The sequence below is a fragment of the Helianthus annuus genome, chromosome 4 (genome assembly GCF_002127325.2).
Source record: "Helianthus annuus cultivar XRQ/B chromosome 4, HanXRQr2.0-SUNRISE, whole genome shotgun sequence".
NCBI lineage: Eukaryota > Viridiplantae > Streptophyta > Magnoliopsida > Asterales > Asteraceae > Helianthus > Helianthus annuus.
The window spans coordinates 36,397,579-36,521,924 of NC_035436.2; the positions used below are offsets into that span (position 1 = coordinate 36,397,579).

Genomic DNA, 124,346 nt, shown 5'->3' on the forward strand with positions numbered 1-124,346 from the left:
AATCACACTTGTCATCCTTATATTAGAAATCTTTCTAACCTTAATTAGCATATATGATCGATAGGAATCATGGCTAATAAACGTCAAACATGATGTACACATCTAAACATCCACCTGGGATGTATACCTACGGGCAAAGGTGCATGCATGAAAACGATAGTTATATTCCATAACTTCTTGTCAAGACAATGAATTATGAAATTTTCCGATCCAAAGGAATCATTGATTATGTTTTAAAATTTCCCTAGTGACAAGGCATCTGTGCCATCGAAAAGTCCTATGGAACAAGCCGTTGTGCTATATAAGATGTCGCTATGACATTCACAGTCGTGACTTATGTCCCCTGTCTAGTAAGTATAAAGGATTTATTCCATTTAAACGCCAAAGATGGTTTATTTAAAAATCTAGGCAAAACATGATCAAATAAACTTAATACTATCTATTGGCCTATATGGTTTGTTTGCACCATGGCTATTTAAATTATCAAGTTCGACAATTCCCTATAATTAAGTAAGCTATTACTTCATGGTTAGTTAGCCTTCAAAGCTTTACCATGGCTGACCCCTCTGGGGCTCACAATCATCTAGTTAGTCAGAATGATGTACATTGACTAGCCTTTGTGGCAAAATAAATTATCTTCCACAAGATGACGGTTGTAGTCTTTGACTCTCTGTCCAAAGGTGAAGAACTATGTTCGAACCTTAAGACCTCTGATCCAATAAGATTGCAGCTTATATATTAATTCCTTAAGTGCCATATTTTGTATGTCCTTTGTGACAAGGCCTTCGGGCCTATGATTATTAATGTCCTTCATGGCAAGCCTTCCAACTATCTAAAGATTGTCGTTATGACAAGGACAGTTGTGACATTGTGACCCCCAGTCAAAAGGTGATGGACTCGGTCCAAACCATAAACTCAATTGATGGTCCTTTTGACCTAGGCTAAATATAATTGACATACTTTCTAGTAGCATACTATAAGGAAGTTATAAACCAAACAGCCATTATGGTTTAGTAATACCATGACTTTATAAATCATCCATTACGATGATCTCATAATAACTTGCATCTAAGCATACGTTATTTTTGGTGTTAGTACCAAAGCTCCAGAATGGAGGTTTCCGACGAAGCGCACAGCAGTGCAGCGGCTAAAAACAAGGATGCAAGTATAAATATAAATGTTAATGGCACTACTCTTCAGGCCTTGATTAGCGCAGCAATTAGTGAAGTTGTGGATAAGGTACTTGAGAACAAAAAGGAACCGAGTGTCACTCACTCGAAGATCCATACGGAAACGCATACATCAGCTCGAAAGGAGAGCTCCGTTCAATCTTCAGATGAAAAGAGCAAACCTCAGGAGTTAGTACTCTATGATGAGCCCCGTTCAACTGAGGGCGGGTGCACCTACAAATATTTCGTCTCATGCAAATCCAGAGATTTCAATGGCGAAAAAGGAGCAATTGATGCTATGGAATGGCTGGAGGAAATGGAAACGGTTGTGGACATCAGCGATTGTGCTGATAAGGACGTAGTAAAATTTGTTTCACAATCTTTTAAAGGAGAGGCTCTTGTATGGTGGAAGGCCATGATGCAGTCCACGGGGAAAATTCCCCTATACCTTATGGGATGGTCCAAGTTTGCGGACCTTATCAAAGAGAACTACTGTCCACAGCACGAAGTGGAAAAGGTGGAGACAGATTTTCTGAACCTCACAATGAAAAACCTAAATTGTCAGCAATATGTTACCGACTTCAACTCCCTATCTAGACTAGTACCCTATTTAATCACCCCGGAACCAAAACGCATTGCGCGTTTCATCGGTGGTTTGGCACCAGAAATAAAAGGGGATGTTAAGGCTTCAAGGCCAACCAACTACAGATCAGCTGTAGATCTATCCTTGTCTCTCACTCTAGATGTAGTGAGACAAAAGTCGTGCATAAATGAAACTAATGACAAAAGACAAAGGGAGGAGGATAACTCTCAGAATCCTAAGAAGAGCAAATCCAAGCTCAACAATAACCAACAGGATTCCAACAAAAATCCTACATGCAAAACCTGTAAAAGAAGACATTGGGGGCAGTGTCGATTAAGCCAAAAGATAAAGCAATGTGGCATCTGTAAAAGAACTGGCCACCAGTCTCACGAATGTAGGGACATGAAGGATGCAAACTGTTTCAGCTGTGGTGAAAAGGGGCACATCAGTACTAATTGCCCTAAGGCTGCCAAGAAAGGAGCAGCTAGGTCTGGAAAGGATAAGAAAGGAACCGCCTAGACTACCGGTTGAATACCTGAGACAGTGCACATCGATAATAGCAATAGGTACGTCCTATACCATTTAGCATTGATAATGACTGCCAAGTATTTTTGCATTGATGCAAGGGATAATAAATCTTTAGCAAACCATAAGCTTAGCAAACTCTGGATTACATTCATAAGGACTCCATATATTAAATATGAGGTATAAGTTACCAATGGAATCTTTAATGACCTCTCTCCCATCCTCGAAGAAAATCCTTTCATAAGAATCTGGAGTACTCTTCCCCAGAAAGAGTACGACAATATATATTAATTATTTTATTTTATTATTTTTTCTCATTGTTTTCTATCGTCTGCGAATGCCAAACTATATTTGATAAGAGTACCATATGAGGATTTGCGTATCCTAGTGTGTCCCATAGATTGCTTCCATGCCTGATCAGTATGGAGGTTTAATGCATGGGATCCCCGAAGATATCCTAATGGTCATATTGTACTAAAGTCGACTAGTAGTATTCAAAGGAGATATCCAATATAAAAATGTCCTTATAAGTGTCTCTACTTAGGGCATCCTTGTAATGGTAAAGGGAATATGTCATTTATCTGACACCGAAAGCGATAGATAAGCTAAAGCCTGAGAATGCAGAAATCTCTGGCATCTCTATGTGTCATAATTAGCTTCCTTATAAGAATTACCATGGTTACCTTCTGAAATGCAAGAGGATGTTAGGATAAACATCCCGCTTAGGGCTGCAGTTATTGTAAGAATCTTATATCTGTTATTACCATCGAAATAGGAGGAACTAAGAGCCAAATAAATAAGTTTTGGATAAGGTTTTGTAAAGCCAAAATTCAAGGTTCTAAGAACTCCGATTTTTTTTTTTTTTGTAAATAAGAAAGACGTGTTCATCTTGCTTATGCATTGATTACCGCAACCCTATTTAGGCAATAATTAGGAATCCCCAATCTGCTGCCAGGATCGTCGATTTATTCGACTAGCTATAAGGAACAACTATTCTTTGAGATTAGTCAAGCAGTGATTGGAATAACCATATCGCCTTAAGATAAGCTTTTCGGTAATAGTTGTTATATAAGTATCAACGCTGCTCCTTTGGGAGACCTTGTATAGATAGATGTTAAACATCTGTTGCTAGACAGAAAATTGGTAAGTCCAATTATCAGGATCTAAAAGTTGCCTTGGAAACAGCGAATAAGATCGAGCAAATCCATAACCATATATAAGTTGCCAGTATTCGGCAGAGAATCAAGGATTCATGGAAATAGCAAACCTCCTAAGTTCTTGTTAAGAAATAAGGTTCAACAAAAGATATCACCCTGGAAAGGTGTGCCAATCTGTTAATTGTCAGGCTAGTAAGCTCTGAATATATGAAATCATTCGAAGTAATCGAATATATCAAGATCAAATAACTTACGAGCTAAAACCTATTTAAGGAGCTTGGTGGAGCTCGCGATGTATTGCACCCTAAGGATTTAAGGATATGTTCCGCCAATAAGTCAAGGAGCATTATCACATAACGGTTGGCAGACGGACGGACAGAGTGAGCGTACCATCCAAACATTGGAAGACATGCTTCGAGCATGTGTGATTAATTTAGGTGGCAGTTGGGATAACCGCCTACCCTTGATAGAATTCTCCTATAAAAATAGCTACCATACTAGTATTAGGGCCGCGCCTTTGGAGGCCTTATACGGTAGAAAGTGTAGATCGCCCATTTGTTGGGCAGAAGTTGGAGATGTCCAATTGTCAGGACCAGATATCGTCTTTGAGACGACGGACAAGATCGTGCAGATTCGCGATCGTTTGAAAGCTGCCAGGGATAGGCAGAAAAGTTATGCGGATCCGAAGCGCAAGGATTTTCACTTCGATGTAGGTGATAAGGTATTGCTTAAGGTATCACCTTGGAAAGGGGTGATGCGATTTGGTAAGAAAGGCAAGCTAAGCCCGAGATGCATAGGACCTTTCAAGATCATCGAACGTATCGGGTCAGTTGCTTATAAGTTAAACTTGTCTGAAGAACTTAGCGCTATACCTAATGTGTTCCTCATCTGTAATTTGAAGAAGTGTTTCGCTGACGAGTCACTGATTATACCGCATACAGATATACACATAGATGAGAGTATGAAGTTCGTGGAAAAACCTTTGTCGATTGAGGATCGACAGGTAAAGAAGCTTCGAAGGAAGCATGCACCTATTGTCAAGGTCAAGTGGGATACCCGTAGAGGTCCCGAATACACGTGGGAAGTGGAATCCACGATGCAAGAAAAATATCCCCATTTGTTTCAGTAAATCTCAAGGTCGAGATTTCTTTTAGGGGGGTGAGGATGTAACACCTCGAAAATTTACGTCCAATAATGTATTGACACGTGTCATAAGGTTCCGGTATGCGAAAACAAACTTTAGAGGGACTAAAGTTGACAAACGGTGAAAACTATGGAACGTAAGGGTCCAAAGTGTGAACAATGGATAAATAGACTCTATGATAACCCTACATAATGTTTATAACCTTAAACGGATGGATCATGGATCATACGAAGCGGAAATTTGCACGAAAGTGAGGAATTACAAACTATAGTGGCCAAAAGTGTCAACATGTTGAATTTATACCTCTGAGTGAACTTTTGGCAGACCCGAAGCATTGTAATTCTAAAATATACTCACTAGAATATGTGGTAAAAATTTCGTGAAGTTTCGATAACGTATGAAAAAGTTATGGCCAAAACCGTACTTGAGGGACTAAAAGCGTCAACGTCGAATTTCATGGCTTTTCGGTTGGGCGCAAAGTTATCCGAGGACATTTCCATGTTGGTAAATGTCCTAAGGTTCTTAAAAACCAAGTTTGGGGGTTTACGAGTCAAAATAAGCAGCCGAAACATCGCATGCAAGTTCAGGGACCAAATCTGCCATGTTTGAAACTTGTTTGGCTGATCAGAGGGTCAGGCGACCCGCCTGGACATGCCCAGGCGGGCCGCGTGGGACTGCCAGTAACAGAATCGCGAAAATGACCATTTTGGGTCCGAATTTGAAGTTGTAAACAGCTGTTATCACCTCTCTTTTGATCCAATGAAAGTCCTTGCATGCCTAGGCTACTGAGAACTTGCTACTACCTCTGATTTCATCCATAAAACAGATCAAAAGCTCATTTCTTTGAGCTCATACATTGTGATCAAGAACATCCAACTTGTAAAACTCTCAAGACAACTTCCTGGAGCATTTCTGAACGTCAAGGCAACATCCTAGTGATAACTAAGCATCAATAGGACCTTTGTAAGCTCCTAATTCAGTCTCTAATTCGTTCTTGCATCGATTAATTGCTAAAAGTCAAACTATTGTTCTTATACTTTGACTTTCTGATTAAGCGAGTTTTACTCAGTCATTTCTCAAATTGAAACCACACTTATGTTGGTAATTATGTGGGAAACAAACCCTCAAAAGGGTGTTCTCTGATTCCCACTATATGCATGTTAATTGTCGAGTCAAACTTGTTCTAAAAAGTCAACAGAAGTTGTTTTTGGCAAAATAAGCTTAAATGGTAATGTAGATGACATGCAATCTGTTTGATCATTGAAAATAACCTATAATGGATACAAGAATGTGTTTTATATTCATCAACTCGACAATCTTTGATATAAATACGAATCGGAACCGAAAGTCTTGTAAAACGACTATTTCGTAGACTATCGATTCGGATTCGTACATGCATGTTTGAGATCTGTACTGGAGAGTATTTTTGACCATTTTTATTTTAGTATAACTTTCTGGAATTTTTGTTGTTTGAGTCTATGCTTAGCCGATTCATTTGCATGTTTCTGATTTATGCTTAAAGTTGACTAATTTGCCCTTTTTGATATAAAACGTGATTTTTGGAAAAGTGAAAGAGTAGAAATCTTTATTTCTAATATATAAACTTGCACCGAAAATTTCGGATCAGTTGGTGGTCCAGATTTTGAGTTATGACCATTAGCGTAAAACTATGTCCTTAAGTTACATAAACGGCCCTTTTCGCGTATAACCTATTTCTGGCCACGTTTTGATACAAAACTTTTTACCCACTGATGTTATATAATATTTTGGGATTTTTGATGATTTTTATTTAATTTTTGGCTGATCGTATCTTAGATCGCTAAGTTATTTTGGCATATGTCGGTTTTGACCGTTTAAGCCATAGAATGAGTTTTACACATCCTTTTGACCCGAAACCTTTTTCTACTGATTTTATTTGTTAAATAAATTATTTTAAGCATTCTGGAAATATAAAAATCTCAGCTTTCTTTTGAAAACCCGGAAACGGCGTTAAATCGCATTTTTAGCATTTTAACGCATAGTAAGCGTTATACCTATTTTTAACATATAAGACTTATACCTACTGATGTAATTAGTATATTTTCATATAATAACAATAAGTATAAGTATATGAACTCAAATTTCCAGTTTTAGCATTTTTAGCCCTTGTGAAATTACTAAAATACCCCTACGGTGCATAGTTTGATTTTAAATGTTAAGTTTGGTATATGGGTCATACCCTACTGTTATAATATGTTAAATGAAGTATATTTACGGTATAAACCAGACCCGAAACTCAGATTTCTAATTTGACTCTTTTATAATCTTTTAAATGACCAAAATGCCCTTATAAGGCATAAATTGAGTTTAAAATTATTCCGGGCAATATAGAACATAAATTACTGATATTATATCATATTTAAAGCATATTATCTCAGGGAACTTGCATTTGACTCATTTGACTACCCGTAACGCCCTTTTTGCGTTCGGTTCGGTTTACGTAACTAGTTTGCGTAAATTGACCGAAACGGGTCAAACGTTATCATTTTTGTCTCAAAATCCAGAATGTATTTAGTATACCCATATTATACAAGTATTCAAACTTGTCGGGTCTAAATCACGTTCTATCCGGTCTTCGCTTAATCGTGCGCTTGAACCGTATATTTCCTTAAAACTAACCGGTCTAAGCTTAGGCTTAATTAAAGACCCGTTAGTATTCTAATTGGTTATTTATACCATCGTTCCAGACTAGAGCCTTCCGGTAAAATTGTACCTACGCTTACTTAAGTGAATACGGCTGAGTTATTATAATTCTTGCTATTTAAGACAGGAGCTAGCTCAGGTAAATACTCTTAACTTATTTTCCCTATTACGGGCTTGGGATACGGTAATATAAATACCGCATGGTCAGGTATGGGATTCGAAGACCAATGTGTCGGGAAATTCAAATAACCTGTTTTAATTCGTATTGCTTGACTGAAACATTGGGGGTTAATGCGACCGTGTCCTGGATATCCTTGACTCATTAATTGAAATGGCCACGACCTAAGCACGGGGTGTAGGCATACACCTGACAGATGCTTTATGCTTATTATTTGATTATACCCAATATGGGATTCCCAATAGGGGAATAGTGGTGTGTCGGTTAATCTTGAACCGGCATAGGACCGGGCCCCGTATGTAGATCAAGTTATGTAAAACTGATAACATGAGATATAGTTTGTCCCAAGTATAAAAGATTAATCTTGCCTTGTGCATCTTAATCAAGTGTCAAAATAGATTTGTGCCTTGTGCGCCTAAACCAATTTTCATAAACTCTTTTCAAATGAGTCAGTTGAGTGTATTTACCAGTGAAAACTGACGTATTTTCCAAAGTCTAAGTGACAGGTACAAGTACGTAATAGGCTGGAAGCTGCTCAGGGCGTTAATAAGGAATCTTGCAAGTTCTAGGCATCTAAAGTCTGTTGAACAATAATTAAGTTTTAAGATCCGCCTGTGGATTCCTCTACTTTCCGTTGTAATACTTGATATTACTTGATATTCGGATTGTAATATATTTATCTTTTGCTTCCGCTGTGCATTTATATATTGTGTTGTTTGTCTATGATGACGCCAACTACGTCACGATACCCCACACCGGGCCCACCGGGGACACATGGAGATCGGGGTGTGACATTTACAGGTTAACTTAGTTAAAGGAATGGCTATCTTAGAAAAATGTCGGATAAATCTTCTATAATAATTGGCCAATCCTAAGAAACTTCTAATTTCAGTTGGTGACTCTGGGGTTTTCCATTTGGTAATTGCCTCGATCTTTGTTGGATCTACATGAATTCCTTCATGGTTAACTAAATGTCCGAGAAATTGTACTTGTTCTAACCAAAACTCACACTTTGAAAATTTAGCATAAAGTTGTTCCTTTCTCAATAAACTTAAAAGTAAGTGCAAGTGCTTTGCATGCTCCTCTTTACTTTTAGAGTAAATTAGAATATCATCTATGAAAACAATTATGAATTTATCCAAATATGGCTTACATATTCGGTTCATCATGTCCATAAATGCGGCTGGGTATTGGTTAAACCAAATGGCATGACAGTAAATTCATAATGACCATACCTTGTTCTGAATGCGGTTTTAGGAATGTCCTCTTCCTGTAACTTTAGTTGATGATATCCTGATCTTAAATCGATTTTAGAGAAAAATCGAGCTCCTTGAAGTTGATCAAACAAATCATCGATTCTCGGTTATGGATACCGATTCTTAATCGTGACTTTGTTCAATTCACGGTAGTCAATGCACATACGCATTGATCCGTCCTTCTTCTTGACAAATAAAATCGGTGCTCCCCATGGCGATGAGCTTGGCTGTATGAATCCTTTCTCCAACAATTCGTCTAATTGTTTCTTCAGTTCTTGCATTTCAGCGGGTGCTAAACGATAAGGTGCTTTGGCAATCGGTGCTGTCCCTGGTAACAGGTGAATTCTGAATTCAACTTCCCTGTCTGGCGGTAGTCCTGGCAATTCTTCTGGAAATACATCTGAAAACTGGGACACTACTGGAATGTCTTTTAATTCTTTTCCTTTCGTTTTAGTGATTATAGAAATCAAATATACTATAGATCCTTTCCTTATACAACTTGCAGTTTTCATCACAGAGATGAATTTAGTGGATCTAGATGGCTTATCTCCTTTAATTGTGATCTTTTCACCTCTTGGTGATTTTACTTGAATTACCTTTTTATCACATAAAATACTGGCTTTATTGGCTATTAACCAATCCATACCTAACACAACATCAAATCCAGCCAGATTTATTGGGTAAAGGTTTGCAATAAACTTTTGATTAAAAATTTCTATTCTTGCTCCCTGCAAGATTTCAGAAATTCTAACGGTTTCTCCATTTGCGGTTTCTACTAAACATTCTTGTGGTAGTTTAGTTAATGATTGATTTAGGAGTTTGCAAAATGAAGTATTAATAAAACTTTGGTTTGCACCAGAGTCAAATAATACTTTCGCAAAAATATCATTAACTAAAAACGTACCAGCAATTACGTCTGGAATCATCCTAGCTTCATCTGCAGTTAAAACGAATGCTCTAGCATTTTTAGTATTCTTGTTGTTTGCAGCTGGAGTCAATTTTGGGCAGTTTGTCTTAATATGACCTTTTTCTCCACAGTTGTAGCACATTCCATTACTGGCTTTTCTTCTGCAATTTTCTTCCTTGTGTCCTGGCGCCTTACAGTAATTGCAGTAAGTAGAGCATCTTCCAGAATGCTTCTTCTTGCAGTTCCTGCAGTATGGTGCAGAGGTAGAACCTATATTTCTACGGTTGGAATTCCCAGAACGGAATTCTTGGGTAAGCCTTTGGGTTAGGTTTCTTCTCTGGTCTTCTTCTCTAGTACGAATTAACTCATCTGTCAAGGTATTGGCTAGTTCTACAGCTTCTTCTATAGTTTGGGGTCTAGCTGCCTTGACTACATGTCTAATCTCTCCAATTAATCCCCAAATATAACGGGAGATTAATACCGGTTCAGGTGATGCAAGGGTAGGTACTATCCTAGCATATTCAAAGAATGTGGTAGTGTAACCCTTACTGTCTACCCCGGTCATTCTAAGATTCAGAAATTTATTTGCTATCTGTTCCTTTTCATTGGGAGTACAAAATTTCCTTTCTACCATATTTTTAAATTCCTCTCATTCCATGTTATAAATCCTATCACTTCCTCTTGACTGGAGGATAGTGTTCCACCATTCTAAGGCTGCGTTTTTAAACATATTTGAAGCAAACATTATCTTATCTTCTTCAACACATTTGCTTATTTTTAGAACAGCCTCAGTTTTCTCTATCCAGCGTAAGGCTGCAATGGGTCCTTCATTGCCCGAGAATTCTATTGGTTTACACGACCAGAATTCCTTGTAAGAACAACCATATGGCATGGTTCTTCTTCTTTTGGGAATGGGCGCTTGAAGTATGGGTCCATTGTTCACACTGTGTTCCGGTTCACGTGGTCGTTTATTGCTATGCTTACTTTTATTATTCGCTTCTTGAACCGTTTGAATAATAAATGGCATTGCATCTATAATTCCTTGTGCCACTATGTGTTGAACGGCACTATTATCCATTTGGTTTCCATTGTTATTGTTGTCCGGATTCTCATTAACCACGTTATTGTTACTCTGGTTATCGTTATTCAGATTATCTTGATTTCCCTCGTCGGCCATCTGAATTTTAAACAATTACCAAATATTAATATCACAATTAATATTTGAATATAGCCAATCACATGACACGCACTTTTAACCAAAAGCGTCGAGCATTGCGACTTTTACTCTATTTATATAGTATGCATCATTACACACTAGTACTGAAATTTAAATTACAATACTGACTGAAATGTAAAGCTACAATACTAATAGTAGGCATCCGTAGTGTTTTTTTTTTCCAACACATACACACATATACTATTTTATTATTATTATTATTATTAATACCGTTCCTGCCATCGCATTCACTGATATGGATTCATCCAAAAATCCATATTACGCTCATCGTATTTCCATACGAGGCGTTCTCCCACCTGTCGCATTCTCTCACTGCTTTCTAAAATTTCCTCCCCAAAAGTCCTAAGTTCTTGGACATTTTCTGCACTCATTGGGGGTGCAGGTTCTAGGACTGGGTTTGGAAACTGGGGTACGGGTTCCTGATACGGAGGTATAGGGGCCTGGTACGGGTATGGATTCTCTAAAATTTCCCTAACATATGCATCACTAATGTTGTAGGGATCTTGAGGATCTAACCCTGGGTAAGCTCCTAAGTTGGGCATTGGCACATTTTCCTGTATTGGGTTTTGTTGCACGTAGTCCCTAACATCGTCCCACCAGGGTTCGTAGTTGTTTGGGTCTAGAGGATTTGGTGCAGGTACCCTAGGTATCTCCTCCGGGTTGTAATCAGGTATTTCTATCTGGTTTTCTACTTCCATGGGTTGGTCAGGATTTTGTGGTTGGGGTGCTAGCATTTGTTCCAGGTTTGGGTCAGCAGCAGTGGTTGCTAAAATATGGATATTAGTGATACCCCTATTGAGCATGTCCTGATTATAAGCATCAGTTTCTCTTTTTGCTGCGGCTAACACTCGCTGTTCCTGCAACTTTTTCATTCTTTTCCTACGCTCGTGCGCTCCCCTACTGAACCATCCCCTCTTTTTCTGAGGAAATGGCTCTTCAGACTGAGCCTTAAACACAAAGATTCCTTCTTCTGTGTCAGCAGAATACCCCGAGAGGGCAGGCTGAGAAGAGGAGGTGCCTTCGCTCCTAGGCGAACCAGACAGTTGATGATAGGCGTCAGAAGGTCCTTGGTCGCTCATACTGTAAACTAACAAATAGTCAGATAACACATAGCAAGAAATACAATTATACACGTATTTCCATAATTTATTTCCTAACACTTTGAATTTTGATGTCAGCAGAACACTTCTGTGGCTGAATCAGTGGCATAGCTCTGATACCACCTTCTTCTGTCACAACCCCCGGTCCCTAGTTCCCGGGAACGGGCGGCCGTGAGCCAGTTTCGGTGGTATCACATTTATTTATCCAATTTGGCAGCGGAAATTTTCATCAGGACCGTAGTTAGGAAATATTTAATCAGAGTAAACCACCATGTTTTATAACATCAAACATATGGGTAAAAACCCAAGTTTTTAATACACACATTTCATAGGAATAAATCCTATTTATTTAATAAAAACATCCATTTTATTTTTAGGTAACTTTATTGCCACTTTTCCAAGCCTCCAGTGCTATCCAGCTGGCTTCTATTTAGCTTTCACATTTTGTTACCTGAAACGCGTTTTAAAAACATTTTGTCAGTGGGAAATACTGGTGAGTGAATCCCGGTTTAAATAAAATTCACAGTGAACAGTATTGAGGGCGATCCCGCAATTACATTTGTTTCCAAGTTATATCAATTATCACCCGTTGGTACTGTCGACACCCGACTTGTGGAAATGTTACTCCTTAACCAGGTTGTAACCAATTTTGTATACAAAACCCCAACATACTCACGATAATTGTATTCTTACAAATACTCAATAACTGTTATTCGCATGGAAAAGTATGTAAGGTTTTGTAAAAACAGTTAACAAAAATAGGATTACTCACATTGCTGTTTTAGGTTATTCTTTAGGGTTTCCTGGTGAATATCTATAATTTACACAAATGCACGTGTGTTAGTATAATAACCCATTTTAACATTAGTAATACCCTCCCCGAGACGGCATTCCAACGACTACGTCGGGCAGAACCACGACAGCCGTTACGGAACCCTAGATCAATCGGGCAGCGTATCTAATACCTCTCCAGGGGTTATAATACTTACATCGTAGCAGAACCTCACTATTTTAGGGGGTATAATGCCCGGGTATAATAACGCCACTACAGAAATTGTGATTTAAGAAGTGAATTGTGAACGAATTGTCGACTGAAGCCGATGGCCTCTATTTATAGGGTCTGATCTTGACTTTCTCGCGGCCCGCGTAAGATAAGGCAAGGCTTAACGCGGCCCGCGTCAACCTCCCGTCAACGCATAGCTTGGCTGGGTCAGCGTGTAGGTCCGCCACGATGATGCCACGTGTCATCACCGGGCTGCGCCACCATTTGAGACACTCGCGGCCCGCATGAACTTAGGCTATCTTATACGCGGCCCGCATGAACTTATGATTTCAGCGGAGTCCGGTTCACACCCTGATGCGGCCCGCGTTAAGTTGAGGTGAGGTCCCATGCGGCCCGCCTCAACTTATTGTTTTTAATTTACTATATATATTATAATCTACTTTGGGGCTCGGTTTTCACATATGGGGTGCATATAAAGACATATTGGGATATTTTTAGGATATATTAGGGTGTCAGAAATATTATGAGGGTGTCGGTTTTACCGAGGGTTGTTATATTTTGGGATACCCCTGACTTTTTTTTTCTAGTTCCGTCACTGGTCAGGGTAGAACAAATAATATCGGGTCGAATAAAAAATTACCATTTCATTAAATCGTAGTAAAGTATTCAAACTTTCAGCATATAAACTACAATGAAACATTCAAAGTTTTAAATATTCAGGCTGCTTTTAACTGTGTACTCTTCTAATACAAACATGGTTATTTTCTAGGTACTTGCTAGTTGCTACCAATCTACTATCATCCAAGCCATTTGAATCGGAAAGATTGGCGTTGGATTTGGGCCATTAGTTTGTGGATGTTGGTCTATTGTAGTCAAAAATTGAATAAATAAGATGACTTGAAAAGTCAAAGGGATGGAGTTTGGATATTGACCATTACGAAAAATACAGCAACTGCTGTGGGAACATGTAGTTTTTTACAATACTGTGGGAATATGTTGCTAACAAGTTGATTTGATATATTAGATGGGCTATATATGATATTTTGTTATTTTAATATGTTTTAACAACTTATAACTTTTATATGTATTGCATGACACAGAAAGATTTTTTTTAACGTCTAAATTTATATATGACAGCTAGCAAAAAAAATAGAACATTACACAAAGAGGAGGGGGGTTTCATAACTAAGTAAAAGATCAAATACAAATAAAGTTAACGTACAAAACGTACGAACTGAACGAAAAGACAAAACAAACGTTGTGTCATTTTCGTAAGGGTCATTTACATATATCCCCCTCCAAAGATCATTTATTACATATATACCCAACCTTTAAAATCAATTACATATTTCCTCTTTTTAAACCATACATATTACATATTTACCCATTTTATTAAAATCACTCCTATTGAATTACTATTTTACCCTTAATGAAATTATTAAATGATTATTACATTTTTCCCCTTTCTAATACCATTACTTACATATTTTATGATTTAATGTGTAACTAGGAATTAGTACCCGCCGCAATGCGGCAGGGTTCTTATATGCGAGCATCCGTCCTTGTCTTCTTCTCCAACCTTCCGACTCGTAGTTATCTCATCGCACCGGAAAAAAAGCCGGATCTAAATGACACCAAAAGTGAGTTGTAAAGTTAAATCAAACATTAATTGTTACTCGACTCGTGTTATTTACTGTTTCACAAAGCCTCCCATAATTACAAAAACCCAGCCTTCAGACCACCACCGGACGCCCCAGTGACGGTAGCCACAACATAACCATGTTAGCACGCTTCCCATTTCTGCCCTTGGAATTGCTTTAGTTGCTTCATAACCATCCACCCTTGGCATCTGGTATCTCAAAAATATTAACCAAATACTATTTTTCAAGTTCATCATAACAAAACATTCAAAGATATTGCATATGATGCTACATACCTGACACTATTTTTCAAGTTCATCATAACAAAACATTCTAAGATATTGCATATGATGCTACATACCTGACATGTCACAAAATAAGACCACCTAGAGCACCGTTTCACGCAAACACCATTTGAAATACCTTGTGAAAAAATCTAGCCTATGAATATATTCTCTGCTAAAACTATAAATGTTTTCACTTTGATATATTTGAAGGTCTAATGCATTGGTAGATTCTGAAGCTTGACTGACCAATCAGAGAGCACATTTGTCAAATTTCAAGGGCTTAAAACATGCAATCCTAAATCTTTGATATGACACTTTATCCTCGATGAAACTGTTTCCCTCTAAAATATTACATAATTTCCATAACCACTTTATCATCTGTACTTATAAAAAGAACCCTAAAAAAACCAATCTTTTAATAGCAGAGGTCACTCATCACTGTGAAATCGTGCTACGTCTGCGACCACTACATACACCTTGACTCGGTCATCACGTGAACTGCCACAAACAAATTATAGAGGTCTAGAGGTCTACATTCTGGAAGTTTGGAATCATCAAAGTTAGCTCATCCCTTCACACACATACACACACCCTGAAACACAAACCAGTTCACATACACACTTATTCAAAACCAAATTAAAATCAAGCACATACCACCTTAAGCGACAGTTCAGTATAAGCTTCCTGAATACGTTACCGCCGCCTGAGATGTGGTTGTGACTGTTCAAAATGACCAACATAAACAACATACCAAATGGTGTATGCATCATATATAGAACATCAAGCAGATAACAATAAACCGACCACAATTCTAAATGCAACCAGCTAATCAACCATGTAATTCCACAAAAAGAAAATTATTAAATCAGTAACAAAATATAACCAGAAAAAATAAAACCCTAACCACATAATAAAAAAATAGCCTGCTCAACTCTTAATAATAACAAATCTATATATATTAATAAAGGAGATGATTTGGGCTATTTGTCCTTGAATGGTGAAGCCAAATTGATGATGTGGCAACTTATTGTTGAATAGATGGTGATTTTGGGAGGGAAGATACAATATTAGATGTTTTGAGAATTGGACATGGGATCCAGAAACAACTGGGTCGGACTTTGGGTCACCTAATGATCCAAACGGATCCTTTATATCCGTTTTACTCATTCTTCTTTCTCACGATCTTTGACATTCTCCACAAACCCTAAAAACCAAAGTTGTTCATGTGCCATCTTCTTCTTCCCCTGAATCGATCCCTCACCACCTCTTACCTTAATCTTTTCGTTGTCATCTGTTACATCCAATCTATTACAATATCAAACCCTAATCTCAGTCGCTTTTGACATTGACGATTTCAAGTTGGGCGATTTATTATCTTGATTTCATCTGCATCAGTTTCATATGGATCGTGGTATTTTTTTAGTCCACAATTTGTAAACAATTTTACTTGAATTTCATATGATTTCATATGTTCATAATTATTTAGATTTGAATTGATGTTAACTTTTTTTGTATTCTTCTTAATTTTATGGAAATTGGTTGATTAGATCCGTGATGACTGAACGTTAATTTTAGTGTAAAATGTTTGAAAATGTTTTAGTTTTTGGATTGCACGCAAGGTGTTTGATGAAATGCTTGAATGGGATAACGGTTTTTTTTTTCATAATTTTTGAGTTTATATTGATGGTTCTCTATGTTTGTGGTGATTTAGTAGAGTTTTTGATGCACTTTTTATAGATGAATTCATGTCTGTTTATGTTTCAATTTGTGTTGCATGGAAAAATCTATAAATGGGTCAAAGGATAATTTAAAAAAAAGTCACATTACTTAGTCAACTATTTTGGGTGCATATGTGTAATGATGAGAATGTATAGCATGACCTAAATGTAATCTTCTTAAGGCTCCATTGTTTGTTTTTTTTTAGCATTTTTGTTATTATTTGTTATGAATGCAGGTATAAGTATCTCAAAGACCTAAAAAATGTTATATTGAAGCTTCACATTGATTTTCAGAGACATGGCTTCTGGGTTAGTTTTGCTTAGATCTGATCTAATGTTGTTCCAGTATATTGAAGTTATTCAGTTTTAGATGATATTTAAGTTTTCAGACCAAGAACTACGAGATCACCCCTTTCATTCTGGGGTGACGGAGGGATCATACCATTCGAGCCTTTTTTTTCATGCTTTTCCCCGAGGTCTGGAGAAAGCTGTTCTGAAAATTATATTATTTTGGCGGAAAACTAATAATTTGAATCCTGATATGTAGTAGTTTTTCGTGATTTATTGATTTTTTTTGTTGTAATTGTTGTAAATGATTATCGATTTTTAGGTGTTAACGGAACTTTTATAGTGGAGTGGGATGAAGGAAGAGCGATTGCCGAGCAGTTTTTGACAACAATGACAGATGCGAAGATGTATGCTGTTATTTGTCATTTTCATATTTGTTACAGGTAATTTGGTATTTTGTTTGATTTTTTTTGCTAATTTTTTTTTGTGCATTGCCGGACTATCAATCTCTGTTATTTGTCATTTTCATATTTGTTTTGTAATAAATTTGTTGTGTATTAAGCCTCAATCCATTCAAGATTATGCATTTTTTTAGTGTCTGATCTGTTTTGATTGTCTTGATGATGAAGATTTATTTACACTGGTCTGATAATTTTTCACCCGGTTTAATGTTTTTTGTCTTTGAAATATTGAATTTGTATCTAAAAAATAAATATTTTTTAATTTTTTTAAACCGTTTCTTTTTATTTTTATATTTGGAAGTTTGTGCATTGACTAAATTATCTTTTAAAGCTTATTGATTGTTGATTTAGGAATATTGATTGTTTTTCTATAAATACTTTACCGTTTTTATTTTTTAAAAACCTTCATTATTAAAGGTTTAAATTATTTATAAACCTTTATTTCAGATGTGGATCCCTTGCACAACAGTCCTTCATTTTTAAAGCTTATTGAGGAAGATGACCCGATATTTTTGGTACGTTTATTTGTATTCTAATTACTAATACTAATCATATTTTAAGTAATCTGACATTTCTTTTTTTTTTGTTTTAAACTCATAGAAAATACCTAATGACTTTGCTTCAATGATTTGGGGAGACCAACCACCTTACAAAGATTCAGTTAAGATTGTTGATGGTAACAAGTTATGGTTTGTAAGAGTGAAAAAAACTGATGTGGGCCATGTTCTTGGTGATGGCTTCACCAAAGTTGTTCGGGATAGTTGTGTAAGAAAAGATGACTACCTTATGTTTCAGTCATATGGACCATCAGCATTCTTTCTAATGGTGTTTAAATCATTTGTTCAGAAAAACTGCTTTATATCCAAGATCAATCCTCACGAAGATGTTATTGTAAGTAGTATCTTATACAATAATTATGATGTATAATGTTTTATTTCTGTATATTGGTATTTAAATTAATTTTTATTACTAATTATCACATGCTATGCAGGTAATGGCTGATGAATTTTGGAGGCAATTTTATGGTCAAAATTTCAAAGGTGGTCAGTCAACTCTTTATTTAGGAGATAGATTTTGGAACGTTAAGATGGACGGATTAACTGACAGCTGTGTTTTTATTCATGGATGCTCTGAGATGATAAACGATCTTGCCTTAGAAAGGCGATCTACCTTTGTCTTTTCACTGCATGGAAATAAAATTTTTGAGATTTCAGTCTTTAATCATCAAACCGGTACTCAAATTCAGAACAACAGGGTGGAGTTAGTTGTTTTGGATGACTCAATCTATGGTGATGATGGTGATGATTTTTTTATTGCGGTTAGAATTATACATCTACACTATTATTTAGTTATCAACGCGAGCTTACAAGTTGATATTGAATTTAACACATTGTTATTTTTGATATTTTTTGTAGTCTGAACATAAGGAGAAGTGTAGTAGTGATGGAACTGACTTTCAAGAAGGTGTTGTTGTGGAATGTGAAGATGACAAATTTCAGTTGGCAAGTTTTGAAGCTGTGTTCAATGTAATTCCCTATATTTTAATCAATTTTATTAAAACGTATTATAAATATCTTTTTTTGTATTTATACATTTTATTTGTTTATTTATAATTGTGTAGGATATTGATGATTCGAAGTTTGATAACTTTTTCTCATCTCTACTTGAAATGGAAGACCTTAAGAAGAAGGTAATTTTTTGTCATTTTTTTGTTTTTTTTTATTTTACTAAATTTAATTATTATTCTTTTTATATTGTTAAACAGTTTTCGTCAAAAATTTTTTCGTTACTTTATTAAATTTAATAATTATGGGTACTATATTGTTAAACAATTATTTTTGTTATACGTAGTTCAAAGATGATTGGGATAAAAAAACTGAACCGCAAGGCAAAGCAAGGGTTGTTTGTGATGAAGATTTAACTTTAAAGGTTTATGTTCATTCAATAAATTACTCCCTCCGTCCCATATTAATTGTCCAATTTTGACTTTTCAAGTCTTTTCCTTTCAATTTTGACCGTAAATATCTTAGAGATAAATGTAATAATCACTTTCCTTTAAAGGAATACAATCTTACCACCGTAAATCCAATTCATTCATATATTTTATATCAAGTGTTACGTAACACACAAAAAAATATCTACGGTCAAAATTGAAAGAAAAAGACTTGGTAAGTCAAAATTGGACAATTAATATGGGACGGAGGGAGTATATGATTTTGTAATTAAGTGAATTATTTTACGTTTATTTTTTCATTTTCAAAGGTTAATGTTCTACCTTTCGTAGGATGATCCCACGGCGAAAACAATTGCTGGTGTTGAAAAAAATCTAAGTTTAAAGGGTTTTTTTCCAGTTAGTTCATTATATTTTTCAGAATTTAAGTTTATTTCTTTACATTTTTTTAATATATATGTTTCCCTTTTTCAGGACAAAAGCAAGTTTGAGACGGATCTGGACAAATGTTTGATACCCAAGAACAAGTCCCATGTATATCTACTTACTTAAGTATTATATAATACAATTTATTAATTCATTGTATATGAATTTTTTTATTCTTTTTTGTTATTTAGGTTGATCCTACAGGGAAAACAAATAAGTATCTCAAAGACCTAAAAAATGTTATATTGAAGTGTCACATTGATTTTCAGAGACATGGCTTCTGGGTTAGTTTTGCTTAGATCTGATCTAATGTTGTTCCGGTATATTGAAGTTATTCAGTTTTAGATGATATTTAAGTTTTCTGAAAATTATATTATTTTGGCGGAAAACTAATAATTTGAATCCTGATATGTAGTAGTTTTTCGTGATTTATTGATTTTTTTGTTGTAATTGTTGTAAATGATTATCGATTTTTAGGTGTTAACGGAACTTTTATATTGAAGTGGGATGAAGGAAGAGCGATTGCCGAGCAGTTTTTGACAACAATGACAGATGCGAAGATGTATGCTGTTATTTGTCATTTTCATATTTGTTAAAGGTAATTTGGTATTTTGTTTGATTTTTTTGCTAATTTTTTTGTGCATTGCCGTACTATCAATCTCTGTTATTTGTCATTTTCATATTTGTTTTGTAATAAATTTGTTGTGTATTAAGCCTCAATCCATTCAAGATTATGCATTTTTTTAGTGTCTGATCTATTTTGATTGTCTTGATGATGAAGATTTATTTACACTGGTCTGATAATTTTTCACCCGGTTTAATGTTTTTTGTCTTTGGAATATTGAATTTGTATCTAAAAAATAAATATTTTTTAATTTTTTTATAACCATTTCTTTTTATTTTTATATTTGGAAGTTTGTTCATTGACTAAATTATCTTTTAAAGCTTATTGATTGTTGATTTAGGAATATTGATTGTTTTTCTATAAATATTTTGCCGTTTTTATTTTTTAAAAACCTTCATTATTAAAGGTTTAAATTATTTATAAACCTTTATTTCAGATGTGGATCCCTTGCACAACAGTCCTTCATTTTTAAAGTTTATTGAGGAAGATGACCCGATATTTTTGGTACGTTTATTTGTATTCTAATTACTAATACTAATCATATTTTAAGTAATCTGACATTTTTTTTTAAACTCATAGAAAATACCTAATGACTTTGCTTCAATGATTTGGGGAGACCAACCACCTTATAAAGATTCAGTTAAGATTGTTGATGGTACATCTACACTATTATTTAGTTATCAACGCGAGCTTACAAGTTGATATTGAATTTAACACATTGTTATTTTTGATATTTTTTGTAGTCTGAACATAAGGAGAAGTGTAGTAGTGATGGAACTGACTTTCAAGAAGGTGTTGTTGTGGAATGTAAAGATGACAAATTTCAGTTGGCAAGTTTTGAAGCTGTGTTCAATGTAATTCCCTATATTTTAATCAATTTTATTAAAACGTATTATAAATATCTTTTTTGTATTTATACATTTTATTTGTTTATTTATAATTGTGTAGGATATTGATGATTCGAAGTTTGATAACTTTTTCTCATCTCTACTTGAAATGGAAGATCTTAAGAAGAAGGTAATTTTTTGTCATTTTTTTGTTTTTTTTTTATTTTACTAAATTTAATTATTATTCTTTTTATATTGTTAAACAGTTTTCGTCAATTTTTCTTTCGTTACTTTATTAAATTTAATAATTATGGGTACTATATTGTTAAACAATTATTTTTGTTATACGTAGTTCAAAGATGATTGGGATAAAAAAACTGAACCGCAAGGCAAAGCAAGGGTTGTTTGTGATGAAGATTTAACTTTAAAGGTTTATGTTCATTCAATAAATTATATGATTTTGTAATTAAGTGAATTATTTTACGTTTATTTTTTCATTTCCAAAGGTTAATGTTCTACCTTTCGTAGGATGATCCCAAGGCGAAAACAATTGTTGGTGTTGAAAAAAATCTAATTTTAAAGGGTTTTTTTTCCAGTTACTTCATTATATTTTTTAGAATTTAAGTTTATTTCTTTACATTTTTTTAATATATATGTTTCCCTTTTTTTAGGACAAAAGCAAGTTTGAGACGGATCTGGACAAATTTTTGATACCCAAGAACAAGTCCCATGTATATCTACTTATTTAAGTATTATATAATACAATTTATTAATTCATTGTATATTAATTTTTTTATTCTTTTTTGTTATTTAGGTTGATCCTACAGGGAAAACAAATGTTGTTTTTTCTGAACCGAGTCTGTGCTCCACATTTGTTTCTGATGTGAGTTATGCTGATTCTATATGTTTTCCAATAATGGTAGTTACTTATGTATTTTTTTTTTACTGTTTAGGCCATTCCGAAATATACAGTTGATGTTGCTCAAAGTGTTTTGCCGAGAAAGAGGAAGGTTTAGTATCATATATAACTTTTTTACTTTTAAATTTATATCTTTTAAAAAACAAGTAATTATTATTTATTTCAACTTATTAGGCCACTCGGAAATGTAAAACATTTATGATTGTGTCCGATGAGTCTCTTATCGCACATCGTACACGTTCAAAGTTTAGAAACAAAAATACTTATGCATGTTAAAACATTTACGGGATTGGATGTTAGTGATTTAATTTTCAGAATTCAAATTTTAAATTTTAATTTAAAATTTTGAGCAATTTTAAATTTCGTTAGTTATTTTTAGTATCATAATTCCGGAATTAAGGTTTCTATTTCTATAAATAAATGGTGTTACGTTTTTGTAAACCTTAAATTTAAAATTTTAAGGTTTCTTTCTCTATTTCCAGAATTCAAATTTTAAATTTAAAATTTTGATCCATTTTAAATTTCGTTAGTGATTTATTTTTAGTATGATAATTTTCCGTAATTAAGGTTTCTATTTATATTTCTGGAATTCAAATTTTAAATTTAAAATTTTGAGCAATTTTAAATTTCGTTAGTGATTTATTTTTGAAACCTCAAATTTTAATTTTAGTGATTTATTTTTAGTATGATAATTTTCCGGAATTAAGGTTTCTATTTCTATAAATAAATGGTGATTTATTTTTAGCATGATAAATTTTAGTATGATAATTTGCAGGATTGGATGTTAGTAATTTAATTTTCAGAATTCAAATTTTAAATTTTAAATTTTGAACAATTTTAAATTTCATTAGTGATTTATTTTTAGTATGATAATTTTCCGGAATTAATGTTTCTATTTCTATAAATAAATGGTGTTACGTTTTTTGAAACCTCCAATTTATAATATTAAGGTTTCTATTTCTATTTCCAGAATTCAAATTTTAAATTTTAAATTTTGAGCAATTTTAAATTTCGTTAGTGATTTATTTTTGAAACCTCAAATGTAAATTTATTTTTAGTATGATAATTTTCCGGAATTAAGGTTTCTATTTCTATTTCTATTTCCGGAATTCAAATTATAAATTTAAAATTTTGAGCAATTTTAAATTTCGTTGGTGATTTATTTTTAGTATGATAATTTTCCGGAATTAGGGTTTCTATTTCTATAAATAAATGGTGTTAAGTTTTTTGAAACCTTTTTTATTTTGTTTGTTTCGGTTTTATATGTTTTCCGCTATTATTAGTTTACTTCTATAAATAATTTATCGTTTTTACGTGTTTAAACCGTTCACATTTAATTTGCAGGTATGGATTTGAGTAACAACAGTCTTTCATTCTTAAAGCTGATTGAGGACGATGATCCTCTTTTTTTTTGTATGTTTATTGGTTTTATGATTACTAAACATATTGTATTTAGACTTATGTATTTAATTATTTATTTTTTTGTTTTCACTGATAGGAAATACCTAATGAATTTGTTTCATTAATGTGGGGAGAACAACCACCTTACAAGGAATCTAACTATGATTTCGTTACATCTTGAAAGATCGACAAATAGGTAATCATATTTTCCTTATTTACATTGATTATAAAATTTTTGTCTAACTCTGTCTTAATCCTCTTTTTCATGATTGATTCTCTCGATCTTCCGATTTGTGTTTGTGTACAACAAAAAAACATCAACATGTGAAAAAAAATTCTTTGTTTTTCTTCAAGATATCGTTAGATTGTGTGTTTATGGTTAGATTTTGTGTTTCTCAAAAAGATTTGTGAGTAAAAACAATGACGACTATTCATATGAGAGGTATGTTATGGATCGATTTATTTTCGCATATCCGGGTTGTCACTGTGAATGTTAAAAAATCATGAGATATATGGATTGGAAAGTAGCTTTTGACTTATGCATCAAAACGATCAGCATTCTTTTTATTGAATTTGTTTTTGTTTAAAATTTGTATGATAATTTGCAGGATTGGATGTTAGTAATTTAATTTTCAGAATTCAAATTTTAAATTTTAAATTTTAAATTTTAAATTTTGAACAATTTTAAATTTCATTAGTGATTTATTTTTAGTATGATAATTTTCCGGAATTAAGGTTTCTATTTCTATAAATAAATAGTGTTACGTTTTTTGAAACCTCAAATTTATAATATTAAGGTTTCTATTTCTATTTCCAGAATTCAAATTTAAATTTAAAATTTTGAGCAATTTTAAATTTCGTTAGTGATTTACTTTTAGTATGATAATTTTTCGGAATTAAAGTTTCTATTTCTATTTCTCGAATTCAAATTTAAAATTTAAAATTTTGAGCAATTTTAAATTTCGTTAGTGATTTATTTTTGAAACCTCAAATGTAAATTTATTTTTAGTATGATAATTTTCCGGAATTAAGGTTTCTATTTCTATTTCTATTTCCGAAATTCAAATTATAAATTTAAAATTTTGAGCAATTTTAAATTTAGTTGGTGATTTATTTTTAGTATGATAATTTTCCGGAATTAGGGTTTCTATTTCTATAAATAAATGGTGTTACGTTTTTTGAAATCTTTTTTATTTTGTTTGTTTCGGTTTTATATGTTTTCCGCTATTATTAGTTTACTTCTATAAATAATTTATCGTTTTTACGTGTTTAAACCGTTCACATTTAATTTGCAGGTATGGATTTGAGTAACAACAGTCTTTCATTCTTAAAGCTGATTGAGGACGATGATCCTATTTTTTTTGGTATGTTTATTGGTTTTATGATTACTAAACATATTGTATTTAGACTTATGTATTTAATTATTTATTTTTTTGTTTTCACTGATAGGAAACACCTAATGAATTTGCTTCATTAATGTGGGGAGAACAACCACCTTACAAGGAATCTAACTATGATTTCGTTACATCTTGAAAGATCGACAAACAGGTAATCATATTTTCCTTATTTACATTGATTATAAAATTTTTGTCTAACTCTGTCTTAATCCTCTTTTTCATGATTGATTCTCTCGATCTTCCGATTTGTGTTTGTGTACAACAAAAAAACATCAACATGTGAAAAAAAATTCTTTGTTTTTCTTCAAGATATCGTTAGATTGTGTGTTTATGGTTAGATTTTTTGTTTCTCAAAAAGATTTGTGAGTAAAAACAATGACGACTATTCATATGAGAGGTATGTTATGGATCGATTTATTTTCGCATATCCGGGTTGTCACTGTGAATGTTAAAAAATCATGAGATATATGGATTGGAAAGTAGCTTTTGACTTATGCACTCAAAACGAGGTCAATTTGTAACAGGTTAGATGAATCTATAAACCTCTCATTGTTTATTTTGTTTGTTTCAATCAATCTCACTTATTTGATTTGGATGATTTTTTTAAATATCATGCTGATGTGTGGAGAGGAATCAATTGAGGAGTTCATTTTTATCATATCAAGGAATCTTACAATGTACGTGATCTCTCACTCTTACACTTTCTTTTGAATTTATATTATTTTGCTTTGGGTATCATGGGGAATTCATTAACAATATACGAATGAATTAGATTTTAAAACTGAAATTAATAATCTTAAATTCAAATTTTAAATCTCAAAATTGAAATATTGTTGATCTAAAAATGAACAATTTCAAAATTATCCCATGGTCAATCCTCAATCTTTTTTGAAATTCAGACTCGGAATGTTCGTCTACCAAAACAGGTTAGTTAAATGTTGTTGGTATTGTTTGTTTTTTGATATGTATACTCTTTCTTATTTTTTATTAAATTTTCTGTTTAGGCATAATTTTGAAACTTTATGTCATTATCTTTTGAAGTTGATATTGTTAGTTTTGTCACTTATGAGTTTTCCTATTTAGGTTTAAAGATACCTTTAATTTCTTTTTAAAGTGGTTTTTGTTTCCATAAACACATTACTGTTTTTAAGGTTAATTTTTCTATTCTCAATTTTAACTTATTTATTTAAACACTTAATAACGTTTGAAAACATGTCTTTTAATTTATTTGATGACATAATTAGATTATAAATTGATTTTTTCTGCCCGGGAAGTTCCCGGGTTATAAAGATTCACAACTACATGGTATATTTTTATTAATTAATATATATAGATGCATATTTATTTTTTAGATATAAAGATTCACAACTCGGGAGTATTCCCGGGTTATAACCTAGTTATACATATATACAATTAGTAACTGCGGTTACGTCGCATACATGACCTAGTTATACATATATACAATTAGTAACTGCGGTTACGTCGCATACATGACGCACCGTTTGAATAAAAAATCAAACTAAATTGCGGTTACGTCGCATACATGAGCACCATTTGAATAAAAAATTACAATAACACGTCATTTACAACACGACGCACAAAAGTATTACGTTAACAATGTAACGGTTACCGGCCAACCATCGCATCGCTCCTATCAATGTAACGGTTTCCAGCCAACCTTCGGATCAATTCGTTAACAAAGAACAGAAGGCAACGATTCATTCAATATGTATGTATAGATCTTCAATCAAACTAAGGGAGACGAAGAGTAGATTTGAATTCCCCAGAATCAAATAGTTCTCCGGTCGCAACGACATAGTTTTACCTCTGGCGATATTCAATGCCACCATCGGCACCGACACGCACATCAGTCATCACTGACGAGAAACCATAACACGCATCGAATAATGAAAACCCGTCTGCATGTTTCAGGTTTCCTCAAATCATAACTCTTATCGAGTAATCAATTAGTTTTCTGGCGAAGTGAAGGCTTTACAGGAGATCACATTCACAGTACAGGGTGGTTTATCGATTTCCAGCAACAAGAGAAAAAAATGGAGGCGCTGGCATGCTCTGGCAGTGGCGTCAGTGCCAGTGTTTTCTAGATAAATTTGGTGAGTAGACATGAAATCATGGTCGGATCAAGCAACGGCAGTGACATAAAAACCTGATTTTTCCAGAAGTTCGACTTTGCGAACGGTGTCGGCGGTAGTCGCGTGTCTGCGCGAAGACGACAGCAGGTCACCGGTGACGTTGAGTCGCATTACGACGGTAATTGAATGGAGTCCCGGAAAAACTGTGATGGCGGTGTTTCCGGTGTGTGGACGACGTGTGGTGGCATACGGTGTCACGGTGATACGGAGACCGTGACGGTTAGTAGTTCGGTTGTGTTGTGGTAGTGACGGGCGGTGCTTTTGTTGTGGCGGGCCGGTAACGGTGCAGTTTGGTGCTCATTGCCGGTGGTGGTTATTTTGTTTTGGGGTTGGCGTGTCTGGAATGTAAATTGTAAAAGGTATATGAATTATATGGTTAAGGAAATGGTTTCAAGTTCGTTTCTTAAGATTTAGTGGCTGTTTCACAAGATCTAAGGATAAGGATAAGTGCTGAACCAGTATGAGGTCTGAATCATTAAGTGCTGAACCAGTAAGATGTCTGAACCATTAAGAGCCTGTATAATGTTTAACCGCTCAGAGGCAAATGTCTGACCAATTCACATTAGAGGTCTTAACCATTCAGACTCTGTATAAATCTTAACCATTCAGAGGCAAATGTCTGAACCATTCAGACATCTGTTCGTTAAACAAACAGTCTGAACAATTAAGTGCTCAACCAGTAAGAGGTCTGAACCATTAAGAGTCTCATTAAGAGATAAACAAACAGCCCCTTAATATAATAAATTACATTAAATAATAAGTAAATATATTTAAGTAACGGGTAAATAATTTTTTTTGAAGATTGACGTGTCCCAGCTCCATCCCATCCCAACACAAAAGCAAATTTTATTTAAAGGTTTCATGTTTTTACAAAATTAAAATCCACTTATTATAGAATCAATTTTTTTAACCTTAAAAAGGGTTAAAAAGAGTGATACATTTAATAGATTAATATTTAAAGTTGCGTAATATATGTATTAAATATTTTATATAATATAAAAATAAAAGTTAAATACAAAAAATGTACTTTCAATAAATACTCACAAAGGTAAGGTTGCTAAAACTAATTTGCAATAAAATTCTAAGAAACTGATATAGAAAAACAGTTAGCGCCGATATTGGTATTATCGAAACAATACCGTTATTCGTTTTTATAGTTTCCGGTTAATGTAAAACAGGAATCTGTTTGACAACCGCTTTACAACTTATTACACATCAAAACCTATAACTATCCTACTTAAGATTCCACACCGAGAACCGAAAATTGATGGATGTCGGAACCGAGATCATGGTTTATGCCAAACTTTGTTTGGTTCTAAAAATTAATAGATATCAGAACCGAAATCGCAATTAAACATAATTTAGATATAACAATCAACATGGTATTGTTGAGAGTAAGAAATATGAATTACAGAAAATTGATGTCAATTGATTGTGTTTTCATCCCATATTAATTAGTTCCTGATTATACCTTCTGATTCAATCCAATCTTTTTTGTTAATAATTCAAATTAATCCATACGACATGAATACATATTTTATCTTAGCTTTGAAAAATATTTTAAATTGTACATTACGTAAAACCATATAAATTATATAACATATTTTATCTTAGCTTTAATATTTTATCTTAGCCTTTTTCAATATCCCGCCGTAACGCGCGGGTGACGTGTACTCGTTAACCTACAAAAAACAACAACAATCAAATTGATGGCAAAATCTAAAACATCAAAACGATAAAAACAAAATCCCTTCAAACTTACAATGGTAATTAGAATCCGGAACAGCCACAACTTCAACACAAAAAACCAGCAGCCAAGAGAGCAAGAATATAGCACATGCAACTACTGGACCTAAATCGAGAAATGCAAGCATCATATAAGGAAATTAGAGTACTAACTGAGTAAAATTGAAACATACCTTCGTACAGGAAACCAAATTATCCATGGAAATGTGAACCCGGTCACCAGTGTCAGGGTTCAGATCCACCGGAGTCTTGACCGGAGAACAGAGAGGGTCGTCGGAACCCTAAGCGCCGCCGTGAAACAGATACACTGGACTGACTTTGACAGAACACCACCATCTCCCTGTCGACAGAGACCGGCTCCACCCTTGGACTCCCAACACTCCGATTTGAGTATTGGAGTTGTTCGGGGTTCATTGTAGAAGATGGTACAGAGGACAATGAGGAAGAAGACGATTGCTATGAGTGGAAGTTGGGTTTCCTTCTTTTTCCCAGAATCATTCTAGAGAGAGGGGGAAGAGAGAAGAGAGATGGAGATGATCGGTGAAGATGAAGATGGAGATGGAGATGTCTGGTTGTTGAGAAGAGAAGTAAGAGACAAGTAAGCAAAAGTCAAAAATCTAAGTTTTTTTTGAAACACTCCCCATGCCCATGTTACAACCCACATATGCACCAAGTTGTTGCTTCTTAATATATGGAATAATATAATTGTTTTCAAGGGTTAGGATATAATATGAAAGTTTATTTGGCTAGGAAGCCTAGGAAGTAATCTTGACCATCAATAGATTTAATCAAGGGCTAATATTAAATGAGTGAAATTGAAAATCAATAAAAGAGGCGCGTGGGTTGTGTAACGGTATTCTAGTCACTCCACCACAATAGTTTCTCTCTCCTCCAATTCCCCCCAGTTTTTAAACGTTAATAACTTTTTCATACGAAATTATTTTTTTATAAAAATTGTACCAAAAAAACGAGCGTTTTTTATATTTAAAATGAGTATACTATTGCTATATTTTCGAAAAAAAATTTCGAAAACCCAATTGCGTAAAACGCAATAAAAAACACAGTTGCTTAAAACGCAATGAAAAAAAAACCTAAAAATGACATTTTTGTAAAACGCAATGCACCAAAAACACAAAGAAATGTCTTATTTGTAAAACGCAAAGGCCAGAAAACATAAAGAAATGTCTTATTTCTAAAACGCAATAGCCTAAAAACACAAACGAAAGTGTACTTTCTAAAACGCAATGGACTGAAAACACATAAAAATGTGTTTTACCTAAAACGCAATGCACCAAAAACACAAACAAATGTCATATTTCTAAAACGCTAGGGGCTGCCGCCCCTTGGACCCTGCTACCAGGGGCGCTGACCCCGGACCCCCGCCAAGATCGTAAAACACAATGCCTAAATCAAAAACCCAGATCGTAAAAATGAAATTAAAGAATTTCTTACATGAATCGAAGGCGATTTCTTCAATGATTAACGAAATTTGAATGATAGAAACACTTATCAGCGATCGAATCGAACAGTTCGAGTGATTATCTTCAAAATCATGGGAAAAAACGAGATTTTAAATGAAATTAAACTGGGTTTTCTTCAAAAAAAAAAAAAAGCTGAAGAACACGTTAATCGGGTGTTTGAATCATTGATTGGTGACGAAAATCGCACTATAATGTAGTGATTATTGAGATATAAAGTGAAGAAATGGTTGAAAATGGTGGGTTTTTGTGACAACCGTCACTTTTCCGTACATTCCGTACACTAATTGAACAGTAATATGTGCTTTAATAACTGTGCATGATCTAGTTTACAAGACAAATGAATATTTTATTACTGTTATATACATACAATTGCATTTCATAATACAAGACTTTATTCGTTGCTACATGGAACACGAGATAGTTCAAATGATACACAGAACAAAATTGGCACCATTATCAGACAAACTAAAAATGCTGACGGAGTTCAGTACATAGACAGACAGTATTTTGAGGCCTAGTATGAGCCAGAGATGACGTGTTACACTAGTATAGTGTGTAGGGAAGTAAGGACCACAAAACTGCTTTTCTAGGTGATAGATAAAGTGCCGGAAAGTGCCTAAAAACCACATAAAGTGCAGAATTCTGCATAAATCAGCAAAAATTCAGCATTTTAACAAGTTTATTATGAGCAAAAATATGACAAAGGGTCCTGTATGCTTTCCTAATGTTGGGAATTATCCAACCGAACAACCGGACATTACCCGGAACATAAAAATATTGCTTGAAGCATTGTTTTACTTTTCTGAGCTAGTCATGATCCCCGAACACCCTAACACCCACTAAAGTATCTAGTAACTAATTACACTAACTAGATACTTGGAAATTGATTATAAGGTAACTACATTGGTTCAAATATTACATTTAACCCCTCCCCCCATACTAATTCACGGTCACATTTAGGGCCCCACCTTAATCTTTTAAAAGATCTACTAAATCCCATTAAATCTTCCCAAAATCTTGCATAAGATGTGTAGTGTACTATAGGAGACATAAGGACCATTGGATAAAGGAATTATGAAATATAAGTAGCCATCTTCTCCACATTTCTCAACAAACACAAAGAACCTCCATCACCACCCCACCTCACGGCTACACCCCATCACCCCACCACCTCCATTTTCGGCCATCATTCAAGCAATCCAAGTGTATCTCAAGGTGATACAAGGTGATTTAGGAGGCTCGGTGCTCGCGAAACTTGAAGGACCTCTCTTGTGTGCTATTATCCACTCCATTTTCACTTGTGTTCTTCCCTATCTTGAAGCTAGTAGTTAGACTCTTAAAAACTCTTGTTACTTCATATTTTTAGTGGTTAAAAGATATAACATATCGAGACAGCCACGGAATACAGAAGGATTACGCCGATGAGCGGCGGAAATCGTAAGAATTTGAGATAAGAAGTATGACTTTAATGGGAGCCTCGCCTAGAGAAGACGTAGTGTGAGTTGGAAAACTAAAAGGGTCGAATCCCCGATGTAGGGATCGGAACCATTGCTCACAAGATGAAACTTCTAGAAAAGATCCGTAGTGATTGCGACACATTCTATGTGTCTAGTCTTTAAAGGAGTCTGACTCAAGGAACAGTCTTAGTTCCCACAAATAAGATTCACGTCAATGACAAACGACAAGAATTACAATAGAAACATGTTAAGGTTTTGGACCAAGAGTCCACAATACTATAGAAACCTGTTAAGGTTACGGACCAAGAGTCCACAAGATACAGAAAAGACATGATTGATTTACTTGAGTATGAAGACAAATTTTAAAACATAAGTGACCACATTTGATTCACAACTCCCCTGCAACCGATGGCATCGCTTGAATTTCGGGACGAAATTCTTTTAACGGGGGGAGACTGTGACAACCGTCACTTTTCCGTACATTCCGTACACTAATTGAACAGTAATCTGTGCTTTAATAACTGTGCATGATCTAGTTTATAAGACAAATGAATTTTTGATTACTGTTATATACATACAATGGCATTTCATGATACAAGACTTTATTCGTTGCTACATGCAACACAAGATAGTTCAAATGATACACAGAACAGAATTGGCACCATTATCAGACAAACTAAAAATGCTGACTAAGTTCAGTACATAGACAGACAGTATTTTGAGGCCCAGTATGAGCCAGAGATGACGTGTTACACTAGTATAGTGTGTAGGGAAGTAAGGACCACAAAACTGCTTTTCTAGGTGATAGATAAAGTGCCGGAAAGTGCCTAAAAACCACATAAAGTGTAGAATTCTGCATAAATCAGCAAAAATTCAGCATTTTAACAAGTTTATTATGAGCAAAAATATGACAAAAGGGTCCTGTATGCTTTCCTAAGTGTCGGGAATTAAAAGTGTCACTAAAAGTTACATAAAAGACACTTTACGTTATAACTTAGCACTTTAACGGAACAGTATCCAACCGAATAACCGGACATTACCCGGAACATAAAAATATTGCTTGAAGCATTGTTTTACTTTTCTGAGCTAGTCATGAACTCCGAACACCCTAACACCCACTAAAGTATCTAGTAACTAATTACACTAACTAGATACTTGGAAATTGATTACAAGGTAACTACATTGGTTCAAATATTACATTTAACCCCCCCCCCCCCATACTAATTCACGGTCACATTTAGGGCCCCACCTTAATCTTTTAAAAGATCTACTAAATCCCATTAAATCTTCCCAAAATCTTGCATAAGATGTGTAGTGTACTATTGGAGACATAAGGACCATTGGACAAAGGAATTATGAAATATAAGTAGCCATCTTCTCCAACATTTCTCAACAAACACAAAGAACCTCCATCACCACCCCACCTCACGGCTACACCCCATTACCCCACCACCTCCATTTTCGGCCATCATTCAAGCAATCCAAGTGTATCTCAAGGTGATACAAGGTGATTTAGGAGGCCCGGTGCTCGCGGAACTTGAAGGACCTCTCTTGTGTGCTATTATCCACTCCATTTTCACTTGTGTTCTTCTCTTGCTTGAAGCTAGTAGTAAGACTCTTAAAAACTCTTGTTACTTCATATTTTTAGTTGTTAAAAGATATAACATGTTGACAATCATATGAACACTAAAGATCATACACTTGAAGTTTAAACATAAAGCTAACATAAGATGAAATATTGTTAGAAGAAAGTTGTTTTGAATATGTTGATGATTATTTGTTAATTTCTTGGTAATATGAGGTTGATCATCATATTGAACTTGTTAAAGCATGATTAAAAACATGATTTAAGAAGTTAGGAGATGATTATGTGTTTACATGTGATGATCATCTCCATGATTAGACATGAACTTGAAGATTAAAATGATTTCTTGAAAAATCATCATTAAAGTGAGTTGATAACCATGTTAACCCTAGATTTGTGAATGATTTTCTAAAAGGAACCAAGTTCAAAATGTGATTTTTAGAAGATCATGGTTTTACATAAACCTATATTATTTTTGGTGGAAGAACAAGTATAAGAACACTAGAGAAACAAGAAAATGATATGCTAAATAGCATGGACACCTCCATTTACAAAGGAAACTATGGCAAAATTTTCTAAAAATACCAACACTTAGAAAATATTTTCTAAACAAGTGATTACCAGTGTATTTTTAACTATGATTTTCTATATAAACCTTGCCGTGGATTTTTGTAACAAAATACAAGTATTGGAGGTTGGTTTTTTACAAATAAAGATGGGTAAATATGTATTTAGAATATATATTTACATTAAAGACATTGTGTGTGATTATGTGAAGTAGTTATATTATTTTAGGATTTAAAATAATATAACTCACAAATACCAAGAATTTACAACACCAAAATAATACCAAAAATTACATGGAATGAAATATATAAGTTACACACTTGATATTGTGAAACCGAACGCAATAACGTTACTTACGAAATATTCCGAGAAGTACCGTTACAATACATTTTTGGTAAATATTATTTTGGACACAAAAGAAACGAAAGTATGATTTTTAGTATATCAAATTTTTGACAAAGAGGAAATATATTACTTTTGGAAGTAAAAAATATTTTCTTAGAATATTTAGAAAATATATGATTTTTGAAGAAAAATATATATTTTCTGGATGATACATTATTTTTGGACAAAACAAGTCTACGTATATTTTCTAAGTGAAAATGTATTATTTTGGAAACTACAAATACAAGAATACAAGAATACATGTATGAAATACTCCCATCCTTGGGAAGGAAACACGAAAACAAATACTTGAAAAGTATTATAACTCTGGATGATGTAAAGACATAAAGAAAACGTAACTCGAAACATGAATACTAAGGCAAGGCACGGCCCGCTCGTCTAATAGACCCTAGCACATTTTAGGTAGTCGTATTGGCTGACGAGATTTGAGTTACGAGTACTGAAGTCGCAAAACAGTGAGTTCATGCTCCCTCTTTTCTTTAACTGTTTTTGGTTTTATAACTCTCGGGGGTGAAATACATGTTACGAATACTTGAACGGTATGAAATGCCAATGAGATACTAGATCATGTGAGCTTAGACTTAATATTGAAATGCCATAAATTCTTGGTGAAAACTAGTACCAAGTTGTAAATACATAATTAGGGACGAGGGTTAGATCTAACGGGTACGGCCGAACCCCACTCATGGTCACAACTAGTACCTAGTAGTGCTTCGGAATCCCAGTCGAGGTTAATCGACACAGTCGAGGGTAATCGACACAGTCAAGGTAAATCGACACAGTTGAGGTTAATCGACACAGTCGAGGAAAATCGACAAGGGTATGAGCCATTACGAGTGCTCCCTATGAGCCATTACGAGTGCTCCCTATGAGCCATTACGAGTGCTCCCTATGAGCCATAGCGAGTGCTCCCTATGTCCTCACATGCCTTGTAAAACATTCATGTTCATACACGCTTTTCATACCTGTTTACAAAGGAGTCTCTCAAAGATTTACAAGAATTACATTATACAAACAAGACGCATGAACTCGCTCAACTTTTTGTTGATGTTTTCCAAAATTACATGTATTACAGGTAACAGGATGGATCTTGGACGCAGGTGTCGTAACTAGAAGTTTAGATGTCAACCACTTTTGTTAGTTTGTAACCTAGTCGAAGGTTGTGTTTTAAAAACTTGAATAAACAATGTTTGTAATACATAAATTTTGTGAATGGATGAACATCGTTTTGATCATGTAGTTGTTTATTACGATTGAATGCAATGATATTAAACCAGTCACACATCATACGCTTCCTCAAAAGACAGGGTGTGACAGTTTGGTATCAGGGCTTCGATTGTAGTGAACTAGGATTCCTTCTCGAGTCTAGACTACAATCACTAGAGTTCTCTCACGAAAACATTTTACAAAAAGGTTTTCATTGCATTCACGTAAGCGTCAAGATCCACGAGTCAAACACTTTTCAAAAAAAGACAAGGCAAGGACATTAGTAGGGAATACTCTCCAGATAAGGTGCCAATTAAGGCATAGTCTACAAGAGTTAGACTTGCCAAAGATAAAATACACTCTTGGTGATAACTAGTACCAAGTAGTGTTTTTGTGACGATGCATCGAAATGCCTGTTTATGCTAAGTAACATATTTGTTTATCGATACATACATACGAATAAGTGTACGGAATAAATATTGACGTGAATACATACGAAAAGTGTACGGAATATTCATTGACGTGAATAAGATAATTCCGACTCCGACTCCTACTACTATACGTAACTCGCACGATGAAGCTATCGACCTCGCGTTCATTGCAAAGCTCATAGCTAGAGTGATTACCAAACAAGATTCTGAGCTTACTTCCGTAGGAGATGGCTGCTCTTCCCTCTCGATCGTGAAGGTGCCTAACTACGGTGATGATGACGAGGCAAAGGCGGCAACCTTGGACGACTTCTAATCAGCGGGACAAGATCCCTGCAGCTTTTGTGAAGCAAGATTGACGACATACTTGACCAGAAAAGGAAGATGAAGTATTCATCTTAAAGGTGCCCCTCCAACTATTAGGAATTCTCTTTATTCCTACTTTATCAGCGTGCCTATTCGCGCGTAACGACAACAAGTGTTAGCGCATGGACCACTGCAATGGTCCTTTCCATGACAGAGGTATAAGGACAGTAGTGTCCCCTCCTTGATTGATCATCTTCTTGAATGAGAGAAAACTAGGATAACTGTGCAAGACAATTTATTATTATGGGGGCCCACGTAATAACAACTTGTAGTGCATGTAAATCCTGGTGGACTCTGCGGGCCAAGCTAACGATCACTGCACAAAAATAAACTCTAGGTGTTCACACCTTCAAATGGTAGAACAATACATAGACCAGTGCTTTATCACTTTATAAAGTAGGAAACCTGCCATGCCTACTCCATGTCTACCCGTATACGAGACGTTTGAGAACGATATTTAAACAAGTGAAGACGGATAGCATTCAGAAAGATTCAGTGACGTTACACTCTACCACTTCGTGAAACTTGTATGACCAAGGCGATGTAGCCTCGAATACACTATTGCAAACAATAATAAGCCAAGTTGCCCAGCCTATGTGAAGGCTCAGTAATTGTTTCCTCACTCATACAATAATGATTATATATACACATGTGAAATTGGGTGACTACATGATGCTTGTGGAAATATCTACCCCGTAGACAATTATGGAATATTGTCTAATCTACCGCATATCTTTTGACATAAAAGAATGCCGCCCAGACGAGACACAAACACCAGTACGTTACCAAGAACAGAAGCTAAACTTCAAGAACGCATCTCTCAGGCTATTGCACGACATGAAGCCCTCTGCTCTCAACACAGCGGTGGCACTACCGAAAATAACCCTTCAACTGGTTGCACCTATAAACAATTCCTGGACTGCAAGCCACTGAATTTTGATGGCATAGGAGGTGCTGTTGCATTTGTTCGTTGGACAGAAAAGACTGACTCCGTTCTAAGAATGAGTAACTGTTCACCCCAGCAGAAAGTTACCTTTATCTCAGGGTTATTTTTAGATGGCGCACTCTCCTAGTGGAACCTTCAGGTTCAAACCCTTGGTGCAGATGCTGCTTATGCACTGAGCTGGGACGAGCTCAAGGAAATGATGGAAAGGAAATACTGTTCTAGGGCTGAAATCCAGAAGCTTGAGGTGGAGTTCTGGGATTTGAAAATGGACGGACTGAAGATTCCTGAATATGTCCAGCGATTTCACGACTTGTCTAGGGTCGTCCCCTACCTAGTCAAGCCAGAATTCAAGAGGGTTGAACGATTCATTTGGGGACTTGCACCTCAGATCAGGAGCATGGTTACTTCCTCAAAGCCCTCGACCATCGAAGAAGCTATCGATTTGAGTGTCACTCTTACTGAAGAAGCTATGCGCATGGGAAAATTTTCGAAATCTGAGGATAACAAGAAAGAGACTCATGTGGAGTCATCAGGCAACAAGAAAAGGAAGTCTTCAAACCTAAAGATGGGCACCCAAGTCAGCTATGGAAGCTCTAAAGCAAACAAAAGAAAGAAAGTGAATCCGCCACATGGCAGGAAAACTGTTGGAGCCACTAGTAAGGCCGGTGGTAAAGTTTACTCGGGGACTAAGCCGAGGTGCGGGGAATGAAATTTTTACCATGAAGGACGATGTCTGAGGCCTAAGTGCGGAAAGTGTGGGAAAGAAGGACACAGCAAGGATGCCAGTTGGGCGAAGGATCCAGACAAAAGAAATAAAGGTAGAGTACCAGGTTGCTACAAATGTGGTGAATCAGGGCACTTTAGGAAAGATTGCCCTAGGAAGAAACATGCGAGGAAGGGTTTTCACGACCGAAACTCGTGAGACACGCCAGGATCCAGATGCGGTTACGGGTACGTTCCCTATTAACCAACCTTACGCATCTATTTCTGATTAATACTGGCATCAACTTTAACTTTGTATGCTTAGAACTTAAGAAACTGCGTGGGTCTAGTTTCGAGTAAAATAGACGCCCCGTATTCTTTAGAAATGGGCATATAGAAGGCTAGTTTAAGCAGACGAAGCAACTAAGGATTGTATTTAAGGGACTCAGAAGGCCGGAACCTCCTGTTACCATTAACTTGCGAAGTCATAATATGATGGTCAGCATGGATTGAATATCCAAGTACAGAGCCTGAGAACATCCCCATTATGGAAGAAGTTCCAGAAGCCTTTTCTGAAGACTTGCCATGAACGCCACTCCACAGCGTCAAGGGGAGTCTGGGATAGATCTCGTGCCAGGAGCGGTACCAGTGCCGAATGACGCCTTACCGACCAGCTTCGTCCGTGAAGCATGAGTCTCTGATATAACTGCAAGAGCTGCTAGACAGAGGAAATTAAGGACGTGACGCCCTTAGTTAAGGACACAAAGAGAAAGCTGACAGTCCCATTTTGCATAAATTCCGGAGAATTGAGAATCAGAATCCTTTGCCAAGGACCGATAACATGAACAGACAAATCGTAAGATCCTAGTTACCACTCAAGGATCGACTTGAGGACAGGATGTCCTCCACTGTGAATACAAGAGAAAAATACCCCTAAAACGACCTTTAGGACTCGCTTCGAACATTACGAGTTCCTTGTCGTACCATTGGGCTTAACACATGCATCGACAATAATCATGGACCTCATGAATCGAACGTGTAAGCCACACCTGGACAAATCATGATTATACTACATTCTTATATGGCCAACGACCAAGGAAGGTCATGAGCAACAGCTGCAATTTACCTTGCAACTTTTAGAAAAAGAATAGTATGTGCTATGATGACGAAAAGCGGATTTCGAATTTGCGAGGTAAGAACTTTAAGATACATGATGGATAAAGAACGAGATTCATGCCAACCCTGCAACCAAGAGCTAAGGAGCTAGAGTTGCAATTATGTGACGCTTCTCGACAAAGTCTCGGTTGTACGTCGATCCAACGAGACCACAACATTGCCTACGCGACACATTGATTAAGGAATCATAAGAAGAAACCTTGAGCTAGATACAGTAATTGCACGCCGCAAATTTGACGTCATTACCTGAAAGAAAATGATGCACGATCTTTATTGTTCACAAAGATTGCAGAAAAGTTGGAACACTCACTTGCCCTTAGTGGAGTTGTCACACCCCAATATTCCACGTGTTACCGGTGGGCCCGGCGGGGAGTATCGTGACGTAGTTGATATCATCATTGTCAACACACACAATAATATAGCACAGCGGAAGGCTGGGTAAAAAAAAACTATTACAAACCATATTGTCTGTCGATGTTCAAGTACATGAATAATACAGACTGGAATGTAATAAGATCCACAGGCGGATCATAAAGTACAAAGAAACATAAACTACAGACTTCGGGTATCTATGGGATTTGCAAGATCCTCTATAACACCCTATAGCTCCAGCCTATTTCGAGAAGTACCTGTCAATTCAATCTTTAGGAAAATACGTCAGTATGCACTGGTAAATACAATTTAACTGACTCGTTTTGAAAACATTTAAGAAAATTGATTTAGATGCACATGGCACAAATCCTTTATAACTTGGGACAATCTTTATTAAGATCTTGTATACAGCTTTATATATTTGTCATACAAGTGGGGCCGGTTTGGAAGCCGGACATGATTAACTGACTCACCACTTATAGAACCCACAAAGGAGTTATCCACAACTTGTGGGATAACTAACTATTACTAACTATGCACCGTAAGGGCGTTTTGGTAATTTTACAAAGGCTTAAAAGGGTTAAAATAGACTTCTGAGTTTTAAAACTTTAGTTTACTGTAATATTATGTAAATTAGCTTAAAACATCAGTAGGTTATGAATTTTATATGATAAATATAGTTTTGATCCATACTAGGTGCTAGAAACGCTAAAAATGTGATTAAAAGGGCTATTATGGTAAAAATAGGAAATCTGAGATTTTGGTCAGTTTATAAAGTTCAAAATATTATATTTATCATATGGAATCAGTATCAAAAAGTTTGGCATTAAAATGTTAGGTAAAACTCAATTTATGGATGAAAAGGGTAAAACCGGTAGTTACCGAAATTAGGCTATAATACTATATTATGCTCAGCCTAAAAATAATTAAAAATATTAAAAAATCCCAAAATATCATTTAACATCAGTAGGTAAAGTGTTTGGTGTCAAAAATCGGGTTTAGATAAGCTTCATGCTAATTATGCCTTTTAAATACTAAAAGTTCCTTAATTACGCTATTGAGCATAACTCCCATTCTAGACTTCAAACTGATGTCAAATTTTCTATACATGTCTAAATATCAGTAGCAAAGGTTTTAGTTCATTCACATTGCTAGAAATCTTGTTTTATGCAAAAAGGGCGTTTTAGGCATTAATGAGCATAATTACGATCAAGAGCATATATTACAAACGATTAGGCACCATGCAATATAACTTCAGAGGGTTATACTACAATGTACTATGGTCCTAATGGAAGCTTAAAATATGGAAGAATTAAGCTTGAACGGGTCAGAACTAAAAGTCAAAGCAAAAGTCAAGCTTTTGCGACGTTCGGTTATAATCTGCCCTTAGACTATTAATTGTCGGATTAGGACTGATAAAACATGTTTAGATAGTCATTAACAAGTCATTAGAATGTTAAAATGTAATTTAGAACCTCTGGTTTATTAATTAAAATCATTTTTGTCATTTCTGTCCAGTTTGACTTTTTGTCAAACTACTTTGACCCGACATTTAATCAGTCAAACGAGATAATTAGGAGACACCCTTTCAGGGGTTAATCATCTATACTAATGTGGTTGCATAACCACTTTCAATTTGATCAGTGGTTAAGCCACATGTAATTAAAACGAAAGTCAAACTAATTATACACTAAGTTTGACTTTTAAGTAATTAGACTAAATTAAACAACTAAATAAGTAATTAGAAGCTTACTTAAGGTCCTAGCAAACTTTTCTACACTTGTAATCCTCTTGTTACTGTTGAGAGCTCCAGAGCAAGTCCCACAATTGAATTGTTGCAAATGATGTTCAAGAACACAAGAGGAGCTCTCCTTATATAGTGATTTCCATGGATTTAGATTACTTCCAGGTGTTTTAGGAGGCCCTGGGATCACCCCAGGTGTCCTAGCTATTGTAATAAACCGACTTACAGCTCCCTAGGTCGTTAAAAACTAGGCTAAGGCGGTGTAACAGGTTAACCCGCACCTGGCAGCAAGTTTTCGTATCTGGCAGTCCCTCACGGGCCGCGTAAGACCTAAGGGGTGTCTTACGCGGGCCGTCTGAACCTGGTTAACTTGTAAATCAAGTTTCCTTGTTGGCAGATTCAGTCCCTGTTCGTTTAAACCCCTTTTAACTTCATTTTTGACATGTAAGGCCCTTGTAGTTAGCTTGGTGAAGCTCTAGGGTGAATAACCAAACTTCGTTAGGCTCGGGTTCGTTAAATTTCTTCATGAAAGCAAGTTTTATCAAGTTGACGCTTTTAACCCAAAATTTAGAAAACACGCTTAGCGATCTCGGAATCACGTGAAATTTTTATCACACATTCTCGGGAGTATATTTGAATATTACGAAGCTTCGGTTTCGTTAAAAGGCCATTCAGAGGTCAGAATTGACATATTGACACTTTTAACCCTTGTAATTTAAAATCTTCCGATTATTTTCTCAAACGGCTTCGTATACCCAATCAATCACCCATTTAAGAATATTTTCTTCACGTGTGGTCATTCAGAGGCTCAAGTTTGGCATGTTGACACTTTTAGTCCTTTCGTTTGCATATTTTCACTTGTTGTCAACTTTAGTCCCCTAAACTCCATCTTTCGCATAAACGGAGTTTAGGACACGTGTCTATGTATAATTGGACACGTTTTTACGTGGTGTTACATCCTCACCCCCTTAAAAGAAATATCGACCCCGAGATTTACTGGAATAAGTGAGGGTACTTCTGTCTCATAGTGGACTCAACTTCCCACGTATACTCAGGACCTCTACGAGCGTCCCATTTAACCTTTACTATAGGTACATACTTCCTTCGGAGCTTTTTGACTTGTCGATCCTCGATCGATATAGGTTTTTCAATGAACCTCAAGCTTTTATCAACTTGCACGTCTTTATGAGACATTGCTAGAGATTCATCGGCTAAACATTTCTTGAGATTACAAACGTGGAACACATCATGAATTCCACTCAGCTCCTCTGGCAAGTTTAGCTTATAAGCTACACTGCCGACACATTCGATGATCTCGAATGGTCCAATATATCTAGGGCTCAACTTGCCCTTTTTACCAAAACGCATCACACCTTTCCAAGGTGACACTTTCAATAAAACTTTATCGCCTACTTCAAACTTGAGAGGCTTTCGCCTCTTATCAGCATAACTTTTCTGCCTATCCCTGGCAGCTTTTAGGCGATCATGAATCTGGACAATCTTGTCCGTCGTTTCAAGGACTATATCAGGTCCTGATATCTGAGCTTCTCCTACTTCTGCCCAACAGACAGGCGTTCTGCATTTCCTACCATATAATGCCTCAAAAGGCGCAGCCTGAATGCTGGTATGATAACTATTGTTATAGGAGAACTCAATCAATGGCAGGTGGTCATCCCAACTACCACCCAAATCAATAACATATGCACGAAGCATGTCTTCCAAAGTTTGAATAGTACGCTCACTCTGACCATCCGTCTGAGGATGGTAAGCAGTACTAAAATTTAAACGTGTGCCCAAAGATTGTTGGAAACTTTTCCAAAAATGAGAGGTGTATCTAGTATCTCTGTCAAAGATAATAGCCACCGGTACTCCATGAAGAGCTACAATTTTATCAACATACAACTGGGCTAACTTATCGGAGCTATGAGTCTCCTTGATGGGTAAGAAATGAGCTGACTTCGTCAGTATATCAACTATAACCCATATAGTGTCATTTCCGTGTCTTGTTTTAGGTAACTTGGTTATAAAATCCATGGTTACCATTTCCCATTTCCAAGTGGGAAGTTCCGGCTGTTGTAGAAGACCTGACGGCTTTTGATGTTCAGCCTTAATCTGAGCACATGTCAGGCACTTAGCTACATGGGTGGCAATAGACTTCTTCAAACCTATCCACCAGTAATTGGCCTTTAAATCTTGATACATCTTGTCACCACCCGGGTGAACCGAATACTTAGAGTTGTGGGCTTCCCGAAGGATCACATCCCGAAGTCCTCCTTGTATAGGAACCCAAACTCTACCGTTCATTCTAAGAATTCCATCCTTTCCAGGCGTTAACCAGTCCAGCAGTTACACCTAACTTTTCGTTTGGAAGATTAACTTCGAATACAGCGTCCTTCTGAGCAGCTAATAGTTTTTCATTCAGACTATTCTTCAATTCAATGCTCTTTGCATTGATCCTAATCGGTTTAACTCTTTCCTTTCGGCTTAGAGCATCTGCGACCACATTCGCCTTACCGGGATGGTAGCGAATCTCGCAATCATAATCATTTAAAGTTTCCATCCAACGGCGTTGTCTCATATTGAGCTCTTTCTGGTTGAACAAATGTTGGAGACTTTTGTGATCTGAATAGATTACACATTTTGTTCCATACAAATAGTGTCTCCATAATTTCAGTGCGAATACAACGGCACCCAATTCCAAATCATGGGTGGTGTAATTCTTTTCGTGCACCTTTAACTGTCGTGATGCATAGGCAATTACATTGCCCCGCTGCATAAGTACACACCCCATGCCAGTGTGTGAAGCATCGCAGTATACAACAAACTCTTCAATACCTTCTGGTAAGGATAAAACCGGAGCATTGCTCAATCTTTGCTTTAGAGTCTCGAAAGATTCCTGCTGCTTGGGACCCCAGACAAATTTTACATTCTTGCGGGTCAAGGAGGTTAATGGTGCAGCTATTCTTGAGAAGTTCTCGATAAACCTTATATAATATCCTGCTAAACCCAGAAAGCTGCGAATTTCTGTAGGTGTCTTAGGTGCTTCCCAATTCATAACAGCCTCTACCTTGGCAGGATCTACTTGAATACCTTGTTCACTGACAACGTGTCTAAGGAACTGGACCTTACGAAGCCAAAATTCACACTTGGAGAATTTGGCATACAACTTCTCCTGTCGAAGTAGTCCTAAAATACACCGAAGGTGCTTTTCATGCTCCACTTGGCTACGCAAGTAAATAAGTATATCGTCTATAAAGACAATGATAAACTTATCCAAATACAGCTTGCAAACTCTATTCATGAGATCCATGAATGCTGCAGGTGCATTAGTGAGCCCAAAAGGCATCACTAAGAACTCGAAATTTCCATACCTCGTTCTAAATGTTGTCTTCGGAACATCTTCAGTTCGAACCTTGAGTTGATGATACCCAGATCTTAAATCAATCTTTGAGAAATAACTCCCTCCTTGGAGTTGATCAAACAAGTCATCGATCCTGGGTAAAGGATAACGATTCTTGATCGTTACCTTATTCAGTTCATGGTAATCAATGCATAAGCGCATTGATCCATCCTTCTTTTTCACAAACAGAATTGGAGCTCCCCAAGGCGAAGAGCTGGGCTGAATGAAACCTTTTTCCAACAAATCATCCAGTTGAGTTCTGAGCTCCTTCATTTCGGTAGGCGCTAGACGATACGGAGCTCGTGCAATAGGTGCAGATCCTGGAAGGATGTCTATCCTGAATTCTACTTGCCTCTCAGGAGGTAATCCAGGTAATTCGTCAGGAAAGACATCTGGATACTCTGAAATGATTAGAATATCTTCAATCTTCGGCTTCGGGTCATTGACAGTCACTTGTGCCATGTAAATGACACATCCGCCCTTCAAACACTGGGATACTTTAAGAATAGACACATTGATGGGCAACCCGTACTGTGTGTCTCCTTGGATAGTGACTGATTCACCGGAAGGGGTTTTGATAATGATAAGCTTTTTATCACAGGCAATTTGGGCTTGGTTATGTGACAACCAATCCATGCCTAAAACTATATCAAAACCAGCCAATTTCATTGGCAGGAGGGACAACGGGATAGAATGGTTCTTAATGGATATGGAACATCCATCAAGAAGAGTTGAAGCTGATTCTAAGGTACCATCAACGAGTTCTACCTCATACTTTATGTCTAGAGTCTTAATAGGCAAATTCAACAACTTACAAAACTTATGATCTACGAAGGACTTATCAGCACCGGAATCAAATAAGACTCTAGCATAAATATTATTGATGAGGAAGGTACCTGTTATGACGTTATCATCGGTCACCACTTCCCATGCCTGCATCTGAAACACCCTGGCATTGTTCTTCTTAGCCTCCTCAGGCTTCTTCGCATTCTTGGGGCAATTGGTCTTGATGTGCCCCTTTTCATTGCAACCGTAACAGGTTGCATCCTTAATGTTCCGGCACTCAACAGATTTGTGCCCCTTCTTCTTGCAGATTCCACACGGTTTAGCCTGTGGGTCTTGGTTGCACTTGCTAAAATGCCTTTTATGGCAAGTCTTACACCTGGGCTTATCACCAGTCTGTCCTTTCTTGGAACCAGAGTTCCCTTTTCCTTTCTTATTCGACTGGGAGGACTGATCATCCTCTCTCTTTCTCTTCCCCTCTTCAGAATTTTTCTTCGCCCTGCTCCTCACAATATCCAAAGTGAGGGATAATGATAGATCCACAGCGGATCTATAGGTGGTTGGCTTTGAAGCCTTAACATTCCCCTTAACTTCAGGGGCTAAACCACCAATAAAATGCGCAATGCGCTTGGGCTTAGGTGTGACTAAATACGGCACAAGCCTCGACATGGAATTGAAACTAGTCACATAGGATCTACAGTCTAGATCCTTCATCACGAGGGTGAGAAAATCAGTCTCTACGCGCTCTACTTCATGCTGAGGACAATAAGTGTCCTTAACCAGATCAACAAACTTCTCCCATGAGAGATTATACAAATGCACTTTCCCAGTGGATTGTACAAGCGCTTTCCACCATGTAAGGGCATCTCCCTTAAAAGATTGGGAGGCAAACATAACCACATCTTCTTTAGCGCAACCGCTAATATCTATCACCGTTTCCATCTCATCTAGCCACTTCATACAGTCTATCGCCCCTTTTTCTCCTGTAAAGTCTCTTGGCTTACAGGAAACAATATATTTGTAGGTACAACCCTTGGCATGCCTAAGGGTAGGCTCAGGAACGACCTGCTTCTTGGGTACACTACCCTGGTTAGACGAGTGCAGGGACTCACTTTTCCTGTGAGTATGTGGTTGAGAATGGGTTTTCGAAAGAGTTTGAGACCGAACAACACTCGGCTCTTTAAACTTAGCCTCTACCACTTGAGAAACTGCCGCGGTGATTAGGGCTTGCAGTTCGGCACCAGTAATATTGATTCTGGTGTTGCCCTCTGCTGGATGACTATTTGCTTCGTCTGAGCCAGCCATTTCTGAATGCTATAATATAGACAATAATAGTATTTTAAATTACATATAAATTCATCATATTGATGATCCAATGGTCATGGTATTATTAAACCATTTAGACCATTTCAAATCATAACTAAAAGTTAATAGAATGCATTATTCTGTACATTATTGGGCAGGGGAAGGATAGAAATTTCACAATTGCCAATGTCGTAAAAGACATTTTATGCATTATTAAACTCGTCTTGAAGGACATTTAAATAGCTTAGGAAGCTTGTCACAAGGACGAGTTAAGATCTATTTAACGATCTCTAAGATCGGTGATCTTTTAAGGGTTGAACAAAGTTCATCGCCTTTTTGACAAGAAATTTATAAATTGTACTTTCATTGTCATTTTTACACCCTTGCTTAAAAGCATGCATCTCAAATGGATGTCTTGGTGTATACATCATATTGATGTTTACTAGCCATGATTCGCATTGATCATTTAGGCTATATGTGACTCGGAAGGATCCAAGTACCTTTTGGAAGCTTGTGTAGTTTCTCGTACCGCACAGCTAGGAATGTTAACATGTTTTCAGATGTTAACAGAGATTTGCTATCTTAAAAAGGTTGTACCATCATAGCCAATTAATACTTTGGCTAGGTTATACATCTAAGAGTTTCTTTGGCAGATCAATTATAAATTGAAAAGATATAACAGGGTGTAATAAAATACACAATTAAAAACCAAAGTTGAAACTTCATTAACTGAAAACAAGTACAACTGCCCTAAACGGGACTTAGAAAAAGACAAACTACCCACGCAGGGGCATACAGAAAGGAAAATATGTCCACGCAGGGACCTGATATAGAAACTAAACAAATGTCCATGCAGGGACACGATTACAACAACCAAGAAAACATAACAATCCTCTACTTCTTCTTCCCTTTGATAAGGTTCGCAAGGCCTTTCATGAAACTAGTATGTCTTTCCTTGTTCTTCCTAGCCTTGTTCTCAACCTTATCTAGCCTCTCCAGGATTTCCTGGGTTTGACGCTGTTGCTGAAGCTGCTGGGGAGGAGGCGGCTGGTATGGCGGGTACTGGTAACCCTAACCCGGGTATCCAGTTGGATGCATAGAAGGGTAAGTAGAAGGATAGAGGTGGTGATACTGCGCAGCCGTAAGGTACGGGTCTTGAGATATATAGTCCGAGGGGTACCTCGATGGGTTCTCATAAGGATTGTACCCGGAAGGACCTGGGTACGTCGGGATTGGGTTATCAAAACCCACAGGCGGCTCAGGTGGTGCATAAGAAGCTTGCGGAGGATTAGCCTCCGGTGTCGCGTTTGAGGGCCCACCCATCTGGGGGTCCTCTGGAATAGGGGGATAGGAACTCAAACCATGAGGAGAACTGAAACGGGGTCCTCCTCTTACGGACATGCGTGCGTTCCTCCTTCGCCTCGTAGGCTCGGGAGGTGGCTGCGGTGGCTGCTGCGGTGGCTCCTCTACCGGGAGTGGTGGTGGTGAGACAGCTTGAAGTTGAGGATCTTCCAAAGGTGGTTGGGCTGGAGAGCTATGGTAAGATGGCGTAAAGAACCAATCATATGTAGCCATTTTCTCCTGGAACGAGTCGGGCCCATGGTATGGGGATCCCTGAAACGGAGACCCACTAGATATGCTGATAGGGTGGCCCGGGGTTCCTGTTTGCATTTCCGGGTCGGGGTCATCATCTATTTCCATCTCCTGATAGAAATGGTCCTCAGGGCCTAATGGGTTGTAGCTAAGAAAATCATTGACATAATCGGCTGGGTTGAACTGTCCCGGGGAGTAGGGGAGTCAGAATGATGAAACGAGTGAGATTGCAAAGAGTGATGCGACTAGTAAGATCCGTGCGAATGGTGAGATTGATGAGAGTGGTGAGAGTGTTCGGGCTCGACTGGAGCAAATGGCCCAAAGGACGGGTGGAAAGAAGGCGATGAGCTTAGCGAGACTGAGTGTCTTGCCGGCTCAAAAGGTTGACCCCACATATCGTGAGAGTCGGAGGAGGAAAAGGACGTCGATGGAGTGCGTCTGTGTGATGGTCCAACTGATGACGGTCCTCCACGCATGGGACCCTTGCCTCGTCCTGTTACTCTTGGAGGCATGATGGTGAATTTCCTGTTGAAACAAGAAAACAAAAATAAAATAAAACATAATAACAGCAAAGGAAAAGTAAAGATGCATCCTAGGTCATTTGCCTAGACTCGAGAGTCTACGTAATGTGCTTATTATGTCATTGAGATTAAACACAAAAGGTTAGTGTTTAATTCACTCAATGTTGGCTCTGATACCAACCTGTCACACCCCAATATTCCACGTGTTACCGGTGGGCCCGGCGGGGAGTATCGTGACGTAGTTGATATCATCATTGTCAACACACACAATAATATAGCACAGCGGAAGGCTGGGTAAAAAAAAACTATTACAAACCATACTGTCTGTCGATGTTCAAGTACATGAATAATACAGACTGGAATGTAATAAGATCCACAGGCGGATCATAAAGTACAAAGAAACATAAACTACAGACTCCGGGTATCTATGGGATTTCCAAGATCCTCTATAACACCCTATAGCTCCAGCCTATTTCGAGAAGTACCTGTCAATTCAATCTTTAGGAAAATACGTCAGTATGCACTGGTAAATACAATTTAACTGACTCGTTTTGAAAACATTTAAGAAAATTGATTTAGATGCACATGGCACAAATCCTTTATAACTTGGGACAATCTTTATTAAGATCTTGTATACAGCTTTATATATTTGTCATACAAGTGGGGCCGGTTTGGAAGCCGGACATGATTAACTGACTCACCACTTATAGAACCCACAAAGGAGTTATCCACAACTTGTGGGTAATTTAATATTTAGCATTTGCATCTGTCAGGTGCATGCCTGCACCCCGTGCATAGGTCGTGGCTATTAATAATTTAAATGAGCCGAGGATATCCAGGACACGGTCGTTAACCCCCAAATGTTTATGTTATCAAATAATACAGATTAAAACGGGTCATGCGGATTTATTAAATCACAATCTGACAAAATAATCCCATACCCGACCAAGCGGTATTAAGATACCGTATCCCAAGCCCGTATAGGGAAAATAAGTTAAAAGTATTTAGCTGGTGGTAGCAGTAAATTCCTAAGGTTCTTGAAAGGCACTTTTTACCGGAAGCTATTAATCTGTATGGAAGGTTTAATTTATCTATTAGGATGCTAACGGGTCGTTAATTAAGTCAAGGACTTAGACCGGCTAGCTAGAAGGAAACCTTACGGACCTAAACGGTAAATTAAGCGGAGACCGGGATAGAATGTGATTTAGACCCGACAAGCTTGGATACTAGTATAACATGGGTAAACTAAATACATTCTGGAAAATGAGGATTTAATGACAAGGTTAAGCCCGTATCGGCTATTTTACGTAAACTAGTCACGTAAACCGATCCAAATGCGTAAATGCGTAACGGGTAACCAAATAAATTAAATACAGGTCTTAATCATTATTATGCTCAAAATATGTTAATATATCAGTAGTATATCAACATTTATGCCCAAAAAGCAATTTAAACCAAAATAAGTCCCACAAGGGTATTTTGGTAATTTTAATGCTCATAAAAGAGTTTATTTATAAAACTAAGTTCCAGGTCTGATTAGATTAATAAAAACATGTACTTTAATGTGTTACATCAATAGGATACTTAATATATGAAAAATATACCCTTTATTACTAACTATGCACCGTAAGGGCGTTTTGGTAGTTTTACATAGGCTTAAAAGGGTTAAAATAGACTTCTGAGTTTTAAAACTTTAGTTTACTGTAATATTATGTAAATTAGCTTAAAACATCAGTAGGTTATGAAATTTATATGATAAATATAGTTTTGATCCATACTAGGTGCTAGAAACGCTAAAAATGTGATTAAAAGGGCTATTATGGTAAAAATAGGAAATCTGAGATTTTGGTCAGTTTATAAAGTTCAAAATATTATATTTATCATATGGAATCAGTATCAAAAAGTTTGGCATTAAAATGTAGGTAAAACTCATTTTATTGATGAAAAGGGTAAAACCGGTAGTTACCGAAATTAGGCTATAATCCTATGTTATGCTCAGCCTAAAAATAATTAGAAATATTCAAAAATCCCAAAATATCATTTAACATCAGTAGGCAAAGAGTTTGGTGTCAAAAATAGGGTTTAGATAAGCTTCATGCTAATTATGCCTTTTAAATACTAAAAGTTCCTTAATTACGCTATTGAGCATAACTCCCATTCTAGACTTCAAACTGATGTCAAATTTTCTATACATGTCTAAATATCAGTAGCAAAGGTTTTAGTTCATTCACATTGCTAGAAATCTTGGTTTTATGCAAAAAGGGCGTTTTAGGCATTAATGAGCATAATTACGATCAAGAGCATATATTACAAACGATTAGGCACCATGCAATATAACTTCATAGGGTTATACTACAATGCACTATGGTCCTAATGGAAGCTTAAAACATGGAAGAATTAAGATTGAACGGGTCAGAACTGAAAGTCAAAGCAAAAGTCAAGCTTTTGCGACGTTCGGTTATAATCTGCCCTTAGACTATTAATTGTCGGATTAGGACTGATAAAACATGTTTAGATAGTCATTACCAAGTCATTAGAATGTTAAAATGTAATTTAGAACCTCTGGTTTATTAATTAAAATCATTTTTGTCATTTCTGTCCAGTTTGACTTTTTGTCAAACTACTTTGACCCGACATTTAATCAGTCAAACGAGATAATTAGGAGACACCCTTTCAGGGATTAATCATCTATACTAATGTGGTTTCATAACCACTTTCAATTTGATCAGTGGTTAAGCCACATGTAATTAAAACGAAAGTCAAACTAATTATACACTAAGTTTGACTTTTAAGTAATTAGACTAAATTAAACAACTAAATAAGTAATTAGAAGCTTACTTAAGGTCCTAGCAAACTTTTCTACACTTGTAATCCTCTAGTTACTGCTGAGAGCTCCAGAGCAAGTCCCACAATTGAATTGTTGCAAATGATGTTCAAGAACACAAGAGGAGCTCTCCTTATATAGTGATTTCCATGGATTTAGATTACTTCCAGGTGTTTTAGGAGGCCCTGGGATCACCCCAGGTGTCCTAGCTATTGTAATAAACCGACTTACAGCTCCCTAGGTCGTTAAAAACTAGGCTAAGGCGGTGTAACAGGTTAACCCGCACCTGGCAGCAAGTTTCTGTATCTGGCAGTCCCTCGCGGGCCGCGTAAGACCTAAGGGGTGTCTTACGCGGGCCGTCTGAACCTGGTTAACTGGTAAATCAAGTTTCCTTGTTGGCAGATTCAGTCCCTTTTCGTTTAAACCCCTTTTTAACTTCATTTTTGACATGTAAGGCCCTTGTAGTTAGCTTGGTGAAGCTCTAGGGTGAATAACCAAACTTCGTTAGGCTCGGGTTCGTTAAATTTCTTCATGAAAGCAAGTTTTATTAAGTTAACGCTTTTAACCCAAAATTTAGAAAACACGCTTAACCATCTCGGAATCACGTGAAATTTTTATCACACATTCTCGGGAGTATATTTGAATATTATGAAGATTCGGTTTCGTTAAAAGGCCATTCAGAGGTCAGAATTGACATATTGACACTTTTAACCCTTGTAATTTAAAATTTTCCGATTATTTTCACAAACGGCTTCGTATACCCAATCAATCACCCATTTAAGAATATTTTCTTCACGTGTGGTCATTCAGAGGCTCAAGTTTGGCATGTTGACACTTTTAGTCCTTTCGTTTGCATATTTTCACTTGTTGTCAACTTTAGTCCCCTAAACTCCATCTTTCGCATAACCGGAGTTTAGGACACGTGTCTATGTATAATTGGACACGTTTTTACGTGGTGTTACAGGAGTCTTCCTACAACAGTATTTATCACACCACCGTTTAAACCGCTATGTGTGAAGCGTTAGATGGAACGTAATAAGTCAATCCCCGTCGTGTTGAACAGAGACCGAAGATAAACAATCTACTGGTCCGAGATGGTCCAGGAAAAACTAGAGGCAAGATCGTTCAGATACGTGATCATATCGAGACAGCCACGGAATAAAGAAGGATTACGCCGATGAGCGGCGGAAATCGTAAGAATTTGAGATAAGAAGTATGACTTTAATGGGAGCCTCGCCTAGAGAAGGCGTAGTGTGAGTTGGAAAACTAAAAGGGTCGAATCCCCGATGTAGGGATCGGAACCATTGCTCACAAGATGAAACTTCTAGAAAAGATCCGTAGTGATTGCGACACATTCTATGTGTCTAGTCTTTAAAGGAGTCTGACTCAAGGAACAGTCGTAGTTCCCACAAATAAGATTCACGTCAATGACAAACGACAGGAATTACTATAGAAACCTGTTAAGGTTTTGGACCAAGAGTCCACAATACTATAGAAACCTGTTAAGGTTACGGACCAAGAGTCCACAAGATACAGAAAAGACATGATTGATTTACTTAAGTATGATAGAATTCATAACATGACCCAGAGATACATGGGAACATGAAGACAAATTTTAAAACATAAGTGACCACATTTGATTCACAACTCCCCTGCGACCGATGGCATCGCTTGAATTTCGGGACGAAATTCTTTTAACGGGGGGAGACTGTGACAACCGTCACTTTTCCGTACATTCCGTACACTAATTGAACAGTAATTTGTGCTTTAATAACTGTGCATGATCTAGTTTACAAGACAAATGAATTTTTGATTACTGTTATATACATACAATGGCATTTCATGATACAAGACTTTATTCGTTGCTACATGCAACACAAGATAGTTCAAATGATACACAGAACAGAATTGGCACCATTATCAGACAAACTAAAAATGCTGACTAAGTTCAGTATATAGACAGACAGTATTTTGAGGCCCAGTATGAGCCAGAGATGACGTGTTACACTAGTATAGTGTGTAGGGAAGTAAGGACCACAAAATTGCTTTTCTAGGTGATAGATAAAGTGCCGGAAAGTGCCTAAAAACCACATAAAGTGCAGAATTCTGCATAAATCAGCAAAAATTCAGCATTTTAACAAGTTTATTATGAGCAAAAATATGACAAAAGGGTCCTGTATATGCTTTCCTAACTGTCGGGAATTAAAAGTGTCACTAAAAGTTACATAAAAGACACTTTACGTTATAACTTAGCACTTTAACGGAACAGTATACAACCGAACAACCGGACATTACCCGGAACATAAAAATATTGCTTGAAGCATTGTTTTACTTTTCTGAGCTAGTTATGATCCCCGAACACCCTAACACCCACTAAAGTATCTAGTAACTAATTACACTAACTAGATACTTGGAAATTGATTACAAGGTAACTACATTGGTTCAAATATTACATTTAACCCCCCCCCATACTAATTCACGGTCACATTTAGGGCCCCACCTTAATCTTTTAAAAGATCTACTAAATCCCATTAAATCTTCCCAAAATCTTGCATAAGATGTGTAGTGTACTATTGGAGACATAAGGACCATTGGACAAAGGAATTATGAAATATAAGTAGTCATCTTCTCCAACATTTCTCAACAAACACAAAGAACCTCCATCACCACCCCACCTCACGGCTACACCCCATTACCCCACCACCTCCATTTTCGGCCATCATTCAAGCAATCCAAGTGTATCTCAAGGTGATACAAGGTGATTTATGAGGCTCGGTGCTCGCGGAACTTGAAGGACCTCTCTTGTGTGCTATTATCCACTCCATTTTCACTTGTGTTCTTCCTAGCTTGAAGCTAGTAGTAAGACTCTTAAAAACTCTTGTTACTTCATATTTTTAGTGGTTAAAAGATATAACATGTTGAAAATCATATGAACACTAAAGATCATACACTTGAAGTTTGAACATAAAGCTAACATAAGATGAAATATTGTTAGAAGAAAGTTGTTTTGAATATGTTGATGATTATTTGTTGATTTCTTGGTAATATGAGGTTGATCATCATATTGAACTTGTTAAAGCATGATTAAAAACATGATTTAACAAGTTAGGAGATGATTATGTGTTTACATGTGATGATCATCTTCATGATTAGACATGAACTTGAAGATTAAAATGATTTCTTGAAAAATAATCATTAAAGTGAGTTGATAACCATGTTAACCCTAGATTTGAGAATGATTTTCTAAAAAGAACCAAGTTCAAAATGTGATTTTTAGAAGATCATGGTTTTACATAAACCTATATTATTTTTGGTGGAAGAACAAGTGTAAGAACACTAGAGAAACAAGAAAATGATATGCTAAATAGCATGGACAGCTCCATTTACAAAGGAAACTATGGCAAAATTTTCTAAAAATACCAAAACTTAGAAAATATTTTCTAAACAAGTGATTACCAATGTATTTTTAACTATGATTTTCTATATAAACCTTGCCATGGATTTTTGTAACAAAATACAAGTATTGGAGGTTGGTTTTTTACAAATAAAGATGGGTAAATATGCATTTAGAATATATATTTACATTAAAGACATTGTGTGTGATTATGTGAAGTAGTTATATTATTTTAGGATTTAAAATAATATAACTCACAAATACCAAGAATTTACAACACCAAAATAATACCAAAAATTACATGGAATGAAATATATAAGTTACACACTTGATATTGTGAAACCGAACGCAATAACGTAACTTACAAAATATTTCGAGAAGTACCGTTACAATACATTTTTGGTAAATATTATTTTGGACACAAAAGAAACGAAAGTATGATTTTTAATATATCAAATTTTCGACAGAGAGGAAATATATTACTTTTGGAAGTAAAAATATATTTTCTTAGAATATTTAGAAAATATATGATTTTTGAAGAAAAATATATATTTTCTGGATGATACATTATTTTTGGACAAAACAAGTCTACGTATATTTTCTAAGTGAAAATGTATTATTTTGGAAACTACAAATACAAGAATACATGTATGAAATACTCCCATCCTTGGGAAGGAAACACGAAAACAAATACTTGAAAAGTATTATAACTCTGGATGATGTAAAGACATAAAGAAAACGTAACTCGAAACATGAATACTAAGGCAAGGCACGGCCCGCTCGTCTAATAGACCCTAGCACATTGTAGGTAGTCGTATTGGCTGACGATATTTGAGTTACGAGTACTGAAGACGCAAAACAGTGAGTTCATGCTCCCTCTTTTCTTTAACTGTTTTTGGTTTTATAACTCTCGGGGGTGAAATATATGTTACGAATACTTGAACGGTATGAAATGCCTATGAGATACTAGATCATGTGAGCTTAGACTTAATATTGAAATGCCATAAATTCTTGGTGAAAACTAGTACCAAGTTGTAAATACATAATTAGGGACGAGGGTTAGATCTAACGGGTACGGCCGAACCCCACTCATGGTCACAACTAGTACCTAGTAGTGCTTCGGAATCCCAGTCGAGGTTAATCAACACAGTCAAGGGTAATCGACACAGTCAAGGTAAATCGACACAGTCGAGGTTAATGGACACAGTCGAGGAAAATCGACAAGGGTATGAGCCATTATGAGTGCTCCCTATGAGCCATTACGAGTGCTCCCTATGAGCCATAACGAGTGCTCCCTATGTCCTCACATGCCTTGTAAAACATTCATGTTCATACACGCTTTTCATACCTGTTTACAAAGGAGTCTCTCAAAGATTTACAAGAATTACATTATACAAACAAGACGCATGAACTCGCTCAACTTTTTGTTGATGTTTTCCAAAATTACATGTATTTCAGGTAACAGGATGGATCTTGGACGCAGGTGTCGTAACTAGAAGTTTAGATGTCATCCACTTTTGTTGGTTTGTAACCTAGTCAAAGGTTGTGTTTTAAAAACTTGAATAAACAATGTTTGTCATACATAAATTTTGTGAATGGATGAACATCGTTTTGATCATGTAGTTGTTTATTACGATTGAATGCAATGATATTAAACCAGTCACACATCATACGCTTCCACAAAAGACAGGGTGTGACAGTTTTGATGTTAGTGGGAAGAAGAAGGAAGAAGAAAATGATAAGATTGACTAAAATACACTTCCTCTTTATTTTAAATTTTGCCACATGTCCTAATCCTATTGCTTCCTATCCTTCCTAGCCAAAATAAACTTCCTATTTGATCCTCACCCTTGTTTTCAAACCAGATATTAACCTATGATATGAATTCATTTTTTTATAAGCTCTGCCTATTTTTTGTATAAGTCTCTACTGCATGTATTGTGTGAAAATTGAAAGTTTTGCTTATATGTAATACGTCTTAACTCTTAAGCATTCATTTTTTTAAGAAAACAGTCATGCGACCATGATTTAAATTTACTTTTGCTGTAAAACAGTTTTTTCAATATTATTTTGAATGTTTAAAACATGACAATTAGATTTCTTAAATAGCATTAGACAAAAAAAAATGGAAATTTAACTCCTATTTCAAAACAATTAAAATGTTGATGATCGAACTAAGATTTAGGCTAAACAAAAATTGAGTACGACTTGAAAAAAACAAACGTATATTGTATAACAATATGTTTTTTTATATAAGATATTTTAGATAATCAATATTTTAACGTAAATTGCTAGTGTTGTTAATTAAAATGTAAATGTTTAATGGGTCGATTGTAAAAAAAAAGTAAACAAAAACTTAATCAGTAACTAGATATGTAAAAAGGTCACCTATTTTATAAAATGGGTATGACTGTTTTTTTTCAAAGAAATATTTTAAAGATTTTATCATAAGATAGACTAGATTGATTTTGAAGTTAAGAAATAAGAAATTAAAAAAGAGTAAATGGGTAATTTCATAAAGAAAGGGGAAAGTATGTAATTGATTTTAAAGGTTGGGTAAATATGTAATAAGGGCTCTTAGTAAGGTGATATATGTAAAAATCTCTTTTCATAATTATCAGCAACTATCAAAATTACTCTACAAATGATACTGTAGAGTATTTTTGATCTTCTGTAGAGTAATTTTGTAAAATATTCTTGTAGATTAATTTTGTTCTTGTAAGGTAATTATCAAAATTACTCTACAAGTGTATCAAAATTACTTTGCGTCAAAATTACTTTACAAATGAATCAAAATTACCCTGCAAGTTTATCAAACAACATACAATTCAAAATTACTCTACAAATGATCCTGTAGAGTAATTTTGTAAACTGATCCCCTGTAGAGTAATTTTGATCTTGTAGAGTAATTTTGTAAACTGATCCTGTAGAGTAATTTTAATCTTGTAGAGTAATTTTGTTAACCTAAAACTTTTAGTGTTTTCCAATTTAACTTTACAACGTTTTTACTTTCAACTTTGATCTCCTATATTTTTCATCTTTCGCAAATTTTTCGTTTTACACTTCGTTCTAACTTTTGCGAGTTAATACAGTGCAACATGTGTGTGTGTGTGATTCAACGTTTTTACGTTTCGTTTTACGCTTTGTTTTAAAGTTTGCGAGTTAACACGACACAACTGCATGCGTGTGTAGTTCAATGTTATTACGTCGTCTATTTTTATCTCGTTTGACATGTTTGGCGTAACACGCGGGTCCTAGATTGAGTTAGTTATTCTTTATTATGTTATACGTTTTGGTCTAATTTCTTTGCATTAACACGTTGCAACTTTAGTGTTAGTGCTTGTTAATGGTGGTGTGACATTGGTGTTACGCCAGGCACAACACGGGCGATTAAGATTAATTTGTTTTAAGAATATTCCAAATATGTACTTGTATATGTGGTCAGTTGGTTCAATAAGGAATATGAAACATGTGCCTTAAATTGGTCCTAATTAATTACTTTGAATTGAACATGAGAAGCTTCCATGGTGCTCTACCGGTTACTTTATCAACCTTTCAATCAAATAAATGGTTGTTGAGTTTATTTTGATAAGGGAAGGTTAATTTTGTAAAAGAAGAAAGGGTAATTTTGTAAAACATTAAATAGTTTCTTTGTTTATCTCATTTATTATCATTTTTGACTAATTAATTAGTCATAAAAACTATTATCCTCCACACAAACTTTTTTTTTACTACACACATCAAAAGTTATCCTACATATTTCGAAATTCATCCTAGACGTTGAAATTTATCTTACACAACTCGTAATTTATCCTACACAACTCGTAATTTATCATACACTTTAAATTATTGTATTTTATTTTTTTGAAAAAAACATATATTTTGAAGATAAGTTACAAAAAATTTAATGTAGCTATTTAAGAACAAGACTACAAATTAATAAGCTATGTAAATTTACCAATGTACCCTTTTAATAACATTAAATACTTATATTAAATGAAGTAAAATAAAACATTCTTATTGGTTGAAATTTCTTATTTTTTCTTCTTACAAAAAATTTCTTCTCATTTGAACTCTCCACTATTTTGATATAGCCTATCATTCTTTGATTTTTTTAAATTTTTTTTATTTTCTTCAAACGTCTATAATAATTTTTTATACGATATTATTTTTTAAAAGAATTGCATCATAAAATCAAATATTTTATCAAATTGAGTATAGCCTTGTTATACTTTTTTAAAATTCGATAAATTGTGCGTAATTATGCTTATAAATAATTATGAAATAGGTTGCGTAATTATAAGCATATGTTACACAATTATCTTGTAAGACCATGTGTAGTAAGCGTGATTTTTTCAAAAAAAAAAACCTCAAACACGCCCAATCATGCCCCACCCCATCCCCATGGGCGTTTTCTAGCGTTATTTTTCAAAAAAAAGCCCCCCCAACGTTTTTAAATCACGCCAAACATCCAATTGTTTGGCCAATCACATGCATTCATTCCTATGCTTGCCCAATACCATTTTTTGGATGTTCTTTTTATTTAATTGTTTTAACACCCCTTTTTAATATAATGCCCGCATCCCCACTACACCCATTTTAGAAAAACGCCCAATAATGCCCATTGCTGACTGTACCGCCACATAGCGGAAAACGCCCAAGGATAGGGGCTTTATTCACCCAAACCACTACACATGGTCTAAGTTGCATAATTATGTAATTTTTGTGCGAGAATAAATAACTTTATACATGAATTGTGGTGGACAAACTTACCCCTTGCCCATGGACATGTGTCACCTTTTGGTGGCTTCGTATCCTTAGTACATATATGTATCTCATATAAGTATACATATGTAACTCGCAAATACATATAAATTTCTATAGCAAAAATCAATAACATATAAAAGGATTAAATTAAAAAAACTTCTTAGTTTATAGTGTTTTTTTTTTTGGTTTTTATATAGAATGTATAATCATGTAATGACTTATATAGAATGTGCAATCACGTAATAATTTATGTTGAATGTGTAATCACGTAATGATTTATGTTGAATGTGTAATCACGTATGCTGTAAAAAAATTAAGAAAATTATAGGAATAGTATGCTCAAATTAAAGAGAATGAAATGCTTGTTAATACGGTGTAATTTAAAAAAAAATATCGTATGGAAAAGTTACAGCCATTTGAAATCAAGGGAGGAGGGAGAGTTTAAGTGAGAAAAGACCAGAATACTCTTTTCTATTGGTTTTTCTCAATTGTTTGATCCTATTATTTACATAAATCTCACCGCCTAATTTTGATTCATTGATGGAAATCTGCGAAGGATTTCTCGCGTACATTTAGTAAGTTTTTTTTTTGTTCGTATTGTACAATATCTCCTCCCAATAGAACATCACACAACGAGGAGGGGGTTTTGTAACCATTTTTCCGGTTATTTTGTTATTATCTATATAACATTTATCAACTCGCATGAACAGTGGTTTTTTTTTTTTTTTTTTTTTTGCTTTTTGACTTTTTTGCCTCCTTGGACCTAATTTACGATTCTGTCCCGCTTTAAAATTACGATTTAGCCAACAATTTAAAATTACGTTTTTACCTACCGTTCAAAATAAAGTTACGCTTTTACCTTGATGGTAAATTATAATTTTGGCCTCGATTCGAAATAAAGATTTTGCCCCGTTTAAATTTACAGTTTTGCCATTAGTTTTGTTTCCCTTCTCCCGGGTAACTTACGCTTTTGCTCACATTTACCAACTCGCATGAACATTTTTTTTTTTTTTGCTTTTTGACTTTTTTGCCTCTTTGGACCCAATTTACGATTTTGCCCCGCTTTAAAATTACGATTTAGCCATGAGTTTAAAATTACGTTTTTACCTACTGTTCAAAATAAAGTTACGTTTTTACCCTGATGGAAAATTACAATTTTGGCCTCGATTCAAAATAAAGATTTTGCCCCGTTTAAATTTACAGTTTTGCCATTAGTTTTGTTTCCCTTCTCCCAGGTAAATTACGCTTTTGCCCTCAATTTAAATTTACATCTTTGTCATCGGTTTTGTTTGCTTTCCCAGGAAAATTATGATTTTGCCCCCCAGTGTATAAGTACAGACACACGAAGGGGGCATAGTGCGAGGCAACTGCCTGAAACTCCCCAATGGCCCAACCAATTTGTGATTTTTCCCCGCTTTAAAATTACGATTTTGCCATTAGTTCAAAATTACGTTTTTACCCCAGTTCAAAATAAAATTATGCTTTTGCCCACATCTAAAAATTACAATTTTGCCCTCAGTTCAAAATTACGATTTTGCCCCGTTTAAATTTACAGTTTTGCAATTAGTTTTGTTTTTTTTCCTTCCAACCAAATCACATATTTGCCCTGAATTTAAATTTAATTTTGCCATCATTTTTCTTTGCTTTGCTGTGTCTTTTCTTTTTTTTCCTTTTCCGCTTTATGTATATATTATAGTTATTATTGCGCGAAACTATTAACAAAAACTTTCGCAATTCAGTTGGTTGTATGAACATTCAAATATAGTGAGTATCTCGGGTCCGAAGCCCTTTATGAGGGAAATTTTTTTATTATATGCTGCTAAATAAAAGTTTAAGTATCTATTATTTTTAATAATATTTTCCGTGATTTATTCGTTCTTTTTTCACTTTTACGTTGTTCTCTACTTCTAAATTTGTTATTTTTATAACCAACCGGTATGGTACCGGTATTTACGGGTAAAATACCGATAGGTAACGAACTGAACGGGTATTGTGCTTATCCCGTTACAAAACAAAACGAATCGATAACGTTTGAATTCCCCACGGGCAGCGCGAGGAATTTCACTAGTTTCTATTCACAAACCACAAATAGGAAAAGTTAATAATAAGATCAACAAATGTTTTCTTTTTGTGGATCACTAAGAGTAAACGTCGTGTCATTCCGAAACCTCCACTAACCATCAAACCGTAAGAATGATACCATGCACAAGTTGTTTTTTTTTCTTTGTCGTCACTAAAGAATCCAACCAAAAGATAATATCGGTCGACTTATATGAAGAAGGGGAAGAAATATGGAGTCGAACTAAAAGCCATCGTTCATAATCGCCACCCTGCCAACAAGGCAAACATAGCGCCCCTGGGGCGCCATCATCCACACCAAGCAAATGAAATGGGGGCGTCATCCTTCTTCCGCCATGCTGCTAACGAGCAAAAAAGGGGGTGCAGGTGGGGCCCACCTCTTTTCAACCAATAAAATCTTTTTTTTTTAATTTTGTTTAATAGAGGGGCGTTATACCACACCTGCAAGTTAAAGGAAGGACTTTAAAGCCTCCTATATGACGTGAAGGCTAGTTGGATATGACGTGATGTGATAAAGCTTATAGGGGCTTTATACCACACCCTCCGGCCTTATTAAGATTAAGGTTATTGGATTTTATCACCCCCAACTATCGGCCTTTAGCCGTTGCCACCCCCAACTAACACTTTGACACCCGGCACCCCCAACTTGACTTTTAGTTTGTGTTGGCACCATTCAGTTAAATATTTATTAAATGAGTTTGTTTCTTATCCTACGTGGCACAGACTTGATGAGATGGACAGGATTATGTGGCGAATATGTGGCAAGCAACTTCATCACCTTCCTTTATAACATAAGAGACTTTGACTTTGAAAACTCCACACAACCTCCATCAAACCCCAAATCTCACCTCGATTTCTCCATCTCAACAACAATGATCTATAAATTGTAACAATGGCCGGACTCCTTACATAATCATCGGCGCCACCGGCTTATTCCTCATCGGCGCTTCCGAATCCTTAATCTCCATCACCCTAACCCAAATCTCATCAACACCCTCAAAAAAATCAACCCCTTTCATCTTCTTCATAGCCTCTTTACTCTCCTTCTTATTCATATAAAAAAACGTCATTGATGCATTTCATCAAACACATGGTGAGCAAGAAACCAAACCCACATGAAAGCACGAACAAACGATTACCCTTTTCCATCATTGGAAGCCACGATCCTCATCCCATCAGCAGACCACTAAAGATCATCAATCCGACCAGACAACACCCGAAACTCATTCTTCAACACAAACCCATTATGCGGCCCCCAGATCCTCATCATCCCAGACACATCAGCGGAAGTGATCCACTCCCCATTAGGCGAAAACCTGGCCACAATGGTCTGATACGCGTGTTCGGAATACACCTGAACCTCCAATGGTCGATCAAGATAGCGAATAATCACCAATCGGTCATTACAGTAGAGAAATGCGTTGGTTTTTGGGTCGCAGGAGATGAGTATTCCTCTGCCGCGTTCGGTTGAGGGGGTGCAGGCGTATGTTTCCACGAGATTTGCCATTGTTTTGGGAGCTTTTTGCAGGGGAAATGGGGGGAATTGGGTTTGCAAGTGATTATATATACATATAGTGCCACGCAGGTTTTTGTATATACATATATAGTGCCACGTATTCGCCATGTCATTCTGTCCATTCTGTCCACGTAAGTTTAAATGTGCCATGTAGGATAAGAAACAAACTCAGTTAGTAAATATTTAACTGAGTGGTGCCAGCATAAACTAAAAGTCAAGTTGGGGGTGCCGGGTGTCAAAGTGTTAGTTGGGGGGTGGCAACGGCCAAAGGCCGATAGTTGGGGGTGATAAAATGTCACACCCCAACCGATGGCGGAGACATCGGGGCGCGGCACTGAGCGAAATAGATTGTCCAGAAGTTTCCATAACAATTATATTTACCAAATATTTTAAGTAACATGTCCCATACCATGTCATATAAGATAAAATAATTATTACAGTACAAATCTAGGCAAATTGTTCTGTTCCGACAAGTCAGGTTTCATTAGTACAAACAACTATTTGTTGGTTACTAAGACTCTTTCCTAGCCTTGATTTCCAAGCAAATAGACACCTTAAGCACCTGTCACATACGTTAAAATAACAGTCAATACACATAGTGTAAAGGCGAGTATACAAGTTTGATAATAGCATATAGAGTTCGAAATAGTTTACGCATAACCAGCACGTACACTGGGTAAAACGAAGCATGTTAGTTATCGACATTAACCTATCTATACCAATGATTGCGGGTTAACTGCCCAAGGCAGTTCGTAATATATGATCACCACTGTAATCCATGCAAATAATTGTCCTTAACAACCCCCGTGTGAACGGGTGCTGAGTCCGAACTATAGTACTATCGTTGCTAAGGCATGTAGACAACATTCCATGTGTAAACATAACAAACAAGCATTCATTAAGTCACGTATAACATGCGGTAACGGTTAGCGTTAAAAGTATTGCGTGGTGTGTTCGATGTGATTTAGAATAAGTAACGTATGTAACACCCAAGAGTGCGAAAGCAAAAAGGGATCGAGTATACTCACAGCGGTTGATGGATTGAAGGGAGCGCTTGGGAGTAAGGTTAGCCTGAATAGTTCGATAGCATAACGATAAGTGAAGCGTATAACAAAACAAGTGTTGGTGGGTCAAACAGCTGGTCGATCGGATGGTAGTCTGATCGGACAGCTGATCGTGCGAGTGACAATCCGTTCGGACGATTGTCCGGTCGGATGGCCGTTCGAGTGGATTGTTTCTTTATTTAGGAAGGATGTGTTTGTGTATGATGGCTTGACTTTTGAAGTTTTTGTTGTAGCATTTGAAAACATTGAAGTGTCTCTACCTTCCAGGTCGGTCGATCGATCGGCCGGCAACCCGTTCGGTTGGGCACCTCAGTGAGAACAAGTTCACAGCAGGTTGTCACTCGATCGGACAGCAGTTCGATCGAGTGGCATTCCTAGTGCATTGAACATGTTGAAAATTGTTTAAGTGTTGAAGTCTAATGGTCACACGTTCGAGTGGTTAACCCGATCGGATGGTAGTCCGATCGGACAACAACTTGTTCAACGATCAGACTTTGAATGTTGATGAATAGTTTAAGTGTGGGACCCCAAGGTGCAAGCCGTTCGGTTTGGCCAGTCGATCGGATTGGTTGTTCGATCGGATGACAGTCCGATCGGATGGCATTCCGTCCTGGTCGACCTGTTCGTCTTACACTTGGTTGTCTTGATTGTTTGTCGTTTTTATCGAGGTGTTGTGATATCGTGCCAAACAACAGAAACTCTGTCAATACTTGGTTCTCCTGATCGGACAGGAATCACCCAAATCCGATTAGTGAACTGTTCGGGACGGTGTTTCACGTTTAACCCGAAATCGGTGAACCTCGTGGATAGAATCCAGTTCTCGAGCCACACAACCACTAGAATGATTAGTAGGTCGACACAAGCTCCGTTTCTACCGGTTTTGAAGGAATTGAGTGTAAAAGAGTTGGAAGAAAGTTAGAAAAACCATCTTTCAATCCTTTTTATAGTGAAGATGTTTAGATCTATGAAAGATCCTTGTTAGTTTATGTGGAAATCGGTTAGATCCAAGTTATTCTTGGTAGATTGAGGCCAAAACATGAAGTTCTTCAAGAACACATGATGACGTCATCCTAGAACACCTTGAATCTTGGTGATTTCATAGTTAAAAGTTAAGATTCAAAAGATAGAAAGGAGTAGGAGTGCGTGTAGATCAAGGAAGTACAAGATTTAGGACGAGATCTTACCGGAATCGAGAGAAATCTGAAGAAAAGTGAGGAGAGCGTGCTGTTCGGACAGAGAGTTGCCAAAAGTAGAAAGAATGAAAGTGACAGTAGGTATTTATAGAATTCCAAAAGAGGAAAGGGGCTGGTCGATCGGCCAGGCAGCTCGATCGGACAGCCTGTCCGATCGGACGGCAGTCCGAGCGGACGGCTGGTCGATCGGCTGGTTACCTGATCGATCGGTCGCCTGATTCGAGTGTTCGGTGCGACGAGTTTTGCTGTTTCGATTTCGATCGCGAGCTTTGCGATGCGATAGAGTTTCCTAATCAAATTACTTTTAATCCCAACTACTCATATCTCGCGCTATCTCTTCTCCACTAATTATCATACTATATCTACATACAAGCATCCTTATTTCGTATTCGTTTAGCGTTTGCGATTCGATTGCGATAGAATTCGATTGTGATTCGATTGATTACGACACATAACATAAATAAACATGCACAAGTAACACATAAGGCACACACACACACGTATAACAATCACCAAAATGCGTAACTCGAGTTGCGAGCGCGATGTTGATTAGATTAGTTCGATTAGCGTTTAATTGACTTTATCGTATTGTTACTTCCTATTGTTCACAGTCGTAAGGCGATTCTTAGCGATAAGTATACATCGATTACTGCGATTCTTAACAATTACTCCATATACTAATCTATAAGTCAAAGAAGTCAAAACAGGAATTGAGCAAGGAGAGACAGATTGCAATTAGCAATCTTTTCTTCCTTTGACTTCAATTTTGACCTTGACTTGACTTTTGAAACAAGGGGTGTTACATAAAATCCAATAACCCTAAGGGGCCGTTTGGTTAGCGGAATGATTAGGAATTGGAATTGAAATTTGTATCGGAATTAGAATTTGAAGGAATTTGATTTGGAATTTAAACATTCCAATTGGAATTGGAAATTGTTGGAATTGGAATCTCAATTCCATTTTTGTTGTGTTTGGTTGTCAAAATGAATTGGAACCCATCACCCCGACACCCACAACCACCAGTTCGGGTCGAAACGGTTCGGGTCGGGTCGAAACGGTTCGATTCGAAACGGTTCGCGTCGAAACGGTTCGATTCGAAACAGTACGATTCGAAACAGTACGATTCGAAACGGTACAGGTCGAAACGGTTCGCGTTGAAACGGTACGGGTCGAAACGGTACGGGTCGAAACGGTTCGGATCGAAACCAGTATGGGTCGAAACAATTCGGATTGAAACGGTACGGGTTGAAACGGTGCGGGTCGAAACAGTCAAAAATTCCAATGAATTTACTTTAATTCTTTCACATAGAGGAAGGATTTTGAATTCCTTCGGTTAAAGGAATTTGAAAGAATTCATGCCTAATTCCAATTCCATTGTCAACCAAACACATGAAGATTGAAATTGGGATTCCAATTCCATCAAATTCTGCGAAACAAACATCTTAAGAGATGGAATTCAAATTCAAATTCCAATTCCCTTAAATTCCATTGAATTCATGCGAACCAAACGCCCCTTAATATTAATTCTTATGTCAAGAAAGTATTCCAATACATTCTTGTATATGTAAACTGTTGGTTCAATAAAGAATATGAAACAGGTACCTTAGATTTGTCCGTATTAATTGTATATGTAATCAGTTGGTTTAATAAAGAATATGAAACAGGTACCCTAGATTTGTCCGAATTAATTGTATATGTAATCAGTTGGTTCAATAAAGAATATGAAACAGGTACCTTAGATTTGTCCGAATTAATTTTGAATTGAACATGAGAGCTTCCATGGTGCTCTACCGGTTACTTTATCAACTTTTCAATCAAATAAAAGGTTGTTGAGGTTAAATTGATATAGTCTAACATTCTTTGATTTTTTTAAGTTCTTTCATTTTTTTTAAGTCTATCAATTTTTTATACAACATTTAAAAAAAAACTAAACCATAAAATCAAGTATTTTATTCAATGATATTACATCGCCTATTTTTTTCTCGTTTGACATGTTCGCCGCAACACACGGGTGCTAGATTGACTTAGTTATTCTCTATTATATTATACGTTTCGATCTAATTTATTTGCATTAACACGTCATAACTTTAGTGATAGTGACTGCTGATGGTGGTGTGACATTAGTGTTATGCCATGGGGGATTAAGATTAATTTGTGTCAAGAATATTCCAAATATGTACTTGTATATGTAGTCAGTTGGTTCAACAAAAATATGAAACATTTGCCTTAAATTGGTCCTAGTTAATTTTGAATTGAACATGAGAAGCTTCCCTATTGCTCACCTTTCAATCAAATAAAAGGTTGTTGAGTTTATTTTGATATAGCCTTTCATTCTTTAATTTTTTAAATTTCTTTTATTTTTAAAAAACTTCTATAATTTTTTTATACGACATTATTTTTTTAAAAGAATTGTAGCATAAAATCAAATATTTTATCAAATTGAGTATAGTCTTGTTATACTTTTTTAAAAAGTTGATAAATTGTGTGTAATTATGCTTATACGTAATTATGAAATCGGTTGCGAAATTATAATATACGTTGCGTAATTATAAGCATATGTTACGTAATTATCTTGTAAGTTGCATAATTATGTAATTTTTGTGCATGAATAAGTAACTTTATACATAATTTGTGACGGACAAACTTACCCCTTGCCCATGGACACATGTCACCTTTTGGTGGTTTCGCATCCTTTGTACATATATGTGTCTCATATATACAAGTATACATATGTAACTCGCAAATACATATAGGTTTCTTTAGCAAAAATCAATAACATATAAAAAGATAAAATAAAAAACTTCTTATTCTCTAGTGTTTTTTTTTTTCGGTTTTCAAGTATCTTTTAAGTTTTCTTACAATCAGTGGCGCAACTTTCAAGGGGCCGAGAGGGGCGTCCGACCCTCCGAATTTTTCGCTTAGTAGTGTTATGTATGTATGTTTCGTATAGAATTTTTTTAGGTATATATGTTTTCGACCACCCAGTTTTATAAAAAAATTACTTATATAGAATTTTTAGGCTCGGTGACTTCTAATCCCCCGGTGAAAATTTTCAAGCTTCGCCACTAATTACAATCCCTCTTTCGGGTATACGTACGTGCGCACATGCATACATACCTGTCAATATCGGCTCCTCTAGCATAATTAATTAACTATGTACAATCTGTTTATGTGAAGTTAATAGTATTGACTAAGCCATGTGCTAATTAGCCATTTCTGATATGAGTCCTTGTAATAAAAGTCAAATAATGTAAACCTTATATATATGGGTCATGTCACGTACGCTTTACATAATCACCTTTCATGTTCTTGCCTTCAAAGACATACATGGCAACCGGTGAAGAATTCAGTGAAAGTTACTTGTTGGTTAATGCTAAAGAAGCAAGTCTCTATGACATAGCTTGTATTTTGATCCGATCAACTAGTTTTTTGAACACTAAAAATTTTTACAACGAACAATCGGAACATGTCGGGAGGTCAGCCTGGGACGATGTTCGCCGGCGATTCGTCATATTCGCCTCCATCGTTGCGCAAAAGGTTCTTATGTGGGCAGAAAAGCCGATCGCTGGAATGGGGTCTTTGATCGAGATATGGTTGAATCTTTTGTCTAGCAATGGAGGGTTGTTTGGGCTTCTGATCAATCATATACGAGGTTATTTCTTTAATTATGTATCTATTCTTTTTATAAAAGTTTGTGTTTTGGAGCAAGGGTGGAACCAAGGGTCAATGTTTTAAAAATCGTTTTTAATTCATACCGTGTTGGGCTCTAAAATGATTCAATCGGTTGAACCGGGTTGTATAGGGCAGTTGAACCGGGTTACTATTAACCCTATAAATTCCGTAAAATACAAATTCATCTAAAAAAATCAAATCTCAACTTGAATTTATGTAACTGATCGTAGTTTTATCTAAAAAACAACTATTTTTATTGTAAACTGTTAAGCATTTTAAGAAAATTTTTATTAGTTATAAACAATATTGCATTTTTCAAGGTGAGTAACAGTTTCAACAACAATGAAATATTGGAATAGAAGACACTAGGTTAATTACCAGAAATATTGAAGATTAATATTACCTTAATATCGTATTTTATTAAAATTAAGAAATCAAATCTTAAGATAATGCAAACCGGTTCAACGGTTTGAACCGGTAGAACCGGATTTACCGCCGGTACATAAGACATACTGTATTCGGGTTTTAACGGCCTTTATCGTACCGGACTCGTGTCCGATATCCGGTTTAACCAGTATAACCGGCTGGTTCATACCGGTATTTAAAACATTACCAAGGGGTCCAAGACCTCTCATTTAACAAAATGGATTTTTATATAAAATCTTAGTCGTTTAAGAAAAACAAAAATTTAGTTGTAAACGTTTTTTTTAACAAAGAAAAACAAGAATTTTGTTGTAAACGTTTTTTAACAAAAGTTTGTGTTTCGGAGTATGGGTGAAGGTCAAGAGGGTCGCTGACCTCTGGTGGTCTAAATTTGTTAGATTTTTTTTTTTTTTTATAAAATTTGATTCTATTTAGGAAAAACGTGAGTTGTTTTTTTTTTCAAAAAAAGTTTGTGTTATTAGACTTAGCGTAAAAATCAAATATAAATGGGTATTAACATACAAAATATCCTTAAGAATGATGTTTGCAAAATATAAAAAAAAAAACAGTAGTAGAATAATTATGTAGAGTAATTATAATTACTCTACAAAATTACATAATTACTCTATTAGTGTAAAATCACTAATTTTTTTTATTCTAGGACTAAAATACGTGCTTAATAAAAATGGAAAAAATTATCTCCTTCACTTCTTTCGTTAAGGGTAGTTTGTATCTTAAGACTCATATATACAATAAGTTAACCCATTTGACTTACGTATATAAAATATGGGTCTTTTTAAGAACAACATGAGTTTGACCCTTACTTCTATCCGGTAAAAAAGATTATGGTTTCGACGCTGTTTTAGAGTATACGCATGTCTTCGACGTATTAGCCGAGCATTGTGTGGATGGTTTTGATTTGGGTATTGGTTGGATTACAGGGAAGGTGGTGAAGCCTGAGGAATTGTCGGAAAAGTTTGTGTCATTCATCGGAGAACTTGACCAGCGATTGGAACTCGATGCAAGTATTAAAAAAGGCGACGGAAGATATAATTCGTCGCTAGCAATGATGGCTGCAAAGTTATCATATGAAAATGAGGCTTTTGTGGAAGCTGCCATACAAGATCATCTGAAGGTGAGTTGCTATCAGGAATGTTACATGTTGATATTAATAACCAGACGAATTTACATTGAGATAGTTGGTAAACGGGCAACAAGCTGCGCCGCTACCCCTTTTTGAATAGCAAAACTAAGCCTTTTAAAAACTACGTCCATAGATCTTGTGGGTGTTGATATTTGTTTGTTTTAGATTGGTTCGATTTCATAATTCTATATTTAGTTGATTTTACTGAGTTTATGGTTATCTTGAGTTTGGTAAGATAGGTGAGAAAAAATAAACTCCAAATCATTTTTTTAACTTGTTTGAATTTTCGGTTATGGATTCTACCAAAGAATGGGGATCTCTTATTTTTTTACTCATAATTACTTTATGATAAATCTCTCACAAAAATTTACTTCTCTTTTACAACTATCATATAATTTTTTTACTCATAATTACTTTATGATAGATCTCTCATAAAAATATAATTCTCTTTTACAACTATCATATAGAAAATCTTAATATTTTTACTCATAATTACTTTATGATAGATTTCTCATAAATATAATTCTCTTTTACAACTATCATATAGAAAATCTTAATATTTTTTTTTCTTACAAACGTGTTCTAATTTAGGAGAACTATTTGTTTAATGCTACTGGGAATTAATATGGAATTATAAGTAATATTTCCTATCTATTAATTAATTAATTAATTTTCTATTAATATGTAAAAAAGCTTTGTGAGAGGGCTTTTCACTAATCAGTTTTTTATCTTGACCCATCAACTTCCATTTTTTACACTTCATACTCTCAAAAATTACAAGATGACCCTTTGACTTTCATTAAGCTTATTATGTAAACCTTAAACTTTTTATTTTTACCTTTCTAGTTTCTTTTTGATGTTGGTTATTTACGGTTTCGATTTCTTTATAATTTTTTACGATAATGTTTATGTTTTGGTCAAAATTTCATACGCTACATGCGTGTGTGGTTCAACGTTTTTACGTCTATTTTTTGCGTTTTAACGCTTTGGTCGCAACGTGCGAGTCATAAATCAACTTAGTTATTATGCTCTATGTTTAACGTTTAGATCTATTTTTTTGCGAGTTATGTTTACTGTTTGTTTGGTTTAACGCAAAGCACGGGTCCTAATACTGGTTTATTTAACAGTTACACGCCTATTATTTTAAAATTAGTCCACTAGTTTTGTAACTTCTTTCTTTTTTTGGTATTTTTCCTCAGATGGCGTTTATAGGCTTCTACAAATTTTGGAACGGTAAGTTACTGTAAATGTGTTATATCAAGCTGATTTCTTGTTTGCATAACATAATATTATACATTATGTTATACATTTAAATTATATGATAGAAATGGACATACGATCATAAAGTTACAGTTTATTTATTATGTATAAATTGTTTGAAAAATTAAGAATAAAACGCAAATACTGTTTACCAAGAATATTGCTACAAAATAAATAATTAGTATATCGTATAAGTATCAAAGGGTTGTTGAAGGGGTAATATTGTAACAACTAATAATGACAACGATAAGTCATTGGAAAGTTGGTTGCTAGCATTTAATCAGCTAGTACTTGTCTTATGTAAAAAAATAAATAACTACTACATCGAATAGGCAGTGGCGTCTCTAAGAATTTATGTACTCTGTTCGAGCTCGAAAAAATACGTTATTCCGTAATGTTTTATTATTATTATTTTTTAAAATCAAATGGCTATTTGGCACACTAGACCTAATGACAATAGGCTAGTTTCTAAACCATAAAAATTGTTTTGTAAATTCTGTACGGTGGTCCTCCCTGCGAATAAGTATCAAAGGGTTGTTGAGGGGGTATTATTGTAACAACTAATAATGACAACGATAAGTCATTGGAAAGTCGGTTGCTAGCATTTAATCATCTAGTGCTTATGTCATGTACTAAGAGTGCAACGATAATGAAGAGAGGTATATTTGAATAGAAAATTACTCATGGTAAGAAAAACGGTGTGCAAAAAAACCGAACTAATTGACCCATATCTGAATTAACTAATAAAACCAAATCGAGAAATTCGAATCAAATTAAAAACCGGTGGATCGGTTATTTTTTTTCTGAAAATTGAAAGTAGCGGGTCGGATATGGTTATCAATGTTTCCACCCTGCCATAACTGAACCGACAATGTAGTAAAATTTTTGTAGGATTTTAGACTTTTCACCATTTTTTTAATATTTGGTGTTTTTGATTGATTGATTGATTGTTTGTTAGAATTTATGTGTTATATCATAGCCTTTTAGTTGAATGCTTTTTTTTAAATTTAAGATTATATCATGTCATTTTGTTTAAATATTTAGTAATAATCAGTATTAATATTATGGATTATATGTATTTTTAAAACTATGTAATATACTAATATATATATATATATATATATATGTGTAATAGCAATGTTAAAAAAATTTGAGCCATTTTAGCTAGGCTTAAATTCACGGTTAAGCGACTCATAACCGACCTACTGTAATCTTCAAAACCGATTAACCAAAACGCCATAACCAATCGCTTATGGTTATCTATTAACCAACATCGTGGTTATGCTTATGGTTTTGGACCAAAACCGACCCATGCAAACCGGTAGGCAAAAGTAGAGAGATGACGCGAATACAGTTAATAAAAACAATATGAGAGGGATACGTTTAACATTACTCGCTTTCTCTCTTTAGAATTCTTCTCTTATTATTGAGTTATATCATAGATCCGTCCTAGGTTTTCTTGTGGAGGTTATATAAATGGCCAACTTTGATTCTATTTTGACTTGAATGTTATATCCAGATTATCAAAATCAGTTCACAACATATGCAACAATGTTTCAAGATACATTAGATCCCAACTTGATAGTAGTAGCATTTAGAGGAACCAGCCCGTTCAACGCGAAAGACTGGATGACAGATTTCGATATCTCATGGTACGAGCTCAAAGATGAAAACAACTCCAAAACCATCGGTCGAATCCATGGTGGGTTCATGAAAGCGCTCGGCTTACAAAAGATCAAAGGTTGGCCAAAAGAACTCGAACCATCACCATATGCAACCAAGGAGCACCCTTTTGCTTATTACAAGATTAGAGAAATGCTCAAGGATATTTTAGAAAAGAATATAAATGCAAAGTTTATAGTGACGGGCCATAGTTTAGGAGGGGCGTTAGCGATATTGTTTGCGGGGGTGTTAGGGCTACATGAGGAGACATGGTTGTTGAAGAGGTTAGAAGGGGTATACACTTTTGGTCAACCAAGAGTTGGGGATGAGAATTTTGGGAGATACATGATGCAGATGATGGAAGATCAAGATGTAAGGTATTTTAGGTATGTGTATGGCAATGATATAGTGCCTAGATTGCCTTTTGATGATACATCTCTATTCTTTAAGCACTTTGGGACAACTCTATACTTCAACAGCTTCTACGACGGCAAGGTATATATACACTTTTGACAACATTCAACTCGTCTGACTCATTTGACGTGCTTTTATCTTAGCTAACTTTGTTGGGTTAACCTGTTTGACTCATTAAAGATTAATATAAACCAAAACTTACTCGTATTTTACACTTTGATCAACATAAATTTCTATGCGCTTATGAGTTCATGTTCTTATGACTAATCTTTGCACCTAAACTCAGGTTATGGAGGAAGAACCAAACAAGAACTACTTCTCGATAGTGTGGACAATACCCAAGTATATCAACGCGTTTTGGGAGGTAATTAGGAGTTTCATTTTGCCGTATTGGAAGGGTAAAGAGTACAAGGAATCACATGTTGAAAGATTATGCCGCATGGTTGGAATGATTATTCCAGGATTAGCAGCTCATGGTCCAAAAGACTATGTTGATGTCACTAGACTAGGTACTGAACTTGTACCAACCATAAATGAATAAGTTAGCAAAGAAGATAGTATTATTGTAAAATTGATTTGGTCCTAAACCGTGAACCATAAATTCAACTCATGTTTTTCTAGAGAAAATTCTTGATTTAACGCGGTTTACATACAAACGGAATAAATACAAACTAAAATCTTCAAAGCTCGAAAAACACTGAATTTGAAGCCTTATATGTCAAATGTTTGGTGAACATCGTTCTCCATAACGTACAATAAATACCAACTAAAATCATTAAAACTCGAAAAAGTTTGAATTTGAAACCTTTGATGATGGATGTTTGGTGAAGGTCATTCACGATAATGTATCCAGCCCCACTATAAGTCCTTTATGCAGTGGGGAAGCTTGAGATTTCCGACCGGGGGATCGAAAACGTATATACCTAAAAAAATTATAAAACAGGGGGGTCGAAAACGTATATACCTAAAAAATTCTATACGAAAACTACATACCAGACACTAATGAGCGAAAAGTTCGGGGGGTCGGGCGCCCCCTGGCCCTTACAAAGCTGCGCCCCTGCCTTTATGCAGGTTGCTTGCTCACGGGAGCTTCCGGTTATACAAATTTACGTATATATTGGCAATTGACGCGGGAAGGAACTATACCTGGAATCTCACAGAAAGATTCATCATCTGTTACATCTTCTCATCCCACGATTCCGAATCAACAGACCCCGTTACCGAGATATGGCAACTCTTTTTGAAAGTCATAGTAATGTTCCTTCTGCTGAACCTGGGATATTCAATTTCGATGTTGCTATAGGAAGCTCGAGCGGATGTGGGAATTGCATCTGCTACTTCGGATAGAGTTGATGATACTTGTAAGATTGACAAATCTATATGGTGGGGTGGAACCTACTTATTTTTTTACCAAAATTCCAATATAAACTTTCTCACTGTTCATGAAAATAATATAGAGTAAAATGCACGGGTAGTCCTTGTGGTTTGGTAAAATTTCACCTTTAGTCCTCACATTTTCAAAATTACATGTATGCTCTCTGTGGTTTGCTCCATTGTTACTCGAATAGTCCCTGAAGTGGATGGATGTTAGTTTTTTCAGTTAAGTGATTGTGAAATGACAAAACTGCCCTTATAGTTAAAAAAATATTTTAAACAACAAAAGACCTCACACCAACTCACAAACCTCTCCCTCCTCCCCGCCCCACTAGCACAAGTGCACCACCACCACTTCTGCTCACTTCCCATCCACGCCACCATTTCCACATGTCTGATTCGTAACTATTTCACAAACTTTGTTCACATCTTCCTAAAAGAGACCCTAATTTGTTGGAAAAGAAAACTCTAGATTCGGTGATGAAGATTATGAAGAATTGACCAAATAGAATCATCCGTAGTACAACAGAATAATACAATTCCAATCCAAAAACTGAATAATCATCAAAAGTAAACAATCAATTAACACGATAATCGATTAAACGTTCAATATCAAACAATCAATCAACATCTTCATCTGCTAGGGTTTCAAATTCAAATTTCTCGATCAAAACCTAAACAAATCGATATAAAGTTCACTCACATTAGAAAAAATACAAGCACATACATCCTTAAACGAAAGCGCCAACTGATAACCTTTCAATTGAAGCAACCGGATCTTCTTCCGGTTCCGCAATATTCCTCTGGCGGCCCGTACTCGCCGGAAAAAAACATAAAGAAGACTGACTAAATCGCCGTACTGGAGGACGTTTTGAAGCACCCACACCATGGCGCTTCGTGTGACCTCAATGTCTTCTACAACTACTACTAGGTTTCAGATTTTTAGATGGTTCCATTTGCGTTGGGGAATTAGTTACAGAAATGGTGGTTCTCTGATCCGTGGAGTGGAAGAGATGGAGTGGGTGGGAGGTGGGCAAAAGTCGCGATGGTGCTTGGGGGAGGAGAAGAAGGAGAGGGTGGGTGGGGGTGAGGTCTTTTTTTGTTAAATATATTGTTTTTATAATGGTAATGGTAATTTTGTCATTTCACATCCATTAACTGAGAAAACTAACGTCCATCCACTTCAAGGACTATCTGAGTAATAATTGAGCAAACCACGGGGAGTATACATGTAATTTTGAAAATGTGGGGACTAAAGGTGAAATGTTACCAAACCACAGGGACTATCCGTGCATTTTACTCAATAATATATGTTTAAAACTAGTTATGGATTGACGGCTTGAATTGATGAACCCAAACACAACCTCTATATTTATTTATGTCAAACACATCAACCTTAACACGAATACATTTAAAATCATGGAACTCGAACAGTTGAACACGATATGTTTAACCCATTTATCTAAACGAGTCAAACAGGTTAATGGGTTGGCGGGTTGAGCTTATAAAAAGATATTTGTTTACTCTGGTTCTAAAAGAATTAAAGAGGTGACCTTTTTAATTAAATAAGTTAACCTAAACACTATATGTTTATTAACCGGGTTGGAAATGACAACCCAAACCTGATGTTGATTATTTTCATGTTGTGTTCATGGTAAGGGTAAGGAATGGCCATCTCTTTTTTTGAAAGTCCAACATAAGAATTGTCGGGTACTCCGTACGCGGCACCCATTGGCCGAAAGGTAGCCCGCAACGGCCCAACCTGCACGCACGGAGCCCCTAGCCCACCATGCCACCAGTTTCGGGGAAAACCCGACCCTGCACCCGCCCGAGGGCATGACAATGCAGAGCCGGTAAAACCTGGGTGGATCAGAAATCGAACTCGAGACCATTCGGCCAGGAATCTTTCTCTCATTTCCCCATAAAGCCATAACCACTGAGCTATAGCCCAGGGTTAGGAATGGCCATCTCTAGTTTTGATCTTGTATTCAGGGGCGAAGCTTTATTAGGGCTAGGAGTGCCCTGCCCCCACTGATTTTTCGCACGTAGTTTTAATTTTACCGAAAATTTCTGATTTTTTTTATAGTATATAATATTGGATTTTAATTGTCCGGCCCCACTAATTTGGATTTTGAGAGTCCGGCCCCCAATGAGTTTTCGTTCAAGCTCCGCAACTGCTTGTATAGTTGTATGTATTAGCCATAATGAAAACAACTAGTAATGAAGAAAAGATTAGATTCTACGTGGAATATTGGAATGCATCTAATGAGATGTGTATTCAAGACGCATGATTTATTAATGTTCGAAACTAGAACTTGATTAGATTAAAACAAATACAGAGAACTTGATTAGATTAAAACAAATACAGATAGTTTGTCAAAAAGCAGGGCACGTAAAGCAGCCGGTCAAGAAACGTACATTGCAAGTCTTGATGAGCGACACGGTCTTGTGTGAAGATTTAGCAACTTGGTGAGGCTGGTTAGATGATACTAACTCTCTCATTTCGTGAGCCTTCTTCTGAGCTGACTGTAGTTTATGAATAATCCTGTCCATTGATGACGATCTCTTTTTTTCCAATTTCATCTAAGCAAAAAAAAATCTAGAGTAAGAACCGATTCCTTTGATATTATACGCATGCAAAGGAATCGTAGATGTGGCAATTTTGATGCATTTACTTATAAAAAGGTCAAATAAAAAAATGGCTAAAAGGAAAGGCGTCAAAGTGTCGAACCAAAAAAAACATGATTCAAGTAAGAACAGACTCCCTTGATATTTATAAACCAATATGGTCCTTATGCATGCTAAAGATTAAAGGTGGCAATTTTGATACAATGACTTATAAACAGGTCCAACCAAAAAAATTGCTAAAAGGAAACGGGTCCAACCAAAAAAATTGGCTAAAAGGAAGCGGGTCAAATGGGTCAAACCAAAAAAAAAAATAACTCAAGTAAGAACCGACTCCCTTGACATTTAAAAAATATGACCCTATGCATGCTCACGAATTTTAAAGGCTGTCATTTTGATACATTTAATTATAAGTGGGTCAAACCAAAAAAAAAGGCTAAAAAGAAACGGGTCAAACGGGTTGAAAGTCGGCCGAATTGTGCTTTTAATGCTCATAGCCTCTTAAATCATTTTGTTTTAAAACCAGATCATTTTTGTAATAAACTTGTTTTTTAATTATACTTAACGTGTCAACTATTTATTATGAAAATGGACAAAAACTAATTGTCAAAAATCAAGAAATCTTAAAGAACTGCCTTAAACTGCAAAACGTATCCACCTAATTCTATTTATTTCCAAATAAAACATAAAGTACACGGACAGTCCCTGTGGTTTTTCCAAAATTTTGGATTTGGTCCCTAGCTTTCCAAAAGTACACAGATGGTCCCGGTGGTTTGCACTTTGTAACGCATATAGTCCCCGAATTTTGCCAAAAGTACATGGATGGTCCCTATGGTTTGCACTTTGTAACACATTTATTCTCTAACTTGAACCTCCTAAAACCTTTAGATTTGATGGTTGGGGACTAATTGTGTTACAAAGTGCAAACCACAGGGACCATCCGAGTACTTTTGGAAAACAAGGGACCAAATCCAAAATTATGCAAAACCACAGGGACTATCCGTGTACTTTAGTCTAAAACAAAATAGTATATGCAGGAAAGATGGAAGGAACCTCGAGTTTCCTAATCGCCGCATCTGCTTTCGCCTTTTGCAGGTTCTCCCAAGCAGTAATTTTAGCTTCCTCCCTCTGAACCTTCGAGAGGCTCTTTATCATCTCCGAACCTTCGTCTTTCCAGTCAACTACAATGTTTGACCCCTTACCTGAACTTTGACCACTACTTTTCTTAGTGTATGGAGTCAAAGTGACTTGATCATCCACCTGTACATCTCTGATATCTGATTTAGAAGAATAAACATGCTGCGTATATATGGCCAGGATAGAGCTAGAGGTACTTTTTCTTGGAGACGAACAGGGGCTACTCTCGGGGCTCATTTGGGTTGCCATATCTCTCCTTGATACATCACGAGACACATTGGTTGCAGCGTCTATTGAACAACCAATTTTTTCATCTGGATTGTGATGAAAAAATGATAAAACACAGAGTTATAACATGATACACCACAATATTGTATCTAACCGTTATGTGAATCACAATGTTTGTATAAGTGTTTAATTACGTTTTTCGTCCATGTGGTTTGTTAATTACGTTTAAATATTGCTAAAACAGTGGTACTTTCACTTTTGTAACAATTACAGTCCACCTCCGTTAAACCCATCTGGTTTACCATTAAGTTTTTGGTGAAAAGACTATAATACCAAAAACTTAACGGAAAATTGGATGGGGTTAACGGAGGTGGACTGTAATTGTTACAAAAGTGAAAGTACTAGTACTGTTTTGGCAATTTTTAAGCTAATGGACTGTAATGATTGTTTTCAACAAACCAGAGGGACAAAAAACGTAATTAACTCTTTGTAAACTAATGGACTGATTTACCTTGAGTAATCCGCAACTGTGAATGGCCCAGCAACTCAGAGCAGCCATGTATGCTTACTGACCTTGCAATACAATGATCCATCAGCGAAGAAAAGTTCCCATTATTTTCAAACCCACTTTGGTACTGAATCAACGAATTATAATCCACATTTACTCCGGTCAAATGTGGTGATTCAGTGACAAAATTAGCCACTGCAGGAGAGTACGCAGAGTAGCATGCAGCATCATGAGGTCCAAGCGGTCCACTCTTTGACTTTGGTCGATTTTGCTGTTGAACCGAAGGCTTCAAACCATTGTCTGCGGCAACTGGACTAACTATCCACCTCTCCGCATCTTCCCATTTGGAAGGCAACGTCTTTCCATTATTATACGGCATCGATGTGCTCCGGTTAGTACTTGTATGCAACGGCACACGTTCTGAACTCCAACCTTTCTGAACACCAACAGTTGCAAGATGATAGTTTGGTGTCCCCGGGCTTGGAAACGCGCCTCTTCTTCGAGAGGTTTTCACGGTTGATCCTAATCGCGGCGAAGAGCTAGTGACGTTCATGGTTTGACCGTTCAGATCCAAACTTGCGGGTCTTCTCCGATCAGATTTCCGTAGCAGAATTTCAGATCTTAACTTCCGCTTTTCACAATCTAATCAAACAACAAGATTCACATTCAGCCAAAGTCAAAACTAATGATCAAAATCCAACTGGTACCTTTATAAGAGAAAGAGCTTCTTGCTGAACAAACTGTTTGATTCTCTGCATCGGTTTCTTCATCAAGGTATTCCTTTATAGCTGCATTCAATTTGAAACTAAAGTTCACCTAGAAACTTTGAATTTCTTTACAACAAACAACTTTTACTCTTTTAGGTTTTAGCCTTCAATTTCACTTTAATTACAACAGTATGAATTAGGAACCTCACATTATACCTTCCACTTTGTCCACCTTCTTCCCTATCAAGTAGGGACCACCATTGTTACGTACTGTGGATTTCCTTTTCGGGTCTGGATCTGAACCTCTTTCGGACGAAGAATGCTGCATCCAAATTAAAAAAATGCGTTTAACAACGAACGTTTTCAGAGGGTGAATTTGAAATAAAATCAACCCTAGGTTTGTTTATACTAAAACAATTTCATAAGGTACCAATATTCTTCACTGAACATCAATCAAATCAAGTCAAATCCAAATTCATCAGAATTAGAAATGCGTTTAACAACAAACGATCCACAGAGGACGAATTCGGAATCAAATCTAAATCTGATTCATAAGGTACAAAAATTTGTCACTGAACATCAATCAAATTAAGTCCATTCCAAACTCATCAGCATTAGAAATGTGTTTTAATAACAAATGATCCGCACAGGACGTATTCGAACTCAAATTAACACTAGGTTTGCTGTTACTAAAACAATTTCATAATGTACCAAAATTCTTCACTGAACGTCAATCAAATCAATCAGAAATGTATTTAACAACATACGGTTCGAGAGGACGAATTCGGAATCAAATAAACCGTAGGTTTTTGCTGATACTCAATCAAATTCATAAGGTATAATTCACTGAACATCAATCAAAATATCATATCAAATCAAATCAAATCAATTCTGAATTAATGAGAATCACAAATGCATTTAACAACAAACGATCCACAAATGACGAACTCGGAATAGGATAAACCCTAGGTTCGCTAGTACGACGAATTCAGAATCAAATAAACCCTAGGATTTTGCTGATGATCAAATTCATAAAGTATAGTTCACTGAACATCAATCAAAATATCATATCAAATCAATTCTGAAATAATGAGAATCACAAATGTATTTAACAACAAACGATCCACAAATGACGAACTCATAATCAGATAATGATAAACCCTAGGTTCGCTAAAACTAACTCAGATTCATACATTACCAAAACTCTCCACTAAACATCAATCAAAACATCAAATGAATCCAATTCGAACAAAAAACTTACCGGTAACATATCGGAGAGTCGAGAGTCGTGATCGAGAACATCTGAAGCTGACGAACAACGTTCAATGCTAGCAGAACCGGAAGCCGAAGAAGAAAACAGAGTGAATATTGAAGAGTCAGGACTAGCATCACTGGCGGTTGGTCCGCCGTAGGTTGATCGTAAACGGCGGTTAGGGTGATCGTGAAATGCAAACTCCGGCATTGTTAGTTGTGAGACGTTGAGTGATTAAGTGTTAGGATTGTGAATTGTCGGATGAAATAGTGAGTGAAGAGAAGAGAAGAGAAGAGAATCTAACATTGGGAAATTGGAAAGATGGCGTTAGTGGAAGAGAAATGGTGACACGAAGATCGGTGGAGGGAGGAGGAAAGAGACAAGAAGGATAATGGTGATTTCACTGTTTTGTTTAAAATGGAAGTTGCTACACTTTGACAGTTGTGTTGACCTCACTTTTACAAACTACTTGAGAGAAATCGTGTTAAATCAGTAATGGGGCTTTTATCACGTCCCCCTTTAATTTGTATGGTGTGAATGAAGCCTCATATTAAATAAAATTTAAAAAAAAAGATTTTATTGGTTTAAATCTAGGGTGCCCCACCTGATAAAGCCCTTCTCCCTCGTTACCATGATGGAGCCCCATCAATGGCGCCCCCCTTGAATTCCTCAGTGTGGTTGTATAGCGCCCCGGGGCGCTATAGAGGCTGCGTTGGCCTGGGTGGCGCCCCCACACCCTTCGACCTAAGTGTGGACCATGTGTTCCCGAGTTTACTAAAAGAAAGAAATGAAAAGAAAGAAAGTTTAAGAGAGAAAAGAAAATAAGAGAAAGAAAAATATACAAATTTATTTCACGTTCCAGAGTTTGAAGGAAATGAAAAGAAAGGAAAAGAAAATAAACATTTTGTGTGTTCCCGAGTGCAGAGAAAAAGGAAAGAAAGTGACAATTTTACTATTATACCCTTTTAAGTAAAATAAAAATAAAAATAACCATGACAACTGATGATACCATAACTGAGTTTTCTTTAAAACATTTCGTTCTTCTTCAAATCCATCTATATGTCTCAGCGTAAACAACTAAAGAATCAAATCACGAATTGAAATAATTACTCAATACCTGTTTGTGCTACTGGACTAAACATGCGTAGTCAATTACATTGTATCATTGTAATCATTAGCATTTGAATACTTTTCATCTCTTGATCTTCTTGAAAGCTTTTAATTATTAGCTTCTTTCATGCAGATATCACCACAAACAAATAACCAAGGTTCCCAGCATGTCAATGAGATTAATTTTAAAGTTTCAAAAAGAACAAGTAACTAAAATGTATTACAACAGTAGATGCTATCTTGCAATAACCATATAGCACTAGAAGAATATATCTGTTAGCATTAAAAGATCTAGCAGCTAAATATTATCGTGTTGATAAATTACTGAATCAGGCTCTTACGACGCGAATTGTTTCGAGGCGTACCGTTTCGACGCGAACCGTTTCGACACGTACTCTTTCGACCTGTACTGTTTCGACGCGAACCGTTTCGACCAGTACCTTTTTGAATCGAACCGTTTCAACGCATCACATTTCCTCTAAAACACTAGTTCCGCAATTTTTTAGCTTAACCCATTTGACCCGTTACACACTTACACATGAAAGATAACAAAACTGACCCATTTGATGTATAATATAATGAAAAACAAATTGATAAGTGAGAGGTGCCATACCTAGCTTAATAGTCGTTTGGTCATATATATAACAAAGCCAAGAACTAGTTGCTAAGATAAGCCCGGGAACAACAGTAGCTGAAAGGGAATCATTGCCTACAAATCATTGCCTACAATATGCAAAAATGTTGCAACATGCTCTTCAACAGACATGCGTTGAGTAGCTCGAAGTCCACCATCACGCTTTAAGATACTGCACAATGTCATAAAAGCTTTCTCACTCATGCGGATAAGCTCACGACATTTACTTCGCGTATCTAATTATCCATTGTAAACTTACTTGCTGTTGAAAATTGTTATTAGATTAGAAAATTGTTAGTTAAAACTTTACGTTCTTGTTCTATAAATTATTGTAGAATGCACTGAGATGTTTTTTAGTTAATGCTTGTGTCTATTAGAGTTAGTAAATCAAATAAGAGTAAACTAGAAACTAGGGTCGAAGAGAATTCAATTTTGTGGTATTCTGGTCAACAAAATACGACCTAAAACAACTATTAGCCTATTAGGTCAGATCTGACTCAACTTAAAGTCAAAATATGTAACACTTGACTAATAATTAATTAGATAATGTGACAAGAAAGATGATCAGATCAGATAACTTCAATCATTAACAGGAGAATTGCTAAACAAAACTGGAACAACACACCTGAAGGGGTATGGTCCCAGATCTCGCGCCAGCATCGACCGCGAGTGACCATTACCCTTATCAAAACCCCCATTAGCTAACAACCTACTTATGTCCATGCAGAAACGCATCGACACAGTGGGTGAATCCAATCTGTCCAGTGATGGAAGACTTACCTGGAATATTAGAACGGTAGAGTGATGCGGCATAACATCACATCTGGTGTATGAAAACGGAAGTATTCACAGCGATGCGGCCTAGCACCGCGTCCAGTGAACACTTCTATCAATACAAGGAAGCTGGATAACAGCAACAGTCACCACAGGCGACAATGCGGCTAGCACCGCATCTCGCGTATTTCTTGATCACAAGCAAGAGACGCGATAACATCAGATGTTACCGCAGGCAGCGATGCGGCTCGCACCGCATCCTATACGCCCAACAAGTGGGACTAACACACCAGTGCAAGTAGCGCCAATGACAGTCATCTGTCAGGGCTACGTAAGTAACAGACTGACGTGGCGTAACCTCCACACCCGACAAGCCTGACACACCTGCAAAGGTGCAGTACGTCGTCAGTCTGTCCCTCATCCTCCTCCTTCACTCCTCGGCTATAAATACCAACCCCAAACCAGGTTTGAGGTATCTCTTCACAACTCTCTCACTACTATGACTATCATACTTTGCTTCCCAAGCAGATTACTGATTCTCACGCCGGAGAGTGGTAACAAGGAGCACCCCCACCCCATCCTCCTTGTTACGAGTCACGGTTTGTTTCCTTGTGCAGGAGATCAACCCACCGGTGATCCAGTCAACGATCCTCGGGAGGAAGGGATTAACCCTTCTTGACGAGATCAGTGAGTTAACCTGCCCGGTTAACCATTGTTTCATCATTGGCGCCCACCGCTACTCTTGGCACTTTTTCAACCATCCTTTTCCCTCTCTCAAGATCATGACTGATCACCAAAACAACACTGGGGATAACCAAAATCCCACAAACCTAGGTCCGATAGGGGTCAATCCGTCAACCTCGCAACCCGGACACATCGGCACGTCGACGCAAAGGGGCCCATCCCTTACGTTCGGACATGACTTATCACAGTACGCAGCTGTGATCCCACCAGGCACGGACCTTCATACCTGGTATGACCAGCAGGCAGCCTTCCTGACTGCAACAAACAACCGCGCTTGTGCGGAAGCGCAAATACAAGCCGGGCCTACCCCAGCACCGCACACCCCTGCCGATCGTATTTTACAATACGAAGGTAGGGTACATTCACGTCCAGCTTCAAGAAGCAGACGTGAAGACCTCGGATCATCTTACTGTTCGATCCACACAATCAACGAGGACGATTCCTCGTATGGGTCCCACACCAGGGGACCAGTGCATACCCGCCTAGGTCCTTACGTTGAGGACAGGCGACGGTCCGCATCCCGACATGGCTCTGGAATTCAGAGCCGGTTGGGCCCGCAACCGTATACCGAAGGGTTTTGTCGTACCGACCCGGACGATCATACATATATCGGGGATTCGCATGACACCAACAGCAGACCGGGAGGACGCAACTATGTCCCTCCCACTCATCCCCGCAACACATACCTCAGGGCCTCAAAACGCCCTGAGAACCAGCCATACAGGCCGAAGGCTGCGGCCGAAAACTCCAAATTCGCCCAGCGAATTGCCCACGCCCATGTTACCACAACAAAATTCCCTTTCAACGTTTGGAAATACAACGGTTCGTCCGACCCGGACGACCACATGAACGTTTTCATGGGCGCAGGGTGCAACGGCCTGTGGGACGAACCCACCTGGTGCAATTTTTTCCCCCAGACCCTCACGGGCCTGGCCAGGGCATGGTTCGATTCTTTGCCAGTAGGATCACTGGCCTCATTCGAGGATTTGCATGCAAAGTTCCTCGCTCATTTCAGCCAGCAACGACGTCACGTACGTGACTCATTGGACGTCATGAATATCTGGCGAAGGGACGACGAATCTCTAGAAGCATTCATCGTCCGGTACAATAAAGAGTGCCTAGAGATAGGTGACGTGCAAGACCAAATGGCACGGAACCATTTCATCAAGGCTGTTAGGGACAGGCAGATGGTCATGACCATCTCCGGCAAGGAGGGCTTGCCTAAAAAATGGGAAGATGTCATGGCCGCGGTCAAGACATACGCCCAGACGCAGCGGTCTCTCGAACCGCATGTGGCAAAGGCACAGCCCCAAGCCGACACCTCCCACCAAGGGTCCAAGCATAACAATAAACGCAACCGGGACGTTGGAAATCGCGATATTTCCAAACCATACTTCCCACGAACCAACCCGTTTGACCCAAGGAACTACAACCCCCAACGGGACAACCGGGCACCAAAGAAAGATTCTCGGGACCGCAACTGGACCGAGATCACTGTGTCGCCAAGCGAAGTCCTTCTTACGGACGCACAGCTCTTGCGACCGGCCCAACCGATGAAGTCTAAGAAAAATCAGGATCTCACACTCTATTGTGAGTATCACAAGGACTCGGGCCACACTACAAACAACTGCATCAGTCTCCGGCTGGAGATTGAGCGAGCCTTAAAAGAGGGGAAACTACAACATCTTTTGCCGGGTGGGCAGAAACCCACCAAGCGCATCACCCCTCATGGCGATGGCACCTCCTCCGGGAAGAAGACCATGTACGTGGCCTCCACCCACATGATCAACGGAGGTAAAGGAAGGCCGCACAAAGCGGCGAGAAGGCCGGACAATGACTGGAAAGACGAGCAAGTCGTCTTTCCAAAAGTCCGAGGCGGACCGCGCGACAGGCGTGCCGTCGTTATTACAGGCCAACTGGCGCATTACTGCACCGAGCGTCTATTCATCGACCCGGGCAGTACTTCTGATATAATCTACGAACAATGCTTCAACCAGTTCGACCAGGAGGACAAAGATCGGTTGCAAGCAGTAGATTACCCGTTGGCCGGGTTCGCAGGGGAAACTGTCTTTCCCCTGGGCCAGATTACTTTTCCTGTGCGTCTTACCAGCGGAAGGCACACAAGAACAGAAGAGATAAACTTTATGGTTTTACCTCACACCTCCAGATATGACGTACTCCTTGTGAGGGAATCCCAAGGCGATTTCAATATGATTACGTCCGTCCCCCATTCTGCTGTCGGTTTCCCAACCGAATCAGGGGTCGCGATAATCTACGCATGAAGGGACGTCATGATGTCGGACGAAATACGTCCGACCAAGGTCGCAAGGCAAACTCCCAACAACCAACCAGAAAAATGGGTTCTCAACGCGAGATACCCAGAACAAAAGATTACATTGGGTCACGCCTTGTCCCCAACCACCAAAGCGCACCTGAAGCAACTTCTCTTCAGGAACCAAGACATTTTCGCGTGGACACCCGCAGACATGACAGGGGTCCCACGTGATATTGCGCAACATCACTTGAATACCTTGCCAGGTATCAAACCGGTGATCCAAGGCCAACGCCACATTGGATTCGCTAAAAACCAGGCGATGCAAGAGCAGGTGGAAGAACTGCTCTCCGCAAGCATCCTGCGGGAAGTTAAATACCAGACCTGGTTATCCAACCCAGTCATGGTAGAAAAACCATCCGGGGGCTGGCGCATGTGCGTCGATTACAAAGATCTCAACAAAGCCTGTCTCAAGGATTGTTACGCACTTCCAGAAATCGACGAAAAGGTCGACAATCTCGCACCATTCAGATGGAAGTGTTTCCTCGATTGCTACAAAGGTTACCATCAGGTACAAATGGCAATCGAGGATGAAGACAAAACGGCATTCCGCACTCCTACCGGGAATTACTGTTATACAAAAATGCCGTTTGGGTTGCGCAACGCGGGGGCAACCTATCAAAAACTGATGAACGACACTTTCCGCGGGCAAATAAGCAAAAGTGTTGAAATCTACATGGACGACCTAGTCGTCATGAGCATGGAGGAAGATACCATGCTCACAGACATCGAAAGAACATTCCAGACTCTGCGAAGCGTTAACATAAAGCTCAATCCAGGGAAATGCTCGTTTGGAATGGAAGAAGGCAAATTCCTTGGGTTCATCGTGACTAAAGATGGATTCAAGGTAAACCCGGAGAAAGTTCAGGTGATCGAGCGCATGCCATCGCCTTCAACGATGAAAGACATGCAACGGCTGGCCGGCAGGCTAGCCGCACTAAATAGATTCTTAGCCAACCATGCAGCTAAGTCCTATCCCTTCATCAAGACCCTGCGGAACTGTTTAAAGAAAGAACAATTCCAGTGGACCGCAGAGGCGGAAAATGCTTTCCGGGAAATGAAGGAGTGTTTGATACAACTCCCAACTCTGACCGCACCACGCAAGGATGAGCCACTCATATTATACCTATCTGCCGCGGACAACGCGGTAGGTGCGGTATTGATAGTGGAGCGGGAGGGGGTTCAAACACCCATCTATTACATCAGCAAGATGCTCAACGACCCAGAAACAAGGTACTCAATAATGGAAAAGTTGGTATTAGCACTAGTGCACGCATCAAGACGGTTGCGACGCTACTTCGCGAACCATGTCATCACGGTGCTAACCAATTATAGGATCGGCCCGATCCTATCCAAACCCGACATCTCTGGGAGATTAGCAAAATGGGCAATAGAGCTGGGCGCGCACACGCTGAACTATAAACCGCGCCCCGCGATTAAAGGCCAATTCTTAGCTGATTTCGCCGCCGAAGTACCGGTGAATCGCATCCAAGAATGCGAAGAAGCACAAAACCCTACACCAACACCATCTTCCTCAGAAACATGGACACTATTTACAGATGGTGCCTCCAACGAAGAAGGTGCGGGCGCAGGTCTGCGACTCGTCAGCCCTGATGGCCAAGAACTTACATATGCAATCCGCCTCGATTTCAAAAGCACAAATAACGAGGCAGAATATGAGGCCCTACTGGCAGGACTACGTTTAGCAGTCAAACTCGGCGTGCAACATCTGGAAGCACACGTCGACTCATTGTTGGTTGCAGGACAGATACGCGGCGACTATGCCGCAAAGGGGGATTGTCACACCCCCAAATTCCACCTGCGGAGTATCACCGCTTGGGAGCGTGACTGACCAGGATCAAGCCACCAATCATATAGAACAATACATACAGTAAAAGTAATTGCCATTAAACCAAACCAAATCCATATGAAAGGTGTTCCAAAACATAAGTAAGTTATCATTGTTTAGCGGAAGCGTATAATCAAAACCCAACATAATTAAGTACGAAATGTCATAAGTGTTTAATAAGATAATCACGATCCAAGCCCACAACGACCAGCTCCTCCATGTGCAAGCTCCATGTACCTAACGACCTGCAAAGCATGTAACAGAGGATCAACAACTAGTTGAGCGAGTTCACAAAAAGTAAATGCGTAATAGTAAGTACGTTGGTAACATGTGGCTCTACTGGGCCAATAGTACGTTCTATTGGTGGGGGCTTCCCATGTTGTATATCCACTAGACTATTCGTAACCATAAGTGTTCTACATATCCCGAGAACAGTAACACGTACAAGTTTACGTAGGTTTTACGTAAGTAATCCTTCACAACCGAGGATAGGGGTACGCGGGGGTTTACGTAGGTTTTACGTAAGTGCCTGACACAACCGAGGCAGTGGTGAGTATAATTTCACGTAGGTTTTACGTGAGTATCCTTCACAACCGAGGATAGCGAGTAGCATAAGTATACGTAGGTTTTACGTATGTGTCCTTCACAACCGAGGACGATGGTATGGTAGTCTAGTAACAGTGTATGTACGAATCTAGTCAATCTCATTCCTTCAATCCCATTCCCAAGCCCTTGGGAATCCCATGCCTTAGTAAGAGTGTGAACTCACCTTGGTTTGCTCGGTATGTTATTGCTTCTAGGGTTTGTTAAGTGTCTAAATCCGTTACACACGACCTAGGTTATATTACACATGATACGATGTAAGTGTTTGCATCAAATTAGGGTTTACACATCTTTGATATCCAAGCGATTGTGTTGTGTGTGTTTATTGTGTACAGGATCATGCAGTTGCAATCAAAAGCATGAAATCATATATCGAATCATTAAGTTATAAGCAAACATGAACAGTTGCATGAAACCATATACAGAAGCATACAGGAAGCTTAATTACTGGTGTTTGTCATAACAGAACATTTATTTACTTATTCAGCATATAAAGTCAACAAAACTTGGACAACACAATCCACTTAACAAACTTTGGACTCCTTTGCATCATAAAAAGGTCGGACAGGAGACAAGGACTTAGAAACCCTGACTACATGTGAAAAAGTCGGACTAGAGGGACTCCCCACCACAAATTCGGACTAAGGGGTGGGGGATTTCCTTGCTAAAAACTCGGACAGGGTAACAACCCCATCAAAACTCGGACAGTGTTGCTATTTGTCCAAAAAGTCGGACCAGCCATCCATGACAAAACTCGGGTTGGGGTTAAAGCTTCACAAGGTCGGACATGCATAAACAACTAAAAGTCGGACTAGAGCTTCATCCCCAAACTCGGATCATGGTTACTCCATAAACTCAGACCCTTGCTCAATGTTCTTAATATTCGGACCCTCAAGAACATATCAAAAGTCGGACATCAAGTACCTTTAAAAGTCGGACCATGGGGGTGGGGATTAAAGTTCGGACCATGCTCCTCATTAAGAACTCGGACCTTCTAAGGTCATTAAAGGTCGGACAAGGGTGATGGGTCACAAACTCGGACCCCTTGCATTATAATAAAACTCGGATAGCAAGCAAAATAAAAGAACCCGGACATATATAAGTTATTCAAAACTCAGATTAAGCATGCTCTTTTAAAACTCAGACAATTATATTCGCTAAAACTCTGACTAACATACTCAGACAACCATTCAATCACACGTCCAGTATCATCGTAACAGTTACGTTTCCATTGATCATCAGTTACATTCATATTCTGAAACCCTAATTTCACACGTATTGACGGCAGAGACATAACAAATCATCAAAAGCTTAACAACAACAATCGTCACAAGAATAATCTATCAAGTATGAACTAATCATCATCATAATCACAATTATCCAGAATCAAATCAAAATCACAGAACATAATATGAGGAACTAGGGTTTTTGTGAACACATGATCAAGAATCAAGATTTGATGATAATCAAGCAATCAATTAGGGTTTTCATGAACACATAATCAATAAACAATTACCTTGAATGATTCTAGAGAAATGGATCAAAAGTGATGAATGTCTTGCCAATGATTTGGTGATGATTGCCAGAGAATGTGAAGTACGTGTTTTCGATTTTTGTGAGAATGATTAGTGAAAAAGGGATTAGGGTTAAGTATCTCTAGGATTTCACTAATTACCCTCTACCTCCCTAAGTATCATATTTTACACATGTACACCATCTCATAACAATTTCATGTACAGCATCAAGTTTACATATTTGACAAGTTTATCACAATTAACACATAACCATGCACAATCACACAATACACTTCATTGTAACCAAAACGTATACAATTCCATAACAACTAATTGTGCAATTAATCAACTAAACAAGACAAGAACGTGCAATAAATGCGAAATAGAATCTTGGAAATTCGAGTTGTCACATTATCCCCAACTTAAAAGAAATTTCGTCCCGAAATTTAGCATGCGGTTACTGATGAAGCTAGGTAAGTTGTATCGTTTACTGGTTTTCCTGGGGTGTCACATCATCCCCCCGTTGATTTGGAATTTCGTCCCGAAATTCTGTAGTAGTAGCTTCAGCCTCAGTAGTGGATGCATTGGTTCCGAATAACTGGGGGTACTTTTCTTTCATTTGGTCTTCGCGTTCCCAGGTGTACTCTGGGCCACGTTGAGAGTTCCAACGAACTCGAACAAGAGGGATTCTCTTGTTTTTGAGGACCTTAACATCCCGGTCCGTGATTTCAACTGGCTCCTCGACGAACTGCAACCGTTCATCGATAGTGAGTTCCTTAAAAGGGACTATGAGGGTCTCATCTGACAGGCACTTCTTCAGATTCGACACGTGAAATACATTGTGAACTGCACCGAGTTCAACTGGTAGGTTTAGCTTGTAGGCCACTTTGCCTATTTTCTCAATGATTTCGAACGGTCCAACATACCGTGGATTGAGCTTGCCTCGTTTACCAAATCGAACCACACCCTTCCAGGGTGAGACCTTTAGTAAAACCCGGTCCCCGACCTGAAATTCCAACGGTTTCCTACGCTTATCCGCGTATGCTTTCTGACGGTCGCTTGCTGCCGCCATGCGTTGTCGTATTTGTGCAATCTTTTCTGTGGCGTCCACTACAATCTCTGGACCCGTGATCTGACTATCCCCCACCTCTGCCCAACAGAGAGGTGACCGGCATTTACGTCCGTACAATGCCTCGAATGGAGCGGCTTGTATGCTAGTGTGATAACTGTTATTATACGAAAACTCCACTAACGGGAGATGTTTTTCCCAGCCGTTGCCGAAATCGATAACACATGCCCGAAGCATGTCTTCAAGAGTTTGGATCGTTCGCTCAGACTGCCCATCCGTCTGAGGATGATATGCTGTGCTCATGTCTAACCGTGAGCCGAAAGATTTGTGCATCGCTTGCCATAGCTCTGACGTGAATCGTGCATCCCGATCCGAAATGATAGAGGTTGGCACTCCGTGCCTCGAAACAACTTCTTTCAAGTAGACGTCTGCTAAGGTAGAGAACTTATCTGTTTCCTTAATAGCCAGGAAATGAGCAGACTTTGTGAGTCGATCTACGATCACCCAGATGGTATCTTTCCCACGCTGGGATCTAGGCAGGCCAGTAACAAAGTCCATGGAAATTTCTTCCCATTTCCACTGTGGTATCCTGGGTTGTTGCAGTAGGCCCGCTGGTTTCGGATACTCCACTTTGACCTTCGCACATGTCAAACACTTGCCGACGTAAGTAGCGATGTGGGCTTTCATGCTAGGCCACCAGTATGTAGTTCTGATGTCGTGATACATTTTATCCGAACCTGGATGTATCGAGTAGCGAGACTTATGAGCTTCATCCATCACAAGCTCTCGTAAACCGCCATAAAGTGGGACCCAAATACGCCCCGTTACATAGTATGCGCCGTCTTCCTTTTGTTCCATTCGTTGCCTTGAGCCGCGTAAGGCTTCAGCTTTGATGTTTTCTGGTTTCAATGCTTCTACCTGAGCATCTCGTATTTGTGCAGGGAGATCAGACTGAATAGTGAGCTGCAAAGCTCGCACACGCCTAGGTATAGTATCCTTTCGACTGAGAGCGTCAGCCACAACATTGGCTTTTCCTGGATGGTACTTGATGGCGCATTCGTAATCATTAAGCAGTTCGGCCCATCGTCGTTGACGCATGTTCAATTCCTTCTGCTTGAAGATATGCTCGAGACTCCTGTGATCGGTGTAAATAGTGCACTTGGTACCGTACAGGTAGTGGCGCCATATCTTAAGCGCGAAAACAACAGTTCCCAGCTCTAAATCGTGTGTCGTGTAGTTCTGTTCATGAACCTTGAGTTGCCGCGAAGCGTAGGCAATAACTTTATCACACTGCATCAATACACAACCAAGCCCCTGTATCGATGCGTCACAATAGACCACAAAATCATCCGTGCCTTCTGGCAATGAGAGAATAGGTGCGCTGCAAAGCCTATCCTTTAAGTACTGAAAAGTGGTTTCCTGGGAATCTCCCCAACGGTAGGTGACACCTTTCTGTGTCAGCATAGTAAGCGGCTGTGCGATCTTCGAAAAGTCTTTGATGAATCGTCTGTAATACCCCGCCAAACCCAAGAATTGGTGTATTTCTGTTGGTGTACGCGGTGCAGGCCAGTTCCTGATCGAATCTACCTTGGATGGATCAACATGAATCCCATCCCTGTTCACCACATGGCCTAAGAAGTGGACTTCACGAAGCCAGAAGTCGCATTTAGAAAATTTGGCGTACAGTTGCTCCTTTCGAAGAAGTTCCAAGATAAGACGTAAGTGCTGCTCGTGTTCCTCCTGACTCTTGGAGTAGATCAGAATGTCGTCGATGAAGACAATGACGAACTTGTCAAGATAAGGTTTGCACACCCTGTTCATAAGATCCATGAAGACTGCAGGCGCGTTTGTAAGACCGAATGGCATGACAAGAAACTCGTAATGGCCGTAGCGAGTTCTGAATGTTGTCTTGGAGACGTCCTCATCCCGGACTCTCAGCTGATGATAACCAGACCTTAGATCAATCTTGGAGTAGTAACTCGACCCTTGCAACTGGTCGAATAAATCGTCAATGCGTGGAAGAGGATAACGGTTTTTCACTGTGACCTTGTTCAGTTCACGGTAGTCGATGCACATCCTGAAGGTGCCATCCTTCTTTTTCACAAATAGTACTGGAGCTCCCTAAGGTGAAGTGCTTGGACGAATGAAGCCCTTATCCAAGAGCTCTTGTAGTTGCTTTGACAGTTCTTCCAATTCCGTTGGAGCTAAACGATACGGCGCACGAGCTATAGGTGCTGCTCCTGGAGCTAGCTCGATTTGAAACTCGACCTGGCGATGAGGCGGAAGACCAGGTAAATCTTCAGGAAACACCTGAGGAAATTCGCGTACAACTGGAATATCCTCTATTCTTTTCTCTTTCGAAGCTGCATCAGTAACTAGCGCCAAGATAGCCGTATGACCCTTTCGTAAACATTTCTGACCCTTCAGGAAAGAGATGATGCCAACCACTGCACCACTCTTGTCGCCTTGAACTTCGAGAGGTTCCTTATCCGAACGAGGAATACGAATGATCTTCTCCTTACATAGAATCTCTGCCTGCTGCCTAGATAACCAATCCATGCCGATGACGATGTCGAAACTACCCAGAACTATAGGAATAAGGTCGATGGAGAAAGTCTGACCCGCTAGAACGATGTTACAACCCTTGACTACATGCGTGGCTTCTACGCTTTTACCATTTGCTAGTTCTACGACATGTTTGGTGTTTAGGGGTGTTGGTGTACGTTTTAACAATTTACTCATTTTCAAATACATATAACTTGTATCCGCACCCGAATCAAACAAAACAGTAACATAAATATCGTCGAGAAGAAACTTACCCATAACTACGTTGGGATCATTTCTGGCATCACCCTGCCCCAACACAAACGCACGACCCCTTGCTTCATTGCCGTTGTCCCCACCGTTGTTGTTGTTGTTGTTGCCATTTCCCTGATTGTTGTTATTGTTGTTGTTGTTCTGGTTCCTGTTTAGCTGAGGGCAGTGCCTTTTGAAGTGACCCTCTGCGCCGCAATGAAAACACCCTTTGTTGCCCTGTTGTTGATTCTGCTGTGCTGGTGGCTGCTGCTGATTCTGATTCGCAGGTCGAGGGCTTCTACAATCTTTGGCCTCATGACCCATCTTGAGGCATCTTTGACAGCGACCCTTGTTACACTGGCCACTGTAGTGTCTGTTGTAGGTGTTACACTTTGGAAGGTTCCCTCGATATCCACCCTGCCTGTGGCTACCTGAAGAGTGCTGACCGGGACTCTGATAACTGTCTGTCTTTCGCTGCTGAACTTGTGACTGCACTGAAGCTGATCCCTTGCTAGAATCCCCATCCCATTTTCTCTTATTGTCACTGGGAGTAGCAAGTGTAGTAGAAGCAGTAGCGGTAGCAGTAGCGCTGATACGTTTAGGCAGTCTATTCTGATCCACTGCCTGATCTGTGATGCGATGAGCGAGGCGTTGAATAGCCTGAATGTTGTCAAGATTAGCCGATGTCACATGGCTCTGAATCTCTGGTGCTAATCCCTTGAGGTACAACTCGATGCGCTTGTATGGAGGGTCCACCATAGTTGGACACAGCACGGCCAGCTCGTTTGACCGTTTAGTATAAGCTTCGATTTCTGACCCAGTCATTTTCAAATGATAAAACTCATCCTCCAGCTTGTGGATGTCTTCCCGAGTGCAGTATTCCCTTTTTATCAGTTCCTTGAAATCATTCCGTGGGGTGGCGTTAGCAGCTGCCAACCCTAAGATCTGCACCTGTGCGTTCCACCAAGTGAGCGCAATCCCTTCAAGTGTGCCAGTGGCGTATTTCACCCTGCGAGCCTCAGGGCATTCACACATCTCGAACACAGACTCGAGCTTTTCAAACCAGTGGAGGAGTCCAACCGCTCCTTCAGTGCCACTAAATGTGCTAGGACGACAATCCATGAAGTTCTTGAAAGTGCAGACGGGCTGCTGAGCGTGTTGACCTGCTTGAGCAGCTGCAAGTGCCGCAGCAACTTGTTCATTAACGAAAGCCGTCAACTGGGCTTGTGTCATGTTAATTCGTTCGGCCATTGATCTTCACATCAAAGGCAACATAAGTGAGAAAGGTTCGCGAATAGTGCGATGACAGAAGAGTGTAAGCACATAGGTGTTCTCAAGCAATAACAAGTAGTGAGCAAATAATGTAAGCATACTACGAGCAAAGTTCTATGCAATTCTAGCATGTAGGCAATAAACATAAACCTTATTACCTAGAATGTTGAGTCTTGCACGTGGAGCGAAGCGTCGTTGTGGATCGTTGAGAGCACTGTTCTGGTTATAGTCTGGTTTTAATAAAAACGTTTCCCCATATTAAAACCAAGTTCTCTATAACCAATGGCTCTGATACCAATCTGTCACACCCCCAAATTCCACCTGCGGAGTATCACCGCTTGGGAGCGTGACTGACCAGGATCAAGCCACCAATCATATAGAACAATACATATAGTAAAAGTAATTGCCATTAAACCAAACCAAATCCATATGAAAGGTGTTCCAAAACATAAGTAAGTTATCATTGTTTAGCGGAAGCGTATAATCAAAACCCAACATAATTAAGTACGAAATGTCATAAGTGTTTAATAAGATAATCACGATCCAAGCCCACAACGACCAGCTCCTCCATGTGCAAGCTCCATGTACCTAACGACCTGCAAGGCATGTAACAGAGGATCAACAACTAGTTGAGCGAGTTCACAAAAAGTAAATGCGTAATAGTAAGTACGTTGGTAACATGTGGCTCTACTGGGCCGATAGTACGTTCTATTGGTGGGGGCTTCCCATGTTGTATATCCACTAGACTATTCGTAACCATAAGTGTTCTATATATCCCGAGAACAGTAACACGTACAAGTTTACGTAGGTTTTACGTAAGTAATCCTTCACAACCGAGGATAGGGGTACGCGGGGGTTTACGTAGGTTTTACGTAAGTGCCTGACACAACAGAGGCAGTAGTGAGTATAATTTCACGTAGGTTTTACGTGAGTATCCTTCACAACCGAGGATAGCGAGTAGCATAAGTATACGTAGGTTTTACGTATGTGTCCTGCACAACCGAGGACAATGGTATGGTAGTCTAGTAACAGTGTATGTACGAATCTAGTCAATCTCATTCCTTCAATCCCATTCCCAAGCCCTTGGGAATCCCATGCCTTAGTAAGAGTGTGAACTCACCTTGGTTTGCTCGGTATGTTATTGCTTCTAGGGTTTGTTAAGTGTCTAAATCCGTTACACACGACCTAGGTTATATTACACATGATACGATGTAAGTGTTTGCATCAAATTAGGGTTTACACATCTTTGATATCCAAGCGATTGTGTTGTGTGTGTTTATTGTGTACAGGATCATGCAGTTGCAATCAAAAGCATGAAATCATATATCGAATCATTAAGTTATAAGCAAACATGAACAGTTGCATGAAACCATATACAGAAGCATACAGGAAGCTTAATTACTGGTGTTTGTCATAACAGAACACTTATTTACTTATTCAGCATATAAAGTCAACAAAACTTGGACAACACAATCCACTTAACAAACTTTGGACTCCTTTGCATCATAAAAAGGTCGGACATGAGACAAGGACTTAGAAACCCTGACTACATGTGAAAAAGTCGGACTAGAGGGACTCCCCACCACAAATTCGGACTAAGGGGTGGGGGATTTCCTTGCTAAAAACTCGGACAGGGTAACAACCCCATCAAAACTCGGACAGTGTTGCTATTTGTCCAAAAAGTCGGACCAGCCATCCATGACAAAACTCGGATTGGGGTTAAAGCTTCACAAGGTCGGACATGCATAAACAACTAAAAGTCGGACTAGAGCTTCATCCCCAAACTCGGATCATGGTTACTCCATAAACTCGGACCCTTGCTCAATGTTCTTAACATTCGGACCCTCAAGAACATATCAAAAGTCGGACATCAAGTACCTTTAAAAGTCGGACCATGGGGGTGGGGATTAAAGTTCGGACCATGCTCCTCATTAAGAACTCGGACCTTCTAAGGTCATTAAAGGTCGGACAAGGGTGATGGGTCACAAACTCGGACCCCTTGCATTATAATAAAACTCGGATAGCAAGCAAAATAAAAGAACTCGGACATATATAAGTTATTCAAAACTCAGATTAAGCATGCTCTTTTAAAACTCAGACAATTATATTCGCTAAAACTCTGACTAACATACTCAGACAACCATTCAATCACACGTCCAGTATCATCGTAACAGTTACGTTTCCATTGATCATCAGTTACATTCATATTCTGAAACCCTAATTTCACACGTATTGACGGCAGAGACATAACAAATCATCAAAAGCTTAACAACAACAATCGTCACAAGAATAATCTATCAAGTATGAACTAATCATCATCATAATCACAATTATCCAGAATCAAATCAAAATCACAGAACATAATATGAGGAACTAGGGTTTTTGTGAACACATGATCAAGAATCAAGATTTGATGATAATCAAGCAATCAATTAGGGTTTTCATGAACACATAATCAATAAACAATTACCTTGAATGATTCTAGAGAAATGGATCAAAAGTGATGAATGTCTTGCCAATGATTTGGTGATGATTGCCAGAGAATGTGAAGTACGTGTTTTCGATTTTTGTGAGAATGATTAGTGAAAAAGGGATTAGGGTTAAGTATCTCTAGGATTTCACTAATTACCCTCTACCTCCCTAAGTATCATATTTTACACATGTACACCATCTCATAACAATTTCATGTACACCATCAAGTTTACATATTTGACAAGTTTATCACAATTAACACATAACCATGCACAATCACACAATACACTTCATTGTAACCAAAACGTATACAATTCCATAGCAACTAATTGTGCAATTAATTAACTAAACAAGACAAGAACGTGCAATAAATGCGAAATAGAATCTTGGAAATTCGAGTTGTCACAGGGATATCATGATCCTCTACCTCGAGCAAGCCCTGCAACTAACATCAAAGTTCACTTCATTTAATATCCGACATATTAACAGAAGTGAAAACAAATCCGCAGATGCACTCTCCAAACTTGCATCCACCAGCTTCCAACACCTGGCAAAGGAGATACGTATCGAAATTCTACAAAATCCTTCAGTACCCCTGCGCCAGGTCAACGTCATCCAATACGGCACAACATCATGGATGACACTGATTATTGCATATTTGCAATCAGGTGTGACTCCCGAAAGCAAGTCAGAGGCACGCAAGCTGCAATACAAAGCGTGCGATTATCAAATGGGAGACGGTATCTTATACCGCAAATCATACCTAGGGCCCCTCCTATGATGCGTCAACCCCCAGGATGCCACATACCTCATCAGAGAAATACACGAGGGTATGTGCGGCATACACGCAGGACCACACATGGTACTGGCCAAAATCATGAATGCTGGGTATTACTGGCCCGGCATGCACCTGGACGCCGTCAAAGAGTTGCGCAAATGTGTTAACTGTCAACGACATGCTCCAAAAACTTTGCGCCCCAAAAACAACCTGGTCCCGGTCACCACCGCATGGCCCTTCCAGAAATGGGCAATCGACGTTGTGGGACCTTTCCCTGACGCACCAGGTGCAGTCAAATTTATCATAGTAGCGGTTGATTACTTCACAAAATGGGTAGAGGCAAAACCGCTCGCCTCAACCACTGCTATGATAACAAGAAAATTCATATGGGAACACATCATTTGCCGTTTCGGTCTACCAATGTGCATCGTCACCGATAATGGCACCAACTTTGCTGCCGACGAATTCCAAAAATGGCTAGAAGAACTACATATCGAGCACATATTCTCATCAGTGGCACACCCGCAAGGGAATGGTCAAGTCGAGAGTATCAATAAAAGTCTAGTCGAAGGCATCAAAGCAAGGTTGGGAACAGCCAGACGTGGCTGGGTCGATGAACTCCCAAGTATCCTATGGGCTCACTGCACAAGCCCAAAAACAAGCAATGGGGAGACACCTTTCAGCCTAGTTTACGGCTCAGAAGCGGTGATCCCCGCGGAAGTAGGCATCCCTTCTCCCAGAATGTTGGCTATTGAAAAAATAGACAACAGTATGGAACGCAGGATTGACTTAGACCTCTTGGAAGAGAGGCGTGAAAACGCTGCCATCAATGAGGCTAAGTACAAATCCAAACTGGAAAAGTACTACAACTCGTGTGTCCGCGTTTGTACTTTCAACCCGGGAGACTACGTCCTCCGTGACAATGAAGCATCTAATGCTGAACGCCCAGGAAAACTTGCCCCCAAGTGGCAAGGGCCCTACCTCATCAATGAGGTCTTGGGAAAAGGCGCGTACAAGTTGCAAACGTTAGAAAGCGAACCTATCGCACGTACATGGAATGCACAACAGCTTAGACGCTGTTACATGTAAGCCATGTTTTTCCATTTTCATGTAACCTATCGGGCCGCAGGCCATTTGCAATAAAATAAACGAGCAATTCAATGCAATATTGTTTGTTACTACTATTACAAATGCGTGTTCCACTTTGCGGTATCCGCAAAAACAGATTGGCAAAATCTTCATTCGCGATACCCACACAAAGTGCCAACCACACACAAATATTGTAATAGGCCAGCAAAAGGCAGAATTTTAACTATCTATCCGGCCGGATAGACAAGTTTTTACAAATCTTACACAATTCCTAAACCCTAAAAAAGTAAACAATGGAATTGACGCGTACTCATACGACAAAGGTATGGAGTATACTTGACCCCATTCACAAATGGGTAAAGTCCTAGATAGACAAGTTTTTACAAATCTTACACAATTCCTAAACCCTAAAAAAGTAAACAATGGAATTGATGCGTACTCATACGACAAAGGTATGGAGTATACTTGACCCCATTCACAATGGGTAGAGTCCCGCATATACACGTTCAAACATGCAAGAAATTAAAAGACTTGTACACATTGAACAACAAACTTTATATTCAAAAAATTCAAGCACCCACGCGGTGCTTAATGGATTTACATAAAGTTTCCAACATTTACAAAAGGAAAACAAAAAAGGGGGCACACTAGCCAACCTAAACCCTATTTTGTACCACTGGTACCCGCACCATCTTGGCCGCCACCAGCGGGATTTTCCTCTTCTGCATCGGCATACAGCATCCGCAACCGGTCTACGTAATCCGCAGCCTCTAAGCATTCGTCCAACTTCTCCACACAAGAGAGGGACGTATCATAAAAGGAGGCAACAGCCGCGTTAAGGCGCCCTTCGGTATCCACGTCGCGAAACCCGGATTGCTCTTCAGTATAACCGCCTTCAGACATGACGTTTATATGACCGATACAGCGGCTGTAACCAGCTTTAAAACCGGCATCGCGGGCACGTTCCTTGACCAAGTCCAAAACTAGTTGCGGTTTCAGGAGCATCCATGATGGCCTGAACAATCTGCAACAAAAGGATAATAAGGTCATCATATGGTCAACCTTTGATACAAAGTCACAAAATACTTACATGTGCAATGCCTTGACTCCGCATCCACTCACGATCAGCCTCCAGTTGTTGGAGCGAAGAAGTCAGAGCATCTCTGGCTTCAACGGCAGCATTAGCCCGCTCTTCCGCAACAGTCACGCGGGCTGTGAGGTCTGTAACCGCGACCTCCTGGGTCTGAACTTCAGCCTTTCAAAGAGCAAAAAGCAGTTTACTCAAAATAAGTAAACATTCTCAAACGGCGGAAAGAAAAATACAAACAGAAATAACGAATCATACCTGAAGGCTGGCAACAACTTGATCCAAACGGGTGCGCTCAGCATTCGCCACCTCAAGAGCCTTAGAAGAGCGAATCTCACTCTCTTTGGCCTCCTCAAGGGCCTTTGCAGCACGAGCCCCCGCTTCCTTGGCCTCTTCAAGCTCCTTTACAGCCCGGGCCTCCGCCTGCTGCGCTTTAACCGCAACCGCCTCAGCTGCAGCCTTCTCTTTGACCAAAGCAGCGTTCGCTGCCTTGACATTCGTCAACTCCTGACGAGCACAAAACAGATTGTCATTCTGCTTAGCCCAAGATTCTTTCCACTTCTTGCGCTCATTGGAAAACTTTTCGTTCCAACTCTTGCGTTCATCAGAAAGTAATTTGGCAAGAGTACGAACCTGTTTCAGCTCAGCAGTAGCAGCCCACTCTGCGGTCTGTTTCTGCTTCTCAAAAGCAGCTCTATCTCTTTCAAGCTGCTCCGCACCCGCACGAGCAGCCCTTACCAACTTTCTACAATGGGGTGCCCAGACCACCCAGAATCTCCTTGCACGCAGAGGGGTCGTTGGAAATATCATCCCCCTGCATAACAGTCCAGGGGGGTCGGTGATAAACAGTACTTCGACCCTGGGTATAGGTGCGGTAATAATACTCCAATTCAAACTCCCCAGGCTGAATTGGAGGCCCGTCATAACCCGCACCACCGACAGACGAACCGGTAACCTTCTCACCAGCAGAAGATTTCTACGGCTCAGCATCAGTTTTTTGCGGCTCTGCATCAGACTTTTGTTTCCCAGAATCAGAAAACCGTAGATCCAAATTATCACCCTCATTGGGAGAGATCAGATTGTTGGAGGAATCAACGGTATCGAAAATCTGGGTCGCGACCTTCTCCGCAGTACCCTCCGCTTGCAAGGTTGGATCAGGCACCACCTTCACAAAAGGCGCCGAAGGTTCCTTAGACACCCCCGCACCCGCACCCGTGGTGTGCGGGGGAGACGAAGGAGCATCAAAGATAGAAAATTCTTTATCTTGAAGCTCTGCAAAACACAGTCAATAGCTATCAAAAAACAAGTTGTGCATAACACTTGAGACAAGCTATAAAACACTTACCAACAGTAACCGCAGGTTTCTTTGGTGTCGGACCAGTCCTTTTAGACTGCAGCCTCCGACGTTTCGGTTCACCGGCACCAGCGGCCGTCTCTTCTACTTGCCTCTTCCCACCGGCAGGCTGAGACCCCGCAGCAGTTCCACCCGCAGCCGCATCACCACCTAGAACACCCAAACCCTCAAGGGTATCAGATACTACCACGTAATCGGTATATCTGCGATAACAAGATCGATAGGTACCTGCGGCCGGAGACACCGAAGGAGGGACAACTGAACCTTCAGCCCTCCCCTTACCACGACCCCGCGTGGTTTTCTTCACCTGCTGTTTCTCTGCATGTTTCTTGGGGACAGTTTTCACCTCAAACTTCCCCAAACCCCCAAGATCACCTGCATGTGGACAAGTAACCAAAGTTACAAGGGTAAACTTTACAAAAGGGAGAAGTTTTCATGCATACCTTTGCCTTGCGGCAATGGGGCCTCTAGCGCTGAGCGACCTGGAACGCGGAAGTTCCCAACAATTTCCAAATTAAAACCTTCCCGCTCCCCACATGGAACAACTTCAACCTTGCCCTCGAAATTAGGCTCAAACATCCTCCATAAGCCGATCGCATCCTCTATCATAACGCATGCAAGTTAATAAGAATGTGAAGAAGCAAGGAAAACACGAGAGTAACGGACTTACCACCACTCTTTTCCCCCAAAACAGGCCTTGCCTTCCTGTCAGGCCTGCCCAAATTCATCCGCAAAACCCGCAGCTGCGTATTGGTCAACCTCTTGAGCTCAATAGGTTTCAACCTTGCAAACCAGTCAACACTCTTTGCGGTAGCAACAACAATATCGTCCGCAGAGAGGTCCGCGTTCACATTCCGCAAGGTCATCCTTGCACATACCACAGCAGCCTTAATATAGAAGAACTTTGTCTTCCACTTTGTGAGACCCTTGGGAGGAGTCATCAGTTTGGTACTTCCGTACCGCTGATTAAACGAGAAAAAACCGGTGTTCACCGTTAGTTGGTAAAACCGCTGGAAATTCTCAACAGTAATGGGCAAGCCATGGGCACGAAAGGTATACTCAAAGTTCCTGATTCGGAACATCCCAAACGGACTCAGTTGGGAGATATGAAGCCGGTAGTATTCCAAGACATCGGCAACAAAAACAGTTAATGGCAATCGAAGATTACCATCGCAAAAAAATTCCGCCCATAGGGTAATATACCCCGCCGGAGCATTGGCACCGGTATCTCCCTCTTGGGGATAGATAGCCCCATACTCTCGGGGCATTTGAATGCCGGTCATCAGGTTGTCAAACTGATTTTTCGATCACTTCAATACTGGTAAACCACCACCAGGAGCACCACCGTCATCATCTTCATCCTCACCAGCCGCCCCTACCGGCTGTTCAGGGTTCGCACACTCCACATTGTGTGGACTCGATGGTTCAGCCATCAGAAGTATGGAAGATGAACACTAAAAACTCAAATCAACCTCACCGGAAGTTCAGAAATATCGTCGGAGAAGACAAAGGAAATGTTTTCTCTCACTGGAAAATTTTTTGAAATTTCGAACAAGTGAGGGGAAACCACGAACGGTTTCCCCTTATATACCCATCACAATTAATGCGGAGGGAGAAAACGAATCATCACGTTCAAAAAGAGCGAATTACGCGACACCACGTGTCAAGTGCCGTTTCCGCTGACAGCTACCACGCGCGCGTGGCCGCCCACGCGCCTGACAAGAGAGACCTTTACACTCCTTGCTACATTGCATTTAATGCCTCGGGCAGTGCAAATGTCCTTTCATTTCAGTACATGCCAGAATGATCTCACCAACTTCCACCAACTCACACGTGAGATCAGCCACGTATGCAACAAAAAGCGACTACATATCCAATTATAAGCGGCATGCGGTTTCTCTGGTATACCGCACCATAACCCATACTGCATGTCGTTTTTTTACATACCCCTAAAAATAGGCAAAAATATATATCTCCACACTATAAGGGGGTATAATACCTGTCCGCACTACCCACGAGCACACGTGGAACATGCGGAAATGACACACACGAGCCCGTTCAGGTGTGTCAGATACTCAGAACCAGCATTGTTCTTTGGACTGAACCGCATCTCAGAACCAGGTAAACCGCATTGCCTTCATTCTCTTCAAGCTTCAAATCCCTCCTGTCCAGTTCACAACCACAGAGGGTGCATAAACAACAACTTTAACAAGAAGAAGGAAGGGAATGTACGCGCACGCACATCAGCAACCCTGACTCCTGATCCTTCAAGAGCCACATCCGAGCAACACACCCGTTTCAAGCGAATATCGGGTGACAAAACCGCAGACACTCATAAGTCACTGCGGACACAACCATAGCTTCCGCAAACGGTTGCTACGGAAGAGCCACAACTAACTTCACATCGAGGAACGAAACTACTTCAAGGAAAACTCCTCGGTATTGGAGCGTGAAGGAAGGTGCCTAAGGAAGAGATGCGGACGAGATCCCCAATGATCATACGAGACCTTGTCGAACAACATGCGATCGAACAAGCGGTAACAAGTCTGCCTATGACTTTGTTACCCTACTTGTAAGATGGATAGAATAAACAATGGTGGGCATTACCATGCCTATGACCATGTTTATTTGACCGTTATCCAGAATCACATTGTTCGACCAAACATGGCCAACAATGACGCAAGTACTCAACGTTGTTCCCACAACCGTGGCCAACAATGTCAAGCAACGAGGTAACCGCAAAGGACGTGCGGTTACTAGAGAGCTAATTGGAAGAACATGAACACCCCACAAAAGGGATCATCATTTGATGTCCAATCATGACATCAGAAAACTGTCTTCTTCGTTCACCACCTCAAAGGTTGGTTCGAAGTTTGTGCACACCTTCAACCACTATCTCAGAGATAGGTTCGAAGTTTGTGCATACGCCCAGCAAGGTCTCAAGGTTGGTTCGACACACCAACAGGTGGCACCCAACTCGAGGCTGAGAATTTCGCATCAGACGAAACATTCTCACAGGTACGGAAGAGGCGTCAAATGACCCTTCCAGACCTCCAGCTTGATTTACAAAAAGCAAAGACCATCCACATGGTCTAGGATCTTCTCCAGACTCCAAATTACCTTCTAAACACCATAGTCCAGTACTCCTCACACATGCAACTTGCATATGGCAGCAACACTAGACTGGGGGACTTGAAGGGGTATGGTCCCAGATCTCGCGTCAGCATCGACCGCGAGTGACCATTACCCTTATCAAAACCCCCATTAGCTAACAACCTACTTATGTCCATGCGGAAACGCATCGGCACAGTGGGTGAATCCAATCTGTCCAGTGATGGAGGACTTACCGGGAATATTAGAACGGTAGAGTGATGCGGCATAGCATCACATCTGGTGTATGAAAACGAAAGTATTCACAGCGATGCGGCCTCGCACCGCATCCAGTGAACACTTCTATCAATACAAGGAAGCTGGATAACAGCAACAGTCACCACAGGCGACAATGCGGCTAGCACCGCATCTCGCGTATTTCTTGATCACAAGCAAGAGACGCGATAACATCAGATGTTACCGCAGGCAGCGATGCGGCTCGCACCGCATCCTATACGCCCAACAAGTGGGACTAACACACCAGTGCAAGTAGCGCCAATGACAGTCATCTGTCAGGGCTACGTAAGTAACAGACTGACGTGGCGTAACCTCCACACCCGACAAGCCTGACACACCTGCAAAGGTGCAGTACGTCGTCAGTCTGTCCCTCATCCTCCTCCTTCACTCCTCGGCTATAAATACCAACCCCAAACCAGGTTTGAGGTATCTCTTCACAACTCTCTCACTACTACGACTATCATACTTTGCTTCCTAAGCAGATTACTGATTCTCACGCCGGAGAGTGGTAACAAGGAGCACCCCCCACCCCATCCTCCTTGTTACGAGTCACGGTTTGTTTCCTTGTGCAGGAGATCAACCCATCGGTGATCCAGTCAACGATCCTCGGGAGGAAGGGATTTACCCTTCTTGACGAGATCAGTGAGTTAACCCTGCCCGGTTAACCATTGTTTCATCAGCACCCTAGACCCCATCGAGCAGTTCTTTAAATAAACCATACTTATAAATTATAACCTCAATCAATAACGAGCAGTTCTTCAATTAATTATCTCAAATTTTGAATACAAACGAAACTGAAACTGAACTAAGTGCAGGGTCAGGCCTCATTCATACATACATACATACAGTTCTCATACTTCAAATTAGCACTTATCAGGCCTCATTCATACATACAGTAGGTAAATTAGCACTTATCAGGCCTCATTCATACATACATACATACATACAGTTCTCAAACGGCAAATTCAGGCCTATGCTTCAAAACTTTTGGCTATAAACAATCAAAGTAATCTAATTTAATCAAATGTAAACAATTCAAGAAGCCAAAACCCGAATTGGACACATTAATTTAATCAAAATTTTAGATAGAAAGACCACGCAAAGGAGAGGGCCGCTCAAAATTGGATGTGAAATAGGAACATGATGTTACCTGGAAGATGAACTGCTGATTACTGAGGAGAGCAGGTTACGGAAACAATGATTGAACAGTTTTGCAATTGAGGGATAGATGATGGAAGGTGGGTTGATGATTTGGCGGGATGTGGAGATATACCCACCATATTTCTTATGAGGGTAAAATTGGAAGAGAATTAGGAACGTGATGTTTATCTCTTCTTTCCTCTGAGAATCATTCCGATTTGGAAGGAAACATATAAGGATTAAAAAAACCTCCTCATTCTCTTCTCTTCTTCCTTTTTCTCCTTATATAAAAATCTCTGGAACATCATTACTATCCTTTTTCTTTCCAATTCCTTTCTCTTCTCTAGTTAAGTGAGACTCTGGAACATAGTGTAAGAGTTAGTATAACACTAAGGGGTTGTTCGTTTAGAGTATTCACATCCATTCCACCATATTTTCACCCTAAATTACACTAAAAAACACTTCATTTTCTCTCTCCTTTTCAATTAAATAATATTTTTATACCTTTATCCTTATCTTTTCTCTCTCCTCCACTCACAACCACTTTCAAAATAAATTAAAAAAATATAGAGGGTGAACAGTGTGAATGTTGTTAGCTCTTACTGTGACTCTTAATGATTTAACACTTAATGGTTTAGGCTGTTTGTTTCCCGAGCGGATGTTTGAATGGTTCAGACATTTGCCTCTGAATAGTTAAGCATTATACTAAGTCTGAATGGTTAAGACCTATAATATGAATTGGTTAGACATTTATCTTTGAATGGTTAAGCATTATACTGCCTCTTCATAGTTCAGACCTCTTACTGATTCAGCATTTATTGGCTCAGACACTTACTGGTTTAGCACTTAACCATTCAGAAGTTGTCAAACAGCCAATGTTTGACCAATTCAGACAAGAGGTCTTAACCATTTAGACTCAGTATAATGTTTAACCATTCAAAAGCAAATGTCTGAACCATTCAGACATCTGCTTATGAAACAAACAGACTGAACCATTAAGTGCTGAACCAATAAGATGTTAGGTGCTGAACCACTCAGAATTGTTTTTTTTTAGAATCGTTAGTTTAGTATTAAAGTTTTTAAAAGGGTAAATGACACTTTTCCTCCTTTATGTTTGTATCGAATTGTAATGGATGTCATTTAACTTCAATAATTACAGTCACAATCCTTTCTTTTATAAACGCATTACACTCTAGGTCCTTTACCACTAACCTAGTTTATTTTAAACGTTAATTATGGTCACGTGCACCTCATGTGAGGGCAATAATGTCTTATTACCCTCTCTTTCTTCTCTACTTTATAAAACCTTCACAACCCTAACCCTTATCCCCCACCTTCACCAGCCAACATTGACCACCACCATCAACAACCCACCACCACCACCACCACCCAACACCTACACACTTTCTACTCGCTTTCTCTCTCTAAAAACACACAAGGTGGTAGATTTCGACGGTGGCTCAGGCGGTTTTGATCGTTTCAGGTGGCGGCTCAGGCGGTGGTCGGTTCAGCCGGCTCTGGCGGTGGGCGTTTCAGGCGGCTCAGATGGTAGTCGTTTCAAGCCGTGGCGGTGGTTTTCGCCAAACGACGGTTTAACATTTTTTGGGGGATTTGGCAGCAACATTCACACTTTTACCCACTAATCATCCAAACAAACATTCAAGTTCACCGGTAATGAGTTTTCCAAAGATTAGGGCAGAAATATCACTTCAAGAAACACCCCCCCCGAACGCCATGCGAAGAAAGCTTGATTCCAGTTGGATGGGTGGATTTAGTCTTAGAATTGACCTGGGTTTGTCTCGAACTGGGCTTGCTATCAGTAAATGATTTCTCTGTTCGTCCCCTCAAGGTTTGTTCTTTACAGTTTGTAGATCTAAATGGTCACAATTTCAGTTGTTTATAATCTTTTTAATTTGGTTTGTTTCATGTGTTTAGGTTCTTGAATTAAGGGGCCAAAAGCTTGAGATGAGTCTTATTGAAATTGCTCAACAACAGGTGGTTTTTATGATCATTTTGGTGGTAGTGGTGGTGGTGATGGATATGGTGGTGGTGGTGGTGGTGGCTGTCAAAGTGGTGGTGGGGTGGGTTGGTTGGATAGAGAGAAAGGACTGAGCTTGAGATAGATTGGGGTTGTTTATTTTGTTTAAATATATTCTAAAATGCTAGTATAATTACTAGCTTACCCTCATGTGCAAGCACATGCCATATTTAACTGAAAATTTTAACCAGATTAGAGCCAAAGGACGTAAGGTGTAATGCTTTTAATGAATAAAGGATTGTGACTATAATTATTGAATTTAAAGGACATCCATTGCAACTTGATACAAACATAAAGGATGAAAAGTGTAATTTACCCTTTTTAAAATGGTAAAGATGTTAGGTAGATATCCTTTTATCTAATAAATAGGGATTAAGGCTAATGTCATATGGACAAATTCACCCAATCTAAGGTAGGAATTTCAAAATAATGATGTCAATTTTTCAATCCATGATGTCATCCCCTTTCAGATTTTTAAACAATAAAAAAAATTAACTTAATTAAACCTTTTTAAACAATAACCGAGATTAATTAAGATCCTTGCAACATATTCATTAGGCCAAACTTCTCTCTCCCCCCCCCCCAATTAAATGTTGTTCTTTTGCACGCTCTTTTGTCCCTTCATCATCATGTTTCAAGATTTAAAAAATTTTCAATCACACAAACCCTAATCCTAATCATCTTCTACCTTCCGACATCCGGTATGTTGTATCAATCTATCATATTTCTTCTTCCTCTGTTCAATCTTCTCCATCATTCATCGTCTTTTTTCACAGAACCATTATGTGATTGCTTGGTTTTATCTTTGTACGAATTATATGTATGCGATTGTATATTCATGGAACCATGTATTCAGCTGCTCTCTGTTAGCTTTCCCCTCTTTTAGTGAAGGCAACCTAGAGGGGTTAGGGTTTTGTAAGAGATGGCGGCGGCTGGAAGTTTTAGGATTCTAACGAAGTTCGGTTAACTCCGGTGAGAACCCGATGACCTGAACCAGGTATGCATGCATCCTTTTTAGTCGGATCCAGTCTTCCATGTTTTTATATTTAACAGACTTTTGGTTGCAGTTTGGGTTGCGTTTCTGACAACGTCAATCTGAATAAGGATTTTAATCTGGTACGTTTGATACAACACATATTTGTTGCAAGCGATTGTTAGTTGTTTTTTAAGTTTTTGTTAAGGTATTGAAATAATCTACGTTTTGAATCTTTTGCTAAACATATTGTTAAAGTTTATTCAAAATACCATATCTTTTATTACTTGTTGTATGATAGCACAACTAACATGTTATATTTGAACTCAACTAAGGAAAATTTTATGGAATTGGCAAGTTCGGTTACTATTCTTAAAATGTAGCAGCTTCGATTCCTGGGTTTTGGGTAGCTTTAGTCCAGTTCCCATGATTAACGTCTAAGGTCAGCTCCCAAAGCATCCCTATATATGATCACTTACAGTTTTTTCTTCGCCGAATGTATAAATTCACTACTAGAATTTATTGTAAAGCTTTTTGTCCTCGTAAACTTTTGATTTTATATGCTACTCTTTTTAATATGGTTTTAGATTAACAATGGTCATCGGCTTTCTTGCTCATTGACTGTTACATGATCTACCATTTTCATAAATTTGGATGGGCTTTGGTGACTAATTTGCTTACCCGATTCAAATAATTTGCAAGTATCTTCTGAAAAGAGGAGCTTTAGTTAAGTATCTTTATAGTTCACAAGTGAAATTAATATGAAATCTACAAAATCAGAACGTGTTATGTTTAATGATGAAGAGCAATGCAGCTTGTGTTTAATGATCTTTATGGTGTTCCTCAGGTTAAGATTTTATCCAGGAGGTGTTGGAAATGGAGATGCAATGAAACCGGTGGTAAACATAATCCTGGGAAGGTTATTCTAATTCATAATATTTTTCATTTTTCATGTTTGGCAGTTCATTTAACAATTAGTTGGTATACTCACAATTGATATATAAGTTATATATATATATATATATGAATAAAAACAACACAAAAAAATGTTGGTAGGACATCCCACCTGAATGTTTTAGAGTGTCTTAGCCCCTTCATACTAATGGGCTTGAGTTTGCAGGATATGAGGCTTGCTTTGGGTTTAGCTAAAAAATTTTTCTCAACCGACACCAATTGCAGCTGCTGCAAATAGGCTTTACAAGGTGGCTTTACAAATGGTTTTCTCAACCGACACCAATTAATGAGGAAGAACAGGTATATGTGGTGGTGTTTTCGATCTATCTACTTATAAATGGGTCAATATAGGTTTTGTTTTATTATTACTGTTATTATTAACTATAACTTATTAGAATCGAAATTTTTTGTTCGTTACCAGGTGTTGAAAACTGTTGATGTTGCAATATTAAACAATATAACCCTACACACGACTGGAGTAATGGACAAACTATGTAGTGCATTTGAGGTAAATTTATTCAATTTCTTATTGCAATGATGGTAAAATCAACTATTCTTTTACTGTGTTAGTCAAGCTTGCTTATTTTGTTGCTGATATGTTGATGTGAAATCATCCCTATATTAGATCATTACAAAGAGGATTCTAAATGAAGAAATTGTGGTGAAAATGCATAAGGATTTTATTCTAAATTAGAAATTTGAAAGTGCTAGGGTTGACTTTGACAGTCTGATGTGAATTTGTGTAGTTATATATATATAAGATATAGAAGACTAGGAATCAGGAAAGGTAACCATGTCGATATGGACCTCTTAACAAACCTGGTTCCAGTCGTCTTAGAAAATCTCTAACAGATGTTACAAATGGTCAGTATAATGAGTCAAGGTTTACTATTTGGCTTTTGGCTTTTGTCTGTAGGTTTGTTCTTTATTTTACTTATTGACGTGTGCGCGTATATACATGTTTTTACAAAGAATATAACACACGATTCGATTTTAAATTTATAAAAAGGATTTATACTTCAACATTAAAACACACACGAAAGGGCAAGTATACCCCGTCATATATGTAGTAAAGTATCGGTAAGAACCAAGTATCGATCCAAGGATGTGGGTGGAGAAATAATGCTAGACCTTTGTCAATAAACTACCGGTAGGAAGATAAGTGATTGATTTTCTAAAAACTAAAATAATCATAAACAAATATTTATAAAGACATAATAGACTTCAAACAAGAAAATAAATATATAGCCTTGCTTTATACACAACCAAAGTATATGAACTAAGTCGGTTTTGTCACTTGAAACATTTGGTCAATTTTCCATTTTCAAGACAATTCGTATCCCTTTTGGGAATCCTAACATGGCAATCACTCAGAAAGCTAAAACGATAAACACACTTTAACCACCTAAGATTGTTCTTTAACGTGCAATTGATAAATGTCTATGAAAATCCCCTAAAGATAAGTTAGTCACCCGTTAGGAGTTTTCTAACCTCACTTAATCAAGGAAAGTGACACCGATAGACACAATGCAACCACCGAGACAAGCATAAACTAGATTAAATCACAACCGAGTTCATTTTACAAATCTTGCACATAAATTCACCAAGATAGCAATTTTGGCTTAAACTACTAACTAAGCTAACAATTTATGACAAGAATTCATAACAACACCATTTAACCCGTTAAGGTCCTTACGTGAGGGAAATCTTTCTTGATTAACAATAATTACCCCTTATTAAACCACTAACCATTTCTAGTATCATGGTGCACACATTTTAACCAAGTTAAGCTAGTTAACCAAGTTCAAAGTCTACTAATACATGATTAATTAAGCTTCATCTTTCAATTATCTCAACTAACCATATACCAATCATCCTAGATAATTACTTATAATCAAGAAATCAACATCAATAAACAAGGTTGCAAACTAATCATCAAGGATTAACATAGAAAATGCTTCAAAGTGTCATTACAAACATAATTAACATACTAATGGTTGTAATTAAGCTTGGGATTCTAGTGTTTTTGCCCAAAGGCTTACAATAATACATAATAATCAATCTAAATGCTTGAAACATAACAAAATCATGGAAAGATTTAGGAAATCAAACCATAAACAAGCACAAGATTAAGAATCCGGATAGTAACAGAGCTAAACGGCACAATGTGGCTTGAATCCGGGTGAAAGCTAGTGCCCCCGGAGCCTGTGAATTCGCCAAAAGAGCTCCCAAAAGTCCAGAATTTCGAACAGAATGTTGTCTTCTGTTTTTTATTACATTTTCAGATCGCACGACCATGCCAATAAAGTGCACGGTTGTAGGACCGTTTTCGGACCCGAACGAGTCGTTCAGAAGAGTTCTCGGATCAAATCAGAGGCGGAATACAAAGATTTGATCTTCGTCCAACTTGTTATACACTTTAACGGTCTCTTTTATTGATTAACGTGACGATACAATGGCTGGAGACAATTTGGCAGCACCTCGGTACAAAATCCTGATTCCCCACGAAATGACACTACCACTACCCTATTTATAGTAGTTTTGATTTCCCACGAAAGTGCAACTTTCTGATTTCCCACGAAAGTGCAACTTTCTGATTCCCCACGAAAATGTCATGTCCATTTCGTGGGAAATCAACCTTTCTTGGGAAATCACCATTTCGTGGGAAATTAACATTTCATTGGAAATTAACATTAAAACCCTATTTTTCTAAACTACATGACTTAATCTATTATTCTAATTACAAGACTCGATACAAGACGAAGTCAACAGACATATGCACTAACAGTCTCCCCCGGATGTTGACGCAGTCTTCAGTACGAGACGTCAGTACGTCAAAACTTCAGTCTTGATCAGTCTTCACGCTTTCTCCAAAAAATTTGACGCTGAAGCATCCTTTAAACTCTCTTTTGCTAACAGACTCCCCCTTATGTTGTTCCGGGATCGCATTCTGATATAGCACTCTTTATCTTCTCAGCATAAGCAGCTTTCACAGATTTAGGACCATCTCTTGGTTCTTCGTAGCAACAAGATCAGGAACCTGGCTTTTATGTCTTCAGACTCCCCCTTTCGACAAGCTGGGATCGCAGTCTGGAATTCACTAGCTGCATACCTGCATATACTTTAACCAACAATAAGATTTGACTTTATGCTTATCACTTGTATTTAAAATGATTAAATTGGTTTCAAATTAATGAGCCATTTATCCATTTCAAAAACAATTCTCATTTCCAACAAACTTCCCCAAACTTATGTTCTTCCTGTTTAGCACTTAGAATTTTAAATATCAGCTCTCCAACATCAGTTGTCAAAAATCTTTTTGGATTTTTCAAAATTTCATGCTAAAACACACTAAAAGCAGTAAAGAAATATTTACAGATAATATTTTTGTGAGTTTGTGAAAGAGGATCATATCAGTTTTTGAGACACATCACAAGCACCGTTAAGCTTTTAGACATTTTAAGTTCTAAACGTTTCACGTTGATTGACGATATAATTGTCCTCTTAAGCTCAATCTAAAAACTTTCGAAAATGCTTACCGATACGTTATGGTATATTAATTTTGCACTAAATTCTTATGGACCCCACGATCTAAGCATATCCCCTCATCATGCAATACACTAACTCAAGTAATGCCTTTAAACTTTCATCAACTGTGATATGTGCGAAAATAACACAGAATGTTTAAACATTAACAATCAGGTCGATACTTCCGTATACGCAGAGAAAGTCCAATGTTTAAACAAAATAAGAAAATAAAACAAGTTGAAATTGTTTAGGCTTTAACCACCAGGTCGATACTCTCGTATACGCAGAGGAGGTCCAAAGCTTAAACGAAACACCAAAGAAAATAAAGCAGAACGTTTAGGCAATAACATCCAGGTCGATACTCACGTATACGCAGAGGATGTCCAATGCTTAAACAAAATAAAGAAAATAAAACAAGTTTAAATCTTTGCAAAATGAAATGCACAATCACAGTGTCATTTTCAGCAAAGTTGTGAAAGCTCACAAACTTAACTAGTTTTTATGCTTTTTTAGCATTCAGCGATTACTAAGTAGGCACACAATCAAGAAGGACAAAACTAAGTACTATGCTTTCAATCGTGTTTCCCACTAGAACTAGGCTTTTTCATTTTAGTTTTGTGTGTCGTTTCACAAACATGGGGATTAATTCATCACACTGTTTTCAACTTCTTGTAGGTTTATCACAAACACAGTTACCAATAGTCATACCACTTGTAAGATAGTTAAATCAAGTACAACTTAATGTCCTTGATTAACCACTTGTAAGTCGAAATATCACAGTTACCAACTTGTGAATTTCTCAAGAAAGATGCCGATTCCTACTCCCCAGTTACCAACCTGGGAGTTCCGGCAAGTCAGGTTTTTCATTTAAACAGTTTCACCCAAGCCTGACGGTCCTTGGGTGCTTTTGAAATTCCTTTTGACAATGATGGAAAATTTTCAACATTCATTGTCAAACCGGAATCACCACTTTTTACCTCAACCAATGGCTCCTCTGGTTTTGACAAACCAGATTCATTACCTGAACATGGCTCCTTTGACTTTGATAAGTCAAGATCATTGCCAACAACTGGCTCTTTTATTTTAGAAGAAACAAATTCATCACCAGGAACTTTTCCTTTCTTCACACTCCATTCTGTCCTCAGATTTGCATCTGATGAATTCGTTTTGCTTGATTTGTCATTCTTTGGAGAGCAAGACGATTTATCAAAACTCTTCTCTGATTTTCTTGTTGTATCCGAGGACAAAATCCTTTCGAGATACTCTCTCGCCTTCTTCCTTTTCTTCCTCAGTCTGTCTTTCTGCCCTTGTGTAAGCTTCACTTTCTGTTCTTTGGGCTTTACTTCGACTTTGACTGATTTCTTTGCCATTTTCTGAGATTCAACCCTCGATCTTTCATTTGAACTCATTGGGCAATCTCTGGCAATGTGACCTTTGATTTGGCATTCATAACATCTTCTTGTCTCAAATCTTTGTCTCTGGCAGTTAACAGCAATGTGTCCTTGAAAACCGCATCGGTAACACACTCTGTTATCATACCTCTCACTACTTTCAAACCTCACACCGTCTTCATACCACACACTTAGATCAAAGCATTGAGTTGCCTTGTGGTAGTCATTTCTCCTCTTGTATCCTTGATTTGGCATTTGAGCACTGTGGTCAAACCTGCACCACTGATTACTAACTTTTTGTAAGTTTTTGTTTTTAGATTTTTGTGATTTTGCATAATGATTGGATGACTGAACTGATGACCTTTTATTTTCATTTTGAAAAATTTTCGAATTTTTAATTTTTTGTTTCTGTTCTATAATCTTCTTAACAGGTTTTTGCTTTGAGCATTCACCTATTTCAGTTGATTGCAAAACAGTATTTTTGAATTTTTCTTTTAATTCTAAAAATATTTTCTTTTCTCATTTTTCTCATTTTCATCATCAGTTTTATTATCACAATCCTTAATTTTGACTTTATCAAAATTTGTGACATTGTCACTTATTGGAACAACATTGATCGGTTCTGGACACACATATGGTGCAGAAGTCACAAAACCTTTCAGCTTATTTTCTAACTCAGCAATTTTATTCCGATCACTTTCAGCTTCTTTTTCAAGCTGAATGATTTTAGCAAGATAAGAATTTATTGCAATTTGTTTTTCAAGATTATTTTTACCAAAAATATCTTTCTCATCTTCTAAAATCTTTATTTGATTTTGAAAATCTTTCTCAATTTTTACTTTTTCATTTTCTAAATTTTGTTTTTGATTTTTCAAAACATTTTCTGATTTTTTTAAGATTTTCATTTTCTAATGACAAACTCTCTAAATCCCTCAAGAGTTTGGCATTTTCATATTTCAGATTTTCACAATTTGAGCACTTCCCAGACATCATTCCAGCTTCAGCTTTCTTCTCAGTCTTGATAGCTGAAATTTCTTTAACCTGCTCCTGTACCTCTTCAACAATTTCCTCAGATTTGACTTTTACTTCATCAGTTGCTGCTTCATGATTCTTCTCTCCTGAATCAGTCTTCAATTTTCTAATCTTTTGGAACTCAAGTTCTTGAGCTTGAATCTTCTCGACGAACGCACTAAGGTTCAGATTCTCAGAACCTGAATTGTTCTTCAACATCATCAGATAAGTACCCCATACATCCTTTGGTAAAGCATTCGCCAACTTGTCAATCCACTCCTCATTTGTTTTGTTAATGTTCATATTTCTCATCTCTATATGCAACTTGGCATACCTCTTGATCAACTCTTCAGTTGATTCTCCCTTGATACATGTAAAACAATCAAACTTATTCTGTGCAATATAAATCTCAGAACCCATGCTTCGGTAATGAAAAATACACAACAACAGATTTTTAAACACTACAAAAATTCACACAATCAACCGATTATCCGATTGAATAGCAAAGATCAGGCGACAGTGGATCGAGTGGGGATTCGCTCGGGCGAGTATCCAATGCTTGACAAATCACCTGAAACACGGACAAACAGAACTGATTAGGATCGGGTGACAACTGGTATGCACTTAAAACTTTGAACAAATAAAATCTCAAGAATCCGGATTGTTACCCTATCGAATAGCTCACAATGTAAACAAACAAATCACATGCAAATATCATGAATTGCTACATAAACTCAAAACATCACGTGACAGAACTTTAACGCAATCAAATTGTAAATGACCAACAATCAATGCAATCTAATTGGACCTCAAAAATATAATGTCAGACAACAATCAATTAATCAACACTCACATGGGTTACAACAGTGGTCAACAAAGACTTAATTTTTATGCAATCTTCACATGGACTGATGCCACTTAACACTTGTAATCACGTGAACTGACACTTTCTAGACAATAGTCGACATTCATTATTACCGACAAAATTAATTTTCAAAAATCTTTGATTGGGCCACACTTTCTAATTCACATGGCAAGACACTTTAAGAATTCAATTGGGCTGACACTATTGATTGTAAAACATATATGATTGGGCCGATGTCTTAAAGCACTGCTATATCACATGATTGGGCCGCACAACTTATTTAATCAAAACTCATGACAAAAATCAAGACATTATCCCACAAATTCTCTGATTAGACTGTTTAATATGGACTTTGACTTGATTGGGCCAATTTATAAACCAATTACATGGGTTGCTCACTTGTATCAAGACTCGAATTAATGTGTCGGTTCAAATGATATACTTAAAGTCTGATTGTGCCGCTATTACCTAGTGAGTCGATGCTTTCATTGTTTCACGTGATGTACTAAAGTAATGACAAATCAGTATCATTGGGCCGTTTTTATATTTAGTGTATGTGATATTTTTCGATAAAATCAAAGTAACATGCAACAGCCGACAATCTATGATCACACATGCAAACTTATCAACACACAAACATGACACAGTTCACATGATCTCTTTTCCCAATTACTTCTTTCACATGTAAAGTCCGACAAACATATCAAATTCTATTGGGCCGATTTATTATTGAGCTGACAAAAATTATGCAATCTGTTAATTTAAGTGACCGGCAAAATCAATTCACCACACCATTTTCATTGGGCCGCTCAATTTAGTGAACAGATGGCATTTAACACTTTGAACAAATCAGTTATTAATTTGATTGGGTCGAAATAACCACTAAGCTGACAACATTATATGATCACATGCAATTGCTAATTTCAATCCCACTGAGCCGACACCAAATCAACTGCTAATTGGGCCAATAAATTTGTAGTCAGTCGATATGGGTGACAAACACTTTCAGATACTGCTCATGCGAAAACAAAATTTTATCTTTCAAGCAAAATCAACACGTGGAGCGGAATCACTAATTTGGAATTTCAGGCGAAATCAACTTTTGTGAGTTTGGATCGGAATCAAGTTGATTCACTTCGAGCGAAATCAACAAACAAGCTGATTCGAGCGGAATCAGTATGGATCCTCGAGCGGAATCAACAAGACTCTTGAGCGAAATCATAATTTCAAAACCAAAACTTTGATTTCGCTCCAAGTGCTCGAGCGGAATCAGGTTTTTTTTTCGAAATCAGACCTAAAAATTCAAATTTATCCTAAACGGCTAGGAGTTTGAATCTAAAATTTTGTAGGGTTGTAAATCAAGTGTTTTCGCACCACATATTAAAAAATCAGCCGATTCGGACCATAAAATCTCGTTCAATTTTGAAAAATTCGGTTAAAAACGTGAAAGAATGAGTAGAAGACAGAATTTTCAGTGAAAACAAGCTAAATCGGTAAGAACTCTTCCTCCTGAGCTCTGATACCACTTGTAGGACCGATTTCGGACCCGAACGAGTCGTTCAGAAGAGTTCTCGGATCAAATCAGAGGCGGAATACAAAGATTTGATCTTCGTTCAGCTTGTTATACACTTTAACGGTCTCTTGTATTGATAAACGTGACAATACAATAGCTGGAGACAATTTGGCAGCACCTCGTTACAATTTCCTGATTTCCAACGAAAATGACACTACCACTACCCTATTTATAGTAGTTCTGATTTCCCACGAAAGTGCAACTTTCTGATTCCCCACGAAAATGTCATGTCCATTTCGTGGGAAATCAACATTTCTTGGGAAATCAACATTTCTTGGGAAATCAACATTTCTTGGGAAATCACCATTTCATGGGAAATTAACATTTCGTTGGAAATTAACATTAAAACCCTGTTTTTCTAAACTACATGACTTAATCTATCATTCTAATTACAAGACTCGATACAAGAGGAAGTCAACAGACATATGCACTAACAACGGTCGTTCACTTTAACGTACTGTTCACCATACCGCATGACATCAGCAAATGTTGACCGGTCTTCAGATCTGCACGGTCGTTCCACTTACTGCACGAGCGTGCATCTCCGGGTTTTGGCTGGCACGACCAACTGCACTGGTGGTGCAGTTCCGGGCTGAGCTTGGTCATCAAATCTGCACGGGTGTTCTCTGAGTCGAAGGGTCGTGCATTGCCGAGATGGGCTTGCACCTTGGATCGCACTGGCGTGCATTGCTGGGCCAGGGCTCAGTTGTCGGATCCGCACGGTCGTTCCACTCATTGCATGGCCGTGCAATTGCCCAGATCAGAATGTTCACAGAATATTCGCAGCTTTGTCGTTTTGCCCGGAAAGTCCTCGTTTTCATCATCTTCTTGTTTGGCATGCTGTTTTAGGCCTGTAAACAAAAGTATACCTGATTAAGTATCCGATTCACGGTTTTACGGCGGAAAATGCATAAAATGGGGGTAAAATGGGGGAATAAAATATGTGTATTTTGGTGAATATCAAACCTCCCCACACTTGAACCTTGCTTGTCCTCAAGCAAGCTAAAACTAAAATGCAATAAAAGCTAGATCCTAACGAGAATAAGTATTTACAAAATACCTACTAATTATCCAAACATACGGTTAGCCGGTTTTTCGAAACGCAACATCAAGTGATTTAAACCAAAACAAGCACATTCAAATGTATGTATGGATAACCAAAAAGCCGTGACTTCACTCTGGTTGACTTAGCACGCTAATCTTCACACACCTCACAATGTTCACACACACTCGGTTTTATTTTTGTGAAACATACATAAAATGTGTATGTGTAAACACTCAATGCCTCGACAATGAAACGTGTAATGTCATAAGCTTGTCACAAGATCTCATCTCCACCAACTAACATGCGAAAAAGTGCAAATCAAGGGGTCTGTACGGGTTGTAACGATAGGCTTGGGTGAAGGGTATAGAATGGGAATTTTAAAGTGACAAAATGGTTAAAACTCGGTAATAGCGTTTAACAAGCGTAATACAATAAAATTATACATACTAATGCCTTTAAAAAGGCGATTTTTTGTGATATCGAGCTCATCAACGAGATTTCATCATTTTAGCATTTAAAATTGCTCGAATTTTGTTGACTTCACCCTATTTTAGGGTGTTCAATTTTCTGATTTTTCTGTTTTTGTTGTTTTTTTCATATATATGACTGTTTTGGTCAAAAATCACACAAGGATAATGCAACCAAACTTTATGTAAACGGGGTATGATGCTTGGTTTATTGAAAAAGTAAAGGATCACTTCAGTATGAAATATGCAAAGACACAATGATTTATACGAGGAAAAAGCCCTTGATCAATGTATGATCTCCGCGCATAAAAAACCTCGGGTGATGGCAACAACCGATCACCAAACTTCAATATAAGAAAAATGGTTACAACTTCGGATGATAATGAGCTGAGTACAAGGATCACTATAGTTTCGAGTGTCTAAGCGTGTGAGAATTGTTGTTGTGTGTTCTTCCGAATGGGGAAGAGTGTTATATATACAAGTGTAGGTGACCTATTTTAGGTAAAAAGACTAACAATCAGCTCATTACCCCTTTAGAAATAAAAGTAAATCTAGCCTAAATTGTCGCCCTTAAATCATGCCAAGTTTCCATATCCTTTGCAACGTTCATCTCCGATTAAGCACATGCTATAATTGTAAATACGCGTCCTTTGATCGTGATGCTAAGAGCGGATCCTGCTAGACATTCCCTTGCAAAATGACATTAAGTTCAACGAAAGCAACTGTTAGCATGAGGATCCTATGATGGTCCGTGATCCTGATCCTGGAACTCTGGCTGAGGATCACTATCTGCCAAAGAAACAAGGATCACTGGTTAGGATCACACGTAAGGATCATGTATTGTAAAAATCCAGCCCTAAAATTGCCCCCAAAATATAAGGAGTGATTTTGTAAATAAATGAGTTATATTTTGCTTTGATCTTATCTGCAACGAACAACTCGGATAACTAGCCGTTAAATCCTGAACTAGCCGTTGCAACCCTTACGTCATAGATGTGACAATCCTGCAGATCATCATTATAAATAGGAGATATAGTTAGGATCAATTTGCATTTAAATTTAAGAGCTACTCCCTTTATAATCTCGTCCGAAAGATCGATCAGGTATTCTTCTTCTTTTCTTTCCCTCTCTTACTCTGTTTTCCTTTCTCTTTCTATTCTTCCGAATATGTTGCTCCGGAACTCTCCTCACAAGGATCACCAGAGGAATAGCCCCTTGAAAGGTCAAGGGATTATTAAAGACTCTCCTACCGAGAGATGCTGCTTCACCGATGCTCATGTTGATAGGATCCGTCACTGTTTTCCGGCGGATGCTATCTTCAAGTCATTCACTTCCACCGCTTTAAGCGATTTTGTTTCCGACACCTGGGTGGCCTTTCCTGCAACTCCGTTTACCATAGGATATTCGTATCCTTTTCCAGCCTTCACCCAATCCTTCTTTTCCTTGACCGGCATATCTTATATCCAAGCCATGCCGATGATCTGGAGGGTTCTGTATACCTTCGAGAGGATCATCGAGCAGGAGGGGATTGACTTAGGGATGGCAGAGCTGGCTGATCTTTATGATCTTACCACGTTTGGTTCCTATCGATATTTGCTGAAACGGAAAGCTGGAGAGGATCACCCTGTTTTTAAGGTCACCAAAAATGATACCAACTGGAAGCGACGATTCTTCTTTGTTAGGAGGGATACCATCCCTAACGGGGAGGATCTGCCCAAGGAGTGGGCTACTCATGGTAGGATAGAGGATCCTGGAAGGATCACCATCAGACTTGTTTCTTATGATGAAGATCACTAATGTTTCCTTTGTCTTTTGTGTTTTTTCAGCTATATCCGTTGCTCATCTCAAGTTAACCCCTGCTGCAAGAGAGAGAGTTTTAGCTTTCAAAAAGCTTGATCCTGAGACCAGAAGTTTTCAAGTCACCATCCAAGATTCACAAGAAGTATCCTCTGCATCTGCCACAATGTCAAGTAAGTATCCTTACCAAAAAGTAAGTTCTATGCAAGACTGTTAAATTAGTTAGGAAACTTATCTTGTTTTGATTGTGTAGGCGCTGGGAAATCTGCTAAGTCTGCCAAGTCTGCCTCCAAGTTCGGGATTGATGATCTTGCCAATGTCAAGTCTTCAAGAAAGAAGACTTCTGTTGCCAGTCCCTCTGCTTCGGCCCCTAAAGCACCTGTTAGGGGTAAGGGGAAGAAGAGAAAGACTTCTGAGGATCTCCAAGGATTTCCCCTGCTCCGCCAGCAGTTTCTTGATTATGTTAATGAAGTAAGGATCATTGCCCCTGTTTGCTATCCTACTTGAGTATCCTGTCTGTATATTCTGTTTCTTTGAGGATCACCTGGTCCTGATCTTACCTTTTTCCCTTTTTGCAGAAACTTGCTGAAGTAGAGACCTACCTTGGCCATGTCGAAGATCAGGAAAGCCAAATCGCCGA

General features: G+C 38.0%; 3 protein-coding genes and 2 long non-coding RNA genes across 5 annotated transcripts; 3 read left to right on the forward strand and 2 right to left on the reverse strand.

The window, feature by feature from the left end:
- Positions 1-21,514: 21,514 nt before the first annotated feature.
- LOC110934529 lies at positions 21,515-22,176 on the forward strand. The gene is made up of 4 exons (XR_002588411.2): positions 21,515-21,594; positions 21,836-21,895; positions 21,979-22,047; positions 22,118-22,176. It is a non-coding gene; the product is annotated as an uncharacterized LOC110934529 (long non-coding RNA).
- A 25,598-nt stretch (positions 22,177-47,774) lies between these two features.
- On the reverse strand, positions 47,775-48,404 carry LOC110933184 (leucine-rich repeat extensin-like protein 5). Its single transcript, XM_022176418.1, has one exon. The coding sequence runs from the start codon at positions 48,402-48,404 to the stop codon at positions 47,775-47,777; it is 630 nt and encodes a 209-aa protein (XP_022032110.1).
- A 20,520-nt stretch (positions 48,405-68,924) lies between these two features.
- Positions 68,925-74,800, forward strand: LOC110936098 (triacylglycerol lipase OBL1). The gene is made up of 5 exons (XM_022178436.2): positions 68,925-69,306; positions 70,691-70,884; positions 72,093-72,126; positions 73,673-74,310; positions 74,516-74,800. Exons 1-5 carry the CDS (start codon positions 68,958-68,960, stop codon positions 74,768-74,770), a joined length of 1,470 nt encoding a protein of 489 aa, XP_022034128.1. The 5' UTR covers positions 68,925-68,957; the 3' UTR covers positions 74,771-74,800.
- A 3,076-nt stretch (positions 74,801-77,876) lies between these two features.
- On the reverse strand, positions 77,877-82,510 carry LOC118491643. The gene is made up of 6 exons (XM_035989570.1): positions 82,070-82,510; positions 81,025-81,130; positions 80,809-80,889; positions 80,105-80,743; positions 79,282-79,679; positions 77,877-78,186 (listed from the first exon to the last, which is right to left on the reverse strand). Exons 1-6 carry the CDS (start codon positions 82,268-82,270, stop codon positions 77,980-77,982), a joined length of 1,632 nt encoding a protein of 543 aa, XP_035845463.1. The 5' UTR covers positions 82,271-82,510; the 3' UTR covers positions 77,877-77,979.
- Positions 80,739-110,092, forward strand: LOC118491644. The gene is made up of 3 exons (XR_004891691.1): positions 80,739-80,875; positions 109,548-109,913; positions 110,000-110,092. It is a non-coding gene; the product is annotated as an uncharacterized LOC118491644 (long non-coding RNA).
- Positions 110,093-124,346: the final 14,254 nt, after the last annotated feature.

What these genes read in the sequence shown, in the direction of transcription:
- LOC110936098 (XM_022178436.2), top strand. Translation starts at nt 68,958, where the DNA reads ATGTTCTTGCCTTCAAAGACATACATGGCAACCGGTGAAGAATTCAGT. An exon ending in CCATACAAGATCATCTGAAG is followed by an intron (nt 70,885 to 72,092) that starts GTGAGTTGCTAT and finishes ATTTTTCCTCAG; the next exon opens with ATGGCGTTTATAGGCTTCTA. An exon ending in CTTCTACAAATTTTGGAACG is followed by an intron (nt 72,127 to 73,672) that starts GTAAGTTACTGT and finishes TGTTATATCCAG; the next exon opens with ATTATCAAAATCAGTTCACA.
- LOC110933184 (XM_022176418.1), bottom strand. Translation starts at nt 48,404, where the DNA reads ATGGAAATAGATGATGACCCCGACCCGGAAATGCAAACAGGAACCCCG.
- LOC118491643 (XM_035989570.1), bottom strand. Translation starts at nt 82,270, where the DNA reads ATGCCGGAGTTTGCATTTCACGATCACCCTAACCGCCGTTTACGATCA. An exon ending in GACTCTCCGATATGTTACCG is followed by an intron (nt 81,131 to 82,069) that starts GTAAGTTTTTTG and finishes ATTTGGATGCAG; the next exon opens with CATTCTTCGTCCGAAAGAGG. An exon ending in CGGCGATTAGGAAACTCGAG is followed by an intron (nt 78,187 to 79,281) that starts GTTCCTTCCATC and finishes TTTTTTGCTTAG; the next exon opens with ATGAAATTGGAAAAAAAGAG.